This window comes from Bufo gargarizans, chromosome 2 (genome assembly GCF_014858855.1).
Source record: "Bufo gargarizans isolate SCDJY-AF-19 chromosome 2, ASM1485885v1, whole genome shotgun sequence".
NCBI classification, from domain to species: domain Eukaryota; kingdom Metazoa; phylum Chordata; class Amphibia; order Anura; family Bufonidae; genus Bufo; species Bufo gargarizans.
Window position 1 is genome coordinate 51,838,880 of NC_058081.1, and position 142,427 is coordinate 51,981,306.

Below are 142,427 nucleotides of genomic sequence, written 5' to 3' on the forward strand. Positions count from 1 at the left end.
TCTTGTCATTTATGCTAAAAATCACTTTTATTCATATGCAAATAACCTCTCTAAGGAGCCGAAGGCGCTGTCCCTCTGGCTGTTGGGAGCCCAGCCGCAACCATTATCTCGGAGTCCAGCACCGCCCGCAGATAATTATTCATTCCTCTCCTCGCTGACTTTTTTTTTCTACTGCGCTGTAATCTCGCGCATGCGCCCTGGAGCCACTCGTCCGGGCTCGCGTGCTTTCCTGGCAGCAGCCTCACTGAACCAAGCGCGCATGCGCCAGCTGTCTGCGCACTTCACTTGACACTGAAAGGAAAAGCGGAGCGGCGCGAGTTCCCTGACAGGTGGAGGACGGAGGTGCAGGAGCGGAGGCACACCACGGAGCCAGCCACGGAGGAGGCATTTTGGCAAACCTCAATAAAAAAAAGTACATGTAACACAGTTCATCAAGTACCGAGCACCAATCATTATACTGGTCTTTATATAGAAAGGCCATAATGGGGGCCATTATTACAAAATAAATAATCCAGGCCTTTGAAAAACATTCAGGTCGGTGTTCATGAGCACCATAAAAGATTGGGGGCACAACAATACAAATGTTAGCTGCATATAGGCTCAGTGAAATCAATGTCACAGATCAAGGGGACATAAGGGGTGGTGCCATCTCTCACAGAGACATGCATCAAGGTGTTCGGGGGGCACTGTCACATGGGCTATGGCGGTGGCACAGAGACATGTATCAAGGTGTTTGGGCACTGTCACATGGGCTATGGCGGTGGCACAGAGACATGCATCAAGGTGTTTGGGCAATATTACATGGGCTCTGGGGAGGTGGCACAGAGATAGGGATCAAGGTGTGGGGGTATTGTCACAAGTACTCGGGGGGGAGGGGCACAAGGACATGGATCACATTACTTCTACAGTACATAGACAGTGTCTTCAAAGTTTGAGATAGTATTGTGGGTCAAACAACTATTCTAAGACAATATAATTTCAAAATAGTTCATAATAGTTTGAGAAAGCTTGACAAAAAGAAATGTTATTTTCATGTTATTGCATTTTAATTTTTTTTATTTCATTAAGATAGAAGTGCTAGTAGATTTTGAAAACGGTAACTTTATTATTAAAGAATAAAAATGGACAAATTAAAGTTTCCTATGTTATGTTTGGTGTAGCTATGTATCGCACAGGTTGACCTAAAACGGATTATACATCTGCTATTTTTTTCTCTGTCCCATATAACCACTGGATTGGGTAAAATGTTCCTCCGTAACAACCCATTTTTAAGCCAAAATTAATGATGGATTCCATTTGGTGAAGAGAGGTAATAACGGAAAGGACTATTTCGGCCATATATTTGCCATAATTGGAAGCTAAAGTCTACAATATAGTGTATTTCACGTTTACAGAATTTCTTCTAATTTAATTATATTTTTCTTTTCTCTATTTCAAAACTGCCGTCGTGCATAATACATAAGTGTCTTAGCAAATCTGGAAAAAAAAAGGTCAAAATGAAGATATCCAATTACACTGTTTCCCAAAAGATCTCGCAAGGATAACGTACAAAAAATTCGACCCTTGACTCGTAAGCGTCCATTTAAAAAAAACACAACAATATTGGACTTAGAGGAAAATGTTCCTAGTGTGGCTGAAGACATTTGTGAACAGAATACCATTGCACAGTTTGTGGATACAGGGACCCAAACAGAGTTGTCACTACTGAATGTAGTTGTTGCCATGACCGATGGAGCAGTAATCCTTCATGATCTTAGTGAACAATTTGAAACCCCTGGTAAGTACTAAAAAGAACCTATGCAATCAACCCCACTGGAAAAGATGATACCAACTAGAGCAACTACCAAGAACTTTTTGGATTCTCCACTCAAGAAAAGACCAAATCTGAATATTGTATTAGCTACTCGTGAAGAAGAAATTACTATAGAAGGAATTGAGCCACTTTCTCCAATCCCTTACAACCAAGTCGTAGAAGAAAATAATTCTGAAGATTCATCCAAAAACGTTTCTGAAATTCTAACTGCTAAAGATGATGAAAGCTACGCTCCAGAAATGCCTAGTTTGGTTACTTCGGACCTCCATGAATGTGCTTCACTTTTTCCTGACCTTAGGAAGCTTCCATCGTTATCTTTCGAAACAAACGACGAACTCACCATTGTCAATGATAGAAAATTCCTTGTTTTCGAGTCGTGTTTGGACAATCTCATCCTAAAAGTTAAGCGTCAACATAAAGAAGATGCAAATTACATGGTTCACAGCTTCACGATAAGAATAGAAGGTACATACTGTAAAATTACCGGAAAATGCTATCAAGGCCACATGTCTACTATATTCGAAACTCAGCCAAGAGTTGGTAGGTATTGTGCCGGTAATGTTTTAACCGCAGCAGAAATTTTTTTCAGTGGCCAAAATTTTATGAAAACTAAATTATTTTTCAATATATTGGGCATGGTAAGTATCAGTGAAAAAACGTACTACAGATATCAAAGTCTATTCCCTTTTCCAGCTATTGATAAGGCTTGGAAAGCTGAAAAAGAAGAAATGCAAGCATCCATGCAAAGCAGACCATTGTGTGTTGCAGGAGACAGACAGTGTGACAGCCCCGGTCACAGCGCAAAGTATTGCGTTTACACCATGGCGAACACGCTTAACGTCAGGGTCTCAAGGAACACAGTGTGCCTCTTCTGTTGCAATGGAAAAATTGGGATTTGAGACTGTAATGGACAGAATCATCGCCTCGGGTTCCAAAAAAAAGATCTTTGCTTCGGACCGCCATGTGAGTATAAGAAAGAAGATGCGTACAGACTACTCAACGATAAACCATCAATTTGATGTCTGCCACTTTGCTAAATCCATCAAGAAGAAGCTTCATAATGCCAGCAAACTGAAGTTCTGTGAAGAGATCCCACCATGGGTGGATAAAATCGCACTACACTTTTGGTGGTGTGTGAAGACCTGCAACAACAATCCTGATTTACTGCAAGAAAAATGGCTTTCCTTGCTACATCACATCGTTGACGTGCACCAGTGGGATGGAAGACTTTATAGTGAGCGCAAGCACGGTCCCCTCGAAGAAAAGGATGAAGACAAAATCATTTGGCTGTCAAAAGAAAAAACATCATATAAATATATAATGAAGATAGTCTCCAGTGATGTTCTACTAAAGGACTTGCCTCATTTAATTCACAACTGCCACACCGGCTTATTAGAAGATTTCCATAGTCCGGCACTGAAATTCCGTTCAAAGTGCATCCATTTTGGAATTGATGCAATAGAGGACTGAACTAAACTTGCCGCAATATCTCATAACCACAATGGTGGAAGACAGCAAGCAATTGTGCATGTGCCCCGTAGAAATACAGAAACAGTGGGAGCAAAGCGTACTAGAGTCATTCTTCCCAAAGGAAACTCCCGGTGGATCATTCAAAACATATATGAAAAGGTGTCTGTGAAATTTATGGAAGGCTGACTTTGACACACATACACCTACCTCCTGGAGAGTGTTCTTGATCTGGCCAACTGTTGTAAAGGGTATTTGCAACACGCCAGACCTGCAGGGTATAGCGAAGTGAGGTCACGGTTATGGGCAATCGAGGGTTGCTCACTGTATTGGAGAACCCTGGGCAGGCGCGTGGCAGTGAAGGAGAGGTAGACACGGTTCCTCTGGGGCACACTCTGTATGTAGGGACCAGGCCTGATGGTGGATGAGGTGCCCTGGATGTTACGGGTATTTTGAGTGCCTGGGGCAAGGTCCCTTTAAGGTTCGTGACGCCAGTGCCTTTGACGGTGGCACACCGGTTGATAGTTGGAATAAGTGAGGTACACAGGTGGTATAGTGAACCAAACGTTGCTTTACTAAACAGTCCAACTTTGTACATGCAGAGGGTGACACAGTCTTTTAGTTCACAGCTTTACAAGCAGACTTATTTCACAAGATGGCAGGTATTGATTATGCAAGATACTCAGAGGGTAAATCCACAATGCACTCAGAATCAGGTTGTACCTTTCCTCAGAAATAGCGTACACTGTTCTTTCTAGAACTCCTGTCTGGCTTTCTATCCCAAGGCCCGGATGCCTAAATGGTGGCTTAAATCCTTGGTAAATATATCTTCCTCTGGTATTAGATCCTTGCTTTATCTTCTAAAGCATCTGCCCATCAGGGTACTTATCTTTCCCTGTGATATCCTTACTTGTCTGGTGGATGACTGTGGGTTTCTCCCAGGAGGTTCTGTCCTGCTACTGGGGTGGCTTCAGAGCTAACTAAGGCTCTCTTGGCTTCAGGCAGATGAGGTAACTCCTCTAATCCCCTGGAATGAACTACCTTTCCCCTGTCTGGGCCTTCCTATATATATCTAGGGCTCTCTAGCTCCCTCTAACGTCTGGGAGGCTAAATTACACCCTGACAGGCCTGACACCCAGATAACACAGGGAAAAACATGCACATGACATTCAATGCAATGAAACACATTAACCTGTGTAGTGCCCACCTTTACCTAGTGGGACACTACATACCCCCACGCTATGACGTTGCCCGTCCTCGGCGCAACATGGAGGGTCCGCCCATCTGGAAGCGGCAACCTGAAAGACAGATAATAATATGCATATACAGCATTCACCACATTAACAACACAACAGTGGACAAATACACTGAAAGGAGCGGTGACAAGGGGCGTCGTTCTCTTCTCTCAGGATAACATAAGGGAACGGGGGCGCTGACCTGGCACAGCGTATCAATAAATACCAGGATAGTCCATAATAATACTTTAAGTGTAAAGTGTCCATAATAGAACAGTAGAAGAAATGTAAATAAACATAAGTCCTTGGAGGCTCAAAGGATCACATGAGTCCATACCCAGGCTTGCAAGGGTTAAACAGGGGTTTCCCGTGAGGGGCTACCTGGGCCCATAATGTAGTCCCCGAACCTCACAGGTGGGTGCCCCCTGGTAGAACGAGTGGACCTCCTTACTGGCAGGGATTCTTCCTGCCTGGCTTCAGGAATGTCAGAGGAGCAAAACCGCTTACAATATCCCACACTCAGGCGGGACATCTACTGAAAGCGGTAACAATGTGTCCACAATGATGCAAGAAATGTCAGACACAAAGGTAACAGGTGTAATTGTACACTAGTACCCAATTAGTAGTGTGGGGCGGCAATGCTCGATATACGCCGACACCATATGGGCATAAGGCATTTAGGTAACTAACGCAATTGTGTAATAGTACCCGAGCCACATAATAGTTGGGATGATAGCATATGAATATGCCAACATCTCATACATCAATAGCAGACATACAATGCAACAACAGGTAATTCACAACACAAACAATATGCACAGCGACAAACAAAACACAAAAATGACATGGGTGCAAATTAAATTTGTGTTACACGGTATACACAGATGCGCCCACAGCATAAGGTGCACGGCGGCACCGCTTGAGAAAACCAGGTGTCCTACCGTACAGATATAAGGTACTCGGGACACCTCTTTGCTTCGGTTTTGCCAATCAGGGTAGTCCGTTACGGCAGTTGAAGGATCAGTACACTGTACAGAGGGATCACATGGAGATGTTCCTAGATGTCCCTAGTTGGCCCTCGCTGCCCTACAATGATCCTCAAGATCTAACCACGGGGTGTCCCACTAATTGGGCCCCCGTCCGGAACCTAACCCTGGAATTGTGGTCCCTATATGGCCCTGAAAGGATCCCTACATGCACGTTTCTGAGGTAGAGGAAAGAACCCCTCCTCTCATCAGGGGAATATAATTTCTATGGGCCAAAAGATATAGCTTATTTGCCAGAGATGATCAAGGGCAAATACAGAAAAGAAAAAAAGGGGGTAAAGAGCCACCAAAGGTGATAACTCTCAGGTAGAGTGAAGCGCACAGATGGGTGCACAACAAACAGCAGGGAAAGAGGAAAGGGGGACAGATGAAAAGGCTCCCTCCCTTCTTGCGGTGCACAGATTGGTGCCGCAGGCGTAAATGTTACCTGGTCTTGGTGCAAACGCATCCTCTCTTTTAAAGCATTGCGCCGGAGTGTCCGCACGTCGCGCGTCATAATGACGTCAGCAGTCGCCCGGTATGGCGGCTGCCAATGATGACGTTTGCCCTTACGTTGCGCGTCATGCCCGCACGCCATGTGGACGCCGGGCATGCGCAATGGCGCACGCGCATCACGCAATGTAATCCCATAATATAGTCGCATGAATAGATACATCCGGGACGCGCGTGCATGGAATAGTTGCCAGGGTCCAGTATGCAGCTTACATGGGGCAGTATTCGTGCCTGTGCTATGTCAAAAAGGCCATTGCACTGGCAACTTGCCTCCAATGACTACGCTACAACCTAGGATGCGCTGTTATTTTACTATATATCATTGCTCAAATGCTGCCATAAACGATATACATGAAAAAGGTAAAATGTACAGAGTGCGCCGGACAACAATATACATATTGTACAGGCGCACACTGTGAACCTACAGGTACAAAAAGAACCGGATAAAGCATAGATATACATTAGGTCCGTATATACAGGCTTATTGATATATAAGCACCGTATAAGGGTGCATCTGTGGGCAACGGGACATATGACCAACAGACGCACTCAATAACCCTGGTATGGGTATATATCACAATTATTTAGTGGTATTTTTTGCGGTCTTGGTGCTCTCATTTTCCGCCAGTGGCCAGCAAGAAATGACACAAGGCAGTTAATAGGCACTACATGGTGTGTAGCCCGTTCTGCCAAATTCAAACAGGCGGGGTGAGGTGGTATTGGACATTTATTTAGTTAAATCTGTAATGGAAACAGATATCCTAAAGATGAAATATTCTAAAGGAAGCAGCCAAAGTGGAGAGATTCATTCAGGCCTTTGGGGGATACCGTGTCCAGTTGGAAAGTCCAACGTGCTTCTCGTTGTAGTAGGAGACGGTCCCAATCACCACCACGTATTGGTGGTGGGACTTTATCGATACCTATAGCTCGAATGCAATTTGAGTCTCCACCATGATGTTCATTAATGTGTCGGGCCACTGGGGTATCACGTTCATTCGCGATATCACCTAGATGTTCTCCGAGACGCCTACGCAGCTCTCTCTTAGTTTTTCCGACATATTCAAGTCCGCACACGCATGTGATCTTGTAGATCACACCGCGTGTGCGGCAGTTGATAAAATCCTTAATGGTGAACGACTTCTGTAAATTTGAGCTATAGAAGGTCTTACTACCTTGTAAGATTCTGCAGGCTACACAACCACTACACCTGTAGCAGCCGTTGATCTTACGATCCAACCACGTCGCTGCTTGGGTTGCCGGGGTGTAGTGGCTGTGCACCAGCATGTCTTTTAGGCTACTCCCTCTTCTGAAGGTAATTTGTGGATAACTGAAAATAATTTTATTGATCTCCGGATCCATCAGTAAAACAGGCCAGTGTTTACGGAGGACATCCCTGATCTGTCCTGACGCATCATCATAGGTCGCGATGAGGCGGATCTTCTTCTCCGTCTCCTGCTTCCTAATTTTAGGTACTAGGAGATCGGACCGCCTTGCTGTCAATGCGGTTCGGTACGCTGGTTTAAGAACCTCGTTGGAGTATCCCCTGTCGAGAAACCGATTTTGTAGGACCTTAGCTTGGTCGACGAACTCTGACTTACTGGAACAGTTGCGTCTGAGGCGCAAATATTGACTTTTTGGAATCCCTCTTTTTTGGGAGAAGGGATGGCCACTGTCCCAGTGCAGTACAGAGTTCGTTGACGTCGGCTTCCTATAAATCGTGGTACCAAGTTCATTTGAAACACCCCTGGATATCTTAATATCCAAGAATTCCAGACTGTCAGGATTAGCTTCAAATGTGAAGCGTAGTCCCACAGTATTGGTATTGAGTCCAAGGACAAATTCAGAAAAGGACTCCTTCGTATCATTCCAAATGACAAAGATGTCGTCTATGTACCGTGCCCACATAAGTATGGGCCCGGTACGTGACGACATCGTGTCCCCAAAGACTGTGGTTGCCTCCCCTCAGCCCAGGAGCAGATTGGCGTAGGACGGCGCGCAGGAACATCCCATCGCCATGCCCCTGAGCTGGTGGTTGATCTTGCCGTTAAAGAGAAAAAAATTGTGTCAGTAGGAATTCCAGCAGTCTGAGCACAAATCGACTATGAGCCCTGTACTGAATACCTCTTGTATTAAGATAGTACTCGACCGCCTTAAGGCCTTCCTCATGCGGGATCGAGGAGTACAGGGCCTCAACGTCTATACTGCCCAGAATGCTATCATCCTCAATGATCACATCATCAATCTTCCGCAGAAGGTCCATGCTGTCGCGAATATAAGACGGGAGACATAAAACAAAAGGCATTAAAATACGGTCTATATAAATGCCAACATTCTGACACAAGCTGTTGATCCCTGACACAATTGGACGTCCTTTGGCAGGACTAGTCCCCTTGTGGATCTTCGGGAGGCTATAGAATGTAGCCATAGTCGGGTTCTGTGGGCAGAGGAATTCAAATTCCTCCTCTGAAATAATTTTTCCTTCCTTTGCCTCTAACAGGATTCTCTTTAACTCTCCCAAGAAAGCCACTGTGGGGTTATGTGTAAGCACAGTATAGTTGTTTTTATCATTAAGTAATTGTTGGCACATGTTGACATAGTCAAGGGTGTTAAGGATCACAGTGTTACCACCCTTGTCAGAGGGTTTAATGGTAACACTGGGGTCTCGCTTAAGGGACTGTATAGCATTCCATTCCTCCATAGAGTAGTTGCGACTTGGGGAGGATGGTCGAATATTTGCAAAGTCCCTGCAGACTAGCTGCAAAAAGACGTCCAAGCAGGAAACTTTGGCTGCCGGTGGCATCTTCTTGCTGCTGTTCCTCAGGGAGGTAAAGGGACCCTCCCCTTTATTCTCACGGGGAGTGTCAGATAGACCAAAAAGCAATCTCACATCCTGAAGCATATCGGGTGGAATACCCAAATCCCGACAGCTTCGCTTATCCGCATTAAGATGGAATTTGTGCCAACGCAACTTGGGGATAAAAAGATGGAGATCTTTGACCCATCCGAACCTATCGAAGCGATGTGTCGGGACAAAGGTAAGTCCCTTACTGAGGACTGTCATCTCTGTTGTTGTGAGGGGGCGCTGGGATAAATTGATTACCTCTGGGCCGCCCCTCCCTGGGTATTCGGTCGATTTCTCAATGGGTATGGGTTGGTCTGGTCTAAAAAATCAGACGAATGGCTTGTGGGGTAACCCTTACCTCTGCCTCCTCGTCCTCTCCCTCTCCTCTGAGTACTTTTATATTTGCCACGATTCGGCCTAGTAGTCTGTTCCCGGTCGCTATCCGAAATGTCCGTCTCTGAGGTGGACAACGCAATATCCTTACTGGTTGTCCTCTCAGTAAGAACACAGTAAGCTTTATTCTCTTTGAACTCAGAGAGGTCTCGATTAAACTGTTTTTCCACCGTGGTCTGAAGTAGTTTCTCCTTATTTATGAAGTCCGGATCCGAAGAGAAGGACTTTGTTATTTCAATTTGGTTTTTCAGCTTGTCACCTAAGCCCGCTAATGAGGTTTTCTCCTCCTCCAAAAGTAATTTCATAAATTGCAGTGAGCTAGAGGTGGCAAGCTGCTCCCATCGGGAGTTAAAACCAGTACTTCTTTGTTTAAGGACCGGAGTTAACGAAATTCTCAGACCACGTGGGACTATACAGTGTTTAATATAATTTTCCAAGCTCTGGACCTCCCACCAGCTGGAAATGTGATCTTTATAAGTTTTATTTAGCTCCTTAAAAGCTGTTTTAAATGAAGGAGTGAACTGTTTTTGCACATATACCTTCTCTGAAAATACCTCTTTTGCCTCATCCAGCCAGGAGTCAGTATTGAGGCCACATGTCAGAAAACCCGCCATACCACAAATTATTACAATGGATTGAAGATGAATGTAAATTTTCATATATAATCACTCACATAAATCGTAGAAGTCATATTTTAGTGATCTGGATTACTTAATACTTAGCTTTTATTTTAGCATTATAAAATAAATGAGATTTATCCCTCAAATTGGAAATAGTAGGTAAACAAAACCGCTTACAATATCCCACACTCAGGCGGGACATCTACCGAAAGCGGTAACAATGTGTCCACAATGATGTAAGAAATGTCAGAGTGCCGAGTACCTTATATCTGTACGGTAGGACACCTGGTTTTCTCAAGCGGTGCCGCCGTGCACCTTATGCTGTGGGTGCATCTGTGTATACCGTGTAACACGGATTTTCTTTGCACCCATGTCATTTTTGTGTTTTGTTTGTCGCTGTGCATATTGTTTGTGTTGTGAATTACCTGTTGTTGCATTGTATGTCTGCTATTGATGTATGAGATGTTGGCATATTCATATGCTATCATCCCAACTATTATGTGGCTCGGGTACTATTACACAATTGCGTTAGTTACCTAAATGCCTTATGCCCATATGGTGTCGGCGTATATCGAGCATTGCCGCCCCACACTACTAATTGGGTACTAGTGTACAATTACACCTGTTACCTTTGTGTCTGACATTTCTTGCATCATTGTGGACACATTGTTACCGCTTTCGGTAGATGTCCCGCCTGAGTGTGGGATATTGTAAGCGGTTTTGTTTACCTACTATTTCCAATTTGAGGGATAAATCTCATTTATTTTATAATGCTAAAATAAAAGCTAAGTATTAAGTAATCCAGATCACTAAAATATGACTTCTACGATTTATGTGAGTGATTATATATGAAAATTTACATTCATCTTCAATCCAATGTCAGAGGAGCCCATCGCCTCTGGAGCTTCTTCAGGAGCTCTCTGGGGTAAGATGTCCTGAGGCTGAGGGCTAGCAGGAACAGGAGCAGGAACCAATAAATTCAACCAAGGCGTGAGGGCCCAGTGGAGCGGCTCTTTATCATGGATTAAGTTCTCCACAGCCTGCATAGGGTCCATAGGTGGAGCCGGCAACTCCTCTTCAGAAGGCTCAGGTTCCATCTCCTCTGCCGCTGGTTCTCCTTCCATACAAGGCTTGAGGCGGTTCCTGTGGACGACTTGGGAACCTTTTCCGTCTCTGGAGACTTGATAGATGTGGGCTGCAGCATTGGGGATGGCAGTGATGATATAGGGAATCCTTTCCCACTTGCTGTCCAACTTGCTGGTCCGGTGGTTGTTTTTTAACCACACCTTGTCTCCCAGAGCCAGAGGTTCCGCATGGGCAGCCTGATCATAGTCCTTTTGCTGCCTCTCCCGAACAATCTCCATTCGTCCCTGGACGATCTCCTTAGCATCGAGGAGACGCCTTTGGTGCTCCACCACCCAATCAGTCCTGGGCAGTGGGTTGATCACATCCGGCACTTGTACCCCTAGGGAGTGATCCGCAGGCAATCTCCCTTGTCGGCCGAACATCAAATAGAACGGGGTGTAACCGGTGGAACAATGGATGGTGTTGTTGTAAGTGTACATAAGCTGCGGCAACAGAGTAGGCCAATCACCCCTCGTCTCAGGGGGTACTGCTCTCAGCATTTCAATGAGAGTCTTATTCATTTTCTCACAGAGTCCGTTACCTTGCGGATGATAAGCGGTGGTCCGGACCTTCTGGCAGTTGTGTAGCAGGCACATCTCATGAAACAGCTGTGACTCAAACGCAGACCCTTGGTCGGTGAGGATCCTTTCTGGGCAGCCGTAGGGCAGCAGGAAATGCTTCCAGAACGCCTCCGCTGTAGTCTTGGCTGTCAGGTCTTTCACAGGCACTGCTACGACAAACTTGGTGAAGTGATCAATTATAGTCATGGCATACGTGTACCCTGAGCGACTCGGCTCCAACTTTACATGATCAATGGCAACAAGTTCTAAAGGAGTCTTACTTACAATAGGATGGAGAGGCGCCCTCTGGTCATGGCGTTCAGTCCGCCCCACAGCACAGGCAGTGCATTCTCGGCACCATTTCTCAATATCTTCTCTCATCCCGATCCAATAGAATCTTCTGCGAATGGTGGCCTCAGTCTTCTGCACACTGAAGTGTCCGGACTAGTTGTGATACATATCCAGCACCAGGCTGGCATCCCGACGTGGCAGGAGAATTTGGTACACTCTATCATAGGACACTGGATCCAGACTCCTTTTGAGCAACAGGCCTCTTTGAAGGAATAGTTGGTGGCGATGTCTCCACAGTCTCGCTAGCTCTGGGTCTGCACTCTTCCTGCGGATCCTCTCAGGGATTCTCCCGCTGGTAAGGAAGCAGTTCACCGAGGACTCTACTTTCGGACTGGAGCTTAATCCATCTTTCTTGATCGCCTCTGGACTCAGGACCATCTGATGAGGAAGGATCAGCAGCAGGGGAATCTTCAGTACGTATATTATCCTGCTGGGTAAATTTATTATAGAACGCTGGCATCTCCACCTCTTCCCAGGCATCTTTTGGTTCATCTGGGGCTTCTGTAGTGGGGAGTCGTGACAGAGCATCAGCGTTATCATTGGAGCGGCCTGCCCGGTATTTCACAGTAAAGTCATAGTTGGCGAGGCGGGAGGCCCATCTTTGCTCCAGTGCCCCTAATTTGGCCGTATTCAGATGCGCCAGGGGATTATTATCTGTGAAGGCAACAAACGGTGTGGCAGCGAGATAGTCCTTAAACTTTTCGGTCACAGCCCACACTAAGGCAAGAAACTCCAGCTTGAAAGAACTGTAATTCTGGTCGGTCTTCTCAGCTCCCTTCAGGGATCTGCTGGCGTAGGCAATCACCCTTTCTTTGTTATCTTGCACTTGAGCCAACACGGCCCCCAGGCCTCTTTTACTGGCATCTGTGTAGAGGTGGAATGGCTTCTGATAATCTGGGTAACCCAGAACAGGGGGTTCAGTCAACTTCTTCTTTAGGAGTTGGAAGGCAATTTCCCGCTCTTCATTCCATTCAACAGGAATAGGAGTCTTTTGGCTCTTCTTCGGATGCCCCCTCAAGAGTTCCTGGATGGGATCCGCAATTTGTGCGAAATGCGGGATGAAACGCCTATAATACCCTGCAAAACTGAGAAAACTTCTCACCTCTTTCACGGTCGTAGGAGTAGGCCAGTTACGGACAGCAGCAAGTTTATCAGGATCAGGCTGTACTCCTTCGGCGCTGACAACGTGCCCGAGATATTTGACGGCTGGTTTCAGCAGGTGGCACTTGGATGGCTTGATTTTGAGGCCATATTTAGTAAGAACTTGAAACACCTCACCCAGGTGCTCTAGATGGTCCTCATACGTCTTGGAGTATATAATGACGTCATCCAGGTATAATAGTACCGTCTCAAAATTCCTATGGCCTAAACAACGTTCCATCAGCCTCTGGAACGTTCCTGGAGCATTACACAGTCCAAATGGCATATAATTGAATTCGAACAGGCCCATAGGTGTAGTGAAAGCAGTCTTTTCTCAATCTTCGGGGGCCATGGGTACCTGCCAGTACCCACTGGTTAAGTCCAAGGTGGAGAAATAGGCTGATGACCCTAGGGCAGTCAAGGATTCTTCAATGCGTGGCAAGGGGTACGCATCTTTGTGGGTGATTTGATTAATTTTCCTGTAATCCACGCAGAATCTTATGCTGCCATCTTTTTTTCGGACAAGTACTAGGGGCGCAGCCCAGGGACTATGACTGTCCCGGATTATATTAGAGTCTTTCATCTCTTGTATCATCTCCTTCACAGACTGATAGGTAGTAGGTGGTATGGGTCTGTGCCTCTCCTTAATAGGAGGGTGAGAGCCAGTGGGTATGGTGTGTTTGATTACACTGACCTCTCCATAGTCCGTGGAGTGTTTGCTGAAAGCCTGGTGGTGCTCCTTCACCAGCTTCAGGACTCCCTCTATTTGCTCCTTTGGGGTGGATTCGTCCCCCACATGTAGTTCTTCCCACCAAGATGCCGTTGGGGTGCTGCTGCTCTGTGTGGTCTGGAACGCCTCCGCGGCAGGCAGACGGATCACATCCTGGAAGGACACCTGGAAAAGCTGAGCAACTGGGCAGTGTTTAAAGAGAGTAACGGGATGATCACCAAAGTTGATTAAACGAACAGGCACTTTACCTTGAGACACTGTCACCAGGCCCTTGGCTGTCCGTATGAAGAGATGATCTTTAATGGGAATAGGTTCCACTAGTGCTTGATAGTCATGGCCCTGGATCCCTAATACAGCACGGCACCACCGGATCCGGACAGTACGAATTTCTCCTTTCTTGTTGGCGAACCTTTGTTGAGCACACAGCACGCTAATAGTCTTTTGAATAACTCTTCTGGAAGCAGGCGAGGCTGACAATATGGTTTGATTCAATGCTTCAAGCACTTCGGAGTAACAATTTTTAAGAACATTAGTCCCTAAGATCACAGGGTGTCCTCCTTTATCTCCGGCTTGTACCACAATCACGCCTTGCTGTGGCAGGGTGGCTTCTCCCACCTGAAGAGTAAGTTCCCAATACCCATGCACTTTCACTGGCTTACCGTTGCTAGCGATGATATCTAGCCAGGACTCTGGTGGCTGGGTGAGGAGACTTGGATCCCAGAACTTGTCAAAGGCAGGCCGTTGAATGGTGGTGACCTGTGACCCAGTGTCCAACAGGGCTTCAAAGGGTATCCCGTTGATACATATATTAATTTTTGGACGGGATCCTACATACTTAGGCATCCAGCTTGGATCCTTTGTACCTACTGTTCTACCTCCCGAGGGGCGGTCCTCTGCCTCAGGGGTTGCCCGTTGTAACTGCCAGCACATTAATTCAGTATGTCCATATTTCTTGCAGTGGTGGCAGACAGGCTGCTTTCTACTTCTGGGCCGATACCTCGGTCGCCCATCAGGTTCTTTTGGATATACTTCTCCATATGCAGGTGGGAGCCTTGGAGGAAAAGGACCTTCATCTTCTAGTAACAATGGTCTCTCCCACTCCTCTATTTTCTTACACACCTTCTCTAAGCTTAGAGTAAGATGGTTCACTTGCTCCATTAGTGCTGCCACTACATCTGTGACTGGAGCCTGGGTGGCCTGACCGACTCCTGCAGACCCCACATTAACAGTCTTTGGCTGACAAGCCTGGGGTTCAGGGAAGGTTGCTGGCCCTGGAGCAGGGTTCTGGCCTAATATACTGATGGCCAATTCCTTAAAGTCCAGAAATGTACAGTGGGGGTGTTGAGCTGACAACATGCGTAGCTGGCCCTTTAAGTGTTCAGTACCGATGCCCGCAATGAATTGCTCTCTAAGAGTCCGGTCCTGGTCCTCAGCTTCTTTAGGATCCACTTGGACTACAGTTCTCAGCGTCTCTTGTAAGGACAGGGCAAAATCGCGGCGCGACTCTCCAGGCTGCTGCTTTCTGCTGAAGAAACGCATTTTAACTTCTGACACCGTTCTGGCTTCAAATGTGGTGCCCAAGCGATCAAAGATCTGTTCCAGGCTACTCTTCTCAGAACGGGGCCATGACATTACTTCCCTGCGGGCGGCCCCTTCTAACTGAGCTAAGAGGATCTCCATTTGTTGCTCAGCAGTTATGGGATAGAGCCGGAACAAGGCCAGTATCTGTTCCCTAAAGTCTTTTAACTTGTGGGCTTCCCCTGAATAACGTGGGAACCAGGGGGCCCCGAAATAGTACGGCATGGTTAGCGACATCAGGCTGGGCGGTGCCGCGGCGGCAGGGGCCCTAGAGTCGGCTGTGGGTACTTCAGCAGGCACGACTGGGGCCGCTTGCCCGATTTCCTCAGGTGCGGACATGGCGTTGCTAGGTGAGTATGGCCCTTTAAATGTAGCGGAGTGGACCGGAGCGGCAATGGCAGTAACTTTAACATTTTTTTTTTTTCAGACAAGTCTTTGATTACTAGTGGGGGTCCCTCCGGTGCCCTGGCAGGGGTCGGGAAGCTTCCGGTAAGGTAAGCGGAGAAACCGGCAAAAGTTTTTAAAGTCTGTACTTACTCCGGCGGTGCTCGCTCCAGGTCTCGCGAGATGCGCAGCTACGGGTGTCGGACGTCCCTCGTACCGCGTCAGCAGATGGGCGCGGCCTCTCGTAACTCCGGGACTCAGGTAGGCGGCACCTTTTCTTCCAGACAGGGCGGCGTTCTTCTTCCTTGTTGGCTGGGCGATGGCTCCGTCTGGTTCTTTTCGCGACAAAGTCCTCTTTTTCGCGCCAAACAGCTCCACGAGGCGCACTTGTAATCCAATCACGGTTAAGTGGGCAATATGGCTGTCTATTCACTGACAGCAAGCGGTGACTTAAATCGGCAGCAAACAGTCCATACAATACAATCTTCACACCGCAATTATCACAGTTCACTTTGGCCCAGCAATTTTCAATAAAACAATTGGGGCATGTCACTTTAAGGCAATTTTCAGCACACAGTTTTTGTATCCGCAATGGCGCAGAAATGTTCGTATCCTGTTCGTGACGCCAATTTATGCAACACGCCAGACCTGCAGGGTATAGTGAAGTGAGGTCACGGTTATGGGCAATCGAGGGTTGCTCACTGTATTGGAGAACCCTGGGCAGGCATGTGGTGAGAGGTAGACACGGTTCCTCTGGGGCACACTCTGTATGTAGGGACCAGGCCTGATGGTGGATGAGGTGCCCTGGATGTTACGGGTATTTTGAGTGCCTGGGGCAAGGTCCCTTTAAGGTTCGTGACGCCAGTGCCATTGACGGTGGCACACCGGTTGATAGTTGGAATAAGTGAGGTACACAGGTGGTATAGTGAACCAAACGTTGCTTTACTACACAGTCCAACTTTGTACATGCAGAGGGTGACACAGTCTTTTAGTTCACAGCTTTACAAGCAGACTTATTTCACAAGATGGCAGGTATTGATTATGCAAGATACGCAGAGGGTAAATCCACAATGCACTCAGAATCAGGTTGTACCTTTCCTCAGAAATAGCGTACACTGTTCTTTCTAGAACTCCTGTCTGGCTTTCTATCCCAAGGCCCGGATGCCTAAATGGTGGCTTAAATCCTTGGTAAATATATCTTCCTCTGGTATTAGATCCTTGCTTTATCTTCTAAAGCATCTGCCCATCAGGGTACTTATCTTTCCCTGTGATATCCTTACTTGTCTGGTGAAGGACTGTGGGTTTCTCCCAGGAGGTTCTGTCCTGCTACTGGGGTGGCTTCAGAGCTAACTAAGGCTCTCTTGGCTTCAGGCAGATGAGGTAACTCCTCTAATCCCCTGGAATGAACTACCTTTCCCCTGTCTGGGCCTTCCTATATATATCTAGGGCTCTCTAGCTCCCTCTAACGTCTGGGAGGCTAAATTACACCCTGACAGGCCTGACACCCAGATAACACAGGGAAAAACATGCACATGACATTCAATGCAATGAAACACATTAACCTGTGTAGTGCCCACCTTTACCTAGTGGGACACTACATATTTTCTTCACCAGGGAAATAATTCTTCGGTCATCCACCACAGTTGTTTTCCGTGGCCTTCCGGGTCTTATGGTGTTGCTGAGCTCACCGGTGCGTTCCTTCTTTTTAAGAATGTTCCAAACAGTTGTTTTGGCCGCGCCTGATGTTTTTGCTATCTCTCTGATGGGTTTGTTGTGTTTTTTCAGCCTAATGATGGCTTCACTGATAGTGACAGCTCTTTGGATCTCATCTTGAGAGTTGACAGCAACAGATTCCAAATGCAAATATCAGACTCATTGTAATTGGGATAATGAGGGAATAACACACACCTGGCCATGGAACAGCCGAGAAGCCAATCGTCCCATTACTTTTGGTCACTTAACAAGTGGGAGGCACATATGCAAACTGTTGTAATTCCTGCACCGTTCACCTGATTTGGATGTAAATGCCCTCAAATTAAAGCTGACCGTCTGCAGGTAAAGCACATTTTGTTTGTTTTATTTCACATCCATTGTGGTGGTGTATAGAGCCAAAAATTTTACAATTGTGTCGGTGTCCCAATATTTATGGACCTGACTGTATACAATCAATCAATGCTACAGGGTATATAAGCGCTAAAGCCCGGCCATCAGAGCCAAAGATGTCACTGAATACACTGCTGGGTGGACTTTTCCGTCCAGCAGCCCCACTGAGAGCCCGGTTCCTCTCCGTAATTCCAAAAATTGGCTTTGTCCTAAGCAATTCAGTGCAAGACAATGGAGAAAAAAATTCTATAAAGCCAACTTTGTATCTGCTATTTCTATGTCATATCTAAGTATGTGTCACGGATGGTGTTGCAGAAAACAAGAAGTAACAAATAAAGATCCGACTGACTTGATCCCAAACTAAAGAACAAATGGGTGAGCCCTATAAAAGCCCTAGAGCTCTCCCTGACTGCTCAGCCCATGCAAAGATCTTTGTGATAGAAAGTTGCATGTCCACATACCTAGACTGAGTGACACCTGCAAACCCTATAATAGTGAGGGGACACGGCCACCGGCTCCTTGCACTTAATACAGAGGGAGTCAGGGTCACCTAGAATCAAGCCAACAGGAAAACACTAATACAGAAATAGACTTATCTGAGGAACCAGCAGTAGTAGCATCTAGCAGTGAACACAATCCAGGAAGTAGTATAAACCACAAAGTGAGGCAGTATGGGAGGGGATATACAGGGAGTGCAGAATTATTAGGCAAGTTGTATTTTTGAGGATTAATTTTATTATTGAACAACAACCATGTTCTCAATGAACCAAAAAAACTCATTAATATCAAAGCTGAATATTTTTGGAAGTAGTTTTTAGTTTTTTTTTAGTTTTAGCTATTTTAGGGGGATATCTGTGTGTGCAGGTGACTATTACTGTACATAATTATTAGGCAACTTAACAAAAAACAAATATATACCCATTTCAATTATTTATTTTTACCAGTGAAACCAATATAACATCTCAACATTCACAAATATACATTTCTGACATTCAAAAACAAAACAAAAACAAATCAGTGACCAATATAGCCACCTTTCTTTGCAAGGACACTCAAAAGCCTGCCATCCATGGATTCTGTCAGTTTTTTGATCTGTTCACCATCAACATTGTGTGCAGCAGCAACCACAGCCTCCCAGACACTGTTCAGAGAGGTGTACTGTTTTCCCTCCTTGTAAATCTCACATTTGATGATGGACCACAGGTTCTCAATGGGGTTCAGATCAGGTGAACAAGGAGGCCATGTCATTAGATTTTCTTCTTTTATACCCTTTCTTGCCAGCCACGCTGTGGAGTACTTGGACGCGTGTGATGGAGCATTGTCCTGCATGAAAATCATGTTTTTCTTACCTTGCAGACTTCTTCCTGTACCACTGCTTGAAGAAGGTGTCTTCCAGAAACTGGCAGTAGGACTGGGAGTTGAGCTTGACTCCATCCTCAACCCAAAAAGGCCCCACAAGCTCATCTTTGATGATACCAGCCCAAACCAGTACTCCACCTCCACCTTGCTGGCGTCTGAGTCGGACTGGAGCTCTATGCCCTTTACCAATCCAGCCATCTGGCCCATCAAGACTCACTCTCATTTCATCAGTCCATAAAACCTTAGAAAAATCAGTCTTGAGATATTTCTTGGCCCAGTCTTGACGTTTCAGCTTGTGTGTCTTGTTCAGTGGTGGTCGTCTTTCAGCCTTTCTTACCTTGGCCATGTCTCTGAGTATTGCACACCTTGTGCTTTTGGGCACTCCAGTGATGTTGCAGCTCTGAAATATGGCCAAACTGGTGGCAAGTGGCATCTTGGCAGCTGCACGCTTGACTTTTCTCAGTTCATGGGCAGTTATTTTGCGCCTTGGTTTTTCCACACGCTTCTTGCGACCCTGTTGACTATTTTGAATGAAACGCTTGATTGTTCGATGATCACGCTTCAGAAGCTTTGCAATTTTAAGAGTGCTGCATCCCTCTGCAAGATATCTCACTATTTTTGACTTTTCTGAGCCTGTCAAGTCCTTCTTTTGACCCATTTTGCCAAAGGAAAGGAAGTTGCCTAATAATTATGCACACCTGATATGGGGTGTTGATGTCATTAGACCACACCCCTTCTCATTACAGAGATGCACATCACCTTATATGCTTAATTGGTAGTAGGCTTTCGAGCCTATACAGCTTGGAGTAAGACAACAAGCATAAAGAGGATGATGTGGTCAAAATACTCATTTGCCTAATAATTCTGCACGTAGTGTAAAGGAAGGCAATCACTGTGTCACGGAAGGTGTACAGGAAACAAGACCAAGCAACATGCATATATGACTCACTGGATCCAAAGCTAAGGAACCAAAAGGGAGACCCCTGCACAAGACCTGAGACTTTCCCTGGCTGCTCAGCCTATGCAAAGATCCCAAAGGTGGATGGTTGCATATCCACGTACCTCGACTATATAACCCCTGAACACCCTACAATAGTGAGGGGACACGACCACCGGCTCCCTACACCAGACACGGAGGGAGTCAGGGTCACCTGGGATCCAGCAAACAGAAAATAACAGATAAATGTACAGCACTTAACTTTGTAGCAGACTGAGAAACAGGATCAGCATGCACACACTCCAGTAAGAAGTATAAGCCGCCCAGTAATGCATTATGGGGAGGAATTTAAAGGGAAGCAATCAGTCCAACTACATGACAGCTGAGAGAGGCTAACGAGATGAGGAACTGAAAACCAAAACAAAGAAAACTCAAGGAGGAGGTTCTGAAAGGCTTCTGTCAGAGCTTCTCAGCTGTCTGGTTGTGACACACTGCTAATAGATGACAGCTGGAAGAGGGAGAAGAGATGTCAAAGCGAAACCAAAACAAAAGAAGATCATGCAGGAGGTACTGAAGAACGTCTGTCAGAACTTCTCAGAGATCTGGTGGTGACAGTATGTTGATGTGGCATAGGTGCTGCTTAAACTAAATTTTGTTGGTTAGTGACCGATTCAGTTTATCATTATGTTTGCAAAAACACGAGTAAAAGACAATCATAATAACGACAAATGAAGAAGGGCTTTTAATGTATTTCAAAGAAAAGTGCTATCCAGGATGGCTCATTCACATGAACAAGTCCCTATTGGGAATCAGGAGACGGGCATGAGCATGATCCTCGTCTCTGGACACTGCTCGTAAAGAAAGAGCAAACGCCATTTTCATGATTTCGGGTTTGGTGTGCCTCTGCATGCGCTTACCTCTATAGCATCAAATTAGCAACTTTTTTTCCAATATTATTCTGTGTATTTTTAGATGAAATACAAGGAGGCACTCGGCATCGTAGTGAGCAATCCTCGTTTATTCCAAAGCAAATGAATAACAAGGCAGGGGCGGACCAACGTCCATATAACACACGCTCCACGTAGGTTTGTCAACCACAGCCTTGTCCTCCAGTAAGTATATTTCTGAAGGATACATCGAAGATTTTTCACTACGATGTAGAGTCCCACCTTGTTTTCTATTTACCATTATCATTACTTTTTCCATGTGCATTAGCAACGTGAGTAGTGTGATAGGAGGCCCACAACCGCGATATAGTACAAGGTATAGGTAAGCAAGCACTGCCACCACAACTCTTATTTTCCTTCTCGACTTTCATGACTTGGTATAGTTAAGGTCACAAAACATTATAAATCACGAAAACTGCCTTTGGCTCCACCATTCCATACCCTGGCATCATACACATGGTGCAGGATCCATGCAAGTGATCTACTCCATTGAGAAAGCAAAAAATGCAATAAAGCAATAGAAAAGGTTTCATCTCGGTCAAAGGCCGTGAACTCGGCAGGGCTATCAGGATGTGGTTTGTGGCCCAAGTATTCATGGTCAGGGTCTGGAAAAGAATTCCGTACTGTTTTCACAACGCATGATGGAATTGGACGCCGGGTGCCAGTCCCCAAGTATCCATGTACCCGGGCAGTGAATGACCTGTACGCTGCCTTTCTGTGAAGTCTGTAAAAAATAAAAATAAAATAATATTGTTTGTGGAAAGGAGGGATGTAGACACCACTATGACCATTTGGTATCATAATGATTTATTTTTAACCCCCATTACCCTTTATCACAGCTACTAGCAGGGTCCCATCAGCACCAAGCAAAAACACTTCACAGGGTCCCTCCACCTACACCGTGTGTCCGCTTTAACCCTTTCCCAAGGCTTTTCTGTAGCTCACGAGCTGATGAACTGCCTTTACCCAGTAACTGCACCCCCAGTCCTTTTCCAATTTCCTTGCAAACAATGCCAGACATGATCTGACCATCTTACCAGACGCACAGACTAGCAGACTCCTGCACAGCCATGCCATCAGGAAATATCGGATGGATACTTTTCTTGCCAGCAGGGCTGTGCCGCGCTCCCTCCCCTCTGCTCTCTGCCTCCGCCACATCCTGTGACAACTCTCCATATATGGCCAGTGACGTCATAGGAGCTCTCAGAGGCAAGCGACGGTTGCCTTACCACAGCCTCCGTTCAACAGATTTTTTATATTTTACGAGACACAGCAGGATGGAATACTGCCGTCTACTACACTATTCCATACTGGTTTATACCAGCCCGATAGAGGGAAAAAGGATACTATTTTCTACTCCATCACACAAATCAAACTCTATTCATATGTTTAGCGTGTGCATCTGGAGGTTCACAGGTGTTCATGAAAAACGTAGATGATAAACCGTTCAGGAACCCACCCGAGGACAACGTAAATCATCTATCAAAATAAATCCAGGTGTAGTTTGTGCTTGCAGTCATCGGTTATCGGTTCTGTTTATAACTAAATTCAAAAAACATAATTGTAAAGGAACCCATATAATACAGATGAGCCCTTATGCAGCTTACTCCCGAACAAACAGCCGAAAAATCCTTAATAAAGCGAATAGAAGATCCCAGTCCCCCAAACATGCTCCGAGACTCCATGAAGGGGTAAAATCTGTGTGTTTTATTAGCAGTTGAATCATTTCTTTTATGCCCTGCTCCCATGCAAGGGAGACACCCACAACAAATATACATTAACCACTAACACAAAGGTTACAACCCACATAGAATCCTCCCCTCTGCCTGTGATATGATCATAGTAATGTAAAAACTCCAGCAAATAGCGTTGCAAAAAAGAATCTTTTAATAGACATATGCGGCTGTGTAAAATTCATGACGTTTCGGCCATACATTAGCCTTCATCAGACTACAGCAAAACAAAAGAAAGAAAAGAAAATAATATGAACACATCTTATATATACATATTTATAAAGTGTGCCATGGCAAGTGATATGATCATGGTACACCATGGTTAACATAATCATCACAGGCAGGAGAATACACAATGTCCTCTGTCCTGGAGACAACTGAGTTGTGATTCAATTATCTCTCAGGACAGAGGGCAATCGCCAATACACACAGAGAGACAATGGAACAGACCTCACTACTCAACGTATACAATGTACCACCCTTTACAATACACATAGACATTTCACATCCCAACATGACACGAATTAGTTAGTAAAAGTCTCTTGGGCCTGGCTGTCCTCATGGCTTTTCTGTCCAAAACCGGTTCTACACAGTCTTTTGTCCTGGAGACAATTGAGAAGTGATCCACTTATCTCCCAAGGACAGAGGCAAGACTCCATTAGCCACATGGTAGCAAAAGACAGCAGAATACATGGACCCACATAACTATGCAGCCATTGCACAAAACCGGTGCATTCAACATGGGACCGTAATCACATGGTTTAGTGGCAACTGGGTGGTCAATAGGAACATTCGCCACTTCATTCGTGTGTTTTTGGTCTCCATTCGTCTGGATGAGTGGTCGGCAATAGCAGGGCAGGAACTCACGAACGGAGTTAAATTCGCATAAAACAAGTAAAAGTAAGCAGAACCTCCCTTTCTCCACAACAATGTCCAAGGGTTCCTTCAAGAGGAATTCCATTTTGTTCCGTATATGGGCAGCATAATGGATCATTCTGGTTTATGCCGACGGGACTCTCGCTAGTATAAGGTGAAACAGAGGGATCCATTTTGCTGGCCAATAGACTACTGTTATGTTTGATCAAAACGGTCTGAAAAAGGCTTACGTTTTGCATTCCATCAGGAAAGTCATTATATTTCGTTATAAACATAATCTATATCGGAATACTGTAACCCTAGTGTAAACCTGCCCTAATACGTTACCTGTGCAATTCAGCAGGTTATGATATGATAGCAGTCAGTCCATAGAACAGCAGCTTTTATTGGATTACACAGCGCTAAAGCCATAAAATGCATGGTAATGCATAGGCAGCGGCAATGGCAGGGAGGCCTCCGCACCAGTTGTCAGACTGCTGCACACCCTAAACAGCCGTATCCCCATGATATGTTGACAATGCCCTGCAAAGTGCACAGAAGGGAAAAGCACCTCACCTGTTGACATCCTTTTCAGCCTGGGTTGTTTGAAATTGTCCAATTGTCTTTAAAACAATATTTACTGTGTCCTCTCGCTGACAAAGAATGTCAAAATACTCATGTTGAATAATGCAATTAAAGTCACATAGTTAGGGTTCCACATTGGCTCGATGTTGGTCGGCACCTGTGTGCAGTGAGAAGAAGTAACCCATTCAGTGCTCCTGTTCGCTGTTCTGTCTCCTCCGATGCAAAGATAATAGAGTTGGAATTTTGGCTCAATAGGGGATTTGATCGAAAACATTCTATGTCAGATGCATCACCAGCATATTGTAGCCTTAGTTCGTTTAACAAGGCCAGCACCTTAAAAAAAAAAAAAAAAATTTTTTTTTTACTTATTTCTAACTAGCAGAAGGACCGGCTTCGCTCGGCTATATTTCATCTATGTCATTTACTGTTTGTGTGTGTCGTTAAAAGATATCGACAGTATCCCCCATAACAGTGACCTCTACAGCACCCCGCCCCTTTAACAGTGAACTCCACAGTCCCCCACCCCTTAACACTGCCCCCCCCCCCACAGGCCACGCCACTTTAAAATGGGACCTCCACAGCAGCTCATCCCCTTAACTTTGACCTTTACTGCAGCCTGCCCCTTTAACAGTGACCTTCACAGCACCCCACCCCTTTAACAGTGACCTTCACAGCACCCCACCCCCTTAACAGTGACCTCCACAGTACTCTGCTGCCTTAACAGTTACCTCCACAGCAGTTGCCCCTTTAATAGTGGCCCCTACCCCCTTAACAGTGACCTCCACAGTGTCTGCCCCTTTAACAGTAACATCCACAGTGCCTGCCCCTTTAACAGTGACCTCCACAGTGCCTGCCCCTTTAACAGTGACCTCCACAGCGCCCTGCCTTTAATGCTAGGGCTACACGATGACATGTGTCGCACGACATTTGGTCTCAACAATTTTTATAATGATGGTCTATGGCAGGTATGGCCAACCTGCGGCACTCCAAATGTTGTAAAACCGCAATTCCCACCATGCCCTGCTGTAGGCTGACTTGTAAACAGTCTGGGCATGCTGGGAGTTGTAGTTCTGCAACAGCTGGAGAGCCATAGGCTGGCCATCCCTGGTCTGTGGTGTTGCACTGCGACATGTGACATGCTGCGACTGTGTAACACCCCAGAGTTATGTTACAAAACCCTGCTACAACCTGTTAAGTGTATTTATATTGTCATCTTGTGTAATTTCATGTAATTCTCTCAAATGTGCATTGGAATCCTTGTTAAATATACTTTGCTGTAATTTTCATGTTCACCAGCAGATGGCAGCAATGTGTTACCAGGGACTTAGTGTCAGTTTAGTGTTTCTAAACTGGAATAGTACATTCCAGTTTAGCGCCCCTTCTATGAGCAGAAGTGGACTGGCCCATGTCCTGCCTCATGGGGAGAGAAGGAAGTTAGAGTTAGTGTGCCAGCCACCCTGGCTAGGGGAAGGCTGTGTGTGTAGGAGCTCCCAGTCCTAGGGATCCAAGCCTTCTGTCTCGGCTGAGACAAAAGATCATCATTCCCAGCCTGAGCCTTGCAGCCTCAGCTGGTGAAAACAAGCAGCCACCTCCAGAACTCCAGGAAGAAGCATACCCTGTGAGCACAACTGTGAGTACCGTCCAGAGACCAGGAGAAGCCAAATTCCTCCTCAGCTAGTCAGTCCTATACACAGCAGAAGATAGTAATTCCTGCCACATTACAGAGCCACAAGCAGACGACTTATCCTGCAAAGAGCTCAAGGCACATGATAGAAGCAGAAGATAGATTGTGACAGTGCCCAAACACCTTGATACATGTCTCTGTGCCACCTCCATAGCCCATGTGACAGTGCCCAAACACCTTGATACATGTCTCTGTGCCACTGCCATATTTCGATTTCGGATAAAACATCCAAAGTCGATAGGCATAAACCAATACAGTCTAATACTGTAGGGAGCTCCTGCTCCGTACAGTGTTAGAACAACGTTTTATGCAAATCGACTTTGGATGTTTCATCTGAAGTCAATTCGCTCATCCCTAGTTGTTACTTAAATAAATAAATAAATCTTTTAGTGCAATTACTCAATGTGGATATAAAGCTCTCCCATTTATCCTCAGTATTATTATGTGACAGTAGCTGCTCCCAGTCTATGCCCTGAAATGCTGCCCTCAACCTGGGGAAATTAGCCTTTTTAAAATTCAGTGTCTTTGCTCTGCCTGACAGAGTTTGCTTCTTATAGTGTAGGGGGAATATAATTTATTAATATTGTGGTCACTATTACCTAGTGTTTCTCGAACAGTAACATTTGCAACATTTATTAGTATGATCCCCCCCCACCCCCCACACACTCCTCCCAGATCCTAGTTTAAAAGCTCCTCCCACCATCTTACCATTCTTTCCCCGAGGGCAGTTGCACCCTCCCCATTAAGCTGCAGCCCGTCTCTACTGTAGAGCCTGTAACCGACAGAGAAGTTGGCCCAGTTTTCCATGAACCCAAACCTTTCCTTCCTGCACCATCTTCTGAGCCACTTATTTAACTCCCTAAGCTCCCGCTGTCTCTCTGGTGACGCTCGTGGCACTGGTAGTATTTCTGAAAACACTACCTTGGAGGTCCTGGACTTGAGCTTCTCTCCTAGTTCCCTAAAATATTTTTTAAGGACCTTCTATCTCCAGTTTTAAGGACCTTCTATCTATTTTTAAGGACCTTCTATCCTGACTTGGTGCCAATGTGTGCCATGACCATTGGGTCTTTCTCAGCCCCACCCAGCAATCTGTCAATCCGATCCACAATATGCCGAATCCGAGCACCCGGAAGACAACACACTGTTTGGCATTTACGGTCTCGGCGACAGATGACTCTGTCTGTCCTCCTAATAATAGAATCCCCTACCACCAGCATCTGTCTGACCTTTTCTGCACTCCTTTTCCCATCCTTCCTGCAGCGGTCATCCTCCTGGTTGCTAGGAGAAATGCCCGTCTGCAGTGTTGCTGGCCCTGGGCTTTCATCCCTAATATCAGCCAAATGGGCATATTTACTAGGGTGTTCCAGCTCAGGACTAGCCTCCCTGGCACTTTTCCCTCTACCCCTTCTTCCTACATTAACCCAACTGCTGACCTGAAGGTCCTGATCTTGCCTTCCTCCTCCCACCTCCATTTCACGGACCCCAGTCAGCGCCTGCACAGTGAGGTCTAAGCCTCTCCTCAGGTCTGTAATGCTCCTGCGTGTTGTAAGCTGTACATTTAGATCCACGATCTGGGCTTCCAAATATTCAACATGATTGCATCTAGTGCAAACGTATCCACCCTCGAATGGCTCTTCAAGGCATGCATACATTGCACAGGACACACACTTAGTAGCATTGTCCATGGAGCACATGTTTAAATAGGGATGAAGAGTAAAGAAGGAAAACAGTAAATTAGACCCTGTCTGCTGTAGTTGGAGAACTAGCTAGAATCAAGCCAACAACACACAAGGACAATCTATCAAACCTTAGTTCCTTGCTCCTTGTCTTACACTCCAGTTCTTTAACCTCCACTTATTCAGAAGCCAGTACAGCAAGCCCAGGTAGAGCGAGCTCAGGATGAGTCCATCAGTGCAATTAATAGCACCTGGGAGCACAAACCTTTCCCCTTCACCAGGTGCACAGCAGAGGAAAAAAATGTTTTGTTTTTTCTTTCCTCTTACAGGACTGCTGATTGGGTGTTGGTGAAGTGTCTCTGGATCCTTCCACCATTTGTGCAAATAACTGAAAAGAGACGAATAGTGGGACTTCGAGAAGCTGTGTGGTCCATCTGTCAAGTCTTGGAAGGAGTTGGAAGAGAAGTTTCTGTAGTGCGGACAGTGGTCAGAGGGGGGCGCTCACACATGTGGAGGGGGTTCTGGACGGTCAAGACAGACAGATGATCGCCAAGATGGCTGCTGTATTTGAAAGGACAGACACGGGGTCACAAGTCGCTTCTGCAGTAGTCCCTGCAGTGACCACATGGACCATGAGAAACCATCTACTTCAGGGACGCTTAACCTGCGTCCCTCCAGCTCTTGCAAAACTACAAATCCCAGAATGCCTGGACAGCCTACAGCTATTAGGAAATGCTGAGAGTTGTAGTTTTGCAACAGCAGGAAGGCCACAGATTGACCATCCCTGGTACTAGAAGCAGGACTTTATTCACACACTGCACAGCTTCACTGCCACTGACCTCTCATCATCGAGGACGCCCGCACTGGTGTCCCAGCAGAGCCCACTGGAGGCAGGAATGGTGGACAATAGAGTTCAGTGATGAAAGCACATTCCTCCTGGTGATAATAATGGCCGCATCAGAGTTCACAGGAGGGATGGAGAGCGCCTGCTGCCATCATACATAATGTGGAGACCCAGAGGACCAACACCAGGAGCGCCATTACCTACTAGCCCGTTCCCATCTGGTATTCGTGGAGGGAACACTGACCGGCCTTCACTATGTTCAGGACATCACTGAACCAGTTCTACTGCCTTTTCTGACTCAGGAGATGTGGTCTTCCAACCACAAAACGGCCACCCACACACAGCCCTCATTATGTGCTCTTCAGGGTATCCAGCAGCTCTCCTGGTCAGCTTGATCACTAGATCTCTCCCCCATCGATAATGTCTGGGGGGAGGGGGGAATGACAGCTCTTCCATGCAGAGAAGACAACAACCACCTTGGCTGAACTGCGGGTCCAAGGTGAAAGAGCCCGGAATGACTACAGGAGGACATCCACCATCTGTATGGCCGTCACCATGCCAGAGTGGCCGCCTGCATCTCAGCAAGGGGAGATGCCACCCAGTATTAATGTGACCTCACCATGTACCCTGCTGTAGAACCCAAAATAAAGGGGGCACCACAAAACATCACCCGCAGTTTATACTTATGTCAATCTTAGTTCAGGCATGTTGAGTTTTCCAGGTGTTCATTTTCCATAGTGTAGATAAATTTAGGATGAGATCAGTGGCGACTCTAGGAACAATATATAGGGGGGGCACAAAGATACCACAGTCAAAAATGGGGGGGCAAAAACAAAATAAGATTACAAAATACGAGAGAGTTGCGGTCTGCAGGGATACAGTTATAATAAAACAATTTACTTACAAAAGAAGCTATTCAGTCGTCTGCTGTGCTGTCCTCTGCTTGCTTCCACGGATTCTTTCCCCTTCTTTCTGTCTCTCGTCAGTGCACAGGCGCACTGTTATGGTGGATCTGTGGAAGACACACTGTTATGGGGGATCTGTGGATGACACATTATGCCTCTCATCACTCCCATATCAGCCCCCATATAAGCCCTTATGCCTCATTAGCCCCCATTATTCTTCTTATTAGCCCCATTGGCCCCCATTATGCCTCATTAGCCCACATTATGCCTCTAATTAGCCCCCATTATGCCTCTTATTAGCCCCCATTATGCCTCCAATTAGCTCCATATGCCTCCAATTAGGCCCCATATGCCTTCAATTAGCCCCCATATGCCTCCTATTAGCCCCCATATGCCTCCTATTAGCCCCCATATGCCTCCTATTAGCCCCCATATGCCTCCTATTAGCCCCCAATTAGCCCCCATATGCCTCCAATTAACCCCATATGCCTCCAATTAGCCCCATAGACCCCATATGCCTCCAATTAGCCCCCATATGCCTCCAATTAGCCCCCATATGCCTCCAATTAGCCCCCATATGCCTCCAATTAGCCCCCATATGCCTCCTATTAGCCCCCAATTAGCCCCTATATGCCTCCAATTAGCCCCCATATGCCTCCAATTAGCCCCATATGCCTCCTATTAGCCCCCATATGCCTCCTATTAGCCCCCATATGCCTCCTATTAGCCCCCATATGCCTCCTATTAGCCCCATAGACCCCATATGCCTCCAATTAGCCCCCATATGCCTCCAATTAGCCCCCATATGCCTCCTATTAGCCCCCAAATGCCTCAAATTAACCCCATATGCCTCCAATTAGCCCCATAGACCCCATATGCCTCCAATTAGCCCCCATATGCCTCCAATTAGCCCCCATATGCCTCCAATTAGCCCCCATATGCCTCCAATTAGCCCCATAGACCCCATATGCCTCCAATTAGCCCCCATATGCCTCCAATTAGCCCCCATATGCCTCCAATTAGCCCCCATATGCCTCCAATTAGCCCCCATATGCCTCCTATTAGCCCCATATGCCTATTAGCCCCCATATGCCTATTAGCCCCCATATGCCTCCAATTAGCCCCATATGCCTCCTATTAGCCCCATATGCCTCCTATTAGCCCCATATGCCTCCTATTAGCCCCCAAATATGCCTCCAATTAGCCCCCAAATATGCCTCCAAATGCCCCCATACATCTCCAATTAGCCCCCAAATATGCCTCCAATTAGCCCCCAAATATGCTTCCAATTAGCCCCATATGCCTCCTATTAGCCCCCATAATGCCCCCAGCAGCCACATTTTTTATAAAATTAAAAAAAAAAACACTTACCTCTCCTGCTCCTGGACGGACGCCGCCTGCCATTTTCTCCCTCCTCAGTCGACTGTGCGTGCTCTAAACTGGCGCGCACAGCGTGAGGTCACAGAGCGACCTCACGCTGTGCGCAGCCCTGCACAGCCGACAGCCGAGGACCAGGAAGTGGTGAGTACAGAGCGTTCACCACTTCCTGGTCCTTCTGTACTAATGAGCGCTTCCTTAATGGAAGCGCTCATTAGTATTCACTCGGGGGAATCAGCGGGGGGGCACCTGGGGGGGCAAGGAACAACATAGGGGGGGCAATTGCCCCCCCTCGCCCCCCTCTAGCGACGCCACTAGATGAGATAGATAGATACAAACATCCCAGAAGCTGACAGTATACCAGAGCCTGCAGAGGGAGTACAAACTGGCCCCATATCTGGAGAAACTCCCCAATCCAAAAGACAGACAGATCCTGAGCCGGTACAGACTGAGGGCCCACAGCCTGCTCATCGAATCCGGGCATCACCGACAGAGGTACATGCCCAGGGAGAGCAGACTGTGCCAGCAGTGCGACCAGGAGACCGTGGAGGATGAGGCTCATTTCCTGCTGCGGTGCCCCAAATACTCAGCAGTGATGGAGACTGACTTCAGGAGACTGTCTGATCTCTGCCCAGACTTCACCTCCATGGAGGAGGAAGAGAGACTCTCCATACTGCTGGGGGAAGAGGAGAACACAACGGCCATAGCAGCACAATATATTACTGCCTGCCATAGACTGAGAGGAGCCTGATATACCATGGACTCCTATACCCCCACCCTGTATATGTCCCCATTCCCCAACCCTACCCAATTATTCCCCACTTGCTTTGGCAATGCTAAAATGTATTTAGTCCTGCCAATAAAGCTGATTTGATATGAGATAGATAGATAGATAGATAGATAGATTAGATAATTAATCTCAGGTTTAACCCTACCTCCTCCTACTCAATAAAGCAATTTGGAAACAAAAATTGCCTTGCTCCTTTATTACATTTGCATAACATTCGGATAAAGGAAGGAAACATATTTTTGGGGACGTGACATTGTTGGTCCTCTGTATCCTATGTGCTCAGGTTGGGGCTGGACATCATCAGATCAGGTTCTTGATCAGGTTCTGCTCCTTTAGATCCTGCAGGGTGTGCGCGTGGAGACGGGTGAGGTCGGCTAGCTCCTCCCAGACTAGAAGAACGGGGACAGAAGTGGTATGATGTAAGAATATGGCAGCTTAGAGGACGTTCAGGATCCTGGAACAGATCTCCATTGGTCAGGACTGATAATTTAGTCATTGGTAGGAGACATTGTTACATGTCATTATCATTAATATGGCCACCCCAAGCAGCACTGATATAATACACTGTATCCTGCCTGATACAGGGCCTGAGGGGGAGGAGCATGACACAGAACACCAGTGAGCAAATCCTTTTGTCAGGCTCCGCCCCCGCAGACCCTGCACTTGTCCGTATACAGCTAGTGAGTTCTTTAATTATATCTCATAACGTTGAATCTTTCATTTCGGTCCGCTCTATCCCTTTTTTTTTTTTTACCCTGAAACATTTTAAAATTGACGTTCTTGTGTTTTTGACACAGACTCAATGGGATCGCTGGCTTCCATAATTTCTTACACTGAGAAGAATCAAATGATTGGTCCCCAATGTGAACTTACCATAAGAAAACAGCGGGGTTCCTCGAGGTTCTCTCAACAATAAACTATGGAAAAAACTGACCAAAGCCCCGGATGACAGCGACCTCTCTGGAAGGGGGAGGGATTTCAGGTAGACAAAGTCCACAGCCAGAGGGTTCCTCGGGGGCGGGGAAACACAGGCGCTGACTACATCCCACACAATGTGCCACACGCCCACATCTAGAGGGCAGAGACATAAGGATGTTACTTATAGGATAGTGATAATTACAGTATAAAAGACATAGGGGTCACAGCTAAATACCCATGAAAGATGGCATCTGATTGGCTGCTAAAGCCTTCAAGGCCACTATGTTAATAAGATCGATACTTAGATATGAGATTACAAGGACATTGGGTGAACTTACCCTTAGAGTCCCATTGGGAGTACGATGGCAGCATCAGGGGCGAGTCTTTGTCGCAGAGTTCTGTGCCAGTGAATCGCTCATGATTGGACCTCACCCACACATAGGGGCGGCCATACTTGGCATACGCGGCCAGCAGAAAAAGAGTGCAGTGCGTTTCCTGAAAATAGTTGTAAGACAGATTTATGGGAAGAGATCATAGCGGTGGGTCAGAAGACAAGGAGATGGCACTATGGACCCTGCTGTGACTCTACCACCAGTCTGTAAATGCTGAAGCCTACCGAGGCATGGACTGGAAAAGACATGAGGTTTGCGTCCTACTGCTCCCTCAAAGCCTTTGTAGCTGGTGGGTCAGTTAGGGATGGCGGCACTGTTCTATCTAAACCAGGTGATCCCTAATCTAGAGGAGCGACGCCCAACCTACGGCCCTCCAACTGTTACAAAACTACAACTCTCAACATGCCCTGATAGCTGTAGGTTGTCCAGGCATGCTGGGAGTTGTAGTTTTGCAACAGCTGGAGGGCCACAGGTTGATCTAGAACAAATAAAGAATGAATGCCTGAATCCCTAGTGGTCCATGGCATTGAGTGGATTACTGTCAGTACCTCTGGTGGTCTAGGGCCTTTACAGGGGTTATCCCATGAAAAGCATGAAGAGCATTTTAAATGAAGTATTATAGCAATGTGCAGGCAATGACAATATTGTTCTGTCTTTTATGCATAATACATTTTCATTTCGGGAAGCGCCCCCTGCTGTTTCTCTTTTTTGTCCACCTTGTCCTGCATTCTGAGGTGGGCTGTCTTAGTACTGGCTTAGTGATCCTTTACTTTGGTGGCCCAGGCACCTTTCATTCACTCATCCCTACTTCTAAATTCATGAAAACAATTAGCAATATATGTCTCTAGACAGTGGAGAAGGAACTTGTGGGGCATTACATTCCCTGTGTATCTCTAGAGCTGCTGTATATGTTAGGGACAATTTTCTATGCAAAGGAGGAGCGGTTAATGTGACCTAATTGGGAAGCATCATAGGTGATGCAGGTGCTTGATGAGCTCCTGCCCACCACAGATAAGTAACAGGTGGTCTCGTACAGTGAAGACCTAAGTGGTTAATGTCTGCAACCCCGCTGGTCTATCGATTTAAAGGGGTTAATGTCTGTATACCTGGTGGTCTAGGTCAGTGAAGGGATTAATGTGATTATCCCTAGTGGTTTAGGCCAGTGAAAGTTTAATGTCAGTATCCCTTGTGTTGAGAGCAGTAAAGAGGTAAATGTCAGTATACCTGGTGGCCAAGACCAATAAAGGTGTTAATGTCAGTATCCCTGGTGATCTAGATCAGTAAAGGGGTTAATATCAGTATCCCTGGTGGTCTTGATCAGTAAAGGGGTTAATGTCAGTATCCCTGGCGGTCTAGATCAGTAAAGGGGTTAATGTCAGTATCCCTGGTGGTCTAGATCAGTAAAGGGGTTAATGTCAGTATCCCTGGTGGTCTAGATCAGTAAAGGGGTTAATGTCAGTATCCCTGGTGGTCTAGATCAGTAAAGGGGTTAATGTCAGTATCCCTGGTGGTCTAGATCAGTAAAGGGGTTAATATCAGTATCCCTGGTGGTCTAGATCAGTAAAGGGGTTAATGTCAGTATCCCAGGTGGTCTAGATCAGTAAAGGGGTTAATGTCAGTATCCCTGGTGGTCTAGATCAGTAAAGGGGTTAATGTCAGTATCCCAGGTGGTCTAGATCAGTAAAGGGGTTAATGTCGGTATCCCAGGTGGTCTAGATCAGTAAAGGGGTTAATGTCAGTATCCCAGGTGGTCTAGATCAGTAAAGGGGTTAATGTCAGTATCCCTGGTGGTCTAGATCAGTAAAGGGGTTAATGTCAGTATCCCAGGTGGTCTAGATCAGTAAAGGGGTTAATGTCAGTATCCCAGGTGGTCTAGATCAGTAAAGGGGTTAATGTCAGTATCCCTGGTGGTCTAGATCAGTAAAGGGGTTAATGTCAGTATCCCAGGTGGTCTAGATCAGTAAAGGGGTTAATGTCGGTATCCCAGGTGGTCTAGATCAGTAAAGGGGTTAATGTCAGTATCCCTGGTGGTCTAGATTAGTAAAGGGGTTAATGTCAGTATCCCTGGTGGTCTAGATTAGTAAAGGGGTTAATGTCAGTATCCCTGGTGGTCTAGATCAGTAAAGGGGTTAATGTCGGTATCCCAGGTGGTCTAGATCAGTAAAGGGGTTAATGTCAGTATCCCTGGTGGTCTAGATTAGTAAAGGGGTTAATGTCAGTATCCCTGGTGGTCTAGATTAGTAAAGGGGTTAATGTCAGTATCCCTGGTGATCTAGATCTGTAAAGGGGTTAATGTCAGTATCCATCCAGAAACAGTGCATTGGACAAAAACTGTTAATCACGTCCTAGTCCTAGGCCATACCATGTCCATGTAATGTGTATTCACCATTCTCGGGCATCGGGTAACAGCAGTCTTAGTTGGCACAGAGGTGGATGGAGCGCGCACCGCGTTACCTGTAACGTACCGCGGAGACTCTGCCCCTTTTCTGAATCATGCGTGAAAGACCCATCACCGATCTTATATAGCGGCACAACAAAACATTTTTCTAAAAGGTCAAAATTGACATTTCCTTACGCAAGGTCACATAGATGTACTGACGGTAAATATATACATTACATTGAATTAACAAAACCGCCATTTTAATAATATCGTTTTTAAACCGTCACGTATCTACTCCTTCGGGAAACCAGGATCGGGTCCTGATCTACTAAGCTACAAATTCAGACCCTTTAGTATCTAACTGTCCAGGAAGTGATCTCAGCCGGATTTCCTGAACGCCTGACCCCTCGATTTCCTCCAAAACACACCATCTCCAATCACAGACCTTATGTCCGGATTTACGGAACTGCCGGGCCACCGCGGTCTCGCGGTATTTCTTCTTTAATAAATTCTGCACCTTTGCTGTCTCACCAGACCCTTGTACAATCGTGCAAATTGCGTAACGATGTTCATTAATACGAATTCGTGCTAATCGTCTGCTGGACCGTTTTAACCCCTTCCCCCTGCATGCATTTAAGGGGTTAGTGACCAAGCAATTTATTTATTTTTTACTTTTTGATCCTCGCTTTCCAAGACCCATAAAAAAAATTTTTTTTAAATTATGCCAGAAGTGTTATTTGTCTACAGCGTTCACCGTACTGGATAAATTACATGATAATTGTGGACTGTGGGTAGTAACAGTATGTGGAGGGGATTTTATTTTTGTAATTTTTTTTCCAATGAAAATAATTTTTTTTAATAAAAAAATCGTTAATTTCTAACGATAATTTGTTTTCCCTTAGTCCTAACAGCAGCACAGATGGGGTTAACTGCCCCTGTGGACTGGTAGGACCGGCGGAATTTTAATGAGCCCAAGAACCAATAAACGATCTTCAGCTCCCTGAAAGGGAGGAGATCACCCCCCAGCCCACCGTGTTTTTAACAAGCATAATGTATTTAGGGTGGGATATTTGTGTGCTGCTGTTAGGACTAAGGGAAAACAAATTATCGTTAGAAATTAACGATTCCCTTACGTCCTCAACAGCAGCACAGATGGGGAGATAGCAAGAAGAATCCCCTAGGGAGGGTCCTCATGCCTGGCAGAACTAAGAACAGTCTGCCCAAAAGCCGAAAACTCTGCCATCCTAGCATCTATCCTATAATGGGAGATGAAGGTTGACTCAGAGCTCCAGGAGGCCGCCTTACAGATCAACTCTAAGGGGAGGAGTCTTCTCTCCGCAACCGAGGTGGAGACCGCCCTAGTAGAATGGGCCCTCACAAACTCGGGAGGATCTAAGGATTGGGAGACGAAAGCTTCCAAAATGGCCTCCTTGATCCAGCGACTAATGGTGGCTTTAGACGCTTTACGGCCTTTAGACTTACCGGCAAACAGGATAAGAAGATTCTCATCTTTCCTGAACTCACTAGATCTATCCACATAGATCTGGAGGCATCTTGAAATATCCAGCGGGTCTCTAGCTGGAGTATCAGAGGAGGAGGCTGTAAACAAAACTGGTAAAGATATTACCTGATTGATGTTCTGGAAAGTAGGCACCTTAGGCCTGAAGTAAGGTAAAAACTTCAGGAGTACTCTATCCTGTAGAAAAATAATGTACGGGTGATTTGCGGAAAAAGCCTGCAATTCAGAAACTCTTTTGGCTGAAGCTATAGCCAGAAGAAAGACCATCTTTAAAGTCAGAAATTTAAAATTTACCTCCTCCAAGGGCTCGAAGGGGGGAGATGCTAGCCCCCTGAGCACTACTGAAAGATCCCACTGGGGGATAGGTTTCAGTATAGTAGGCTTTAGTCTTTCAGCTCCCTTCAGGAAGCGTTTGATGAGTGGGTCCCGAGAATGTGGCCTGTTGAGACAGGCCGAGATGGCATAAACCTGTACCTTCAAGGTAGCTGGAGATAGGCCTCTATCTAATCCATCCTGAAGAAATTGAAGTATCGCAGGAAGGGGCGGATCTGCAGACGCCACCTGTCTGGAATCACACCATGCCTCGAAGATTCTCATGATCCTGGAGTAGGCCTTCTTTGTAGACTCTGCTCGGGAATGCGACAAAGTTCTCAGGACCGACTTGGAAAGCCCTTCTATGTTGGGAAGGGACTGATCAACCTCCAGGCTGTCAGGTTGAACCTGTGCAGATCTGGGCAGAGGTGAGTGTCCCACGACACCAGGGTCTGCTCCGGGGGGAGTCTCCAGTATTGTCCCCGACTCATCTGAATGAGCTGGGTAAACCAGGATCTTCTGGGCCAAAACGGTATGATGGCTATTACCGAGGCCTGATCCTGACGGATTTTCATCAATACCCTCGGTATCATGGAAAAGGGAGGGAAGATGTAAGCCAGCCTGAACCTCCACGGTATTGACAGAGCATCTATCGCCAGGGGGTTGTCTTCCCTGTAGAGGGAACAGAACCTCATCACCTTGGCGTTGAACCTGGTTGCCATGAGATCCACTTCTGGCATACCCCATCTGTGAACTAGCTGCCTGAAGATCTCCGGATGCAGAGACCACTCCATGGTCGGTAATCCTCGACTTAAGCGGTCCGCTATCATATTGAGGGAGCCTCGAATATGAACGGCAGATAGATGGGAAAGGTTCAGCTCTGCCCACCGAAGAATTACCCCGATCTCTGACAGAAGGGGCAATGATCTTGTGCCTCCCTGTTTGTTTATATAGAGGACAGCAGTCATATTGTCTGACTGGACTTTCACTGCTTTGCCCCGGATATGAGGCGCAAAGTGAAGGAGGGCTAGCCGGATAGCTCGCATCTCGCGAAGATTGGAGGAAAGATGCCGCTCCAGAGGAGACCAAGATCCCTGAATTGGGGATCCGTCCAGGTGAGCGCCCCAGCCTACAAGGGACGCGTCTGTAGTCAATATGACCCAAGCTGGTTGGGTCATAGACTTCCCTGCTGGTAGCTGAAACCACCATCTGAGGGAATTTCGGGTTTGACCGGACAGGGAGCACAGGGAATCTAGCCCCGCAGGGCTGCCGTTCCATAGGTGTAGGACCTCCGACTGAAGAGGACGGAGGTGCCATAACGCCCAAGGGACCGCATCCGCAGCCGCTGACATGAGCCCCAGCATCTTCATGAGAGTCCGGATAGAGACTCGACGAGGGACATAAAGGACCTTTGCCAGGTCCTGAATCCGCGCTCTCCTTTCTGGAGTCAACCGGAGGGACATCTCCACAGAGTCGACCACGAATCCTAAGTAATGGATTGAAGTCGATGGGCTCACATTCGACTTCTGCCAGTTGATAATCCAGCCTAGGCGGAAGAGAAAGGAGACTGCGACCTGAAGATGGTGGGTAAGGATCGGAACTGAAGAGGCTATGAAAAGCCAATCGTCCAGATAAGGAATAATAGTCAGTCCTTGGAGTCTCAAAGCTGCCACCACCGAAACCACCACCTTGGTGAAGATGAGGGGGGCAGAAGAGATTCCGAAGGGAAGCACGGCGAACTGAAAGTGCCTGCAAACCCCTGAGATCTGGACCGCGATCCTGAGGAGTTTCCGGGAAGCGGAATGGATCGGAATGTGAAGGTACGCATCCTTGAGGTCCAGAGTAGCCATGACGTCCCCAGAATTGAGGATATGGCTGACTGACCTTATGGTTTCCATGCGAAACCTTGTTTTCCTTATAAATCGATTGAGGAATCTCAAATCGATGATCATCCGGAGATCTCCTGTCTTCTTGGGAACCAGGAACACTGGTGAATAAATCCCTATGCCCCTCTCCCCTGCCGGTACCTCCTCCAGGGCTCCCTTGGAAATATAGTCCTGAATGTAAGATTCTAGGACCACCTGTTTGGCAGACCCGAAGCTTCGTGTGGCGATGAATCTCTCTGGGGGGAGAGAGATAAGATCTACCCGGTACCCGGCGGAAACTATGTCCTGGACCCAGGGGTCTGCAATCAACCGGCTCCAAGAGTCTTTGAAATGGGTAAGACGGCCCCCCACGGGAATCTGGGGGAGGGGTACGGGAAAATCTAGAGGAGACACTGCAGGGGCAGCAGGGCTTATCCAAGAGCCTCGAGGAGGCCCATAGTCAGGAGGGTTTTGCCTCCCTGGTGGGTTTGCGGGGGCGTCTCGGATATTTACGAGATGGCCCCCCCCAATCTCTGCGCCTAGACTGCTGCCCAGAACGACCTCCGCCCTTCTTTTCCTGTCTGGGGCGTCCCCGAAAGGGCTGCTGGGGGAGGCTCTTCCCTTTTTTATCGGAGAGCCCCTCCATTATTTTGTCCAATTCGGACCCGAATAACCTATCTGGTTCGAAGGGGAGCCCACAAAGGTTAAACTTGGATGCGTTATCCGCAATCCACGGTTTCAGCCAGAGTGGTCTGCGGGCAGCTGAAACTAGGGCCATAGTTTTGGCGGCCAGCTTTAGCTGCATCTGGGAGGAATCAACTAAAAAGTCCATAGCCAGGTTGGCTGACTTGAAGGCTGCCAGGATGTCGTCTCTTGATACGCTCTGGTCCACATCCGTCTGGATTTGATTAAGCCTAGAGCGTAGATAGGTGGCTACCTCAGTGGCCGCAATGGAAGTAGATGCGGAGGCGGCGGCCGCCGCGTAACCCCTCCTAAGGGTGCACTCTGCCCTCCGGTCTAGGGGGTCCTGCAGGCTAGACCCATCGTCTGCAGGGACTAGAGTGCGCCGGGACAACTTGGCTATAGCCATGTCCACCTTGGGAACGGAACCCCACGATTCCACCAAGGGTTTAGCCATCGGGTACATGAGTCTGAATTTTCTGGTAAGCACTGGACCCTTCTCAGGCTTCTTCCACTCTGTGCGCATCACAGAGAGGAGGGTCTCATCCGCTCTAAAGACACGCTGTGTCCGACCGGCGGGATCGGAGGACTCCCCCATGTCAACATCCTGGTCCCCCGACCTGATGGACTTGAGTAACTTCTGCGTCTTTTCTGGAGGAAAAAAGCAAGAAGTAGATTCTTCTTCCTCAGAAGAAGAAGACCCCACTGAACAGGGGGTAGGTCTTTCGACCGGTGCGACCACCTCCATGGGAGTCTGAGAGGGACCTGGTAGCCTCTCATTAAGTAGCTGAACTACTCCCTTGATGGAATCATCCACGTATGTCTTGGTCCATTGGAACATCTCCTGCATCGTGGGTTCCGTGGATGCCGTGCGACAACTCTCACATCTGGAGTAAGGACAGCTGTCAACTAGGGGTGTGTTACATTCGTAACATGCCAAATGCTTCCTCTTGGCCCCAGCCTTCCGCTGATCCTCCTTAGGGGAAGCCATAGTCTGTAATGGAAGAAACAAAACAGGTCATAACACCTACAACATCAGGAGGTGGAGAAAACCAGACCTTAAGGGGGCCCACCAGCACTAGAAGAAATAGAGCTGAAAGAAGAGGAAGTACAAAACCCAAGCAAAGCAATACTGCAGGAATATCACAAAGCACAGGAGAGCTTGTGTAGAGAAGGGTCGGCACTGCTGGATGGACGCGGTGCACGAGTCAGTGGGTAGACGTCCCAATACTTGCAGTAAAAGGAAAAAAGACCGGCACTCGCGATGATGATGAATGTTGCGTTTATTCAGTCACATATTATAAGCATATAGTGACGCGTTTCAGCACAACACGTGCTTTCATCAGACTATACAATGCACCCCTATCACATCCCTTTTATACACAGAGGAAAGGAGGAGTTACTCCTCCTTTCCTCTGTGTATAAAAGGGATGTGATAGGGGTGCATTGTATAGTCTGATGAAAGCACGTGTTGTGCTGAAACGCGTCACTATATGCTTATAATATGTGACTGAATAAACGCAACATTCATCATCATCGCGAGTGCCGGTCTTTTTTCCTTTTAAAGCACAGGAGAGCTCTGGAGCTAACTTGTGAAAGCAACGCAACCAGAGCACTGACTGATGGGCTCTGGGCGCTAAAAAGGAGGAAACCCCGCCCAGTTCCTGAAACGAGATCAGCACCACTCCCTTTTTTTTGTATATGTGCTGCCAAAGCAAGCACTCAGAAAAACCAGAGCCTATACTGGCTCTACCTAAACGAAAAATTGTCTCCCCAGACTAATCCTAAGTCCAGGATGTCATTCTAGGGAGCCAGTTTAAGAAAAGGTGAGTTTTATACATCACCGCATCGCTTCGGAAAACCGGAAGTGACGTAGCGCACCTAAGGCGCGTCACTTCCGGGAAATGGCGGCGCCCATAGCGCCGCACACATGCGGTAACGGAGGAACGGAGCACCGTCTACAGATGATGAAAGAAGAGGGGAGGGGACGCCCCCCTCCCCAACGGTACCCCAGACCGAAATCGCCATGATCAGGCCTAAAATAAAGGCACTGAGATGCATAGAAAGCGAGCTAAGCTTTAAGGAGGGAAAAAAGAACCCCTAAGCAATCTTCAGCTCCCAAAGAGGGAGCGACACGCCAGTCCACCTGTCCAGAGGACAGAAAAAAACACGGTGGGCTGGGGGGTGATCTCCTCCCTTTCAGGGAGCTGAAGATCGTTTATTGGTTCTTGGGCTCATTAAAATTCCGCCGGTCCTACCAGTCCACAGGGGCAGTTAACCCCATCTGTGCTGCTGTTGAGGACGTAAGGGAAGTGTATTTTTTACTTGAAATTTCAATTGTTTACTAAAAATTTTTTTTTACTTTTTTAACCATTTAATAGTCCCAAAAGAAGACTTTAATAGGCGATCTTTTGATTGCTTCTGTAGTTCTCTGGACTGCTTATGTACTAATCTCAAAGGTGACAGCCGTCTGAATCATTATATAGTTAAAACATACCTTTTTAAATATAGATAATTAAAATAAACACCAAAATAATTCCCCGAAGTATAATAAATATACACAATGAGGTGCACGGCGGCACCAACCAGAGCTGGAAATACAGAACCCGATTGTCCTGCCACAACCTGATATATTGGGGTTTTTGTTCCGTTACTTGTATACGGTTCCTCAAGAGATAATTGATCCCTTGTTCCAAAGAATGTGCTCCTCCTCCCCGCCCCCTGCTATATATACCTCGGCCTCTACCTCTCCTGCTTAGGTTTTTATTTTATTTTTTATGTAAATGAATATTTTGTTCCTTTTCAGAATCAGTTGTGGAGAGATCTGTGTCTAGTTCATTTGGTGGTGGTCTTTCCTTGATATCTAAGTAGGCTTTATTGTCCTTGATCTCTATGTAGGCTTTATTCTCCTTGAATTCTGCCAAATCTTTATTGAACTGTCAATGTTTGCGTTCCCTAAGGTAATGTTGAAACTTCTCCACGGTAATCTGCAGTTGTTTCTTCTTGGTGATGAAATTAGTTTCTTGGGAAAATGTTTGTGTGACCGCAATCTAAGCTCTTCTCCTCTGGTGTAGAGGTTCCTCAAATGTCATCTACAGCCCACCTGCCTTTGGTGCCCTCAGCTAGGACTACGTTCTCTCTGCCTCCACCTCTGCTGTTTCTATTTGTGGACACTACCTCGTCAGTTTAGGGTCCCACGATTTGTGTCCTATGCCCGTTTTCTGAAAGGATACACGTGAGGGACTGACTGAAGAATCCTGTGTGCATAGTGAGGTCAAGCAGTTGTTTGATGATTTTATAATAGAGGTTATTGTCAGTATCCCTGGAAGTCTAGATCATTTAAAGGGTTAAGGTCAACATCCCTTGTGGCGTAGGGCATTAAAGGGGTTATTGACACCATACCCATGGTCTCAGTCAGAAAAAGGGTTAATACCAGACCTATAATCAAATCAACCTGCTGGTATCATATGTAAGGACTACTTTCAGCTCAGGTTCATAGTCTTGTGGTCTTCATAGAAATTGTGGGTACATCTCTGTAAGTAAAGCAGCTCTTTCTCTCCCTTTCCCAACTAGAATTCCCAGCACAATTTCAAACACCTGTCAGAGATTTCTCTATTTTTCTGAAGTTGAGAAGTCTCCTTCAGGTTTGTAATCACTCTCCAACAGGGGCGGACAGGGAACTTAAAGTGGCCATGGAAAAAAAACTAAAAGTGGCCCAATTTTGCAAGAAGGTCCAAATGAACAGAAGACGGGGCAACACAAGTAGCCGGGGTCAACAATACTATAGTGCAAAACACCGTCCCAGCAGAACCAAATAACACAGGGTAGAACAATATACTGCCCCAAAAGCTGGCCCTCTGTGGTGGCCATCAATAGCTACCATCTTCTGTTCTCCTCCTCCAGTTGAGGTGCAGTTGCTGGCCGGGTACAAGAGTACCTGATTCTCACAGCGTTAATTACTGTTGAGAGCTCATTATGTACCCAGTCAGCGGCAGAGTGGAGGACTTAGGTGGCGCCCAGAGCATCGGCCTACCGGGAAATTTCCCTGTAGGGTCTAAGGCCAATCCGCCCCTGTCCTCCACAGTGAAGAAGCTACAACTATAATACTTCTCCGACAAGAAGAAATTTGATGGACACTGGGCAGATTTTCTAATTTGCTTCTATGGAAAGTTGCACCCAAATGGGATGTATTTAACGTTTACAGCCCTCTGCAAACCACTGTGAAGAAATACTTCTCCATCCATAACTGCATCTTTTTGGGCTCCTAAATATCATCATCTAAGAATAATTCAACATCAGCTGATGCAAAATCTTACCGGGATAGCAATTTCTCTATCACATGGAGACGCAGGAGGCAGCAGGCCAGAACCTCTGAGGGGAGAAGAGAAAGATGAACTTTGGTAAAGAAATTGCAACTTTCTAATATATTTTGTGTTTCAATTCATCACTGTCTTCCAGATCTCTGCTTGTTGTCAATAAATGAGAACATCTTGATTCAGAGGCTGAAACCTGCATAATCTGCTCCATGCCGCTGATCGGTTTGTTACAGTGTAGCAGTGCAGGCAAAACTATTAGTCTGAAGTCAAGTTGCCAAGACTAATACATCGTAGATTGCCAAGATCCCATCAAACTGCTGAAACACAAATGTTCAGACTGATAGAGACAATGAAACAATAATGAGACCAAAACAAACAGGAGGCTCTGGAGATACCTCGGTGTGGACTGGTCACTGCTGCAGGTAGGAAGGTGATAACTGATCTCACTGCTGACAGACCCCGGAGACGGAGGAGGTGGACAGCTCTAGAAAACACAGTGTAAGGTAAGGAAAGTGATGGAGGTGAACACCAGACGGCTCAATACTAGAAACTCACCAGATCCTCATTCACCACTGTCAGTAAAATCTCTTCTCTTCCCCTCAGCCATGGCTGAAAATATCGGAAACCCTACAACATATAATATTATACTATAATACTACCCCCTATGTACAAGAATATAACTACTATAATACTGCCTCCTATGTACAAGAATATAACTACTATAATACTGCCTCCTATGTACAAGAATATAACTACTATAATACTGCCTCCTATGTACAAGAATATAACTACTATAATACTGCTTCCTATGTACAAGAATATAACTACTATAATACTGCCTCCTATGTACAAGAATATAACTACTATAATACTGCCTCCTATGTACAAGAATATAACTACTATAATACTGCCTCCTATGTACAAGAATATAACTACTATAATACTGCTCCTATGTACAAGAATATAACTACTATAATACTGCTCCTATGTACAAGAATATAACTGCTATAATACTGCTCCTATGTACAAGAATATAACTACTATAATACTGCCTCCTATGTACAAGAATATAACTACTATAATACTGCTCCTATGTACAGGAATATAACTACTATAATACTGCTCCTATGTACAAGAATATAACTACTATAATACTGCTCCTATGTACAAGAATATAACTACTATAATACTGCTCCTATGTACAAGAATATAACTACTATAATACTGCTCCTATGTACAAGAATATAACTACTATAATACTACCCCCTATGTACAAGAATATAACTACTATAATACTGCCTCCTATGTACAAGAATATAACTACTATAATACTGCCTCCTATGTACAAGAATATGACTACTATAATACTGCTCCTATGTACAAGAATATAACTACTATAATACTGCTCCTATGTACAAGAATATAACTACTATAATACTGCTCCTATGTACAAGAATATACCTACTATAATACTGCCTCCTATGTACAAGAATATAACTACTATAATACTGCTCCTATGTACAAGAATATAACTACTATAATACTGCTCCTATGTACAAGAATATACCTACTATAATACTGCCTCCTATGTACAAGAATATAACTACTATAATACTGCTCCTATGTACAAGAATATAACTACTATAATACTGCTCCTATGTACAAGAATATAACTACTATAATACTACCCCCTATGTACAAGAATATAACTACTATAATACTGCCTCCTATGTACAAGAATATAACTACTATAATACTGCCTCCTATGTACAAGAATATGACTACTATAATACTGCTCCTATGTACAAGAATATAACTACTATAATACTGCTCCTATGTACAAGAATATAACTACTATAATACTGCTCCTATGTACAAGAATATACCTACTATAATACTGCCTCCTATGTACAAGAATATAACTACTATAATACTGCCTCCTATGTACAAGAATATAACTACTATAATACTGCCTCCTATGTACAAGAATATATCTACTATAATACTACCCCCTATGTACAAGAATATAACTACTATAATACTGCCTCCTATGTACAAGAATATAACTACTATAATACTGCCTCCTATGTACAAGAATATAACTACTATAATACTGCCTCCTATGTACAAGAATATGACTACTATAATACTGCCTCCTATGTACAAGAATATAACTACTATAATACTGCCTCCTATGTACAAGAATATAACTACTATAATACTGTCTCCTATGTACAAGAATATAACTACTATAATACTGCTTCCTATGTACAAGAATATGACTACTATAATACTGCTTCCTATGTACAAGAATATGACTACTATAATACTGCTCTTATGTACAAGAATATAACTACTATAATACTGCCTCCTATGTACAAGAATATAACTACTATAATACTGCTCCTATGTACAAGAATATAACTACTATAATACTGCTCCTATGTACAAGAATATAACTACTATAATACTGCTCCTGTGTACAAGAATATAACTACTATAATACTGCCTCTTATGTACAAGAATATAACTACTATAATACTGCCTCCTATGTACAAGAATATAACTACTATAATACTGCTCCTATGTACAAGAATATAACTACTATAATACTGCTCCTACGTACAAGAATAGAACTACTATAATACTGCTCCTATGTACAAGAATAGAACTACTATAATACTGCCTCCTATGTACAAGAACATAACTACTATAATACTGCTCCTGTGTACAAGAATATAACTACTTTAATACTGCCTCTTATGTACAAGAATATAGCTACTATAATACTGCTCCTATGTACAAGAATATAACTACTATAATACTGCATCCTATGTACAAGAATATAACCACTATAATACTGCTCCTATGTACAAGAATATAACTACTATAATACTGCTCCTATGTACAAGAATATAACTACTATAATACTGCTCCTATGTACAAGAATATAACTACTATAATACTGCTCCTATGTACAAGAATATAACTACTATAATACTGCCTCCTATGTACAAGAATATAACTACTATAATACTGCTCCTGTGTACAAGAATATAACTACTATAATACTGCTCCTATGTACAAGAATATAACTACTATAATACTGCTCCTATGTACAAGACTATAACTACTATAATACTGCCTTCTATGTACAAGAATATAACTACTTTCCCCTATCGTCCTCCGGCAGCACAGCATGGGTTAATAGTTGGTCATCTTCTCTCTAGGACCGCCCACCTAGTAAAACAAATAATCAATTAATCAAGCTAATAGCCTCCCCTATAAGGGTCACCTCCCCGAATGCCTCGGCGTGTTTTTTATTTGTCCCCTTCTCAGAGGATGTAGCCCACCGTCAGGAAGATTTCTCTGGCCGCAATACCTTGACACGGTTATGGCCATGGGAGTGGGAATAGCCACGGTGTTCCCTGGCTCCACTCCCGACCGCTTTAAGCGCCATCCCTGAAGCCCTGGTCTTCGGCAGCAGGTCCCAGGTCTCCGGAGCGCAGCGCGACCGGAAGTCTGAAGCTGAACTTCCGGTTTTTGCGGTGGAACGCACCGTGACACGCAGGCGCTTCCGGATGACGTCACAGACGCACCCGGACCTGTTTGAGCGCCAAATTCAAACCTGGTAAGGTATTTAAAGCGGATTTTAGCTGGAGCTCGGTGCCCTGGTACCAGGCAGCAGAGCTCCAGCATTGCAGAGGTATATGTGATCCCTCACACTGTCAGGAGATGGATGCCTTCTCCTTTTTGCCTCTATAATTTACTTATCTTCCCTTGAATTGCAGATGTCCACCGCATCAAGCAGGGGGGAAAAGAGAGCCAGAAAGAGCAGACACAGGATGTGTCTGGCCTGTGAACAGCCGCTCCCTGATGAGTTCCCGCACGATCTGTGTGTCAGGTGTCACCGCGATATGCAAGATTCCTCGCCATCCAAAAAGAAACAGAGGTCGCAATCGTCTCTCTGTATTTCGTGTCTCCACCAGTTACCCGCGGAACACTCCTCCAATATTTGTGAGAATTGTACTCAGCCTGATAATCCGTCAGATGCCGAAACAGCGAAGATTATGTCTCTATTTAAAGAGTTCCTTAAACAATCTAAAAAGAAAAAGTCTAAGAAGCCGTGTTTATCCCCATCAACTTCTGAGGAATCTCTTCGGTCGGAAGGCGAGATTTCTACCGATTCAGATACACACTTCATTGAAGATAATTTTTTATTTAATAAAAAGGATGCAAACCGTTTAATAAAGGAAGTTAAAAATATCATGGAAGCCAGTAAGGAGAAATCCGGTACTCGTGAGGAAGATGACCTCTTCTATTTCCCTAAGAAGAAGGCTCCCGTGTTTCCCAGCCACCCGGTCCTAGATGCAATAATGCATAAAGAATGGGAGCAACCGGTAGGCAGAATTAATCTAGGATCTAGATTCAAGAACATCTACAAAACTGATCCTGCGGAATCTACAAGTTGGGAGTCTCCCGCCAGAGTGGATGCAGCCGTAACCAGATTAACAAGAAAATCTTTCTTCCCTTCAGATGATTCAGCATTGTTAAAAGACCCTATGGAGAAAAAGGCGGATGCTCTGCTTAAGAGATTACATACATATCTCGCGTCTATGAATAAAGCAGCTATGGCGACGGTACCTGTAGCCCGTGCTCTGAGGGTTTGGCTCAGCCAATTAGGCAGAGATATCGAAGATGGCGTCGCCAGGGAGGATCTCTTCCGACAACTACCGTCTTTGAAACTGGCGGCAGAATTTCTTTGCGACTTTCCTGTTGACTCCTTAAGGCTCATTGCTAAAAACATGGCACTTGCTAATTCTGTTAGAAGAGCCATATGGCTAAAGCTCTGGTCTGGAGACCCCTCTTCAAAGAGCAACCTATGTTCCCTTCCGTTCGAACCGGGCAAATTATTCGGCTCTCATCTCGACAAGCTTCTTGAGGCCAATATGGAAGATAAAGCTTTAAGTTTTCCTCAGCCTAAACGTAGAGAGAGAAGATTTTTTCGTCCCTACAGGGGTCAAGATTCCAGAAGATCTACCTTTAGAGGCCGATCCAGTCGTGGAAGATCTGACCGTAGAACCTGGGTTCCTACGGAGAAGTCTAGAAAGAAAACCGACGATAACAAGCCTTCCAAACATGACTTCTGACGCCAGAGGTCAGGAAGTGGGAGGACGCCTGGCATTCTTCTACCCCAAATGGCAGCAGATTACCTCGGATTGTTGGGCGCTGAATGTGGTTCGCAACGGCTATACCCTCGAGTTCAACCGTCTACCAAGAGACAGGTTTCTTCTCAACGATGGGAGAGACCTAAAGATCATCCAGCTTTTAAAAGAGTTCGTAGAAAAAGGAGCCTTAGAACCAGTTCCAGTTCAGCAAGAATATGCAGGCGTCTACTCCAGAGTCTTTTGTGTTCCCAAACCCGATGGAAAAAGCCGCTTAATTATAGATCTCCGCTATGTGAACCGTTACATGAAAAAGATCCATTTCAAAATGGAAACGATAAGGTCCATTACTGCGGTTCTCAGGAAGAATCAGTTTATGTCCTCTCTGGACTTAAAGGACGCATACCTCCACATTCCGATCCAGTTGCAGTCAAGAAAATACTTGAGAGTCGCCATCAGGATGGGGAAGAGAACGCTGCATTTCCAATTCAAGGCTCTCCCGTTCGGCTTGTGTTCTGCCCCAAGGATCTTCACCAAGATTGCTGTCGTTGTTGTTGTGGAGCTTCGTCTTCAGGGGATTCAGATCTTCCCTTATTTGGACGACTGGCTTGTCGTGGCAGAGTCAGAGAGTCGTCTGCAGCATCATCTAGAAGAAACCATAAGACTTCTCCAGTCTGTAGGTTTCCTGGTAAACTGGGGAAAATCCGATCTGATTCCTTCCACTTCCAAGATTTTTCTCGGCTTCTTGATAGACACAGTCTCCATGAAATTATACCTTCCTCTACCAAAGGTGGAGTTATTAAAAAAGGAAGTAAAGACACTAATGTCCCTGCCGTCACCGTCCGTCCACAGAGTCATGAAGACACTGGGACATCTGACAGCTGTTGCGGATGCAGTACCTTGGGCGAATATCCACACACGGGATCTCCAGCAGAATTTACTCCAGACTTGGCGGCGCAGTCGTTACCAGTTGGGGGCAAAGGTGAAGTTATCCTCCTACACAGTACAGAGCCTCAAATGGTGGCTTCACTCAAGCAATCTGATCAAAGGGAAGAAATTCCAGTTTCTCTCTTCGGTAACCATCACGACGGATGCATCTGGCCAGGGCTGGGGAGCGCACCTCCAGAACAAATGGATGCAAGGCCGCTGGTCCTCCAAGGAAATGAAACAATCTTCAAATTACAAAGAATTGAAAGCTGTAATGTTAGCACTGTACAAATTCAAGACCGAGGTATCTGGGAAGTCAGTGCTGATCCGTTCAGACAATCTTGTCACAGTATTCTACTTAAACAAGCAAGGGGGCACGAGAAGCAGGTCCCTGCTGCAGTTATGCAAGAAGATTTTCAGCTGGGCGGAATCACATCTTGCAGAGTTGAAAGCGCTGCATATCAGAGGCTCCTCGAATACTCAAGCGGATCTTCTGAGCAGGAAGATAGTCAACCAAGCGGACTGGGAACTAAATCCTATTGTCTTCCAGAGCATTGTAGCCAAGTGGGGTTGTCCGTCCTGGGATCTGATGGCGTCCGCAACGAACAAGAAGTTAAGCAAGTTCTGTTCTCTGAAGATCTCCGACAATCCTGCAGTGGTAGATGCTTTCTCAATGAATTGGAAGAACCTTTCTGCCTACGTTTTTCCCCCAGTTCCTCTCATTCCGAAGACATTACGGAAAATAGTAGAAGAAAAACCTTTATTTGTGATAATGATAACCCCGTTCTGGCCAAGGAGGTCGTGGTTCCCGCTCCTGCTCCATCTGTCCAGGGGAGAATTCTGGAAGCTCCCTCCACGTCCGGATCTGCTTCTCCAGAACGGCCTATATCATCAAAATCTAGACCGTTTACATCTTACCGCCTGGAAGTTGAAAGATCTAAGCTAGAAGCAGAAGGTCTCTCACAATCTGTCATAAATACTCTGCTTGCCTCTCGCAAAGACTCGACTAACAGGAAATATTCTAAAATATGGAGGAAATTTGTTTCCTGGAGTTCTGATTCGGGCCACAATGACCTCGATGTCTCTTCAGTGCTGCAATTTCTACAGGATGGTTTTCAGAAAGGTCTCAAACCAAACACGTTGAGAGCCCATATGACGGCCATTAACTCTATGACAGAGAATAGATTCCTTCATCACCCTCTAATCCTCAGGTTCTTCAAGGCAGTTAGAAGACTGCAACCTGTACATAGGGACCCTACACCTATCTGGGACCTTTCCTTAGTCCTAAAGAGGCTTACCTCAGCACCTTTTGAGCCTTTACAAGATGTAGATCTCAAATGGCTTTCTTATAAAGCTCTATTTTTGACGGCCGTCACTTCCGCTAAGAGGCTCGGAGAACTACAAGCCTTGTCATCCAGATCTCCCTATGTACGCTTTTTACCAGACGGAGTCCTACTGCGTACAATTCCGACTTTCCTGCCGAAAGTGCCTTCTTCAGCTAACAAGAACAGGGAATCATTTCTCCCGGTATTTTTTCCTGATCCGATTAATGAACAACAGGTACTTCTTAATACTCTAGATGTTAAAAGAACATTACAGATCTACCTCCAAAGAACTAAAGACTTCAGGAAGACCGAAAATCTTTTTGTTCTCTTCGCTGGTCCAAGAAAGGGACAACTGCCTTCTAAGGACTCTCTTGCGAGGTGGATAAAATCCACAATTATGGAAGCCTATTCTCTTGAAGCCGTGCCTCCACCCTTTCCAATCAAGGCCCATTCCACCAGAGCTGCAGCAACCTCCTGGGCAGAAATGGCGCAAGTTCCCATTGAAGAGATTTGCAATGCCGCATCATGGTCCTCGTCTCTGACGTTTGCTAAACACTATCGTCTGGACATCAATGCTAGGAGCTCAGCCTTTGGTACTGGGGTTTTGTCAGCAGCCGTGGATGAAAGTCCCTCCCTATGAGATCTATAAAAATCCCATGCTGTGCTGCCGGAGGACGATAGGGGAAAGGAAAAATTCTTACCGGGATTTTACTTTCCTTGAGTCCGGAGGCAGCACAAGTATACCCTCCCTAATAAATTGTTGTTTTCTTTTGCACTTATGTTTGAGTCTCTATTTTTTAAACACGCCGAGGCATTCGGGGAGGTGACCCTTATAGGGGAGGCTATTAGCTTGATTAATTGATTATTTGTTTTACTAGGTGGGCGGTCCTAGAGAGAAGATGACCAACTATTAACCCATGCTGTGCTGCCTCCGGACTCAAGGAAAGTAAAATCCCGGTAAGAATTTTTCCTATAATACTGCTCCTATGTACAAGAATATAATTACTATAATACTGCCTCCTATGTACAAGAATATAACTACTATAATACTGCCTCCTATGTACAAGAACATAACTGCTATAATACTACCTCCTATGTACAAGAATATAACTACTATAATACTGCTCCTATGTACAAGACTATAACTACTATAATACTGCCTTCTATGTACAAGAATATAACTACTATAATACTGCTCCTATGTACAAGAATATAATTACTATAATACTGCCTCCTATGTACAAGAATATAACTACTATAATACTGCCTCCTATGTACAAGAACATAACTACTATAATACTGCTCCTGTGTACAAGAATATAACTACTATAATACTGCCCCTATGTACAAGAATATAACCACTATAATACTGCTCCTATGTACAAGAATATAACTACTATAATACTGCCTCCTATGTACAAGAATATAACTATTATAATACTGCTCCTATGTACAAGAATATAACTACTATAATACTACCTCCTATGTACAAGAATATAACTACTATAATACTGCTCCTATGTACAAGAATATAACTACTATAATACTGCCTTCTATGTACAAGAATATAACTACTATAATACTGCTCCTATGTACAAGAATATAATTACTATAATACTGCCTCCTATGTACAAGAATATAACTACTATAATACTGCCTCCTATGTACAAGAATATAACTACTATAATACTGCCTCCTATGTACAAGAATATAACTATTATAATACTGCCCCCTATGTACAAGAATATAACTACTATAATACTGCCTCCTATGTACAAGAATATAACCACTATAATACTGCTCCTATGTACAAGAATATAACTACTATAATACTACCTCCTATGTACAAGAATATAACTACTATAATACTGCCCCCTATGTACAAGAATATAACCACTATAATACTGTTCCTATGTACAAGAATATAACTACTATAATACTGCTCCTATGTACAAGAATATAACTACTATAATACTGCCTCCTATGTACAAGACTATAACTACTATAATACTGCCTTCTATGTACAAGAATATAACTACTATAATACTGCTCCTATGTACAGAATATAACTACTATAATACTGCCTGCTATGTACAAGAATATAACTACTATAATACTGCTCCTATGTACAAGAATATAACTACTATAATACTGCTCCTATGTACAAGAATATAACTACTATAATACTGCTCCTATGTACAAGAATATAACTACTATAATACTGCTTCTATGTACAAGAATATAACTACTATAATACTGCTCCTATGTACAAGAATATAACTACTATAATACTGCTTCCTATGTACTAGAATATAACTACTATAATACTGCCTCCTATGTACAAGAATATAACTACTATAATACTGCTCCTATGTACAAGAATATAACTACTATAATACTGCTCCTATGTACAAGAATATAACTGCTATAATACTGCCTCCTATGTACAAGAATATAACTACTATAATACTGCCTCCTGTGTACAAGAATATAACTACTATAATACTGCCTCCTATGTACAAGAATATAACTACTATAATACTGCTCCTATGTACAAGAATATAACTACTATAATACTGCTCCTATGTACAAGAATATAACTGCTATAATACTGCCTCCTATGTACAAGAATATAACTACTATAATACTGCCTCCTGTGTACAAGAATATAACTACTATAATACTGCCTCCTATGTACAAGAATAATACTACTATAATACTGCTCCTATGTACAAGAATATAACTACTATAATACTGCTCCCATGTACAAGTATATAACTACTATAATACTGCCTCCTATGTACAAGAATATAACTACTATAATACTGCCTCCTATGTACAAGAATATAACTACTATAGTACTGCTCCTATGTACAAGAATATACCTACTATAATACTGCTCCTATGTACAAGAATATAACTACTATAATACTGCTCCTATGTACAAGACTATAACTACTATAATACTGCTCCTATGTACAAGAATATAACTACTATAATACTGCCTCCTATGTACAAGAATATAACTACTATAATACTGCTCCTATGTACAAGAATATAGCTACTATAATACTGCTCCTATGTACAAGAATATAACTACTATAATACTGCCTCCTATGTACAAGAATATAACTACTATAATACTGCTCCTATGTACAAGAATATAACTGCTATAATACTGCTCCTATGTACAAGAATATAACTACTATAATACTGATCCTATGTACAAGAATATAACTACTATAATACTGCTCCTATGTACAAGAATATAACTACTATAGTACTGCTCCTATGTACAAGAATATAACTACTATAATACTGCTCCTATGTACAAGAATATAACTACTATAATACTGATCCTATGTACAAGAATATAACTACTATAGTACTGCTCCTATGTACAAGAATATAACTACTATAATACTGCTCCTATGTACAAGAATATAACTACTATAATACTGCCTCCTATGTACAAGAATATAACTACTATAATACTGCCTCCTATGTACAAGAATATAACTACTATAATACTGCCTCCTATGTACAAGAATATAACTACTATAATACTGCTCCTATGTACAAGACTATAACTACTATAATACTGCTCCTATGTACAAGGATATAATTTCTATCATAGTATACAGCTGTGCGTGATTTAGGCATATTACTTGTAGGGATCCTAGTAAAGACAGGTCAGTCAGGAAATTATCCAGTTTCTGCTTTTCTTCATCCTAAAAAGTGAGAAGCAGTGTCTGTAATGTCAATGAGCAAAAAATGGAATATGTTCAGATATAACAATATTTATCATAGTACTATAATAGTTATATATAATTATACAGGATGTGATATCATCAGTGTCCAGGTCTGTTATACAGGGATGACATCATCACTTTCCAGGCGTAGTGTCTATTATAGAGGAAGGGACATCCCTCCAGGTATAGTGTGTGTTATACAGAAGGTGATGTTGTCAGATGGGGAAACATCTCTCCTTGCCTGAACACTGTGTAGATTAAATTAAATGATCTGGACTGACATTCTGCTGTTTGGCCACAAGATGCCGCTATTTCCTAAACACAGCTACAGACTGCACATATATTTCCATATTCATGAGTGGTGGAGTTACACAGAGCCTGGAGAGGAAGAGAAAGGAAGCAGCCATTTTAGAGGGAGCTGAGACTGAGGAACTGGATCAGCAGAGGACCTGACGGCATCCAGGTGTGAGAGCATCCCTCAGTGACCAGAGCGGCAGCTAAGTGAAGCTGATCATGTCCTAGACCCTGATCCTGTCCAGAGGAACAAGTATTGCTTTCAGGAACGCTGATGAGAGCTGAGGAGCTAAGCTACATACACTGCGGCACCGCATGCTTGTTGGAGAGGCTTTTGTTTGGTTCAGAGTAACCAGGCAGAGCAGACCTGGGTCGGTAAAATCGCGCTCGCACCTCATGACAGTGTTGGCGCCTAGAGACTGAGACCAGGCCTGTAGTTAGTTACCGTAGCTAGGGTCTCTGTTTGTGTCAGGCCACAAGTGTTACTACTGTTCATTGCAAGGACTCCATAACTTAAAGTGACATTGCACATTGGAGAGCTGATAAACTTCCCACAAACTCAAGCCAGGCTGGCGTTTTGCTCAGGAGGAATACTACAGGACCAGTTATGGGAGGGGGAATACTGTAGCTCTGTGTAAGATTGTAAGCTGTTGTGCTGCACCGCAGGCTAGCCATTACCACACACCCATAGTGATTCTTGTTCTTTTAGGGTAATAACAGGGTAGGTGTGGCAGTTTAGTTGTGCCCGCCAGTAGGTAAATTACTGCACTCTCCTCCTTCCTCCTTCATCCATCGGAGGGCGCCGCATTGTGCAGCACAAGGGTCTCAGCTTTTGGGCTAGGTGTATGTAAATCTATTGTATGTTTCCAGCATTTGTGGTTGTGTTCATTACCACGTTTATGTAAAATTCTGTTTTGGCAAAATCCAGTGTTTGGGTTGCTTTCCTCGTTGGTGACTTCGCTGTATCCTGGGGCGCCCACCCTGGTACACGGCTTACAATGTCATCAGTCTCCAGGTGTAGTGTCTGTTACACAGGAGGTGACAATTAGTCTCATTGTGTAGTAGCTATTATTCAGGAGGAGGCATAGTGTGTATTATACAGCAGGTAACATCACTTTCCAGGTATAGTGTCTCTTATACAGGAGATGACATCATCAGTCTTCACGTGTAGTGTCTGTTATACAGAAGGTGACATCATCACTCTCCAGGTGTACTGTGTATCTTACACTATATCATGAGTCTCCTTGCGCCGATTAAGGCACTCTCTTCCCAAGGAGAGATAGTATCCCCCCCCAAATCATAAGGGAGGCAACATAACTCTTTAGGCACAGTGTCAGTAGTGTCTATTATACAGGAGGTGACATCATCAGTATCCAGGTGCAGTGTCTATTATACAGGAGGTGACATCAATCTCCAAGTGTAGTGTATTATACAGGAGGTGACATCATCACTCTCCAGGTGTAGTGACTGTTATAAAGGAGGTGACATCATCAGTGTCCAGCTATATTGTCTATTATACAGGATATGACATCACTCCTCAGGTGTAGTGTCTATCATATGGGAGGTTACCTCAGTCTCCAGGCATAGTGTCTGGAGACTAATAGTAATACATAATACAGGAGGTGACATCACTCTCCAGGTGTAGTGTCTTTTATACAGGAGGCGACATCACTCTCCAGGTACAGTGTCTATCATACAGGAGGCGACATCACTCTCCAGGTACAGTGTCTATTATACGGGAGGCGACATCACTCTCCAGGTACAGTGTCTATTATACAGGAGGTGATATCACTCTCCAGGTGTAGTGTATTATACAGGAGGTGACATCATCACTCTCCAGGTGTAGTGTCTATTATACAGGAGGCGACATCACTCTCCAGGTGTAGTGTATTATACAGGAGGCGATATCACTCTCCAGGTGTAGTGTATTATACAGGAGGTGACATCACTCTCCAGGTGCAGTGTATTATACAGGAGGTGATATGATCACTCTCCAGCTGTATCTATTATGCAGGAGGTGACATCACTCTCCAGGTACAGTGTCTATTATGCAGGAGGTGACATCACTCTCCAGGTGTAGTGTATTATACAGGAGGTGATATCATCACTCTCCAGCTGTATCTATTATACAGGAGGTGACATCATCACTCTCCAGCTGTATCTATTATACAGGAGGTGACATCACTCTCCAGGTACAGTGCCTATTATACAGGAGGTGACATCACTCTCCAGGTGCAGTGTATTATACAGGAGGTGATATCACTCTCCAGCTGTATCTATTATACAGGAGGTGACATCATCACTCTCCAGGTGCAGTGTCTATTATACAGGAGGCAACATCACTCTCCAGGTGCAGTGTCTATTATGCAGGAGGTGACATCACTCTCCAGGTGCAGTGTCTATCATACAGGAGGCGACACCACTCTCCAGGTATTACATACATCTGGATAGTGGTGATATGGTTTCCTCCAGGATCCTGTAGTGAGGGAGGGCTGTATAGTGACAGCTCTTCTATTGTACACTGGGTTGTTATAGGATTAGGTGTGCCTCCTCTGAGCCCTCCCAGCACTGCTATGTCAGTTCTGTACACTGGTGACAGTGTATGCATTATACCGCCACCGGTCCATCACTATGCTGGCTGCACACCCTCCCTGCAGATCATCACCCCCTCCTGTACACAGCACTTACTCTGAGGTTCATGTTGCGGTCTCTGGGCGCAGCAGCTTAGATTTAACCCCCTGTGGTCACTGCTCAGTGTTCATCCCATCCTCCGACTGGAGGCCATGCCTTTCTCCTCCTGTGTGCAGCAGCATCCTCCGCCTCCTGCATCATCATTACCACACCCAGCTTAGGAGGCCTGGCCCCAACACACTGGTGGAGCATCCCATTATCTGCTTCATGCTGGACATGGCCTGAGGGCGTCAGTAACACTGAGCAGGCTTTATTTAGAGGCAGATTTGTGTCAGGTCCGATCCACACGCCTGAACAGCTTACTCCTGCAGAAGGCGCATGGATTTACGTAAATGCAGATAAATGGGACAGCAACAAAAGTCTGCAACACATTTCTCAGATGAAGTCAACCTTAGACACGTTTCAATACAATTACGTTTTTCTTCATTTTTAAGGACCGAAACACATTAGTAAAATGTGACAATTTCTCACGTTCACCGATCCCACACTACTGCTCTGTGCTACTTGTCCATCCCAAAAAGGCCCTGCTCGACAACTCTCCTAAGCCAGCAATTAGCCGAGCAGTGTCAGAACAGCAGGTGGTCAGTGGAGGTGCGTTACGTTTATCATACGGCTTCTTAAGTTTCACCTTACAAAAAGGATAATTACACTTCCTGTAAAATTGATTTTCCAGAACCCATGACAGCACCAGTGAGAGGAATCCACCCCACAGCTGGACAGGGAGCCCTAGAGCAATTTACAAACGTTATCACCCACTTCTGCCATTAGTGGATTCTGGAGTAGACCCAGAATAGTCCTACAGATGTAAGACTGAGGATGTCGTTTTTTTAAATTACCTTGTGAATGTAAAGAAACAAAAACCCCATAACAAAATACAAGCCAGAGAGAGGGGTGCCGTCATAGATTCTGGAAAATGAAATTACCGATAAGTGTAATTTCTCCTTTCACCCACGACAGCCCCAGTGAGAAGACAGAAAGAAGCTGTAGGGAAGGACCACAGCTTGTAAAAACTTCCTCCCGAGGAAAGTTTCAGAAAGACCCAAGTCACAGGCTCAAATTAGTTCGAAAACGCAGTCTAATCTTCCTGGAGGAAAAAAATATGGTGGAGTATTCAGAGTAACCTTCCTGCTGGACATGATAAACCAGCAGAGGATCCACTGACTGATATCCGCTACGGATCAGTACATTCTCCATCTACGAAGTATCCAGAACCCTGAGGAAATGCACTTTAACCCCACCCGGGACTGACCTGCTGAAGGGACAGCCAAGCAAAGGCCATCTAAAATGACCGAGCAAGAAAATACAGGGCTCATGCACACAGATGTATTTTGTTAGTGTCAGTCCTGTTTTTTTGCGGCCCCATTCACTTCAATAGTGCTACAAAAAAACTACTGAAATTACTTAGTGCATTCTGTAGTCCCACAAAAAAAAAAAAAATCCTATTCATGTCAGTTTTGTGGACAGGGATAGGCATGGTTACAATGGATCCAAAAAACCAGATGCACTGCGGATGTCATCTGTATTTTTCTGCAGATTGCTAAATACATATGGTCATGAGCCCTTAGTGAGTATCATCTTCCAGCAGGAAGGTTACTCTATAAGCTTCACCAAGGGGACCTTTCTTCCTCCTCGAGGATCATCAGACCGTGTATTTGAACTAACGCCTCTAAAATTTCAGACTGGTGGGGTCTGAAGCAGCTGTTTGAGAAGGTACTGCGCTCTTGTGACCAGTGCCCCCTTCTCCCCAAGCACAGCTCCATACATTGTATAGTGGCAGTGTTTCATATCGGAGCTCAGCCCCGTTCACTCCTATGGCGCTGAGCTGCTCCTAGGCCACGTGATTGATGAACATGACATCACTGGCCTAGAAAAAGCTGCAAGAAGACCGTGGCACTACTGCAAGGGAAGGTGCCTTCTCGAACAGCTGATTGGTGGAGGTCCCAGGTGTCAGACCCCACCGATCAGATACTGAGGTGCAAAAAAAAAAATTAAAAAAGTCTATACCCGACCTAATTAACCAGATGTGGATGACCAGAATAAAGATGGTCCTACACATGAGTTAGTCAAAACGGACAATTTCAAATCAAACATTTGCTGGTTGAAAATTTTACTAAATATTGTTTTAGCCAAGTGGTGATAGAAGTTGGCAACCACTGAAATTTTCACTCGATAGTTGGAGGAAAGGCCAGAGAGTTTGAAAAAAAGCTTAGAGATATGTCCATCGCTGGGTTACACTGAGCGAGTACTACAGTGTCAAACACCTGTAATGGTCAACATGGACTAAAATGTCTATGGCCGGATCTACGAACTGAACCTTCAGATGAAGGCTTCAACCATTAACCAACTTCTATCTAAATGTGTATGGCTACCTTAGGACCATCTCTCAGCCCTGGGGGCTTTGGTTTACAGCTTCTTACATCTCTAAAAGATATGGTGTGACCGTTGCTCTATGCCCATGACTATAGGCCCTGCCCAGACTAATAGCCTTGTTTACATAGGATCAAGAAGAACACTTCAGGCTCCAATACATTTTGAAAACCTCATATTTGTCAATTGGGCACAAGTTTAATATTTAAGGGCTTGTCCCACAAAAAAAGTTTTTCAAACCAGCACCTGGATCTAAATACTTCTGCAATTGCATGTAATAAAACATTTTTGTATAGCCACCGAGTTAGTCACTGAAATCTGTATAGTGCCACCTACGGTTGCCTCTTAATTTCTGCCCTTGCTCACTGACATAGGAGCACATGCTCAGATCCATATGTCAGATGCCACCAGCTACAGTAGGGAGCGTATCCTGCCAGCTTGAACTAAATCCAATGAGCAATGAATGTGGAGCTCTGGATTCATGTGAGGTAGAGGACTGGTTCTAAGTTTGTCAGAAAGATGGTCATGTACTACATGACTGGTCACTAAGGAGTTATTCAAGCAGATTTCAAAAGTTAACGCATTTTAGTCTTAGGGTAAGGTCACAGTTATGGTACAGACCCAGCAGCCTGTTATGGCAGAAATGCCGGCCAAAGACTTCTGCATGCAGTGGTATGCATCTGTCTGAAGCCTGGTATTCATGCTGGAAACTCCAAATCACCACTAGATCCCAATATCCTTAATAGGGATCAGTAGTGAATGCCAGAATCCAGGCTCTTCCATGAGAGCAGCCTCATGTGAGCATAACCTTAGGGCTTGTTTACATGTCCATGACAGGGGCAAGATTAAAGTGGTTCATCCATGAAGGATCTGTGTCTGGTCCATTGACACTGCTAGGCTGAAAAAAAGAAAAAATTCCAACAGCATCTCCTAGCAACAATCCATGAAGAATGTAGAGTCTGTCTTTCCATGGAGCCATCAACAGATGTGAAGGATCCATAAACATGGACAATAGGGCACACTTCTGAAGTATAACCCTCCAGAGCTACATATAGGCCCCTTGTGAACTCACATCTCCTCAGGCAGAGAGCTCCATAGTCTCACTGCTCTTACCGTAAAGAATCCTTTTCTATGTTTGTGTACAAACCTTTCCTCCAGATGCAGAGGATGTCCCCTTGTCACAGGGATAAATAGATGATGGGATAGATCTCTGTACTGACCCCTGATATATTTATACATAGTTATTAGATATCCCTTTAGTCTTTTCTAAACTGAACCCTAACTTTAATAATCTCTCTAGGACCCATTCCAGTTATTACTTTAGTTGCCCTCCTCTGAACCCACTCCAGCTCTGCTGTCTGCCTTGTTCACAGGAGCCCAGAATTGTACACAGTACGCCAACTAGTGGTAGGACCTCACAGGCAATGAATGGCGTTCATGGTCTCATTTCCTGCTGCAGCAAGAATCCCGAGTTCACTGCCCCCTCAATTTCCTCAGACAGATCATTTTAGTAGCTTCACAAGCCCCTCACCACTAGAGGGGGCCAAATGTGCTTTTCATGTAATGGCAGCTCTTTGCCTTTACTCCATGGAAGAATGAACCAAACCATTTACAAAATTATTATTTTTTATTTACTGTGTAAATAGGCGAATTGTAAGGAAGATTGCGCCAACAGTAAAAGCAAATATAACAGCAAGGCCAAGTGGCAGCACCCAGGACAATGTAGACTGGGAAGTCTCTCCACCTGCAGAGAAGTAAAAGGAAAGAAGGGTTAGGCAGAAAGAACTCTGCTGCCTCCGGTGATGAAGTGTGGTAAGACACTTACCAACATGCTGATAGACCACACCACTGGAATGTGTCAGGATCTGGAGAGGACCAACAGATACCAGCTCAGTTGGCAGAGGGACAGCTCTTTTATCTTAAAAAAAATAAAACATTTTTAGATAAGATTAAGTGCAGATTCTAAATGACTAGATTTAGCAAAAAACTAAGTTTATTACCCATGAGGCGCTCAGTCTGGTTGCAGGTTGTGGGGCAGCTCTCAGGCTGTGTGGAGCCATCACAGATTATAACCTTACAGTGGACAAAAAACTGAAGGGAAAGTGGAAACCCGTGATTTATAATTCAGATTAAATTAGCCTCCACCCCCCCAGGCATCCTTTCCTCACCTGACTAGATGGGGCTTCATGAATCTTCACCTTGAATCTGGGCAACAAGTCTGGGGAGGTCTGGACCTCTGTGGAGAAGGCTTCTGCTACTGCACCACATCTGAGGAAGAACACAAGAGCCATGTAATACTGACCCTTCACATTGGAAGGCAATCTTTGGCCCATTCTACCCATGAATTCAAGTTGGCATCAACTGAGTCAAGTATGCATTAGGGGGAAGAAAAAAGTGGCAACTGAGCCCACCTGATGCACATATGACCATTAAGTGGTGGAGCACAGCTGTAGGGCTCAGATCTTCTAAGAAAATATGGCTGCCTTCTGTCAAAGACAGAAGCACCCCTACTCATGGATTTGTCTAGTATTACAGCTCAGATCCATCCACTTCTATGGACAGACCGTGTACATCTGCAGCAACACTTAGGAAGAAATCAGCCATGTTTTTCCAGTAACCAGCCCTTTATGCCCCTGGTGCTGTGAATGTATAGTTAGAGAGAAGGGATATTCTAGATTAAACCGTGAACTTGTGCTTTTTGACTAAGGCATGCATTTTCTACAGGTCTGAGAGTTTACACTGAAGTAACATGTTCATGGCACAGGTCCATTTTATCCATGTTTCTTGCCTGAAGATACAGTCCATCTTAGATAACAAACTTGTAGCAGAAACAAGGTTTTAACATGTTTGAGGTCTACTCACCCATCCACAATAAGATCCCACCATTTGATTCCATCTTGGACAGGAAATGTTGTAGCCCAACAGTCTTTGATTGCAGCCATAGGCTCTGGACTTTGCACATCTGCCTGGAAGTGAAGGACATCGTTGGACTGCACTGAGACAGGGAAGTCTCCATTCTGATAAAAGGCTGTAAGATTTCCATCTGTGGGAAAAGGAGAGCTGTCATGAGGGACTCTTAGTATGTCAACCCATCCTGAGGAATACTAGATTTCAATACAAGATAAACCTCCTTACACATGTCCCTGGGTTATCACTAGACCTTACCCTTGGCCAGTTTCAGCTCTGCTACATGAGTTCTGGCTCTCCTCCGTAACACTGGAAGACAAAAACAGCAAGAGTCACTCCTCTTCCAAGATACATTTCTATCACTTTTTTACAGTCTAATACAAGTCTTGATATAACAGCTTTCTTCAACGATTTACATTCACAAGGTAGTACTTGAGCTTTGGCCAAGCAAAGCACCACTGGAAGATGTTACGTTTCAGATTTGACCAAGTAGACATCAGGTGATAGAAAGGAGGTTTGGGTACAGTATTGGGGGGTCTCACTTCAGCAAGTGGCATCCATCATGTAGAGTTAATACAAGTCACTTACTAGTGTATTGTGCTTCTCCATATTGCATTTTTCCACCACATTATACACTGCTGGTTTCCATGTCGTGACCACCCTGCAAACCATCAGTGGTGGTTGTGTTTGCACACCGTAGCAAGAAGAGAACCTCTGGTGGCCAGGACCATGGGAGCACACATTGGCTGGTGCTTTCCTACAGCGTGCAAGCGAGACCATTGCCGATGGATTGCAGGGTGGTTGTAACCATGGAAGTGAGCAGTCCATAATCTGGATAACAAAGGAAGCAATATGGAATACATTAGTAAATGGCTTGCATTAACCTTCTCTACATAATGAGTGCCATTTGCAGAGGTGAGAACCCCCTTTAAGATTTCTGTACAGTTTTAGAAGGCAAAAAGGTTACAGGTCCATTGGCAGAAAATTAAGCAAATGTTGGCAATATGCACGATTTAGACAAACCCAGTGCCAATTTGTAGGAGTAGAATCTCTTCATAACCAAGAGCCTCCATGCCTCCTATCAGTTTACTTAATCTTTGTACTTTTTCCTGCTCCAGAGCATCCCTTCGGTGGACTGGTGCCCAGAACTGGACCAGAGAAGACTAGTTACCTCTTGCCTGAGTCTGCTCAAGTCCTGACTTGATGCCCTCTGTTCTGTATTGACCACTCAACCACAAGGTGTCTCTTACTGGGTATCTACAGCGCACCGTCAATCTAGAACATGAGAGGACAAGGTTAGTGTTGGGTCTACAAGTTTAAGACTGAAATACAAATAAAATACATCACCTGTATGAAGAATCTCTGGAAATGATTGGTTGCTGTGGTAACAGGACTTGTCGATCAAACGTCACTTCGTTCTCATACACCAGGTAGTCATTGTCAAACTGAAAACAGGGAGTTAGATTAAGACTGCCTCAAGTGTAGTTTTACTGAACTGGTCCTTCACTTGCCATTTGATATTAAGGGCTTCAGCACCAACAGTCTGAAGGCCTAGAGACACTAGTGGACCTACCACCTTTTACCATAGACTGGGCTCTACTAGTCCAATGCAGAGGATTCTGTCAAATGGTTATGTCCCACTGCCCTATTCAGTGCATCCCAAAAGATTTTACTAATTGGTTTGGCAGAAAATCAATATGGCCAGCATCAGGCTAAGCTCACACTGTCTCAAGATAATGGTTTTCCCCGGAGTCCAACATGACTGCACTGACAGGAACAAGTTAACACTCCCCCCACCCCATGTTTCTTCAAATTACTGCACAAGGATGGATAAACAGGACAATGAATAGAATAAAGACTAACAAAGCAAGAACTTGAGTGAGGAATAAGGGTTCCATCATGTCAGACTTCTGAAAAACAGATTACCGATGAGAATACTTTCCAGGACCTCCTCCATGACAGCATCACATGGAGCTATACCAGATAGGTAGCTGGATTAGGGTAGGATGGCTTAGAACATTACACCCAAACCTTTGTTAGTCATTTGCAATATCTAGTCTATATCTGACCATGCCACCACTTCTAGTAGAGTGTGCTTCAATACCCTATGGATACAATTTCTTGTAGCTTGCAAGTCTGACAGTCTGACAGCCATCTGGCCAGGGTAGCCTGAAGCTTTCTGACATTTGTTTTGGCCAGCAAGCTGTACAAGATGGTTATGCTTCTTCAGGTCAAGGTTTCTAGGTAGGCCAATAGTGACCCAGTGTCCAACGTGTTAAAGACTCTTATCTGTGCACAAGGATGAAGGGTTTCTTGGTTTAGCTGAAAACCAAGGAATGCTGGATCCAATCTATCAAACTAACAAAGTAGAACTGGCTTAGTCGCCTATTGCAGCCAAAGGAGCTGTGAAGAAAAAAAAAAGCCAATTGGTTGCTATGGGCAACTAAGCCAGTTCTACTTTAAACCAGTTTAATCTCCCACTTAGTTTTCTACCCAGTAGAATCTGTTGTGAGGTGTAGAGGGTGCCATCCAAGACAGTTATGTTCTCTGATAAAACCAAGTGTTTCTTTAGATCTGCCCCCCCCCCCCCCCCCCCCACTTTAGGGTCTTATAGCCGAGTTCCCAATAAGGTGAGGATTTCTCTTGATCCCAGAAACCCTGGAAGAACTGAGCCCTTTGCTCCCCAGCCCGATTGGCTGGTATCTGTTACCATTACATATGGACTTCCAAGGAATTCCTGTTAGGATATTCTTGGATTCCATCTTGAATGGATGGTATGTTATCCGTTTGCTTTAGGTTTGTTCTGAAAGATCCATCTGGCTTCTTTATTGGGAAAAAGTCTTAAGTAATCACCGTTGCATTCTTGGTCCTGGAGGTACATGTATTACTGCTCCTAGTCACTAAATTTTACACCCTGCAAGATTCTCTTGAATTTTTACCATGTCATAATTAGCAAGTGTACATTTTTAAGGGATGGACCAAAACTCCATCTTTAGGCCTTCTTGTAGGACCCATGGATTGAGTCATCTGGCACCAAGCTGGAAAGAATTTCCACCTTTGACTGGCATGTTTATTTTGGGTGTCAGGGGTCAAGTAAAAATCCCCTTTCCCTTGTTTAGGGTATGACCATTTTTTCTAACTTTTCCCTTGTCTTTAAACACCATTCTCCTGTTGCTAAATTGGTTTACAAGAAACCTGGGGTTTCCTGGGTCTTCCAGGAAGCCTTTTTTTATCAGATGCCTTCAATATCTTATCTTGGACCATACCAAATATTTAGGCTCCTGAAGAGGGAATTGCACCTAGTTCTTGGATGGCATATCCCCTGATCAATTTAGCTAGAGAGTGTTCTTACTGTATTAGTGATGGCTCCATTCCTTACAACAAATCTGCTAAAGTGTCAGCCATAAAATGCTGTGCCCATTTTTTTTATTAACCAGGGATTTAAAAAAACTCCCAGGGGGGCATTTGTAGGTGGTTTACCAACTGAGCCAACCATAACATTGATCTCATCAACCTAGTTGTGATGTTTGTGCTGATCAAGGCTGAAGTACCTCAGGATTTCCCTAGAAGTCAGTCCAACTTTGTCCATTAGTTGGGAAGAAACCTTCAAAGGGTACACTTTCTATCCTCTCTCCCCACAACTTGGTTTCTTCACTGTCAAAAGGCAAGGCAGTTTCTAAATTCTCTGGGAAGACAGTTGTCCACCTCTTCCAATTCCTTTAATGAATCTTTGATTCAAATTCGTTTGAAAGTTTCCTTAATCCAGTAAACATCATCATGAGCCAATCTTTTAGGCTGGACCTCCATGTCCATTGGTTTCCTAATGAGTTAGCGAATTTGGTTTGCTCCATCCAAACCAGATTAGTTTTATAAAACTAAAGTTTACAATCATTCAGAGGACATAGATGGTAGCACCTCTCCAGGTCTTAGTGCTGGGGTGGCTGCCACCTCTGAAGGCATTAGGAAGGACATTGACTTCTTGTATTATTGATCTAAGATCAAGTGGATTGTTCTCTTAATGCATTCTGTACAATTGTGTATGAATCAAGCATGCCTTTTAATACATTTGCACATCTTATGAGTTTGTCTTCTGGTTCTGGGGAGTGGCCTCAGTTAACATCCATGATAGAGGAACACCTGCCCTGTGCACCCCCACCGCAGTTCAAATCTTCCATTAACTGAGCTCTTCTGTGCACCTGTCTGCTACTGGTATGGGGGGGGGATGGTGTGGTTGGGAGGGGCTTTTTAACCTCAGTTTGTCCCTGCATTAGACAGGAAGACAGCCTACAAGTGGTACCATCATGGAGGACATCCTGTAAAGTGTTGGTCCACATTACAGCTGGACATCCATACTTATTAACTAAAGAAAACCCTCTAACCGGTTCATTATACTTCAATATCAGGAGGCACAATAAGTTCTTACCCGACTTGTGGTCCCACATGAATAGGCCACAAAGTTAAAGAGGGCCTTCTTAGAAGTAGCGCTCTGAGGAGTGCAGGTAGGATCCCTTAAGTGGGCTTTCTGGGCATCAAATGCAGGTTTGGTGACTGTGCTGTCAATGAGCGCAATCATTGTACCATTGGAGAGGCAGACTATGGGATGAAGAAAGTCAAGTTAATCTAGACTCTGGATTGGCAATGGTGGTCATAAGAGAAGACTACTCACGTAGAGGCCTTGTAGGGAACTGGCAATATAGTTTATAAGAGGCCTGTATTTGTAGTGTTCGGGGGTTTCGTAGCGTGAAGTCTAGATGAACAGCTGAGTTTTCCAAATTGACTTCCTAAAAACAAAATACAAAAACGAGTGACATCAATACTACTGGGTATTGTACTTTAGACATCTGCTACTTTATAGCAACACATCTTTCAATGGCTGTAAAATGTGATGTGCTCAGGGTCTAAACATTTGACTTGAAGCCAGAATTCTAGAGTACAGGGCTTAATTCCCTTATTTTAGTATATTTACCTTGCAGCCGAGTTTGGTTGTCAATGCCATGCAGTAAAGACAAAACTCAAAGTCCAGTGCCGAGGACTCAAACCAAGCCCTTGTACAGTCTCAGCTTTAGAGGATGCCTTGTGGAAGCCATCATTAAGTGACCATTGCTACCTCTTCAGTTATGACTTGTTAGCAAGAGTCAACCATGTACCAACAGCCATATGAGGCAGTTACATTTTACCATGAAATCTCCAGACCTACTGCTAACTATAAAAACCTTCAAAATACATATTACCCTTAAAGTATTAGTTACATTATACAGGAGTTAACACATTAGTCTGTAAACCCTCCCAGAGCTCCATCTAGCACCAAAAGCTTCCAATCAGCTCTTAAGCAAGAGTTTGGCATCTGAACATCTCATGACCTTACTGGAAGCCTGGTTTGAGGTCACCACTAGCCAGAACAACATTGCTGCTTACAGATTTCCTAAGAGGTTACCTCATAGATCAAGCCAACAGCAGTAGATGGCACCTCAATGTGTAGGAGAGTCACTGAATTCTGGACAGTGATATTCTGGGAAGCGATAAGGGCATCATTCAGAGGGAGGTCCCGAATGTATGGAACCCAGTCATAGTCCATATTTCCTCTAATTGCATTAATGACCAGCCGATCCTTCTCACAGAAACCATTGATTGTTGGTGGCACTAAATTGGAAGATATCACAGGTTTGTAGGTTGTCCACTTGGGCAGTATCTAGTCTGCTGCATAGGACAATACTCACCAGCATCCTGGATCACACAGTCCACCACATAAGTGCGTGTTAAGTTCTTATTTTTGGGCACAAGGATTAGTATATATGTCACGTACAGTCTATACCGTCTTTTATAGCCGCCAACATACTGAGGGGGAATAAAAATTATATTGGAACATACCATAATCATGCCACATACTGGAAGCTTTTAAGCACCATTTAAAGAAGGTCATTTCAAAGCAGATCTTAGAGTTTTACAAGATTAGAAGAGTGTTTGCCTCCCCCCCTCCTTGAACTAGCACCCCTCATGTTTGGTAGCCTAGTCTTCTTCAACCAAATAGCAACCAGCCCAGAGATGAGGCTATTCCCCTCAGATCCTACCGTCTGTTCCACAAGAGGGTCCGAGAAGGGCACCGTGAGGTAGAAGGCATGAGTGTTGTTGGACACTGTGGCAGTCATAACAGTCATCCGTCTCGGCCCCAATTCAGCAAGATTAAGAGGTGCACCATGGATGACGAAGGACTGTATGTCCATATCAGCGTAGAAGTTGCCCAGGGACACATTGAAGTAGAGATTTTCTTTAATGGTGTCTGGAAGACAGTTAGAGAAATAAACCTTGCATCATAGCTTCAATATGACAACTTTATCACAACTTTCCAGCCCAGTCTCCAAGAGACTGTCCATGCTCCTGCCACCACCTTCCACCCAATCTGCTATAAATATACAGGGATCATACTTACGGTCTAGAAAAACTGTATTGTGTACAACCGCTGGTGCAACAATTGGTTTGTAAGATGTATGTGTGGTAGAGTCATCATTCTCAATACCCACCCAGTGGCGCTTAAGGAGGAGGTGAATACTGTATCTGGTCACATAGGTGTTGTTAACAATATCACTCTGTAAACAAGAGAAATGGGGTAAAGCCCAAGTAATGGTTTCAGACTTCAGTCAGGGCATGCTGGGAGTTAAACAGCTGAAGAGCCACAGATTGGCTACTGTTGTCCTGTACAGAGGCAGGTCACATTGACTAACCCAGCTAAAGTGAATCTCAATGGGGTGTCCAGACATTGTCTGAACTAAGTGGGCAGCATATTGCCACATTGGCCAATTTGGAGAAATGGACAGAAGATTATACTTTTATCCTCAGGTGACAGAAGTGTGCAGAGTTAGCTAAACCTAGTCTAAAGTTGGTTTCCAAGATCAGTTCCTTTCCCAATTGAGACTAGTCATCCTCCATAGCAAAAGGAAGGGTGTGGGGAGTAGCTCACTAGTACATTCACTGCTGGGGGGAAAGTTCAGAAAAAGGGGAAATAACCCTCTTCTGACCCAGGAGCCCTAGAATTTTGTATATTAAACCTAGCAACATAGTAGAACATTTGAATAATGCATTGCATGTCCACTAACCTCAATATAGCCCCCAGAAGCACCATATGGAATGGTAACGTTCACTTTTTGCTCATCATAACTTAATATGTATTTGTAGGTCTTAACTTCGGTTTCGTTTAAGAGGTATCCATTGATTCCTACAGTAAACATGTTATTGATGACTTCTCCACTGATTAGAGGGCTAAGTACTGCTGGAGATAGCCAGGAGAATGCAGTGTCCATAAATACCGGAGGATCTGTCCAGGATGGAGAAGAGGTTCATTACCATACTCCAAGGGAAGCACCAACCCCACCCCCAGTTGGCTTATTCTACAACATTTACCTTTTGGACATGCAATTGTTGTGTCCACGATGATCCGGAGGAGTGTTTGAGTATACAACATAGTACTCGCAATGACATCAAGGTGAAGGTTACCGATCTGGGAAGAATTTACAAGTTAAGCTCATTAGCCCATAGGAGCCAACTCTTCAACAAAGGAGGAGACCTCATACACCCCCCCCCCCCCAAACCTTACAGTAGGCCACCAACTACTATCTACATAAACCTTCCATTATCTTTGGGAGCCACTTACCGCCAAAACCCGAGTTTCTGAGGTGTTGTATGGGGCTCTGAACACCACCCTGGACATTGTGGCATTGACCCCAAAGCCTCTGTCGATGGCATTTACAGCTGAAATAGGTACATTAGAGCTGTTGAACCAAACTTTCCACCTTTGAGGGATTCCCATCTGCGATTGAAAGAACATACATTTAGAAGATTATACCTGAGAGGGAAGAGATTTTAGTACAAGATGGAGTTTCCAGTTTGAACTACTGAAGCCCACATACCAACTTGCTTTATATAATGGCTAGAAACTCAGGTTGGCACATGGTGAAGTAAAGTGTTGCCCACTTTGGATCACCATGTTAACCAGACAGACGCTAATGGTGGGGTGGCACTGTACAGATGTTCTATTGGGACAGCAGCACTAAGGCCACTTTCACATCTGTGGTATGAACTCAGGCAGAACAGTCTGGTGGAATTTTCCAGATCCTGCACTGCCAGATGCAACTGGAATGTCGACTGGACCCATTAAATATAATGGCATCTGGCGAACATTCAGCTGCATTACGGCAAAGGCTGCGAGTCAGCCAGACAAACCACAGCAGTTTGAGTCCGGCCAATTCCTGGCATAGTCTGCCAGATAGTAGTGCCGCTGGTGTGAAAGTATCCCAAGTTACCTACTGGTCTCAACACAAGGTAACAGGTGTTACTGGAGGCTATGTATTTTGGTCTCCATCCAGGTCCCAAAACTCACCACAGGTTCAGTTAGAGAAATGAGGTTTAATATCACTGCTGGTATAATCCTAGTAACTGACACCTAAAAAAGAAGAAAAAAAAAGTCAATTATGGGCAATTTGATTCTCTAGAACCCATGACAGCACCCCCTCTCAGGCAGTCATGGGTGAAACATTAGAGGCAAGATATGAGTGGGACAAAGAAAATACTGGACAGTTTTTGCCACTTTGAGCTTAGCTTTCCAAAGATCTAACCAGACAGAACAAGATATCTGGAGACCACAAGGGTACATCATGTATAGATACAGCCTGGCAGGCAAAAACCACATTCATACATGAAGTTCACATTTGTTAGGTAATGGCCACAGCTTTCCATGTAAATATTCTACTGTCAATACAATTGGTGGTAAGACCAAATGTCAGCGATCTCGGTTGCTACATCTGGCCCTACCCCAAAAGTCAAGTAGAAGCAGTGAACTTGGGTTAGAACCTTATTAAATTGTAATAAGTCTAAAGAATCACCTCCATGTAGTTTTCCTCACAAACAATCTCCCTCACATCCCAGGATTGAGAAGGCGTACAGGACATGGACACTGGATAAATTTTGGTTTGGTTTACCCTGAACTGCACCTTTACATCAAACTGCCTGTCATTCTGAAGACAAAACACAGAAGCAGTTAACGAGAAGACTACCCTACTCACATCATGCAGATCCCACCATAGTTATGAGGAACACCTACTTTATTCTCCACCCAGCAGCCAAGAAAGGATATCCTGACTTCCATGTTGCCATACACGTCTTTGGTAATTGTGTAGCCGCATTGTGGTGCCCGGTTTCCATGAATCACGTCCAAATATCCGGTATTATCTGTAACAAAGAAGCTTAAGCAAACACAGCAAGATGTCTCCCATACACAATAGCATGAGTTGTTCACTTACTCAGTGCCTCCAGCTGCCAGATACTAGACCCGATGAAGGTTTGGTCCAACCAAATCCAGAACAATCGCTCCCGACATTCTGTCCTGGCAACACCTGTTCAAGACAAGGTCCCGCAACATCAAATGTGGATCAGCAGAACCAAGCGTTAGAATGTCTCACACAATGGAGATAGCTCTGGTATCTCCAGACTAAAACCCATTGCTGAAACCTCTAGCCAACTCAGTCACAGGAGGTCACCTATCAAGCTCTAATACATCAACAGCGGGCACTGATCTGAATTCCATGAGCACAAGGTTAACTATGTTATAGGTGGTGATGTCCACAGCAGCAAACTTTTTTTGGGGGAGCAGCACATTTCAAGTCAACCTGAAGGCAATTTCCACCATTTTGATGGCAGGCTTGGATATGCTTTACATTGAGACTCAAGTCACTTCCATCTGTATTCAGTCCAACACAACTACACCCATCATCCATACAAGATGAGTATTGGAGAAAAATCTTCTAAATAAAGGGGGGGGGGGGGGATATTTCAGACAAGTTTGGTACCTACAGGTCAAAGACTAACTTACCTGGGGGGAAAGTCTGAAGTTGTGCCAAGCAGGGGGTGCCCAGACAGAGCAGGGTCACTCTGAAAAAAAAAAAAAAAAAAAAGTGATGACCACTTTGTAAATTAAGCACAGGAACGATCCCTTGTAGACACATCCGTTATAGAAGGGATACAATAAGTTGTACTGGGCGCCAAAATAAATTAGCACATTAGGGTGAATTCACAGCAAATTTGTTGTCAAAATAGCAGCAGATGTCCTATTCATCTGAACGGAGCTTGTAGAAGTCATTGCTGCAGAAACAACCCCCATTCTGATCCATGGAACTGACCATCAAGTGTATAAATATCTGCTGCATGTAAATTCACCCCTAGGACCGCGCAGAGAAGCGACACTGCGCCCCATCTCCGCGAGCCCGGACCACGCAGAGAAGCGACACTGCGCCCCATCTCCACGAGCCCGGACCGCACAGAGAAGCGACACTGCGCCCCATCTCCACGAGCCCGGACCGCACAGAGAAGCGACACTGCGCCCCATCTCCGCGAGCCCGGACCGCACAGAGAAGCGACACTGCGCCCCATCTCCGCGAGCCCGGACCGCACAGAGAAGCGACACTGCGCCCCATCTCCGCGAGCCCGGACCACGCAGAGAAGCGACACTGCGCCCCATCTCCGCGAGCCCAGACCACAGAGAAGTGACACTGCACCCCATCTCCACGAGCCCAGACCACAGAGAAGTGACACGGCACCCCATCTCCACAAGCCCAGACCCCGCAGAGAAGCAACACGGTGCCCCATCTCCACAAGCCCAGACCACAGAGAGAAATACTGTGCAGAGTCTATTGCAGTCAAAAAGATAGGAATGAAGCAAGGGATACTGTGCATCTTCCAAACAAAAAACCTGGTGAGACTTGTAGTACTAACACAACATACCCAGTGAGGAGCGCAAGATACATGACCAGACCAGCAGTGAGCACCTCATGCAGTCACTGACCACCAGGATGCATGAAGGTGTGGTCTCAGGAGCCCTCTTATAACGGGAGGGTCAGCTGCTCGCTATAATCATCACTAATTACTAATCACACCCAGTTGGCCGTGGCTCTGCGGCTGCACTACAGGCGACCATGGTGCTTCAATGGCAGCCATGGCCCAATGGATGCAGTCATGTGATCGGCGAGCTGATCCGCATATGTACGTCTGGATGTCACGTGTCCTCGACGGCCGGTGAATCAGACGCACCCTAACGCTGGGTTCACACCTGAGCGTTTTACAGCGCGTTCAAACGCGCTGTAAAACGCTCAACACATGAAAACCAATGCTTCCCTATGGCCCTGGTTCACACTTGAGCGTTTTACAGCGCGTTTAAACGCGCTGTAAAACGCCCTACGCTCAAAAAAGTTCTTGAGCTTCTTTGGGGCGTTTTGTCGTGCGTTCCCGTACATAGACTTTCGGGAACGCGCAACAGTGGGCGTTCGCTTGTCTCTGTATGCGCGATTGCAAACGCCGGTACAATCGCGCATACAGAGCGCTCCTTTCAGAACGCTCAGGTGTGAACCCAGGGTTAGGGCTCTTTCACATGAGCGGATCCCGTGCGTGGAATCCACTGCGTGAAAGAGAGCCAAGCCCCGCTTCGGACAGCAGAGACACGGAGCAGTAACATGACTGATCACGCTCTTTGCCTCTCTGTGACCTTTTTACTACAAAATCGCGGTGACAACTTTGATAACGCTCCGTGCCTCTCTGATCTTTTTTACTACAAAATCACAGTGAGATAAAGTTGTCACCGCGATTTTGTAGTAAAAAGATCAGAGAGGCACAGAGCGTTATCAATCATGTTAGGCTACTTTCACACTAGCGTTTTTTGCGGATCCGTCATGGATCTGCCAAAACGCTTCCGTTACAATAATATAACCGCATGCATCCGTCATGAACGGATCCGGTTGTAATATGTCTTCTATAGCCATGACGGTCCGTCATGAACTCCATTAAAAGTCAATGGGGGACGGATCCGTTTTCTATTGTGTCAGAGAAAACGGATCCGTCCCCGATGACTTGCATTGTGTGCCAGGACGGATCAGAATGGAGACTGAACGGAGGCAAACTGATGCGTTCTGAGCAGATCCTTATCCATTCAGAACGCATTAGGGCCAAACTGATCCGTTTTGGACCGCTTGTGAGAGCCCTGAACGGATCTCACAAACGGAAAGCCAAAACGCCAGTGTGAAAGTAGGCTTAATGCCCCGTGTCTCTGCTCTCCGGAACGCGGCTTGGCTCTGTTTCACGCAGCAGATTACCCGCACGGCTGGTGTGAAAGAGCCCTTATACCAGTAGTGCTGGTGACAACAAGCGGATTGCACGTTAGACAGGAGACCAGACAGGTCACCTCATCCACCATGGTGTCTGTTGCTAAGCAACAGCCCAATCTGGCATGGATTCCCGGCAGGGAGAGGCTCCCTGGTACGACTAGAGCTACATGGCGACATAAAAGAGCGCTATGTCATCACGCCTCATGACCGGGAATGTTGTTGCCTTGTAACCTGCAAGGTCCAAACCGCTTTATTAGCGTGCGACCGCGTTCAACGGGGGAGATTTGTCAAAACTGGTGTAAAGGCATACTGGCTGTGTTGCCCAAAGCATCCAATCATATTCCACCTTTCAAAGCTCCTTTGGAAATTAAACGGCGGAATCTAATTGGTTGCTATGGGTGACTACATCAGCTTGATAAATAGCAACCAATCAGATTCTTCCTTTCATTCACCAGAGGAGCTCTGAAAGATAAAAGGCGGAATCTGATTGGTTGCTATGGGTGACTACACCAGCTTGATAAATAGCAACCAATCAGATTCTTCCTTTCATTCACCAGAGGAGCGCTGAAAGATAAAAGGTGGAATCTGATTGGTTGCTATGGGCGACTACACCAGCTTGATAAATAGCAACCAATCAGATTCTTCCTTTCATTCACCAGAGGAGCGCTGAAAGATAAAAGGCGGAATCTGATTGGTTGCTATGGGTGACTACATCAGCTTGATAAATAGCAACCAATCAGATTCTTCCTTTCATTCACCAGAGGAGCGCTGAAAGATAAAAGGTGGAATCTGCTTGGTTGCTATGGGCGACTACACCAGATTGATAAATAACAACCAATCAGATTCTTCCTTTTATTCACCAGAGGAGGTGGAATCTGATTGGCTGCTATGGGCAACCCCCGCTGTAAATCCTCACAATTACTTCACATCAAGCGCTGTGCACAATTATCAATATCACTGGAGCAACAAACAATTGGGCAAAGCAAAAAAATATATATATAAAAAATAGTCTTTACTTTTTATTTTTTTCTGCACTATGTTCATTAGAAGTGGTCTGACAAACATGGCGGCCAATAAACCGCGCAGAAGAGAGACTATTCCGGAGACCGAGAATAATAAGCCGTAAAGAAAGGGTTAGGGTCCATTCACACGTCCGTTGTTTGTTTCCTGATCTGTTCCGTTTTTTGCTGAACAGATCTGGACCAGATCTGGACCCATTCATTTTCAATGGGTCCTGAAAAAAAACGGACAGCACAATATCAGATTTTTTTTCAGGACCCATTGAAAATGAATGGGTCCAGATCTGGTCCAGATCTGTTCAGCAAAAAACGGAACAGATCAGGAAAGAAACAACGGACGTGTGAATGGACCCTTACTCTGAACAGGCTAATTTACGTGCTAGGGGCGCATGCGCAGCTCCCTCCACAGCCGGGCGCTCACGGAACTAATCTGGCGTGCGCAAGGACCGCGCGACTTGGCCAACACGTGACTTCTTTCTCACGTGACCATCCCTTAGAAAAAAATAAAATGCGACAAAAATAAAAAAAGTTAAAGCGAAGGAAAAACGTAATGAAGCGACAAGAACCGATAAGAACATAATGAGGGGAAAAAAATCCAGTTAACTTTAGAATTCTTGACGACCTGGAACCGGAAATGGACGGCTCAATTCCCGGTGCATGACGGGAGATGTAGTTTTAACGTCAATTAAACAGTTCAGGAAGCGGAACCATAGAAACGGCGATGGAAGGAAACTCAGAGCAGCGTCCACTGTTCGGAGGAGCATTTTCTGCCGTTTTGCCCCTTAATGTCCAGGACGTCAGGTACAGGATTAGATTGTCAGCTCCTGGGCTGTAGATGTGATGTACAGGTCTCCTCTATACCCCGGGGTCAGGTACAGGATTAGATTGTCAGCTCCTGGGCTGTAGATGTGATGTACAGGTCTCCTCTATACCCCGGGGTCAGGTACAGGATTAGATTGTCAGCTCCTGGGCTGTAGATGTGATGTACAGGTCTCCTCTATACCCCGGGGTCAGGTACAGGATTAGATTGTCAGCTCCTGGGCTGTAGATGTGATGTACAGGTCTCCTCTATACTGCGAGGTCAGGTACAGGATTAGATTGTCAGCTCCTGGGCTGTAGATGTGATGTACAGGTCTCCTCTATACTGCGGGGTCAGGTACAGGATTAGATTGTCAGCTCCTGGGCTGTAGATGGGATGTACAGGTCTCCTCTATACTGCGGGGTCAGGTACAGGATTAGATTGTCAGCTCCTGGGCTGTAGATGGGATGTACAGGTCTCCTCTATACTGCGGGGTCAGGTACAGGATTAGATTGTCAGCTCCTGGGCTGTAGATGTGATGTACAGGTCTCCTCTATACTGCGAGGTCAGGTACAGGATTAGATTGTCAGCTCCTGGGCTGTAGATGTGATGTACAGGTCTCCTCTATACTGCGGGGTCAGGTACAGGATTAGATTGTCAGCTCCTGGGCTGTAGATGTGATGTACAGGTCTCCTCTATACCCCGGGGTCAGGTACAGGATTAGATTGTCAGCTCCTGGGCTGTAGATGTGATGTACAGGTCTCCTCTATACCCCGGGGTCAGGTACAGGATTAGATTGTCAGCTCCTGGGCTGTAGATGTGATGTACAGGTCTCCTCTATACTGCGGGGTCAGGTACAGGATTAGATTGTCAGCTCCTGGGCTGTAGATGTGATGTACAGATCTCCTCTATACCCCGGGGTCAGGTACAGGATTAGATTGTCAGCTCCTGGGCTGTAGATGGGATGTACAGATCTCCTCTATACTGCGGGGTCAGGTACAGGATTAGATTGTCAGCTCCTGGGCTGTAGATGTGATGTACAGATCTCCTCTATACCCCGGGGTCAGGTACAGGATTAGATTGTCAGCTCCTGGGCTGTAGATGTGATGTACAGGTCTCCTCTATACCGCGGGGTCAGGTACAGGATTAGATTGTCAGCTCCTGGGCTGTAGATGGGATGTACAGATCTCCTCTATACTGCGGGGTCAGGTACAGGATTAGATTGTCAGCTCCTGGGCTGTAGATGTGATGTACAGGTCTCCTCTATACCGCGGGGTCAGGTACAGGATTAGATTGTCAGCTCCTGGGCTGTAGATGGGATGTACAGGTCTCCTCTATACTGCGAGGTCAGGTACAGGATTAGATTGTCAGCTCCTGGGCTGTAGATGGGATGTACAGGTCTCCTCTATACTGCGAGGTCAGGTACAGGATTAGATTGTCAGCTCCTGGGCTGTAGATGCGATGTACAGGTCTCCTCTATACCCCGGGGTCAGGTACAGGATTAGATTGTCAGCTCCTGGGCTGTAGATGTGATGTACAGGTCTCCTCTATACTGCGGGGTCAGGTACAGGATTAGATTGTCAGCTCCTGGGCTGTAGATGTGATGTACAGGTCTCCTCTATACCCCGGGGTCAGGTACAGGATTAGATTGTCAGCTCCTGGGCTGTAGATGTGATGTACAGGTCTCCTCTATACTGCGGGGTCAGGTACAGGATTAGATTGTCAGCTCCTGGGCTGTAGATGTGATGTACAGGTCTCCTCTATACTGCGGGGTCAGGTACAGGATTAGATTGTCAGCTCCTGGGCTGTAGATGTGATGTACAGGTCTCCTCTATACCCCGGGGTCAGGTACAGGATTAGATTGTCAGCTCCTGGGCTGTAGATGTGATGTACAGGTCTCCTCTATACCCCGGGGTCAGGTACAGGATTAGATTGTCAGCTCCTGGGCTGTAGATGTGATGTACAGATCTCCTCTATACTGCGAGGTCAGGTACAGGATTAGATTGTCAGCTCCTGGGCTGTAGATGTGATGTACAGGTCTCCTCTATACCCCGGGGTCAGGTACAGGATTAGATTGTCAGCTCCTGGGCTGTAGATGTGATGTACAGGTCTCCTCTATACTGCGGGGTCAGGTACAGGATTAGATTGTCAGCTCCTGGGCTGTAGATGTGATGTACAGGTCTCCTCTATACCGCGGGGTCAGGTACAGGATTAGATTGTCAGCTCCTGGGCTGTAGATGTGATGTACAGGTCTCCTCTATACTGCGGGGTCAGGTAAAGGATTAGATTGTCAGCTCCTGGGCTGTAGATGTGATGTACAGGTCTCCTCTATACCGCGGGGTCAGGTACAGGATTAGATTGTCAGCTCCTGGGCTGTAGATGTGATGTACAGGTCTCCTCTATACCCCGGGGTCAGGTACAGGATTAGATTGTCAGCTCCTGGGCTGTAGATGTGATGTACAGGTCTCCTCTATACTGCGGGGTCAGGTACAGGATTAGATTGTCAGCTCCTGGGCTGTAGATGTGATGTACAGGTCTCCTCTATACCCCGGGGTCAGGTACAGGATTAGATTGTCAGCTCCTGGGCTGTAGATGTGATGTACAGGTCTCCTCTATACTGCGGGGTCAGGTACAGGATTAGATTGTCAGCTCCTGGGCTGTAGATGTGATGTACAGGTCTCCTCTATACTGCGGGGTCAGGTACAGGATTAGATTGTCAGCTCCTGGGCTGTAGATGTGATGTACAGGTCTCCTCTATACTGCGGGGTCAGGTACAGGATTAGATTGTCAGCTCCTGGGCTGTAGATGTGATGTACAGGTCTCCTCTATACTGCGGGGTCAGGTACAGGATTAGATTGTCAGCTCCTGGGCTGTAGATGTGATGTACAGGTCTCCTCTATACTGCGGGGTCAGGTACAGGATTAGATAGTCAGCTCCTGGGCTGTAGATGTGATGTACAGGTCTCCTCTATACCCCGGGGTCAGGTACAGGATTAGATTGTCAGCTCCTGGGCTGTAGATGTGATGTACAGGTCTCCTCTATACCCCGGGGTCAGGTACAGGATTAGATTGTCAGCTCCTGGGCTGTAGATGTGATGTACAGGTCTCCTCTATACTGCGAGGTCAGGTACAGGATTAGATTGTCAGCTCCTGGGCTGTAGATGTGATGTACAGGTCTCCTCTATACCCCGGGGTCAGGTACAGGATTAGATTGTAAGCTCCTGGGCTGTAGATGTGATGTACAGGTCTCCTCTATACTGCGGGGTCAGGTACAGGATTAGATTGTCAGCTCCTGGGCTGTAGATGTGATGTACAGGTCTCCTCTATACTGCGAGGTCAGGTACAGGATTAGATTGTCAGCTCCTGGGCTGTAGATGTGATGTACAGGTCTCCTCTATACTGCGGGGTCAGGTACAGGATTAGATTGTCAGCTCCTGGGCTGTAGATGTGATGTACAGATCTCCTCTATACCCCGGGGTCAGGTACAGGATTAGATTGTCAGCTCCTGGGCTGTAGATGTGATGTACAGGTCTCCTCTATACTGCGGGGTCAGGTACAGGATTAGATTGTCAGCTCCTGGGCTGTAGATGTGATGTACAGGTCTCCTCTATACTGCGGGGTCAGGTACAGGATTAGATTGTCAGCTCCTGGGCTGTAGATGTGATGTACAGGTCTCCTCTATACTGCGAGGTCAGGTACAGGATTAGATTGTCAGCTCCTGGGCTGTAGATGTGATGTACAGGTCTCCTCTATACTGCGGGGTCAGGTACAGGATTAGATTGTCAGCTCCTGGGCTGTAGATATGATGTACAGGTCTCCTCTATACCGCGGGGTCAGGTACAGGATTAGATTGTCAGCTCCTGGGCTGTAGATGTGATGTACAGATCTCCTCTATACCCCAGGGTCAGGTACAGGATTAGATTGTCAGCTCCTGGGCTGTAGATGTGATGTACAGGTCTCCTCTATACTGCGGGGTCAGGTACAGGATTAGATTGTCAGCTCCTGGGCTGTAGATGTGATGTACAGGTCTCCTTCTTCTCTACCCCGAGGTCAGGTACAGGATTAGATTGTCAGCTCCTGGGCTGTAGATGTGATGTACAGGTCTCCTCTATACTGCGGGGTCAGGTACAGGATTAGATTGTCAGCTCCTGGGCTGTAGATGGGATGTACAGGTCTCCTCTATACTGCGGGGTCAGGTACAGGATTAGATTGTCAGCTCCTGGGCTGTAGATGTGATGTACAGGTCTCCTCTATACCCCGGGGTCAGGTACAGGATTAGATTGTCAGCTCCTGGGCTGTAGATGTGATGTACAGGTCTCCTCTATACCCCGGGGTCAGGTACAGGATTAGATTGTAAGCTCCTGGGCTGTAGATGTGATGTACAGGTCTCCTCTATACTGCGGGGTCAGGTACAGGATTAGATTGTCAGCTCCTGGGCTGTAGATGTGATGTACAGGTCTCCTCTATACCCCGGGGTCAGGTACAGGATTAGATTGTCAGCTCCTGGGCTGTAGATGTGATGTACAGGTCTCCTCTATACTGCGGGGTCAGGTACAGGATTAGATTGTCAGCTCCTGGGCTGTAGATGTGATGTACAGGTCTCCTCTATACTGCGGGGTCAGGTACAGGATTAGATTGTCAGCTCCTGGGCTGTAGATGTGATGTACAGGTCTCCTCTATACCCCGGGGTCAGGTACAGGATTAGATTGTCAGCTCCTGGGCTGTAGATGTGATGTACAGGTCTCCTCTATACCCCAGGGTCAGGTACAGGATTAGATTGTCAGCTCCTGGGCTGTAGATGTGATGTACAGGTCTCCTCTATACCCCAGGGTCAGGTACAGGATTAGATTGTCAGCTCCTGGGCTGTAGATGTGATGTACAGGTCTCCTCTATACCCCAGGGTCAGGTACAGGATTAGATTGTCAGCTCCTGGGCTGTAGATGTGATGTACAGGTCTCCTCTATACCCCAGGGTCAGGTACAGGATTAGATTGTCAGCTCCTGGGCTGTAGATGTGATGTACAGGTCTCCTCTATACCCCAGGGTCAGGTACAGGATTAGATTGTCAGCTCCTGGGCTGTAGATGTGATGTACAGGTCTCCTCTATACTGCGGGGTCAGGTACAGGATTAGATTGTCAGCTCCTGGGCTGTAGATGTGATGTACAGGTCTCCTCTATACTGCGGGGTCAGGTACAGGATTAGATTGTCAGCTCCTGGGCTGTGGATGTGATGTACAGGTCTCCTCTATACTGCGGGTCAGGTACAGGATTAGATTGTCAGCTCCTGGGCTGTAGATGTGATGTACAGGTCTCCTCTATACCCCGGGGTCAGGTACAGGATTAGATTGTCAGCTCCTGGGCTGTAGATGTGATGTACAGGTCTCCTCTATACCCCGGGGTCAGGTACAGGATTAGATTGTCAGCTCCTGGGCTGTAGATGTGATGTACAGGTCTCCTCTATACCCCGGGGTCAGGTACAGGATTAGATTGTCAGCTCCTGGGCTGTAGATGTGATGTACAGGTCTCCTCTATACTGCGAGGTCAGGTACAGGATTAGATTGTCAGCTCCTGGGCTGTAGATGTGATGTACAGGTCTCCTCTATACCCCGGGGTCAGGTACAGGATTAGATTGTCAGCTCCTGGGCTGTAGATGTGATGTACAGGTCTCCTCTATACTGCGAGGTCAGGTACAGGATTAGATTGTCAGCTCCTGGGCTGTAGATGGGATGTACAGGTCTCCTCTATACTGCGGGGTCAGGTACAGGATTAGATTGTCAGCTCCTGGGCTGTAGATGTGATGTACAGGTCTCCTCTATACTGCGGGGTCAGGTACAGGATTAGATTGTCAGCTCCTGGGCTGTAGATGTGATGTACAGGTCTCCTCTATACCCCGGGGTCAGGTACAGGATTAGATTGTCAGCTCCTGGGCTGTAGATGTGATGTACAGGTCTCCTCTATACTGCGGGGTCAGGTACAGGATTAGATTGTCAGCTCCTGGGCTGTAGATGTGATGTACAGGTCTCCTCTATACTGCGGGGTCAGGTGCAGGATTAGATTGTCAGCTCCTGGGCTGTAGATGTGATGTACAGGTCTCCTCTATACCGCGGGGTCAGGTACAGGATTAGATTGTCAGCTCCTGGGCTGTAGATGTGATGTACAGGTCTCCTCTATACCCCGAGGTCAGGTACAGGATTAGATTGTCAGCTCCTGGGCTGTAGATGTGATGTACAGGTCTCCTCTATACCGCGGGGTCAGGTACAGGATTAGATTGTCAGCTCCTGGGCTGTAGATGTGATGTACAGGTCTCCTCTATACTGCGGGGTCAGGTACAGGATTAGATTGTCAGCTCCTGGGCTGTAGATGTGATGTACAGGTCTCCTCTATACCCCGGGGTCAGGTACAGGATTAGATTGTCAGCTCCTGGGCTGTAGATGTGATGTACAGGTCTCCTCTATACCCCGGGGTCAGGTACAGGATTAGATTGTAAGCTCCTGGGCTGTAGATGTGATGTACAGGTCTCCTCTATACTGCGGGGTCAGGTACAGGATTAGATTGTCAGCTCCTGGGCTGTAGATGTGATGTACAGGTCTCCTCTATACCCCGGGGTCAGGTACAGGATTAGATTGTCAGCTCCTGGGCTGTAGATGTGATGTACAGGTCTCCTCTATACTGCGGGGTCAGGTACAGGATTAGATTGTCAGCTCCTGGGCTGTAGATGTGATGTACAGGTCTCCTCTATACTGCGGGGTCAGGTACAGGATTAGATTGTCAGCTCCTGGGCTGTAGATGTGATGTACAGGTCTCCTCTATACTGCGGGGTCAGGTACAGGATTAGATTGTCAGCTCCTGGGCTGTAGATGTGATGTACAGGTCTCCTCTATACCCCAGGGTCAGGTACAGGATTAGATTGTCAGCTCCTGGGCTGTAGATGTGATGTATAGATCTCCTCTATACTGCGGGGTCAGGTACAGGATTAGATTGTCAGCTCCTGGGCTGTAGATGTGATGTACAGGTCTCCTCTATACTGCGGGGTCAGGTACAGGATTAGATTGTCAGCTCCTGGGCTGTAGATGTGATGTACAGGTCTCCTCTATACTGCGGGGTCAGGTACAGGATTAGATTGTCAGCTCCTGGGCTGTAGATGTGATGTACAGGTCTCCTCTATACTGCGGGGTCAGGTACAGGATTAGATTGTCAGCTCCTGGGCTGTAGATGTGATGTACAGGTCTCCTCTATACTGCGGGGTCAGGTACAGGATTAGATTGTCAGCTCCTGGGCTGTAGATGTGATGTACAGATCTCCTCTATACCCCGAGGTCAGGTACAGGATTAGATTGTCAGCTCCTGGGCTGTAGATGTGATGTACAGGTCTCCTCTATACTGCGGGTCAGGTACAGGATTAGATTGTCAGCTCCTGGGCTGTAGATGTGATGTACAGGTCTCCTCTATACCCCAGGGTCAGGTACAGGATTAGATTGTCAGCTCCTGGGCTGTAGATGTGATGTACAGGTCTCCTCTATACTGCGAGGTCAGGTACAGGATTAGATTGTCAGCTCCTGGGCTGTAGATGTGATGTACAGGTCTCCTCTATACTGCGGGGTCAGGTACAGGATTAGATTGTCAGCTCCTGGGCTGTAGATGTGATGTACAGGTCTCCTCTATACTGCGGGGTCAGGTACAGGATTAGATTGTCAGCTCCTGGGCTGTAGATGTGATGTACAGGTCTCCTCTATACTGCGGGGTCAGGTACAGGATTAGATTGTCAGCTCCTGGGCTGTAGATGTGATGTACAGGTCTCCTCTATACCCCGGGGTCAGGTACAGGATTAGATTGTCAGCTCCTGGGCTGTAGATGTGATGTACAGGTCTCCTCTATACCCCGGGGTCAGGTACAGGATTAGATTGTCAGCTCCTGGGCTGTAGATGTGATGTACAGGTCTCCTCTATACTGCGAGGTCAGGTACAGGATTAGATTGTCAGCTCCTGGGCTGTAGATGTGATGTACAGGTCTCCTCTATACTGCGGGGTCAGGTACAGGATTAGATTGTAAGCTCCTGGGCTGTAGATGTGATGTACAGGTCTCCTCTATACCGCGGGGTCAGGTACAGGATTAGATTGTCAGCTCCTGGGCTGTAGATGTGATGTACAGGTCTCCTCTATACTGCGGGGTCAGGTACAGGATTAGATTGTCAGCTCCTGGGCTGTAGATGTGATGTACAGGTCTCCTCTATACTGCGGGGTCAGGTACAGGATTAGATTGTCAGCTCCTGGGCTGTAGATGTGATGTACAGGTCTCCTCTATACTGCGGGGTCAGGTACAGGATTAGATTGTCAGCTCCTGGGCTGTAGATGTGATGTACAGGTCTCCTCTATACTGCGGGGTCAGGTACAGGATTAGATTGTCAGCTCCTGGGCTTCTGTATGTGATGTATATATTGTCTCTTCTCAGCGAGATGCGGGAGGTCCCGGACAACCAGGAGGTCTTCGTCCACTCTCAGACGGATCAGAGCATCATCGTGGAGCTCCTGGAGTATCAGAAGGGGATGTCGGACCCGGACGCTGCTAGGTGAGGTGCGAGGAGATTGGGAGTTTTCTTCTTGCAGTTCTGACATTGGCCACTAGATGTCAGCGGAGCCTCTACAGACTTTACTGGTCTCCTGTATGTTATTTTCTGGGCCCTTTCCAGTCGCCCCCTCACTACCCGAACCTCCTCTTTCCCCTAGGCCCATGACTGCACCCCTGAGAGACCGTCTCCATCCAGGACAGGACACCCAAAGGAGGACCCTCGCCCCTATAGCATTGGCTGTTTCCTGTCCTATGGAGAGGACGGTCTGTGGAGAGCAAAGGTTTAGGCTGCAGGAGCCCCTGACTTGGTCCGCATATATGCTACTGTTTTTTTTTTTTTTTTTGCGTACCGTATGCGGAACCATTCACTTCAATGGGTCCGCAAAAACAACGGAAGGTACTTCGTGTGCATTCCGTTTCCGTATTTCCGTTCCCCAAAAAAGTAGTGAATGTCCTATTGTTGTCCACAAATCGCGGTCCGAGGCCCTATTCAAGTCAATGAGTCCACAAAAAATACGGAACCCATCCGTATGTCATCCGTATTTTGCAGATCCATACTGTAGAAATGCTAGGCCCAGCCCATATTGCTCATGTGTTTGGTGATGAATAAGTTACTCTTTCCGTTTCCAATCCGCCAAAAACGGATCGCTAATGGAAACTATATGGATATGTTTTATGGAATAACGGAACAGAAGAGGAATTAAATCAGAGAAAAAAATTAAAAAAAACTTAGATACAGAATAACAGATCAGTGAAAAACGGATCGCAAAACAACAGCGGTCGTGTGCATGAGCCCTTAGACTAAGCGCTCATGCACATGACCGTATGTATTTTGTGGAACGGAACAGTCGGCCCCTAAGAGAGCAGTACTATCCTCGTCTGTAATGCGGACAATAATGGGACATGTTCTATTTTTTTGCGGAACAGAAATACGGACAGACGGAGTAACTTCAGTAGTTTTTTTATTTTTGCGAATCCGTTGACGCGAATGGTTCCGTATACGGTCCTCAAAAAGAACGGAACGGACACGGAAATAATACACATTCGTGTGCAGTGTGTGAGAAAAAAACGTGCTCCCTCCTGGTCCAAGTCGCTGTCCGCTTTGTGTGAGCGAAGTAGCTGAGGATGAGTCCCCGTCCCTGCTTCTCAGTATAGAGGACGTTGTTAAATCTGAAGTCTCCGATTCTATAAAAGCGTTTAAAAAAACGCCTCCCTGCCTTTGCAGTGGGCAAACAGTCACGCTAATGTGATCTCAGAACCCTCTGATGAAAACGGACAGGGAGAGGTCCCGGGCGATTCACGTTCTTCCTCGGCTGACGAATCCTCCGGTTGACCCCTATTGTCCCCAGAGGATTCGGATTCCTTACGTAAAGCGATCAGAGCCACTATGAAAATAGATGAGGCGAGGGAGCAGAAGTCGGTCCAAGAGATTACGTTTGGGGTCTTGGGACATAAGCGTCCGAGGGTCTTCTCATTCAATGATAATATTATCTAATCCAAAAAGAGTGGAAGAAGCCGGATAAAAAAATGTTATCCCTAGAAGTGTGAAGAGGAAATATCCCTTTCATGAGGGTGAAGCCTCCAAAATTAGACGCCAAAGGTAGCCAATATCTTAAAAAGAGCCTCCCTTCCTTTTGAAAACCTTGGTAAAAGGGCAGAGGTCTATCTTAAGTGTGGGAGGCCTCTACCCAGGGCATTAAGACTAACCTGGCCACTACCTCTCCAGCCAGATCCCTAAAATTATGGTTGCAGGAGTTGGAGTCTCATATTCGAAACAAAATCTCTAGAGATCAACTTCTCGCAGTTTTTCCAACAATTTTCAAGGCGGTAGAGTTCATCTCTGACGCCTCAGCGGCTTCTAGATCGGCAGCTCTGTCAGACTCTGCTAGGAGACCTATCTGGCCTAGAGGTTGGTCTGGCGATACGGGTTCAAAGAGCAATCCTCTGACACCAAGAAGGGTTTTCCTGTTTTTAAGTCCCCCTCGAAAGCAGTTTTTTTTTCGTAAGAACTGGGGAGGTTTCAATAGATCCGAGAGAAAACAAAATAACCGAAAGGGGAATCTAGAGGTAAAAAAGACAAAGTGGTTCCTCTTCCACTCCCAGTCTGGTTCAGGGCCTAAGTCAGGTCAGCAATGACCATTATGGGCCAGTGGGGGGGGGGGGGGACTCGCTCTTTTTTCTCAGGCTTGGGAGAACATCTCAGCAAGCCGGTGGAGAAACAAAATAATAAAAGAGGGTTTTCGCCTAGAGTTTTTCTCCCCTCCTCCGGAAAGACTAAAAATCACAGATCTATCTGCAAATTTGGGAAAAAAAAAGTGGCATTAAGGGAAGAAATTTTTCTTTATTAAAAAAGGAAGTTTTAGTCCCAGTTCCAGATTTAGAAAAAGGCAGAGTGTTTTGCTGGTCCCTGTTTCTGTACTGGTCCCTGTTTCTGGTCCCCAAACCAGACGGCTCTTTTCGGATGATGATCATAAACTTGAGAGCATTAAATCAGTAGCTCAAATACAAAAAGTTAAAAATGGAATCCATTAAGTCTACAGTAAAACACCTCGTCAGACTGTGATGGCTACCGTAGATATAAAGGACGCTTAATATGTTCCAGTTCATGCGGATTTTCAAAAATTCCTCAGGTCGTCAAATAAGGCTACTTTCACACTAGCGTTCGTCGGTCCGCTCGTGAGCTCCGTTTGAAGGGGCTCACGAGCGGACCCGAACGCAGCCGTCCAGCCCTGATGCAGTCTGAATGGAGCGGATCCGCTCAGACTGCATCAGTCTGGCGGCGTTCAGCCTCCGCTCCGCTCGCCTCCGCACGGACAGGCGGACAGCTGAACGCTGCTTGCAGCGTTCGGGTGTCCGCCTGGCCGTGCGGAGGCGTGCGGATCCGTCCAGACTTACAATGTAAGTCAATGGGGACGGATCCGTTTGAAGATGCCACAATATGGCTCAATCTTCAGGCGGATCCGTCCCCCATTGACTTTACATTGAAAGTCTGGACGGATCCGTACGAGGCTATTTTCACACTTAGCTGTTTTTATGCTAAAATAATGCAGACGGATCCGTTCTGAACGGAGCCTCCGTCTGCATTATTATGATCGGATCCGTTCAGAACGGATCCGATCGAACGCTAGTGTGAAAGTAGCCTAACTCGTCCACAATACAGAGCTCTTCCTCTTGGCATATCCCAGGCCCCCAGACTTTTCCCAAAGTTAATGGTGGAGTGGAGGTGATGGCCTACATAAGGGAAAAAGACAAAGGGGTTCCTCTTTAATTACTCCCTATTTAGATGATCTCTTGGTGGTAGCAGAATCAGTAAATCTTCTTGAAGTGCTAAAAATTATTTAAAGGCTCGGTTGGCAGTTAATTTGGGCAAAGTCATATCTGGTCAGAACGGTGTCTTCCTGGGATTAATCCTGGACTCGGTACAACGGTGATGTATCCTCCCTCATCACAAGATATCTCGCCTAGGGCAGGACATTCAGGCTCTGGTAGCCCCAAAGAGACGAACCGTCAAACAGGGCATGTCTGTCTTAGGCAGGATGACCTCAACAATCCCACCGGTTGGTTGGTCCCATTTTCATTCCAGGATGCTTCAGAGGCAAATCCTGAAGGAATGGAAGGGTTCGTGGTCCCCTCTTGATGCCCCTCTTCACTCCTCGGGTAGTACAGTCCCTGACCTGGTGGCAGGATCCTGCAGATTTATCTCAGGGGTTTCCGTGGGATCTACAAGAACAGATAACGATTACCACCGACGCCAGTCCTACCGGGTGGTGGGGCGTTTTGTCAATGGGGAGTTCTGCAGGGAGTGTCTGAGAGAATTAAGAGCTGTTTCTCTAGCCCTGAGGGGGTTTCTACCCAAACTTCCAGGAAAAGGGGTAAAAATCTTTTCGGACAATACTACCGTAGTATCCTACCTGAGCAGGCAGTGGGGAACCAAATCACAAGATCTAGTGGCCTTAACAGTGGACATCTTCTCTAATTATGCCTCTTGTTCCCTTTATCAAGGCGGTGCACCTAAAAGGGTCAGAAAACAAGGTGGCAGATTTTTTTTAAGCAGAAACCACCTAGACCAAGGAGAGTGGTGTCCGAATCAAGAGGTCTTCGATCAAATTGTCCATCTTTGGGGTCATCACCAGATAGAGACAGAACAGCAAATGCAAACGTTTCTTTTCCCTAAACCCTTCGATCCTCCTTTAGGGGTAGGCGCCTTCTCTCTTCCGTGGCCGGATCAACTCCTGTACGCTTTTACTCCGCTAAGACTACTCCCGAGAGTATTACAGAAGTTGAGGCAGGAACAGACGAGGCTTATTTATATTAAAATTTAATATTTAAAAAAAGAGAGAATTCTTAGAATTTTACAGCAGTAAGATGAGGATGAGTTCTCACAATTAACTGGTCCCTCCCTTTAAAGCTCTCCACAGGGGTGCCCTGTCCTGGACGGAGGCGCTCTCTCAGGGGCGCTGTCATGGAAAAATGCTAAGTAAGTGTAATCCTGAATTTCTGTGCTGCAGATGCCACTTTGAAGACGTTGCTGCGAGCAATGAAGCTGAGGGCAGAGCAGAGGTTGTGAGCGTGGAGCCCCTGCCCCTGGCACAGCTATCTCTCACCAGCTGCTCCGGTGCATGGGCACTTACAGGGCACCAGCTAGTCTCTAAGTTCAATGAGCAGGTAAGTACCGCACCCTATATGTGCTGCTGGTGAAACTGCAACTCCCAGCATGCACTGACATCTGTTGGAAAATGCAGTTTCTTCATTTCTGACCAATGAAGGGTCACTTATATTATCTTCTCCTATTCAGGCGCAGAATACGGTGACTATACATATGGCGTTATTCCGTCTACAGCAGCACGCCACCGACCTCCTGGTCACCTTCAACAACCCTGTAGCCATCCAGTAAGTGGTACCAGTAGATGTGAGCTATGAGTCTGCTCCTCCTCCTGCAGGGTGATACATATAGAAGGAGCTATGAGTCTGCTCCTCCTCCTGCAGGGTGATACATATAGATGGAGCTATGAGTCTGCCCCTCCTCCTGCAGGGTGATACATATAGAAGGAGCTATGAGTCTGCTCCTCCCCCTGCAGGGTGATACATATAGAAGGAGCTATGAGTCTGCTCCTCCTCCAGCAGGGTGATACATATAGAGGGAGCTATGAGTCTGCCCCGCCTCCTGCAGGGTGATGCATATAGAGGGAGCTATGAGTCTGCCCCTCCTCCTGCAGGGTGATACATATAGAAGGAGCTATGAGTCTGCCCCTCCTCCTGCAGGGTGATACATATAGAAGGAGCTATGAGTCTGCTCCTCCTCCTGCAGGGTGATACATATAGAAGGAGCTATGAGTCTGCCCCTCCTCCTGCAGGGTGATACATATAGAAGGAGCTATGAGTCTGCCCCTCCTCCTGCAGGGTGATACATATAGAAGGAGCTATGAGTCTGCTCCTCCTCCTGCAGGGTGATACATACAGAAGGAGCTATGAGTCTGCTCCTCCTCCTGCAGGGTGATACATATAGAAGGAGCTATGAGTCTGCCCCTCCTCCTGCAGGGTGATACATATAGAAGGAGCTATGAGTCTGCCCCTCCTCCTGCAGGGTGATACATATAGAAGGAGCTATGAGTCTGCCCCTCCTCCTGCAGGGTGATACATATAGAAGGAGCTATGAGTCTGCCCCTCCTCCTGCAGGGTGATACATAAAGAAGGGAGCTATGAGTCTGCCCCTCCTCCTGCAGGGTGATACATATAGAAGGAGCTATGAGTCTGCCCCTCCTCCTGCAGGGTGATACATATAGAAGGAGCTATGAGTCTGCTCCTCCTCCTGCAGGGTGATACATATAGAAGGAGCTATGAGTCTGCCCCTCCTCCTGCAGGGTGATACATATAGAAGGAGCTATGAGTCTGCCCCTCCTCCTCCTGCAGAGTGATACATATAGAAGGAGCTATGAGCCTGCCCCTCCTCCTGCAGGGTGATACATATAGAAGGAGCTATGAGTCTGCTCCTCCTCCTGCAGGGTGATACATATAGAAGGAGCTATGAGGCTGCTCCTCCTCCTGCAGGGTGATACATATAGAAGGAGCTATGAGTCTGCTCCTCCTCCTGCAGGGTGATACATATAGAAGGAGCTATGAGTCTGCTCCTCCTCCTGCAGGGTGATACATATAGAAGGAGCTATGAGGCTGCTCCTCCTCCTGCAGGGTGATACATATAGAAGGAGCTATGAGTCTGCTCCTCCTCCTGCAGGGTGATACATATAGAAGGAGCTATGAGTCTGCCCCTCCTCCTGCAGGGTGATACATATAGAAGGAGCTATGAGTCTGCCCCTCCTCCTGCGGGGTGATACATATAGAAGGAGCTATGAGTCTGCTACTCCTCCTGCAGGGTGATACATATAGAAGGAGCTATGAGTCTGCCCCTCCTCCTGCAGGGTGATACATATAGAAGGAGCTATGAGTCTGCCCCTCCTCCTCCTGCAGAGTGATACATATAGAAGGAGCTATGAGTCTGCCCCTCCTCCTGCAGGGTGATACATATAGAAGGAGCTATGAGTCTGCCCCTCCTCCTGCAGGGTGATACATATAGAAGGAGCTATGAGTCTGCTCCTCCTCCTGCAGGGTGATACATATAGAAGGAGCTATGAGTCTGCCCCTCCTCCTGCAGGGTGATACATATAGAAGGAGCTATGAGTCTGCCCCTCCTCCTGCAGGGTGATACATATAGAAGGAGCTATGAGTCTGCCCCTCCTCCTGCAGGGTGATACATATAGAAGGAGCTATGAGTCTGCCCCTCCTCCTGCAGGGTGATACATATAGAAGGAGCTATGAGTCTGCCCTCCTCCTGCAGGGTGATACATATAGAAGGAGCTATGAGTCTGCTACTCCTCCTGTAGAGTGATACATATAGAAGGAGCTATGAGTCTGCTCCTCCTCCTGCAGGGTGATACATATAGAAGAAGCTATGAGTCTGCTCCTCCTCCTGCAGGGTGATACATATAGAAGGAGCTATGAGTCTGCCCCTCCTCCTGCAGGGTGATACATATAGAAGGAGCTATGAGTCTGCCCCTCCTCCTGCAGGGTTATACATATAGAAGGAGCTATGAGTATGCCCCTCCTCCTGCAGGGTGATACATATAGAAGGAGATATGAGTCTGCCCCTCCTCCTGCAGGGTGATACATATAGAAGGAGCTATGAGTTTGCCCCTCCTCCTGCAGGGCGATACATATAGAAGGAGCTATGAGTCTGCTCCTCCCCCTGCAGGGTGATACATATAGAAGGAGCTATGAGTCTGCTCCTCCTCCTGCAGGGTGATACATATAGAAGGGGCTATGAGTCTGCCCCTCCTCCTGCAGGGTGATACATATAGAAGGAGCTATGAGTCTGCCCCTCCTCCTGCAGGGTGATACATATAGAAGGAGCTATGAGTCTTCTCCTCCCCCTGCAGGGTGATACATATAGAAGGAGCTATGAGTCTGCCCCCTCCTCCTGCAGGGTGATACATATAGAAGGAGCTATGAGTCTGCCCCTCCTCCTGCAGGGTGATACATATAGAAGGAGCTATGAATCTGCTCCTCCTCCTGCAGGGTGATACATATAGAAGAAGCTATGAGTCTGCCCCTCCTCCTGCAGGGTGATACATATAGAAGGAGCTATGAGTCTGCCCCTCCTCCTGCAGGGTGATACATATAGAAGCAGCTATGAGTCTGCCCCTCCTCCTGCAGGGTGATACATATAGAAGGAGCTATGAGTCTGCTACTCCTCCTGCAGGGTGATACATATAGGAGGAGCTATGAGTCTGCCCCTCCTCCTGCAGGGTGATACATATAGAAGGAGCTATGAGTCTGCACCTCCTCCTGCAGGGTGATACATATAGAAGGAGCTATGAGTCTGCCCCTCCTCCTGCAGGGCGATACATATAGAAGGGAGCTATGAGTCTGCTCCTCCTCCTGCAGGGTGATACATATAGAAGGAGCTATGAGTCTGCCCCTCCTCCTGCAGGGTGATACATATAGAAGGAGCTATGAGTCTGCCCCTCCTCCTGCAGGGTTATACATATAGAAGGAGCTATGAGTATGCCCCTCCTCCTGCAGGGTGATACATATAGAAGGAGCTTATGAGTCTGCCCCTCCTCCTGCAGGGTGATACATATAGAAGGAGCTATGAGTCTGCCCCTCCTCCTGCAGGGGATACATATAGAAGGAGCTATGATATGCGTCTGCTCCTCCCCCTGCAGGGTGATACATATAGAAGGAGCTATGAGTCTGCTCCCTCCTCCTGCAGGGTGATACATATAGAAGGGCTATGAGTCTGCCCCTCCTCCTGCAGGGTGATACATATAGAAGGAGCTATGAGTCTGCCCCTCCTCCTGCAGGGTGATACATATAGAAGGAGCTATGAGTCTTCTCCTCCCCCTGCAGGGTGATACATATAGAAGGAGCTATGAGTCTGCCCCCTCCTCCTGCAGGGTGATACATATAGAAGGAGCTATGAGTCTGCCCCTCCTCCTGCAGGGTGATACATATAGAAGGAGCTATGAATCTGCCTCCTCCTCCTGCAGGGTGATACATATAGAAGAAGCTATGAGTCTGCCCCTCCTCCTGCAGGGTGATACATATAGAAGGAGCTATGAGTCTGCCCCTCCTCCTGCAGGGTGATACATATAGAAGCAGCTATGAGTCTGCCCCTCCTCCTGCAGGGTGATACATATAGAAGGAGCTATGAGTCTGCCCCTCCTCCTGCAGGGTGATACATATAGAAGGAGCTATGAGTCTGCTCCTCCTCCTGCAGGGTGATACATATAGAAGGAGCTATGAGTCTGCCCCTCCTCCTGCAGGGTGATACATATAGAAGGAGCTATGAGTCTGCTCCTCCTCCTGCAGGGTGATACATATAGAAGGAGCTATGAGTCTGCCCCTCCTCCTGCAGGGTGATGTGGTCTCTATGTACATTGCTATAATTTTATGTTTCCTCCTTTTCCAGTCCGGCCAGCAGTAGTAATGTGGACACTGGGACATCTGGAAATGCTTCTGCTTGGACTCTGGATGATTTCCACCGTCTCCTGTGCAGTTTTCAGCTTCATGATCCCGGCATCTTTGGCTGATGTGACGTGTCTGGATGATGATGATGATGATGATGATGACGACGCGGTGGGCTCTGCTGGTCATCCCCTCTAGTTTTCTTCCTCCTTGGCTCTGAGCTTGGACTGCCTGTGGTCGGATAGGAGGACGATGCGTTTTAAGAATGGACTCCCTGGAGTGCAGGATGGAAGGACTATAGCACTGATCTTGTGGATCCAAGGACCTGGGTTTCATTTAACCCTTTCACTAATTCTACATATATTTTGAAATATTAATTTTGAGAATAAAACATTTTCCAGATCTCGTTTGTGATAGTATGATGTATAAACGCAACAGAAGGAAGGACGACTTGTTAGAAAGAATCACCATTTATATATCATATATTAGATTTACTGTATTGTTGTGAACATCTGTCCGATCTGTAATTTTTGCAGCTGAATGGAGATTTGTACAACTGAAAGGTCTGAACATCTGGAAATAATGCATCAAAGCCACACATAGTGAGCAACCAGTTGCCTTCCACCTACAAAGAACCAAACTACTATAATACTGCTCCTGTGTACAAGAATATAACTACTACAATACTGCCTCCTATGTACAAGAATATAACTACTATAATACTGCTCCTATGTACAAGAATATAACTACTATAATACTGCCCCTATGTACAAGAATATAACTACTATAATACTGCTCCTATGTACAAGAATATAACTACTATAATACTGCTTCCTATGTACAAGAACATAACTACTATAATACTGCTCCTATGTACAAGAATATACCTACTATAATACTGCTCCTATGTACAATAATATAACTACTATAATACTGCTCCTATGTACAAGACTATAACTACTATAATACTGCTCCTATGTACAAGAATATAACTACTATAATACTGCTCCTATGTACAAGACTATAACTACTATAATACTGCTCCTATGTACAACAATATAACTACTATAATACTGCCTCCTATGTACAAGAATATAACTACTATAATACTGCCTCCTATGTACAAGAATATAACTACTATAATACTGCTATGTACAAGAATATAACTACTATAATACTGCTCCTATGTACAAGAATATAACTACTATAATACTGCTCCTATGTACAAGAATATAACTAATAATACTGCTCCTATGTACAAGAATATAACTACTATAATACTGCTCCTATGTACAAGAATATAACTACTATAATACTGCTCCTATGTACAAGAATATAACTACTATAATACTGCTCCTATGTACAAGAATATAACTACTATAATACTGCTCCTATGTACAAGAATATAACTACTATAATACTGCTCCTATGTACAAGAATATAACTACTATAATACTGCTCCTATGTACAAGAATATAACTACTATAATACTGCTCCTATGTACAAGAATATAACTATATAATACTGCTCCTATGTACAAGAATATAACTACTATAATACTGCTCCTGTACAAGAATATAACTACTATAATACTGCTCCTATGTACAAGAATATAACTACTATAATACTGCTCCTATGTACAAGAATATAACTACTATAATACTGCTATATGTACAAGAATATAACTACTATAATACTGCTCTAGTACAAGAATATAACTACTATAATACTGCTCCTATGTACAAGAAATAACTACTATATACTGCCTCCTCTGTACAGAATATAACGACTATAATACTGCTCTCTGTACAAGAATATAACTACTATAATACTGCTCCTATGTACAAGAATATAACTACTATAATACTGCCTCCTAGTACAAGAATATAACTACTATAATACTGCTCCTATGCTACAAGAATATAACTACTATAATACTGCTCCTATGTACAAGAACTATAACTACTATAATACTGCTCTCCTATGTACAAGACTATAACTACTATAATACTGCCCTATGTACAAGAATATAACTACTATAATACTGCCTCCTATGTACAAGAATATAACTACTATAATACTGCCTCCTATGTACAAGAATATAACTACTATAATACTGCTCCTATGCTACAAGGAATATAACTACTATAATACTGCTCCTATGTACAAGAATATAACTACTATAATACTGCTCCTATGTACAAGAATATAACTACTATAATACTGCTCCTATGTACAAGAATATAACTACTATAATACTGCTCCTATGTACAAGAATATAACTACTATAATACTGCTCCTATGTACAAGAATATAACTACTATAATACTGCTCCTATGTACAAGAATATAACTACTATAATACTGCTCCTATGTACAAGAATATAACTACTATAATACTGCTCCTATGTACAAGAATATAACTACTATAATACTGCTCCTATGTACAAGAATATAACTACTATAATACTGCTCCTATGTACAAGAATATAACTACTATAATACTGCTCCTATGTACAAGAATATAACTACTATAATACTGCTCCTATGTACAAGAATATAACTACTATAATACTGCTCCTATGTACAAGAATATAACTACTATAATACTGCTCCTATGTACAAGAATATAACTACTATAATACTGCTCCTATGTACAAGAATATAACTACTATAATACTGCTCCTATGTACAAGAATATAACTACTATAATACTGCCTCCTATGTACAAGAATATAACTACTATAATACTGCCTCCTATGTACAAGGAATATAACTACTATAATACTGCCTCCTATGTACAAGAATATAACTACTATAATACTGCCTCCTATGTACAAGAATATAACTACTATAATACTGCCTCCTATGTACAAGGAATATAACTACTATAATACTGCCTCCTATGTACAAGAATATAACTACTATAATACTGCCTCCTATGTACAGGAATATAACTACTATAATACTGCTCCTATGTACAAGAATATAACTACTATAATACTGCTCATATGTACAAGAATATAACTACTATAATACTGCTCCTATGTACAAGAATATAACTACTATAATACTGCTCCTATGTACAAGAATATAACTACTATAATACTGTCTCCTATGTACAAGAATATAACTACTATAATACTGCTCCTATGTACAAGACTATAACTACTATAATACTGCTCCCCTATGTACAAGAATATAACTACTATAATACTGCTCCTATGTACAAGAATATAACTACTATAATACTGCTCCTATGTACAAGAATATAACTACTATAATACTGCTCCTATGTACAAGAATATAACTACTATAATACTGTCTCCTATGTACAAGAATATAACTACTATAATACTGCTCCTATGTACAAGACTATAACTACTATAATACTGCTCCTATGTACAAGCATATAACTACTATAATACTGCCTCCTATGTACAAGAATATAACTACTATAATACTGCTCCTATGTACAAGACTATAACTACTATAATACTACCTCCTATGTACAAGACTATAACTACTATAATACTGCTCCTATGTACAAGACTATAACTACTATAATACTGCCTCCTATGTACAAGAATATAACTACTATAATACATGTGACTGTTCTGTGGGTGAAGGAGACCACTTCCTGTATAGTGTGACTGCTCTTAGGGTGGAGGAGGCCACGTCCTGTACAGAGTGACTGCTATGACGGTGGAGACCACGTCCTGTACAGAGTGACTGCTATGACGGTGGAGACCACGTCCTGTACATGTGACTGCTCTGAAGATGGTCACGTCCTTTACAGGGTCACTGCTCTGACGGTGGAGGAAACCACGTACTGTATAGTGTGACTGCTCTGATCGTGGAGACCACGTCCTGTACATTAGATTGATCTGAGAGAGGAAGAGACCACATCCTGTATAGAGTGACTGCTGTGAGGGTAGAGGAGACCACGTCCTGTACATGTAACTGCTCTATGTGTGAAGGAGGCCACGTCCTGTATAGTGTGACTGCTCTGACGGTGGAGGAAACCACGTCCTGTACATGTGACTGCTCTGAGGGTGAAGGAGACCACGTCCTGTAAAGAGTGACTGCTGTGAGGGTGAAGGAGACCACATACTGTACATATGACTGCTCTGAGGGTGGAGGAGACCAGGTCCTGTTCATGTGACTGCTCTGAGGGTGGAGGAGACCACGTCCTGTACATGTGTCTGCTCTGAGGGTGGAGGAGACCACGTCCTGTACATGTGACTGCTCTGAGGGTGGAGGAGACCACGTCCTGTACATGTGACTGCTCTGAAGGTGAAGGAGACCACCTCATAAACATGTGTCTGCTCTGAGGGTGAAGGAGACCAGGTCCTGTACATGAGACTGATCTGAGGATAGAGGGGACCAGGTCCTGTACATGAGACTGATCTGAGGATAGAGGAGACCAGGTCCTGTACATGAGACTGATCTGAGGATAGAGGAGACCAGGTCCTGTACATGAGACTGATCTGAGGATAGAGGAGACCAGGTCCTGTACATGTGACTGCTCTGAGGGTGGAGGAGACCACGTCCTGTACATGTGTCTGCTCTGAGGGTGGAGGAGACCACGTCCTGTACATGTGACTGCTCTGAAGGTGAAGGAGACCACCTCATAAACATGTGTCTGCTCTGAGGGTGAAGGAGACCAGGTCCTGTACATGAGACTGATCTGAGGATAGAGGGGACCAGGTCCTGTACATGAGACTGATCTGAGGATAGAGGAGACCAGGTCCTGTACATGAGACTGATCTGAGGATAGAGGAGACCAGGTCCTGTACATGAGACTGATCTGAGGATGGAGGAGACCAGGTCCTGTACATGAGACTGATCTGAGGATAGAGGAGACCAGGTCCTGTACATGAGACTGATCTGAGGATAGAGGAGACCAGGTCCTGTACATGAGACTGATCTGAGGATAGAGGAGACCAGGTCCTGTACATGAGACTGATCTGAGGATAGAGGAGACCAGGTCCTGTACATGAGACTGATCTGAGGATAGAGGAGACCAGGTCCTGTACATGAGACTGATCTGAGGGTGGAGGAGACCACGTCCTGTACATGTGTCTGCTCTGAGGGTGGAGGAGACCACGTCCTGTACATGAGACTGATCTGAGGGTGAAGGAGACCACGTCCTGTAAAGAGTGACTGCTGTGAGGGTGAAGGAGACCACATACTGTACATATGACTGCTCTGAGGGTAGAGGAGACCAGGTCCTGTTCATGTGACTGCTCTGAGGGTGGAGGAGACCACGTCCTGTACATGTGTCTGCTCTGAGGGTGGAGGAGACCACGTCCTGTACATGTGACTGCTCTGAAGGTGAAGGAGACCACCTCATAAACATGTGTCTGCTCTGAGGGTGAAGGAGACCAAGTCCTGTACATGAGACTGATCTGAGGATAGAGGAGACCAGGTCCTGTACATGAGACTGATCTGAGGATAGAGGAGACCAGGTCCTGTACATGAGACTGATCTGAGGATAGAGGAGACCAGGTCCTGTACATGAGACTGATCTGAGGATAGAGGAGACCAGGTCCTGTACATGAGACTGATCTGAGGATAGAGGAGACCAGGTCCTGTACATGAGACTGATCTGAGGATAGAGGAGACCAGGTCCTGTACATGAGACTGATCTGAGGATAGAGGAGACCAGGTCCTGTACATGAGACTGATCTGAGGATAGAGGAGACCAGGTCCTGTACATTTGACTGCTCTGAGGGTGGAGGAGACCACGTCCTGTACATGTGTCTGCTCTGAGGGTGGAGGAGACCACGTCCTGTACATGTGACTGCTCTGAAGGTGAAGGAGACCACCTCATAAACATGTGTCTGCTCTGAGGGTGAAGGAGACCAAGTCCTGTACATGAGACTGATCTGAGGATAGAGGAGACCAGGTCCTGTACATGAGACTGATCTGAGGATAGAGGAGACCAGGTCCTGTACATGAGACTGATCTGAGGATAGAGGAGACCAGGTCCTGTACATGAGACTGATCTGAGGATAGAGGAGACCAGGTCCTGTACATGAGACTGATCTGAGGATAGAGGAGACCAGGTCCTGTACATGAGACTGATCTGAGGATAGAGGAGACCAGGTCCTGTACATGAGACTGATCTGAGGATAGAGGAGACCAGGTCCTGTACATGAGACTGATCTGAGGATAGAGGAGACCAGGTCCTGTACATGAGACTGATCTGAGGATAGAGGAGACCAGGTCCTGTACATGAGACTGATCTGAGGATAGAGGAGACCAGGTCCTGTACATGAGACTGATCTGAGGATAGAGGGGACCAGGTCCTGTACATGAGACTGATCTGAGGATAGAGGAGACCAGGTCCTGTACATGAGACTGATCTGAGGATAGAGGAGACCAGGTCCTGTACATGAGACTGATCTGAGGATAGAGGAGACCAGGTCCTGTACATGAGACTGATCTGAGGATAGAGGAGACCAGGTCCTGTACATGAGACTGATCTGAGGATAGAGGAGACCAGGTCCTGTACATGAGACTGATCTGAGGATAGAGGAGACCAGGTCCTGTACATGAGACTGATCTGAGGATAGAGGAGACCAGGTCCTGTACATGAGACTGATCTGAGGATAGAGGAGACCAGGTCCTGTACATGAGACTGATCTGAGGATAGAGGAGACCAGGTCCTGTACATGAGACTGATCTGAGGATAGAGGGGACCAGGTCCTGTACATGAGACTGATCTGAGGATAGAGGAGACCAGGTCCTGTACATGAGACTGATCTGAGGATAGAGGAGACCAGGTCCTGTACATGAGACTGATCTGAGGATAGAGGAGACCAGGTCCTGTACATGAGACTGATCTGAGGATAGAGGAGACCAGGTCCTGTACATGAGACTGATCTGAGGATAGAGGAGACCAGGTCCTGTACATGAGACTGATCTGAGGATAGAGGAGACCAGGTCCTGTACATGAGACTGATCTGAGGATAGAGGAGACCAGGTCCTGTACATGAGACTGATCTGAGGATAGAGGGGACCAGGTCCTGTACATGAGACTGATCTGAGGATAGAGGAGACCAGGTCCTGTACATGAGACTGATCTGAGGATAGAGGAGACCAGGTCCTGTACATGAGACTGATCTGAGGATAGAGGAGACCAGGTCCTGTACATGAGACTGATCTGAGGATAGAGGAGACCAGGTCCTGTACATGAGACTGATCTGAGGATGGAGGAGACCAGGTCCTGTACATGTGAATGCTCTGAGGGTGGAGGAGACCAGGTCCTGTACATTTGATTGCTCTGAGGGTGGAGGATACCACGTCCTGTACATGTGATTGATCTGAGAGAGGAGGTGACCACGTCCTGAACAGAGTGACTGCTGTGAGGGTGGAGGAGACCATATCCTGTACATGTGACTGCTCTGAAGAAAGCCACGTTCTTTACGGGGTGTCTGCACCGACGGTGAAGGAAAGTACTTCCTGTATAGTGTGACAACTCTGAGGGTGGAGGAGACCACGTCCTGTACATAGTGACTTCTCTAAGGGTGGGGAGACCATGTCCTGTTTAGAGTGACTGCTGTGAGGATGGAGGAGACCACGTCCTGTATAGAGTGACTGCTGTGAGGGTTAAGGAGACCACATCCTGTATAGAGTGACTGCTGTGAGGATGGAGGAGACCACGTCCTGTATAGAGTGACTGTTGTGAGGGTTAAGGAGACCACATCTTGTACATGTGACTGCTCCGAGGGTGAAGGAGACCACATTCTGTAAAGAGTGACTGCTGTGAGGGTGGAGGCGACCAAGTCCTGTACATGAGACTGCTGTGAGGGTGGAGGAGACCACGTCCTGTACATAGTGACTTCTCTAAGGGTGGAGGCGACCAAGTCCTGTACAAGAGACTGCTGTGAGGGTGGAGGAGGCCACGTCTTGTACAAGAGACTGCTGTGAGGGTGGAGGAGGCCACGTCTTGTACAGAGTGACTGCGCTAGCGGCGATTCCCCACTCTGCGAGGTTGTGCCACCTGCTCAATGGTTTGAAAGCGCAATGTTATGTTTACAGCGGTCAAAGTGGTAAGGAACCGGCAGAAGCAAGTTGTTTTTCCTTATGGTGACTTGTGTTTGGAGAAGCGATCTTTCATGCGCGTAGATGTTTCCCCTGTGTATGAGTCCACACGGGCACTTTAGTAAGTATACGACATAACTGCTGTTACATGTGAACAGACCCCTAACCGGGAATCGCTTGCCTGTGAGGGTGTGTGGGAAGTATTCCCCTTTAATTACACTTGAGCAATGTATACACCCCAGGCAGGGAAACGTGCCCTTCCTGGGAGTGGATCGAGTCTGCTGATGCTTCTCAGTCTGAACACTGCCCACATCGGCCCTGACCACCATGTCGCGGATATTTTTATTTTGTTTATAGCTTATTAAAGGAGGGCTCTTAACACCTTCAGGACCTAGGACGAGTATACTCGGCCTGGCATTAAACTGTCACCATGTCTGCAGACATGGTGACAGCGCTGAGTGCCGGCTGTTACACACAGCCAGGCACCCAGACTCAATGCCGAGGGGGGTCCTGTGACCCCCATATCGGCCATCGCTGCAAACCGCAGGTCATTTCAGACCTGCGGTTTGCAGCGCTTTATGTAGTTTCTGGTCCCTGCGGTCCCTGACCGCAGGGATCAGAAACCTAAAAATGGTCACAATCTAATTTTTTTAACCCCCCCCCTGCACCCCTGAATGGTATTATGTGGGCGGGGTGCAGGGGGGCGGTGCGGCAGGCGGGATCGCAGGATCTCCCGCCCGCCTCCCGCTGAATTTTCATTGGTGGTCAGTGGTGTATACCAGAGTGTCAGCACATTGCTGACACTCTGGTATAAACGACTGACATTGCTACGATGTCAGCCGTTTAGCATGATTCACCCTTTCCATACCGCGGTCCGTACGGACCGCGGTATGGAAAGGGTTAAGTCAGGGAGCTCCCCCCCTCTGCCATCAGGGGGCTGCTGTGCCTTTGCAGCCCCCAGATGGATGGGGGGACAGCGGGAGGGAGCTCCCCTCCTTCCCCGTCTGCTCAGTTGTGGCAGACGGGGAAGGTTCCCATGGCAACAGGACGCCTTCTCAGGCGTCCTGCTGTCCATGGTGCTGAACAGATCTATGCTAAAAGCATAGATCTGTTCAGTGTAAGTAAAATACAGTACAGTACAATATATATTGTACTGTACTGTATTATACAGACATCAGACCCACTGGATTTTCAAAAACCAAGTGGGTCTGGGTAAAAAAAAAAGGAAAAAAAAGGAAAAATCAAAAAACACATTTATCACTGAATAAAAATCTAAACAATAAAATACACTACACATATTAGGTATCGCCGCATCCGTAACGACCTGATCTATAAAACGGTCATGTTACTTTCCCTGCACGGTGAACGCCATAAAAATAAAATAATAAAAACTATCCGAAAAAAGAAATTTTGCCCACCTTACTTCCCAAAAAAGGCAATAAAAGTGATCAAAAGAGTCGCATGTACGCCGAAATAGTACCACTCAAACCGTCACCTCATCCCGCAAAAAATGAGCCCCTACATTAGACAATGGCCCAAAAAATAAAAAAAATATGGGGACACTATAACATGATTTTTTTTTTGTTTCTAAAATGATATCATTGTGTAAAACTTACATAAATAAAAAAAAGTATACATATTAGGTATCGCCGCGTCCGTATCGACCAGCTCTATAATAATATCACATGACCTAACCGCTCAGATGAACACCATAAAAAATAAAAACTGTGCTAAATAAACAATTTTTCACCTTACATCACCTTACATCAATGTCATGTAAAAAGTGTAATAGCAAGCGATCAAAAAGTCATATGCACCCCAAAATAGCGCCAATCAAACCATCATCTCATCCCGCAAAAACCATACCCTACCCAAGATAATCGCCCAAAAACTGAAAAAACTATGGCTCTCAGACTATGGAGACACTAAAACATTTTTTTTTTTGTTTCAAAAATGAATTCATTGTGTAAAACTTACATAAATAAAACAATTGTATACATATTAGGTATCGCCGCGTCCGTGACAACCTGCTCTATAAAAATACCACATGATCTAACTTGTCAAATGAATGTTGTAAATAACAAAAAAAACGGTGCAAAAAAAGCTATTTCTTGTTACCTTGCCTCACAAAAAGTGTAATAAAGAGCAAAAATCATATGTACCCTAAACTAGTACCAACAATACTGCCACCCTATCCCGTAGTTTTGGAGTTTCTACTCTAGGGGTGCATCAGGGGGGGCTTCAAATGGGACATGGTGTCCAAAAAAACTGTCTAGCAAAACCTGCCTTCCAAAAACCGTACGGCACTCCTTTCCTTCTGCACCCTGCCGTGTGCCCGTACAGCGGTTTACGACCACATATGGGATGTTTCTGTAAACTACAGAATCGGCGCCATAAATATTGAGTTTGGTTTGGCTGTTAACCCTTGCTTTGTAACTTGAAAAAAATTATTAAAATGGAAATAATATACAGATCGGTCACAACCGACCCATTCTCACCCTTAATAACCAGGGTGTCCAGGAAATTGATTTCATGATCGTTATAGTGCAGAGTAAACTGAAGCTCGGACCAAACCAAGTTCAGGTAATCTGCAAAATCACGAAGGGATCGAATGGCGCCCCGCCACACGCAAATCGCGTCAGCGACGAATCTTCGCCAAAAAATACTGTGAATTTTGAACAGATCATTACTGTAAATATATTTATCTTCAAACCATGACATGTATGAATTTGCGTACGGCGGTGCGGCATTCGAGCCCATCGCGGTCCCACAGCACTGCTGGTAATAGGTGTCCTGAAACAAAAAGTAGTTTTCATTTAAAATAATTTCAAGCAATTTCAGAAAAAATTGTTTAGAACCTTCAGTGTGAGAGGAGAAGGATAAAAACCACTCAACAGCCCGTATACCCTTCCAACGGACAATCGAGGTATACAATGAGCACACATCAACGGTTACTAATAAACCATCATCCTGTGACGCCAGGGTCGTTACAGGACGCGACATGGTGGTCAGGGCCGATGTGGGCAGTGTTCAGACTGAGAAGCATCAGCAGACTCGATCCACTCCCAGGAAGGGCACGTTTCCCTGCCTGGGGTGTATACATTGCTCAAGTGTAAGTAAAGGGGAATACTTCCCACACCCCCCTCACAGGCAAGCGATTCCCGGTTAGGGGTCTGTTCACATGTAACAGCAGTTATGTCGTATACTTACTAAAGTGCCCGTGTGGACTCCTATACAGAGGCGAAACATCTACGCGCATGAAAGATCGCTTCTCCAAACACAAGTCACCATAAGGATAAACAACTTGCTTCTGCCGGTTCCTTACCACTTTGACCGCTGTAAACATAACATTGCGCTTTCAAACCATTGAGCAGGTGGCACAACCTCGCAGAGGGGGGAATCGGATTAAGATGTTAAAAAAACGTGCATCCTACTGGATCCACACACTACAGACATTGGGACCCATGGGGTTAAACCGGGAGTATGATTTGAACAGCTTCCTGTAATTTTCCAAGCTCCATTTTATATGTATATTAAAACCTTTTATTCATTTGTCTTTTTATGTATTTTTTCAGAAAACGTGAGGAACCCCCAACCGCATCATGTGAATTAGAAGTCGCCGTGATCATTTAAAGAATTCCGCATGATCTTCAATTACTACCATTCTGATTGATGCTGCTGCGGTTGGGTCGCTTCTCACGTGTTTCTGGTTTTGTTTCCCTTTGTTTGATTGATCACCACGGTTACCTGATGTCATTTCCGCCTAGGCGGTCTATTTAAACCGTGTACACTGTTTCATTTCTGTATACTATACTTGTATCTGTTTGAGAAAGGCTCGTATTGGAGCCGAAACGCGCGTCACAGGATATCTTATATGTGACGAATAAAGAGATTGAATTAGCAGAAGACAAAGTGAGTGCCGGTCTTTCTTGTCTATACTAGAGCGGGATCTTCGCCTCGGACTCGTGCACCACGCCTCTTGTACGGAGTGCCGGCTGACCGTCACCTGACCACGTCCTGTACATGTCTCTATTACACCGCACTCTGGTGGATGTGACCGCTATCGCCGGTGTCCCATTCCTGCACTGTCATTGACTTCATTATCTCCTAATTGTCGTTAATCATTGATGGTCACAGGTCGGCGTGGCCCGGGGGTGGATCGCCCGCCGCTAATGAGTTTATTGCCCTCTGCAACAGCTACAAAGGTTGTAATGCCTGGTATGATAGGGGTTGTAGTCCACCTCACGGGTTCTCTGATCATCACGTGTCAATGAATCCAGTAAAGATGGCTGCTGGTCCCAGCGATGGAGGGACAACTTTCAGGTGGACGCAAGTGACCAAACGGAAAATATATACTGTGGTAACGTTCCACGCTCATGTGACAACGGCATCTCAGATTGGCGCCTGTTGCCATAGAGACATAGCTGCCACGTTTACATGGGACTTGTGGCTGCCGCACGCGCCATGTTCAGTTTGGACGCCGGTGTACGTCCGCTGCCGCTGTTCACATTACTGCGGTTCTGCGGCCGCCGCCATCTCGTGATCACTTAACACAAGAAAAATAGCTGCAAAATCAATAAACAAGTGGAATAATTATAAAAACAATGAAAATGTTATTAACATAGAGGAGAATAAGAGAAGCATCTCTGTATACAGGGTCAAACATGGCCGCCGGGGTATACAGCCCAGCAGGTTGCCGGGTTTGTCCCTCATGTTCGGGGGCCGCCACCAGCCTCCTTGTCCTCCTAGAGGCCCTCGTGTAATAGGTACCTCCAAATACTGCTTCCCGCGAGGCTGGCGGCTTCACCCACATCAAACATGGCCGCCCGCGCGCTTCTACCCTCTTCCAATATGGCCGCTGCGTCCTGCCGTTAGTGACGTGACCTGGCCACACCCCCTCGCTGTGCGCGCACACCTCCTGTGTCACCTTGGGGGTCTCTCCGGTCAGACAGTCGGTGACAAGATGGCAGCGGCGAGCGGCAAGGAAAGGACCTCCCCCAAAGCCATCAAGTTCCTGTTCGGGGGGCTGGCCGGGTAATGACCGACAGGCGGAGGGTGCACCCCTGCAGCATGGGAACCGGGCCCCTGTGATTCATCAGTAGTGGGGGCCCCTGTGATTTGTCTGTAGTGGGGCCCCCTGTAATTCATCAGTAGTGGGGGCCCCCCATGTAATTTATTAGTAATGGGGGCCCCTGTGATTTGTCAGTAATTGGGCCCCTGTAATTTATCAGTAATGGGGGCCCCTGTGATATATTAGTAGTGGGGGCCCTGTAATTCATCAGTAGTGGGGGCCCCTGTAATTCATCAGTAGTGGGGGCCCCTGTGATTTGTCAGTAATGGGGCCCCCTGTGATATATTAGTAGTGGGGGCCCTGTAATTCATCAGTAATGGGGGCCCCTGTAATTCACTAGTAGTGGGGGCCCCTATAATTCATCAGTAGTGGGGGCCCCCCTGTGATTTGTCAGTAGTGGGGCCCCCTGTAATTAATCAGTAGCGAGGGGCCCCCCTGTAATTCATCTGTAGTGGGGGTCCCTCTAACTGTAATCAGTTACTGTACTGCGGTGTAGTGGAGAGGTGTGTGTGCGGTCACTGTACTGCGGTGTAGTGGAGAGGTGTGTGCGGTCACTGTACTGCGGTGTAGTGGAGATGTGTGTGTGCGGTCACTGTACTGCGGTGTAGTGGAGAGGTGTGTGTGCGGTCACTGTACTGCGGTGTAGTGGAGAGGTGTGTGTGCGGTCACTGTACTGCAGTGTAGTGGAGAGGTGTGTGCGGTCACTGTACTGCGGTGTAGTGGGGAGGTGTGTGTGCGGTCACTGTACTGCGGTGTAGTGGAGATGTGTGTGTGCGGTCACTGTACTGCGGTGTAGTGGAGAGGTGTGTGTGCGGTCACTGTACTGCGGTGTAGTGGAGATGTGTGTGTGCGGTCACTGTACTGCGGTGTAGTGGAGATGTGCGTGTGCGGTCACTGTACTGCGGTGTAGTGGAGAGGTGTGTGCGGTCACTATACTGCGGTGTAGTGGAGAGGTGTGTGTGCGGTCACTGTACTGCGGTGTAGTGGAGATGTGTGTGTGCGGGCACTGTACTGCGGTGTAGTGGAGATGTGTGTGTGCGGTCACTGTACTGCGGTGTAGTGTAGATGTGTGTGTGCGGTCACTGTACTGCGGTGTAGTGGAGATGTGTGTGTGTGCGGTCACTGTACTGCGGTGTAGTGGAGATGTGTGTGTGTGCGGTCACTGTACTGCGGTGTAGTGGAGATGTGTGTGTGTGTGCGGTCACTGTACTGCGGTGTAGTGGAGAGGTGTGTGTGTGCGGTCACTGTACTGCGGTGTAGTGGAGAGGTGTGTGTGCGGTCACTGTACTGCGGTGTAGTGGAGATGTGTGTGTGCGGTCACTGTACTGCGGTGTAGTGGAGATGTGTGTGTGTGTGCGGTCACTGTACTGCGGTGTAGTGGAGATGTGTGTGTGTGTGCGGTCACTGTACTGCGGTGTAGTGGAGAGGTGTGTGTGCGGTCACTGTACTGCGGTGTAGTGGAGAGGTGTGTGTGCGGTCACTGTACTGCGGTGTAGTGGAGAGGTGTGTGTGCGGTCACTGTACTGCGGTGTAGTGGAGATGTGTGTGTGTGCGGTCACTGTACTGCGGTGTAGTGGAGAGGTGTGTGTGTGCGGTCACTGTACTGCGGTGTAGTGGAGAGGTGTGTGTGCGCGGTCACTGTACTGCGGTGTAGTGGTGAGGTGTGTGTGCGGTCACTGTACTGCGGTGTAGTGGAGAGGTGTGTGTGCGGTCACTGTACTGCGGTGTAGTGGAGATGTGTGTGTGTGCGGTCACTGTACTGCGGTGTAGTGGAGATGTGTGTGTGTGCGGTCACTGTACTGCGGTGTAGTGGAGATGTGTGTGTGTGCGGTCACTGTACTGCGGTGTAGTGGAGAGGTGTGTGTGTGCGGACACTGTACTGCGGTGTAGTGGAGAGGTGTGTGTGCGGTCACTGTACTGCGGTGTAGTGGAGAGGTGTGTGTGCGGTCACTGTACTGCGGTGTAGTGGAGATGTGTGTGTGTGCGGTCACTGTACTGCGGTGTAGTGGAGAGGTGTGTGCGCGGTCACTGTACTGCGGTGTAGTGGAGATGTGTGTGTGTGCGGTCACTGTACTGCGGTGTAGTGGAGAGGTGTGTGTGCGGTCACTGTACTGCGGTGTAGTGGAGAGGTGTGTGTGCGGTCACTGTACTGCGGTGTAGTGGAGAGGTGTGTGTGCGGTCACTGTACTGTAGGTGAAAGTCTCCTGGATGAGATGAGGGCACATTCCTGTTACATCCCCTCCCCCACCATTAGACAGAAATGCTCCTGACCTAGTGCTGCTCCACAGCTGAGGGCTTGTGACACTGTGTCAGTTTACTCAGTCCACTGATACATTGTAACAAACCCTCATCACAGACAGCGGAACTGTACGGGCCATGTTGCCGTCTGCAGACCCCAGGATTGGGGAGGGGGAGCTGCCAGGACGCTGCACCGAATGACACGGCCCCGGGGCCACAGCAGCAGCAGATAATTTCCATAATCACCGGCGCTAACGAGCGGCGTCTTCTGCCTGCAGGATGGGCGCCACCGTGTTCGTCCAGCCGCTGGACCTGGTGAAGAACCGCATGCAGCTGAGCGGAGAGGGCGCCAAGACCCGGGAGTACAAGACCAGCTTCCACGCCGTGGGCAGCATCCTGAGGAACGAGGGGCTGAGGGGCATCTACACCGGGTGAGAGCCAGCCCACTGTGTCACCCTGCAGGGGGAGGGGCCAACTCCGTCTGTGTCACCCTGCAGGGGGAGGGGCCAACTCCGTCTGTGTCACCCTGCAGGGGGAGGGGCCGACTCAGTCTGTGTCACCCTGCAGGGGGAGGGGCCGACTCAGTCTGTGTCACCCTGCAGGGGGAGGGGCCGACTCATAGTCTGTGTCACCCTGCAGGGGGAGGGGCCGACTCATAGTCTGTCACCCTGCAGGGGGAGGGGCCGACTCAGTCTGTGTCACCCTGCAGGGGGAGGGGCCGACTCATAGTCTGTGTCACCCTGCAGGGGGAGGGGCCGACTCAGTCTGTGTCACCCTGCAGGGGGAGGGGCCGACTCAGTCTGTGTCACCCTGCAGGGGGAGGGGCCGACTCATAGTCTGTGTCACCCTGCAGGGGCGGACTCATAGTCTGTGTCACCCTGCAGGGGGAGGAGCCGACTCATAGTCTGTGTCACCCTGCAGGGGCGGACTCATAGTCTGTGTCACCCTGCAGTCGGAGAATCCCTTTCTCACCCCTCTCTTTCTCAGGTTATCCGCCGGTTTGCTGCGCCAGGCGACCTACACGACCACACGTCTCGGTATTTATACCATTCTCTTTGAAAAACTGACAAAGGCGGACGGGACTCCGCCCAACTTCCTCATGAAGGCAGCTATCGGGATGTCTGCGGGGGCCACGGGGGCCTTTGTGGGGACCCCTGCTGAGGTCGCGCTCATCAGGATGACCGCAGATGGGAGGTAAGCCGCACAGAGAGCGCCCCTAGTGGTCGTCGCTTCTCACAGCCGCTCATCGTCTTGTGTCCAATTTGTCACCATTTCTAAGATCTCTGCTTGCTGGGAGCCCTAACACTTCTCACGGCTGAGGGTTTGTTACAGTTGCATCTAGTCTCTGAACCGCTTGGACTCCAGGCTGCACTGATTGCTGTACAGGGCAGAGGAATGTAACAAACCCTCAGCTGTGAGAAGTACTGGGTTAAGAGGCGTTTGTTCCCATTCACTGACAGAAAGCAGATATTTTGACTGGTGGGGAATTGAAACACAAGTTATATAAATAAATGGCAGAGGTTGTCCTTCTACAGGGGGCACATACTTTGGCGGTGTACTCTTATATATGGCCTCTTGTCCGCTCTCCCGCAGGTTACCTCCAGACCAGAGGAGAGGGTACAGCAACGTCTTCAATGCCCTGGTCAGAATGTCCCGGGAGGAGGGCATCATCACGCTGTGGAGGGTGGGTGTAGTTGTACATTCACCGTATGACCCGTCATGGTGCCCTGGTTCTAGCATTACCCATAACCCCCCTCTCTTTCCCTCTCTCAGGGATGCGTACCAACAATGGCGCGGGCCGTGGTCGTCAACGCCGCCCAGCTGGCATCTTATTCCCAGTCCAAGCAGTTTCTTCTGGACTCTGGTGAGATGATAGGGTTTGGCCACAGCCACCCCTGGGGTGTGTAGGTAGAGGAAGCTTGTGACCCTGTCCTTGACCTCCTGCAGGGTATTTCCGGGATGGCATTCTGTGCCACTTCTGTGCCAGTATGATCAGCGGACTGGTCACCACAGCCGCCTCAATGCCTGTGGACATCGCCAAAACCAGGTAAGTGACCGCACAAGTTTTTCCTTAAGGCTGGGTTCAGACCTGAGCGTCCTGACCTGAGCGCTGTGTATGCGCGATTCTCCGGCGTCTCACCTACGCGGCTCCAGTAGTATGCGAACGCCCATTGTCGCGCGTTCCCGGAAGTCTATGTACGGGAACGCGCGACAAGACGCCCCAAAGTCGCTCATGTACTTTTTTGAGCGTCGGGCGTTTTACAGCGCGATCGTACGCGCTGTAAAACGCCCAGGTGTGAACCATTCCCATAGGGAAGCATTGGTTTCTCCTTGTTGAGCGTTTTACAGCGCGTAGGAACGCGCTGTAAAACGCTCAGGTGTGAACCCAGCCTAAGTCCTTGCACTGGGTCGCTCCCTCTTACCAGGAGGTAACTGGCTCTGTTCATCCTGAGCTCCCTGATTTATTGAATGGACTGACGTTTAAAGTGACAATGCAGTGGACGAGCTAGTGTAGACATGAGGAGTAGTGAGTTTAGTAGAGTTGTAGATCTCACTGATACAGCGCCCCCTAGTGGTAAAGCCACTGTACCACCACCACAGAGGGCAGTGGAGTAATTGTGTCCCTATCTGAGTGAACCCATTACATAGTGCCGGGGTCTCCTGAGAATCGGGACGGGGCTATAAACCACAGCCTGATAACTATTCACCTGGAACCACCTTCCTTCCCTCCGCAGGATACAGAACATGCGAATGATTGATGGGAAAGCGGAGTATAAGAATGGACTGGTAAGTGGCCGAGTGCAGGTGTGAACACGACCATCAGCTGTGGAAAATGTGCTCCCAGGATACATTATGTCCACCATGTTTCATTATATCTACAGAAATAATCTACACTGAGTTACATCCTGTATTATACTCCAGAGCTGCACTCACTATTCTGCTGGTGGAATCACTGTGTACATACATTACTTATCCTGTACTGATCCTGAGTTACATCCTGTATTATACTCCAGAGCTGCACTCACTATTCTGCTGGTGGAATCACTGTGTACATACATTACTTATCCTGTACTGATCCTGAGTTACATCCTGTATTATACTCCAGAGCTGCACTCACTATTCTGCTGGTGCAGTCACTGTGTACATACATTACTTATCCTGAGTTACATCCTGCATTATACTCCAGAGCTGCACTCACTATTCTGCTGGTGCAGTCACTGTGTACATACAGTACTTATCCTGTACTGATCCTGAGTTACATCCTGTATTATACTCCAGAGCTGCACTCACTATTCTGCTGGTGCAGTCACTGTGTACATACATTACATTACTTATCCTGTACTGATCCTGAGTTACATCCTGTATTATACTCCAGAGCTGCACTCACTATTCTGCTGGTGCAGTCACTGTGTACATACATTACTTATCCTGTACTGATCCTGAGTTACATCCTGTATTATACTCCAGAGCTGCACTCACTATTCTGCTGGTGCAGTCATTGTGTACATACATTACTTATCCTGTACTGATCCTGAGTTACATCCTGTATTATACTCCAGAGCTGCACTCACTATTCTGCTGGTGCAGTCACTGTGCACATACATTACTTATCCTGTACTGATCCTGAGTTACATTCTGCATTATACTCCAGAGCTGCACTCACTGTTCTGCTGGTGGAGTCACAGTGTACAGTCAGCTATTCCAGTGATCTGAGTAGGAACCACACACAGATCGCCCCCTTGTGGCAGTAATAAGAACCTGTCATAGTTTGGATCACATTTAGGCTACTTTCACACTTGCGTTAGGTGCGGATCCGTCTGGTATCTGCACAGACGGATCCGCACCTATACATGCAAACGATGGTATCCGTTCAGTGCGGATCCGTCTGCATAACAGCTTTTTCAGATCTGAGTTTTCACTATTGTGAAAACTCAGATCCAACAGTATATTCTAACACAGGGGCGTTCCCATGGTGATGGGGACGCTTCTAGTTAGAATATACAAGGGGTCAGCAACCTCCAGATGTGGTCAAACTGCAACTCCCAGCATGCACACTTGCTTGGCTGTTCTCAGAACTCCCATAGAAGTGAGTGGAGCATGCTGGAAGTTGTAGTTTCACAACAGCTGGAGTGCCGGAGGTTGCTGATCCCTGGAATATACTAAGAACTGTGTACATAACTGACCCTTCTGCCTGGCACCACCTGATCTCTTACAGGGGGCTGTGATCCGCACAATTAACCCCTCAGGTGCCGCCCCTGAGGGGTTATTGTGCGGATCTCAGCCCCCTGATCGGGTGCTGCCAGGCAGCAGGGGCCAGACCCCCCTCCCTCCCCAGTCTCCCCAGTATTAAAAGCATTGGTGGCCAGTGCGGCCCCCCCCCCCCCCCCCCCTCCCCAGTATTAAAAGCATTGGTGGCAGTGGCCACAGGCTAACCAGATCGGTTACCATGGCAGCCAGGACGCTACTGCAGCTTATACAGTAGCGTCCTGGCTGCCATGGTAACCGATCGGAGCCCCAGCGATTAAACTGGGACTCCGATCGGAAATGCTGCTCCGCTGCCGCCAATGATGGGGGGGTTGTTAGCCTGTGGCCACTGCCACCAATGCTTTTAATACTGGGGAGGGAGGGAGGGGCCGCACTGGCCACCAATGCTTTTAATACTGGGGAGACTGAGGAGGGAGGGGGGTCTGGCCCCTACTGCCTGGCAGCACCCGATCAGGGGGCTGTGGTCTGCACAATAACCCCTCAGGTGCGGCACCTGAGGGGTTAATTGTGCGGATCACAGCCCCCTGTAAGAGATCGGGTGCTGCCAGGCAGCAGGGGGCAGTCATGTACACAGTTTGTAGTATATTCTAACTAGAAGCGTCCCCGTCACTATGGGAACACCTCTGTGTTAGAATATACTGTCGGATCTGAGTTTTCGCGATATAACTCAAATCCGATGGTATATTCTAACATAGAGGTGTTCCCATGGTGATGGGGACGCTTCAAGTTAAAATATACCATTGGATTGGAGAAAACTGATCCGATGGTATAAAAGGGACTCCAGACTTTAAATAGAAAGTCAATGGGGACGGATCCGTTTGCAATTGCACCATATTGTGCCAACGTCAAACGGATCCGTCCCCATTGACTTGCATTGTAATTCAGGACGGATCCGTTTGGGTCCGCACGGCCAGGCGGACACCAAAACGCTGCAAGTTGCGTTCGGGTGTCCGCCTGCTGAGCGGAACGGAGGCGAAACGGAGCCAAACTGATGTATTCTGAACAGATCCTTATCCATTCAGAATGCATTGGGGATGAGCGGATCCGTTCGGGGCCCCTTGTGAGAGCCCTCAAACGGATTTCACAAGCGGAACCCCGAACGCAAGTAGCCTAACCCCGTCGTCTTCTTCTTTATCTCTCGCTGCAGGACGTTCTCATTAAAGTTGTCAGATACGAGGGATTCTTCAGCCTCTGGAAGGGCTTCACCCCGTACTACGCCCGGCTGGGGCCCCACACCGTCTTGACTTTTATCTTCCTGGAGCAAATGAACAAATACTACAAGAAATTCTTCCTGAGCGGATGATGGGAGTGCATCGGGACCTGTTTTCTCCAACATTCAGGCACAAACCCTGCAGCCAAAGTTGTCGCCCAATCCCACCCACTGTCCATCTGGGAGCAACACTTACCGCCCCCGAATCATCAACTTTTATTTGGTGCAGGGTATGGTGGGGGGTCAACCAGTGCATATACATTTAAAGGGCACTTCCACCCAAATCTTATTGATACGTAGATGGGGTCTCCACACCAAAGTAGAAAAATAATCCCCTTCTTCGTCCTTTTTATGGACCGTGATGCTTCGCCGTCAGTACCAAATACAAACCTCTCCTGGCCTGGGCGGGGCTTCCTCTCAGGATTTTAAGCCCCTCCCCTTCAGGGGATTGTGCAATATGAGTCCTGTTTCTGGGTGGAATTGCCCTTTAAGCGCCTCACTTTAATTTATTGGTTTGTAAAGGAAATGGCTTTTTTGGAGGAAAAAAAAAAAAAAATTGCAAATTTATTTTTTTGTTCTATTACTTCCCCCCCCCCCCCCCATGGATGCTTATTTATATTAGAGAATATTTGTAGTTAGTTATTGGTTCATTTTGGGGTTTTCCGTTGCTTTAAGAGCCCGGATGAGGACTATAACTCCCAGCAGATCAGGCCTGCTCAGACTCCTTTTACAGATTATGGGTATTACTTATCATGAAAACACTAAGTGCAATCGATCAACTCATCAGGGATTGGGTAGAGCGCTTTATTTGGGGGTCAGGGGAGCAGCCATAGTTCTTGGGGGGACAGCGGACCCCCATTTCCGTTTTTTTTGTAGACACTAATAGTTGGAGGGTTTTCTGCTTTGTTGGTGCCGCCACGCCCCATAGTAATCGCATGGTGAGCGGTGAAATAGCGCCACCCATGAGGAAAGTGTCACTCCCCATCTTTGAGACTTAAAGCAGCTGTTTTTGTGGGCGGGGCCTGCAAACCTGAGGTATGAGGCGCTAGGAGCCTCAGGCTTGCAGGAGCTTTAAAAAAAAATGGCTGCTTCTAGGATAACATGAACAAAACGGCTGTAGCCTGCGATCCCCTCGCAGACTAAGCGGGATCGCTCGCTGAGCTTGTATTTATTCCGAGGTGTAAATATACGCGCCCCACCCATAGAGATATATCCGTACGTCGCGACGTGTCATTTTCAAAAAATCACTTTGGAAGGCGGGGCTTAAGGGCGACCCTTATAGTCTCCAGTAAAATGGCTTCTCCTGTATGTCACTAGTTGCCCTGTGTGTGCTGCGTGCGTGCGTGAGAGACCGCCACCGTCACCATTTTGGGGTAGCCACATCTCGTCGAGGATGAGGGCGTATAGAAATTCTGAATAAAATGTGGTTTTCTTGCAAGACTGAGCCATGACGTCCTTTCTCAGATACAAACTATGCACAATACAACTTAAAAAAAATGTCTGATTAGTCGGTGACTACTTGTGATAGAACCTGAAGCCCCGCCTACTTCTTCAAGGGGATGTCCAGAGACAAAATGTTTATATTTCTTTGTCCCTCCAGTTCTCTCTGAAGGCAAAATAAAATGTAACAGCCCTTTCATATCCAATCTACAAGCACCTGTAATTTTTTTAAGGGGGGGCAATTAAAGGGTAAGACCATTCCCTCAGAAAATGAAGGACGGTGCTGTGTTGTTTTCACTGTTACCGTAAGTGCATCACACATTGTAACGTAATACAGCAGCGCTGTGTCTTCCCCTGCACCTCATGGGTGACCCTCTGTTCCCCGGGTGCTATAGGAATCACCGTTGTCACCCATGAAGTTTCCAGTCAGAAAAAGAACAAAGTTTACAAAACCAGCAGCAAAGTTAGATACCCAGTAACTAAACCTATGACCCCTCCCCTTTAATTAAAGGGCATAGCCGCGCATCCCTATCAGGCGAATGTAATCCCGCGATGTATATAGGCCGGAGCGTCTGGCGCTAACCCTTTGTCCTATCGGGTTGATCATAATTTCATGTACTGAAGAAGTCAAGGGATTTCTCCAGGATGGGACGGCCGTTTAATGTGTATCGGGGGTGTCCAGATCAACATGGCTGATCCTTCTGTTCTCAGGGAGAGAATAGTCCGCCAGAGGCTTCTAGCTTTGGGTTGTCCCCTCTGCCCCTTCATGCTGAGGGACTGATGGAACAGCTGTAGTTCATCCAGCAGTTATTTCATGTATCCAAAATACTGGGGAATTGGCATTTGACAAAAATTCCAAGTCTATATCAAAATACAAAATCCTACGCGTTTCACGTGCACTCGAAGCTCGTAGGCAGTTGTATTTTCATTTTGTTGTATGTGTCCTAAGACATAGTAGACTTGGAATTTTAGCCACGCGCCGATACCCCCGGAATTTAGGATGTATCGCTGGGAGCCAGCCCTGCAGTTTTGAGCTCCTCAACATAAAGTTCACGGTATCAGGTGAGTTCATCGTTCTGCTTTTTATGTAGTTATCTAATGTGCATGGCCAGCCTCGTGGAAGCTGGAAAGAGTAGTGAGGCACCACAGGGCGAGGGGAAGCCAACTGCTTCTGGTGACATTCACTCCAAAAACCAATCTGGTGAAGATTTTCAAACATACATAATAAACAAATGTCTTCTAAAACCTCAAAAAATTCTTTAGCCGAAGAGAACTCTAAGGCTACTTTAACACTTGTGGTAGTCTGTTCAGGCGGGGGAGCAGCCTGCCCGATTTGTGCTACCGCAAGTCTGCTCCGGCCCCATTCACTATAATGGGGACGGCCCATCATAGATCCAGTTCTTCTGTCTTCCAGAGGTCTCCCAAAACATCTGTATTTCTTAGGCTACTTTCACACTTGTGGTAGCCTTTTCGGCAGGGGAACAGTCTGCCAGGTCCATGCTACCCCAAGTCCATCGTGCTGGCAAAAGTCCGCTCCGGCCCCATTCACTATAATCCGGAGGTCCGACCACAGCACGGCAAACATGCCGAGAGGCGGACGAAATAAAACTACAACACGCTGTGGTATTTGTCTGGCGTTTCTCGGCATGTTTGTTGTGCTGCGGCCAGACCTCTGGCCCATCCCCATTATAGTAAATGGGACCGGAGCGGACTTCCGCCAGCACGGTGGACTTTCGGTAGCATGGACCTGGCAGGCTGTGCCCCTGCCGGAAAAGGCTACCACAAGTGTGGAAGTAGCCTAGGAAATACAGATGTTTTGGGAGACCTCTGGAAGACAGAAGAACTGGATCTATGATATGTACTTACGAGAAAGCACCACCAAATATTTATTCTGTGTAGGATCTTTTTTTTTTTTTATTATTGGGCTGGATCCCAACAGGATGAACTGAATTGGTCAAGGTTTTCTTTGCTCATTGCAATCCGCTACTGTTTTATTCCAAAAATATGTGACTGTAACCTGAGGGTAAAACAAAGCAGATAGACCATGAAGACCACGTGTGTTGAGCCAGAGAATGACAAAAACAGCATAAGGGTGGGTCTATGTCGAATAGAACTCTAGAAATAAAGAGTCAACCAAGGTAAGGCCAAAGTCTCTTAAAATTTATTTATTTTTTTAACAGAGAATAGGGTCAACTAGGTCTATCTTAAAAAGTCACGATGTTTCAACCGAACAAAAGCTGGATTTCTCAGTTGACCGTAGGGTGTCGGAATAATTTTCTGTGTTTCAATGAGTAACTAGGTTGTAGGAAACCTAATGACCCACTGTGCTCCTCCACATTTTCATCTTTTGATCCACTTGCAGACCTACCATGGTGCCCTTTAACAACAAAGGGACGGATGGGGTACTGTAAAGGCAGGGCCTCCCTTCGAGGCGGCGTTTTGCTCTAGCTAATAGATGGTGGCCCTAGAGAGGAACCCTTCAGTTACACCATTTCCAATAAGATGGTCCCTGACTTCAAAAGTGTTTACCTTTATTTAAAAAAAATGGGCACAGATTGCCCCTGATAGTATTTAGGGGTGCTCTGATCTTTGACCCAGTGGATCAACCCACCTTCTTCAAATTGACCAGACTCATGGACTTGATAACCTCTTGGAAGTAACTACAACCCGATGGACTTGTGTTCTTAAGATACAGGAGGGTTTACTGACCATTAGATTGGTTGTGTAGGATTAGAAAAAATAGGCTGTTGTCATCCAAAAACACTGCCACATGTGTCCATGTCTGGTATCGCAGCTCTGCTTGAAGTGAATGGGGTTGGGCTGCAATACCAAACACAACCTGTGGGCAGGTGTGGCGCTGTTTAGGGCAGTGTTTCCCAACCAGTGTGCCTCCAGCTGTTGCAAAACTACAACTCCCAGCATGCCCGCACAGCATTTGGCTGTGCGGGCATGCTGGGAGTTGTAGTTTTGTAACAGCTGGAGGCACACGGGTTGGAAAACACTGGTTTAGGGAAGAAATGTTATAATGCTGGACAATGCTTGAATAGATGTAACCAAAGAGGGTGTCAAAAATGAAACCTCTTTGTTAATGTTTGCACCTCCTTGACCAGCTGTATGGGCTTCCTGAATTGTGTTGCTTATATTTGTAGCGCCCCCTGCAGAATAATTAAATCAGAATATGGCTGCAATTAATGCACATTATGTTAACCTCTTGCTTACCACCACACTGCCATATACATCCTGGCGGTAGGCTCAACTGTAACGTTTCCATACGTCGGGTTACGTTGCAATCTGACGGTGCCCTGTGGCTGCAGTCACAGTCAGGATATCACGTTTCCATGTGGGAGGGAAACACCACACCGAGCATAGGAGGGAAGGGGGGAACAGGGAATCAGGCCTGAGAACTAGGGAAGGAAAATAGACACCTCTTAGTGAAAACCCTAACTAAAATCCTGACTGACTACTAGTATGAACAGACCCCAAAGGTAGGCGAGTTCATACGCAGGGATATCTAGAATCCTATCAAGCCGTATAGGACCCTGGTTCTAATGGCAGGGACGAGACTACCTGTTCCTCCAAAAGGAAGGGAGAACAGGAGTCTCCTTCAGGCCTAATATAAACAATAGGGAAATTTAACACACAGAACCCATACAAAAGGGAAAGGAAAGACTTAACTTTAAAGGAGCAATGGAAGCACCAGGAACTTAGCCTAGATCCAACCACAATCTATCCAAAAGGTCCAAACAGAAGCTATAAACTGCACAGCATTGTGGGAGAAGCAACTATAAATAGAGATGGTTAACCACTTCAGCCCCGCTAGGTGAAACCCCCTTAATGACCAGGCCACTTTTTACACTTCGGCACTACACTCCTTTCACCGTTTATCGCTCGGTCATGCAACTTACCACCCAAATGAATTTTACCTCCTTTTCTTCTCACTAATAGAGCTTTCATTTGGTGGTATTTTATTGCTGCTGACATTTTTACTTTTTTTGTTATTAATCAAAATATAACGATTTTTTTGCAAAAAAATGACATTTTTTACTTTCAGCTGTGAAATTTTGCAAAAAAAACGACATCCATATATAAATTTTTCGCTAAATTTATAGTTCTACATGTCTTTGATAAAAAAAAAATGTTTGGGCAAAAAAAAAATGGTTTGGGTAAAAGTTATAGCATTTACAAACTATGGTACAAAAATGTGAATTTCCGCTTTTTGAAACGGCTCTGATTTTCTGAGCACCTGTCATGATTCCTGAGGTTCTACAATGCCCAAACAGTACAAACACTCCACAAATGACCCCATTTCGGAAAGTAGACACCCTAAGGTATTCGCTGATGGGCATAGTGAGTTCATAGAACTTTTTATTTTTTGTCACAAGTTAGCGGAAAATGATGATGATTTTTTATTTTTATTTTTTCTTACAAAGTCTCATATTCCACTAACTTGCGACAAAAAATAAAAAATTCTAGGAACTCGCCATGCCCCTCACAGAATACCTTGGGGTGTCTTCTTTCCAAAATGGGGTCACTTGTGGCGTAGTTATACTGCCCTGGCAATTTAGGGGCCCAAATGTGTGAGAAGAACTTTGCAATCAAAATGTGTAAGAAATGACCGGTGAAATCCGAAAGGTGCACTTTGGAATATGTGCCCCTTTGCCCACCTTGGCAGCAAAAAAGTGTCACACATGTGGTATCGCCGTACTCAGGAGAAGTTGGGGAATGTGTTTTGGGGTGTCATTTTACATATACCCATGCTGGGTGAGAGAAATATCTTGGCAAAAGACAACTTTTCCCATTTTTTTATACAAAGTTGGCATTTGACCAAGATATTTTTCTCACCCAGCATGGGTATATGTAAAATGACACCCCAAAACACATTCCCCAACTTCTCCTGAGTACGGCGATACCAGATGTGTCACACTTTTTTGCTGCCAAGGTGGGCAAAGGGGCACATATTCCAAAGTGCACCTTTCGGATTTTGCAGGGCATTTTTTACACATTTTGATTGCAAGGTACTTCTCACACATTTGGGCCCCTAAATTGCCAGGGCAGTATAACTACGCCACAAGTGACCCCATTTTGGAAAGAAGACACCCCAAGGTATTCCGTGAAGGGCATGGCGAGTTCCTAGAATTTTTTATTTTTTGTCACAAGTTAGCGGAAAATGATGATTTTTTTTTTTTTCTCTTTTTTTCCTTACAAAGTCTCATATTCCACTAACTTGCGACAAAAAATAAAAAATTCTAGGAACTCGCCATGCCCCTCACGGAATACCTTGGGGTGTCTTCTTTCCAAAATGGGGTCACTTGTGGGGTAGTTATACTTCCCTGGCATTTTAGGGGCCCAAATGTGTGAGAAGTACTTTGCAATCAAAATCTGTAAAAAATGACCGGTGAAATCCGAAAGGTGCACTTTGGAATATGTGCCCCTTTGCCCACCTTGGCAACAAAAAAGTGTCACACATCTGGTATCGCCGTACTCAGGAGAAGTTGGGGAATGTGTTTTGGGGGGTCATTTTACATATACCCATGCTGGGTGAGAGAAATATCTTGGCAAACGACAACTTTTCCCATTTTTTTATACAAAGTTGGCATTTGACCAAGATATTTTTCTCACCCAGCATGGGTATATGTAAAATGACACCCCAAAACACATTCCCCAACTTCTTCTGAGTACGGCGATACCAGATGTGTGACACTTTTTTGCAGCCTAGATGCGCAAAGGGGCCCAAATTCCTTTTAGGAGGGCATTTTTAGACATTTGGATCCCAGACTTCTTCTCACGCTTTAGGGCCCCTAAAAAGCCAGGGCAGTATAAATACCCCACATGTGACCCCACTTTGGAAAGAAGACACCCCAAGGTATTCAATGAGGGGCCTGGCGAGTTCATAGAATTTATTTTTTTTCGCATAAGTTAGCGGAAATTGATTTTTTTTTGTTTTTTCTCACAAAGTCTCACTTTCCGCTAACTTAGGACAAAAATTTCAATATTTCATGGACTCAATATGCCCCTCAGCAAATACCTTGGGGTGTCTTCTTTCCAAAATGGGGTCAGTTGTGGGGTGTTTGTACTGCCCTGGCATTTGAGGGTCTCCGCAATCATTACATGTATGGCCAGCATTAGGAGTTTCTGCTATTCTCCTTATATTGAGCATACAGGTAATGAGATTTTTTTTTCCGTTCAGCCTCTGGGCTGAAAGAAAAAAATGAACGGCACAGATTTCTTCATTCGCATCGATCAATGTGGATGAAAAAATCTCTGCCCAAAAAAAAAAATGGAGGGGAAAGGCGTCTGCCAGGACATAGGAGCTCCGCCCAACATCCATACCCACTTAGCTCGTATGCCCTGGCAAACCAGATTTCTCCATTCACATCAATCGATGTGGATGAATAAATCATTGCCGGGATTTTTTATTTTTTTATATATATATACAAAGTGTTTGCCAAAGCATAGGAACGCCGCCTCCTCCTCAGCTCGTATGCCTTGGCAAACGTATCTGTCACTGCAGAGGAGAAAATCCCGTCTTGCAGCGCCGCATACACCGACTTGCGTGTAATCTGACAGCAGCGCAATGCTTCTGTCAGAATGCACATCGGTGCTGCAGCTGGTCGATCGGTTGGTCCACCTGGAAGGTAAAAAGACAAAAAAAAAAAAAAAAAGAAAAAACCAGGCCACAACGCAATAATTTTATTAACTTTGGAACAGAACATATAAACTTTAACTTTTGGAACTAAACATTAACCTGTTTGCTTACCTGTTTTTTTTGTTTTTTTACCTTTATAGAACAAACCTCTCCTTCCCCATGGGTCAATGTGCAAAGCGCAAATCGCCCAAAGATGTGGCGAAGTGCGTTATGCACTTTGTCCCATGTGAAAGGAGACGTTTGCAGCAGCTGTGAGTGAATGGGCCCTAATAGCCCTGTGTGCCTGTCCTGGTGAGATGATCCCTATGCTAATAGTGTACCTGTGAGTGGTACTTCCGGAAACACTCTCCAAAGCATAGGGCAGGGTGGTCCGGACAGTCAGGACAGAAATAGCGGGTGTCACGCCTTATTCCACTCCTGCTACAGACACGACATCTTTTTCGGGGTGACTGTTGGGTTGAGGTACCAGGAACGACATTGGGGAAATGTCGCTCGTGTAGACGGCTAACTACACTGGTGGATGGGGCCACGGAACCTCCTGGATACAGGAGGTTCTCGATGATCTCTTCCTGAAATTTGAGGAAGGATCCAGTTCTCCCAGCCTTACTGTAGAGAACAAAACTATTGTACAGAGCCAATTGAATTAAATATACAGACACCTTCTTATACCAGCGTCTGGTGCGTCGGGAAACTAAATACGGAGACAACATCTCGTCATTGAAGTCGACCCCTCCCATGTGGAGGTTATAGTCGTGGACTGAGAGGGGCTTTTCAATGACACGGGTTGCTCGCTCAATTTGGATTGTCGTGTCTGCGTGAATGGAGGAGAGCATGTAAACGTCACGCTTGTCTCTCCATTTCACCGCGAGCAGTTCTTCGTTACACAGTGCGGCCCTCTGCCCCCTTGCAAGACGGGTGGTAACGAGCCGTTGGGGGAAGCCCGCGCGGTACCACAGGCGCCAATCCGTTCTAGAAACAAATGCCTAAAGAGGGCCACACTTGTGTAAAAATTGTCCACATAAAGATGGTACCCCTTGCCGAATAAGGGTGACACCAAGTCCCAAACTGTCTTCCCACTGCTCCCCAGGTAGTCAGGGCAACCGACCGGCTCCAGGGTCTGATCTTTTCCCTCATAGACCCGAAATTTGTGGGTATAGCCTGTGGCCCTTTCACAGAGCTTATACAATTTGACCCCATACCGGGCGCGCTTGCTTGGGATGTATTGTTTGAAGCCAAGGCGCCCGGTAAAATGTATTAGGGACTCGTCTACGCAGATGTTTTGCTCTGGGGTATAAATATCTGCAAATTTCTGGTTGAAATGGTCTATGAGGGGCCGAATTTTGTGGAGCCTGTCAAAAGCAGGGTGGCCCCTGGGACGGGAGGCGGTGTTGTCGCTAAAGTGCAGGAAACGCAGGATGACCTCAAATCGTGTCCTGGACATGGCAGCAGAGAACATGGGCATGTGATGAATCGGGTTCGTGGACCAATATGACCGCAATTCATGTTTTTTTGTCAGGCCCATGTTGAGGAGGAGGCCCAGAAAAGTTTTAAATTCGGAAACTTGGACTGGTTTCCACCGGAAAGGCTGGGCATAAAAGCTTTCCGGGTTAGCGGTGATAAATTGTGTGGCATACCGGTTTGTCTCTGCCACGACTAAGTCTAAAAGCTCCGCAGTCAAGAACAGCTCAAAAAATCCCAGGGCCGAACCGATCTGAGCCGTCTCGACCCGAACTCCAGACTGGGCGGTGAAAGGGAAAACAACGGGTGCGGCTGAAGTTGGGGACTGCCAATCGGGGTTTGCCAGCACCTCTGGGATTCTAGGGGCTCTACGGGCACGTCTTTGCGGTGGCTGCGACGGGGTCACTACTGCATGTGCCACCGTACCAGCTTCAACTGCCCTTCTGGTGCTCGCTACTTCACCAGGTTAAACAGCAGTGCTGGTACTAGGTCCAGGAAGGGCTGGGCTGCTGGTGTATGCCTCACCACGTAATCCGACAGCACCAGCCCCACTCTGCTGCTCTTGAAGCGGATCCTGCGCAACCTGCGGTCTAGCGACACGGGGCCGGGTACGCCTGGTGGTATCAGGGACCTCAGCCTCCTCGTCCGAACTTTGGGTCAGACTGCCACTGCTTTCTACAGGTTCGTATTCTGACCCGCTGGATTCATCAGATGAGGGTTCCCACTCCTCATCCGACTGGGTCAGAAGCCTGTAGGCCTCTTCAGAGGAATACCCCCTGTTTGACATGTGGGCAACTAAATTTAGGGGTATTCCCTGAGACTACCCAAGAAAAAAAAAGCAAGCCTGTCTTACAAAGGGGAGGCTAGCGAAGTACCGGAGGCTGCTGCGGTTGATAAAAAATATCAAAACTGATTTTTTTATCGCCGCAGTGCGTGTAAAGTGAATGTGCAGTGATCAAAAAAAAAATAATTTTTTGTCACTGCGGTGGGGCGGGCGTGGGCGAACGCACGTGTGGGCGACCGATCAGGCCTGATCGGGCAAACACTGCGTTTTGGGTGGAGGGCGAACTAAAGTGACACTAGTACTATTATAGATCTGACCGTGATCAGTTTTGATCACTTTCAGATACTATAAAAGTACAAATGCTGATTAGCGATACGCTAATCAGCGAATCAGTGACTGCGGTGCGGTGGGCTGGGCGCTAACTGATCGCTAACTACCTAACCAAGGGACCTAAACTATACCTAAAACCTAACGGTCAATAACAGTGAAAAAAAAAAGTGACAGTTTACACTGATCACTTTTTTCCTTTCACTAGTGATTGACAGGGGGGGATAAAAGGGGTGATCAAAGGGTTAATTGGGGTGATCTGGGGGCTAAATGTGGTGTGGTGGGTACTCACAGTAAAGATGTGCTCCTCTGCTCCTCTGCTGGAACCAACCGACCAAAAGAAGGAGCAGAGGAGCACAGCAGCCATATAACCCCATCATATTTACTAATATGTGGGGTTATATGGCTGCTGATTGGATTTTTTAAAAATCAGCAGCCTGCCAGCCAATGATCGTGGCCGGCAGGCTGCTGACGAAATAGTCTTCTGCGAAATGCCGGCCCGCGATGCGCATGCGCGGGTCGGCTGTGACGTAATCTCGCGTCTCGCGAGAGGACGCGCCGATGCGTCCAGGAGGAACTAAACAACCACCTCCCGGACGCATCGGTGCGTACAGCGGTCGGGAGGTGGTTAAATGACCATAATAGCCACACCTGTGGAAAGAAGGTGTGGCAAGCACCAGAAATAACACAGACATCATTTGATCCAAACGGAAAACATGTCAGATCAAACCATGTGTTGCCAGTCTCACCGATCTCCTGCCACCTGTTGCGGTAACGTCCGTGACAGTACCCCACTTCTATGAGTGACCTCCGGACACCCAGGACCCACCTTATCCAGAAGAGACCTGTGAAAAGCTTTCACCAATTGACTGGCATTCACGTCAGATGCCGGTACCCACATCCTCTCCTCTGGTCCATAACCCTACCAGTGAATAAGATACTGAAGAGATCTACAGAGAACTCAAGAGTCAATTATCTTGGCGATCTGAAATTCCAAACTACAGTGCACCATGACAGGAGTGGGTGGCAAGGAAGACGGCTCCAAAGGTTCAACTTATCTCTTCAACAAAGATTTATGAAACACATTATGAATTTTTAGGGCCTGAGGGAGTTCAAGATGAAAAGCTACAGGATTAATAATGGCAGTGATCTTATATGGACCAATAAATCTTGGAAACAACTTCCAAGAAGGTACCTTCAACTTAATGTTTCTTGTGGACAGCCACACAGAATCACCCACTCTTAGGTCCGAGACCTTTCATACGTTTCCTGTCAGCCACACGTTTATACTTGTTGCCCATATTCATCATGTTATCTTGAATTTTCCACCATGTAGATAACAATGATGACGAAAAACGTTTCTCCTCAGGGATACCGGAAGTATCCGAACCAGAGAATGTGCCAAACTGCGGGTGAAACCCATATGCCCTAAAAAATGGCGACTTCCCAGTGGACTCCTGTCTACGATTATTTATGGCAAACTGTTCCAAAAACCAAGACCACTCCTCCTGGTTCTCAGAGACAAAACATCTCAAATAAGTCTCCAGACTCTGATTAGCGCGCTCCGTCTGTCTGTTTGACTGAGGGCAAAAAGCGGAAGAAAAGGACAGTTGTACCCCCAGTCGAGTACAGAACGCTTTCCAGAATCTGGAAACAAACTGAGTCCCACGATCCATGACCACGTCAGAGGGAATGCCATGGAGTTTCACAATGTTGTCAACAAACACTTGTGCAAGTGTTTTAGCATTAGGTAGGCCAGGCATTATAAAGTGCACCATTTTTCTAAAGCGATCGACTACTACCAGAATAACTGTCTTTCCTGAAGAATTAGGCAGATCAGTGATAAGATTCATGGATAAGTGAGTCCATGGTCTGGACGGGATGGGCAACGGAAGTAGAGATCCGGAGGGCCGAGCATGTATCACCTTAGTGCGTGCACAGTATCGGGTATATAAAGCAAATGCTTTATATATAAATAAATAAAAATAACGAAAAAATAAATAAATATGCAAATGATATTGATCCGCGAGATGGACATAAACATCTCAAAAAGAGTTTCATCGAGAACCTGATTATTTTGTGCAATCAGTAAAACAGGGTACAAGCGTCTATGCAAAAATATAAATGGTTTATTATACAATAGTTTAAAATACAATCAAAAGCCAACTTAATGGCCAGCCACTCGCTGTTACCCACAGTGTTTTAATAAATACCTTTGATTTAATAACCGTGTGTGGTCTCTTATTGTAATAGGCGCCGCAGCAATAGACGTAGGCAGTTCAGTGTAGAGTAAGGTAATCAGTAGTGATTTGTACAATTTAGGCATAAATAGGCGGAGGCATCACTAGACGACACGCCTATTTATGAATATTAATTATTTAGATTGGCATAAATAGCAATAATTAATATCTCCTTTAATAGGACCCATCTGCGGAAGCCACCTTGACGCCTGGTAGATGGGCCCGACACGTATGTTTGCTAAGAGCTTTCATTACTCATAGTCGGTATTGTACCACTTTTATCTAGAATGACCCCCATTTCTTAGCTCTATTGTTTGTATATATAACGGTGTGCAGCCATTTTGTTTTTTGTAATTATGTTTGCTTCATGGATATGCACCTGTGATCCTGAAGGTTCTAGTCTAAATTTTCTTGCGATGGGACAATCATATTCCCAATGCGGGGGTAAATCCTGGCATCCACTTTCAGAAAATACATTGGCAAAATCGGATATAAAAGAGGGTAATGTCTTAGAAGTTAAAACAGAAAAAGATGTATTCAGACAATTGTCAACGCAATAATCACCCCAATCCAGAATCTGTCTAGCTTGTCAATCGATGGTAGGGTTATGCTTGCTTAACCTCAGTAAACCCAGAACCAACGGAGCAGGGAGAACCCTCCAACACAAAACACGAGATGAACTCCTGATGAAAGTCACCCACTCTTAATCGGATGTCATGCACCATCTGAGATAAACACTTCTGAGTTAGGCCTCTTTCACACGGGCGTCATGTTTTTTTCCCGGATAAGAGCCGGGTACGTTGCGGGAAAATGCGCAATTTTTCAGCGCGAGTGCAAAACATTGTCATGCGTTTTGCACTCGCGTGAGAAAAATCGCGCATGTTTGGTACCCAAACCCGAACTTTTTCACAGAAGTTCGGGCTTGGGATTGATGTTCTGAAGATTGTATTATTTTCCCTTATAACATGGTTATAAGGGAAAATAATAGCATTCTGACTACAGAATGCATAGTATAATAGTGCTGGAAGGGTTAAAAAAAAATAAAAAAGTTAACTCACCTTATCCTCTTGTTCGCGTAGTTCGTTCCCGGTGTGCTAGCTGTGGGCTTGGGCTAAAGGACCTTTGATGACGTCAGATCACATGCTCCAATCACATGGTCCATCACCATGGTGATGGAGCATGTGATCTGACGTCATCAAAGGTCCTTTAGCCCAAGCCCACAGCTAGCACACCGGGAACGAACTACGCGAACAAGAAGATAAGGTGAGTTAACTTTTTTATTTTTTTTAACCCTTTTTAGCACTATTATACTATGCATTCTGTAGTCAGAATGCTATTATTTTCCCTTATAACCATGTTATAAGGGAAAATAATACAGTGAATAGACTGTCACCTAGAACCCATGCGTGAAAATCGCACCGCATCCGCACTTGCTTGCGGATGCTTGCGATTTTCACGCAACCCCATTCACTTCTATGGGGCCTGCGTTGCGTGGATTATCGCACCGCAACGCACAAAGAGGAGCATGCTGCGATTTTCACGCAACGCATAAGTGATGCGTGAAAATCACCGCTTATGTGAACAGCCCCATAGAAATGAATGGGTCAGGATTCAGTGCGGGTGCAATGCGTTCAACTCACGCAGTGCACCCGCGCGGAATACTCGCTCGTGTGAAAGGGGCCTTAGAGGTGCAGAATCAATAGCAAAAATTGAGATGTTTTTCTCTAATGCACTTGGAGATAACCCGTGCATAAGGACGAACTGAGCAACAATCAAGTTCCCCCCTGCCCCACTGTCGATAAACACCTCAATCCCCACAGTCTTGGACTCTAGCGCCACCTCGGTAGTCAGAAGAAATCGGGTACTACCAGACAAAGACAAATGCACGTTCTCTGACTCTCCTCCCACCCCTCCAACAGTCAGATGGGAATTAAACGTCCCCTTTTTTTCTTCTTTTTGAGGTTGAATGCATGGACATACATCGATAAAATGTACTTTCTGTCCGCAGAAAAAAAAAAACACTCTCTTCCTACGACCAGAATGCTTAAAAGTAGAACCGGGAGTAGTTCCCCCTAACTGCATGGGTTTGTCCCCAGACATAAACCCAGGAGTATCTTCACCCACAGTGTCAAAGGAAGAAGATACGTTATGTGATATTACGTCCTGAGAGTGGGGGCCCCTAGATCTCTCTCTCAGGCATCTATCAATGCGTACTGCAAGAGACATAGCGGCTCCCAGAGACTCAGGATTCTCATGAAAGGCCAAAGCGTCCTTCAGCCTCTCTGATAATCCCTGACAGAACTGACTACGGAGAGCTGGATCGTTCCACTCAGTATCCGTAGCCCACCTCCTAAACTCAGAGCAATAGGTCTCAGCAAAACGCTCTCCCAGACGAAGGCCACGTAGCTTGGTCTCGGCCATGGAGGTCCGATCTGGGTTATCATAGATGAGACCCAGAGCTTTGAGAAATTCATCCACCGACTGGAGAGACTGCGATCCAGTCAGCAGAGAAAAGGCCCATGACTGAGCGTCCCCCTTAAGCAACGAAATAACCACACCAACTCTAGCCTAAAATACAATTTGCACACCTCCTTGCAACAAAATGAAATTATCACGTCCCCCAGAGAATCTGTCCGGGAGGGCAATTTTAGGATCGAGACAGGCCTGGTAACCACCACCACCACTAGGACCAGCAGCCTGTGGTTTCTGGATCTGTGAGACGGTTGTGCGGAGGTCAGCTACCTCCAAAGACAGCCCTCTGCAGCTGTCCGGCCAGTGCAGCAATAGGATCCTTGGCAGTACTGAAACAAGCAAAAATAACGGTTTTGGGGGTTTATAATGTCATGCTCTAGTGTGGGAGGAAAACACCACACCGAGCATAGGAGGGAAACGGGGATAAAGGAATAAGGCCTGGAAACTAGGGAAGGAAAATGGACACCTCCTAGAGATAACCCTAACTCCATGTATGAACAGGCCCCAAAGGTAGGCAAGTTCATACACCGGATACCTAGAATCCTATCTCACCCAAAAGGACCCTGGAACCAGTGGCAGATTATAATTGGGGCTTTTGGGTCTGTAGCTCCGGGCCCGGCATCGCTGGGGGGCCCAATGCCGACCCAAATGCCCACAAACTACGGCGGGGCGCGGGAGCACTGTGGGGGCAGTGTGGGGGCACAGGAGCACTGTGGGGGACAATTAATACTGTGGGGGGAGTGTGGGGGAAAATTACTATTGTGAGGGGAATTAATACTGTGGGGGCAGTGTGGAGAAATTAATACTGTGGGGGCAGTGTGGGGGAAAATTACTACCGTGGGGGGAATTAATACTGTGAGGGCAGTGTGGAGAAATTAATACTGTGGGGACAAACTACTATATGGGGGCAGTGTGGGGGATGTTGCTATTGGGTAGGAACTATAGGGGCATTTCTATTACAAGGACATATTTGGGGACACTATACAGGCATTATTACCTGGAGCACAATATAGGATGTTATTATTACTGGGGGCACTCTAGGGGACATTATAATTGCTGTAGACACTATATGGACATTTGGGGGTCATTTATCAAACCGGTGTAACGTAGAACTGGCTTAGTTGCCCATAGCAACCAGATTCTACTTTTAATTTTAGACAGCTCCTTTTGAAAATGAAAGGTGGAATCTGATTGGTTGCTATGGGTGACTAATCCAGTTGTACTTTACACCAGTTTGATAAAGGACCGACCGCTCGTCAGTACTGAACCTCCGGCCCCCCGAGTCAGCGCTGCTTTCCCCGGGGACCACTGGGCGCTCTCTACCTGAGACTTGGTGAGTGACAGCCTGGATATAAAGTAGGGGAGCTGAAGGGCCGACCTGGACAAATACGTATTACATGTGGCTATAACCTCTCCTCATCTATAGGAATACACCCACTGCAGTACATGGGTGCACTCTTTAGAATGAGGGGGGTTATAGTCATATTTAATATAAACACTGTCCAGGAGCTTTACTATTATTGGCCTAAGTGTTTGCATTAAATGTGACTATAACCCCCCTCATTCATAGGAATACACCCATGTGCAGCCGTGCATGGGTGAAACCTCTCTATGAACTCCTCTGAGGAGAAGAGCCCTCACTCAAAGGTTGGTCTGATGATCAGGAGGAGGCTTTTTCTACCTTGAAATAAGACCTCTCCTCGGCCCCTGTATTGGCCACTCCCCATCCATACAGGAGCATGCAAGGATGGAGTCGATCTCAGCGGTCCTTCTGCAACAGATAGGATACGAGACTAGACCACTGGGATTCTTCTCCAGGCTACTTTCGCCCGTCGAATGAGGGTTTAATAAGTGTGCCAAACAACTGGCAGCCATACACTATGCTGTCAAAACCCCAGAGCATATTGTAGGCTTCAGGCCCCTCACCTTGCAGACTCCACACTCTCCGTTGGCCCTCTTGTTCCGTGATACACTCCCTGGAGTCTCCCAGCAGAGATTCGGGAGGTGGATTATGGATCTCAGGTGAACCACAAAGCAAAGTATGTTCTGTCCCAGTTACTGAACCTGACTGGAATCGAACATGACTGTGGCCAACCAGCGCAAATCAACGCGCCACAAATTTTCAGGACCGGTAGACATCCAAAAGACAGAGTCATCTTTGTTGATGGCTCTCGATTCTACATGGATGGGACTTATATGACAGGTTTTGCTGTACTGGATGAGACCACAGGTACCCAGTGTCTCGTCAGGTTACCAGGTCACAGGTTGGTTGGCACAGCGGGCAGAACTGGAGGCGGTTAGGAAAGCTCTGCTTCTTCAACCCCCAGGGAAACGAACTATATATAGTGACAGTTCATATGTAGTTCGCTCCCTCACCCTGCACCTGGACGCATGGAAAAGACGAGGATTTGTGGACAGCCAAAACAAACCTCTCGCTCATGTGTCGGTCCTGAAGGAACTATGCGAATGGGGCATGGCACACACGGCTGAAGCAGCCATAATTAAAATCCCTGCGCATCAAAAAGGGGACAAGCCTTTGATGCTAGCCTTTGATGCTAGGCACTGGAAGAGGTCACTCAACAGTGCCTAGTATGCACTCAGGTTAACCCAAGGGCGTCAGCCCTGAAGCCGGTGTTGCAGCGAGTTCCTCCTGTCCAAATTGATTTTATCGGACCTTTACCAACAGGAAGTCATAACTGTTGTTAAGCACGGGTGGCAGTGAATGTCTTCTCTAAATGGGTAGAAGCTATCCCCACGGTCAACGATTCGGCTGCAACCACTGCCCGTGTTCTCTGGAAACAGGTTCTGTCACGATGGGGCGTCCCCAGAGTGAAAGAGTCAGACAGAGGAACCCATTTCACGGGGAAGGTAATGAAAGAGCTTTGTGGTCTTTTAGACATAAAGCAAAGGTTTTATGTGCCTTACCACCCTTAGTCTGCGGGCATCATTGAGCCGGACCTTTAAGACATGGCTTTCCAAAGCACTACTGGAATGAGGTTCCTCATGGGTAACCTCTCTTCCAGTCGTGCTAATGGGTATCCGAGTTACCGAAGCTACCAGCAGTGGTATCACTCCATTTGAAATCATGACCAGACGCAAAATCCCCCTATGCCTGCCCAATGAACCTCTAGTGTCGGAGCCCATGAAGAACGCCATTGCTAGAGACATGTTTCTCCAACAGGTTCAGCAGAACCTGAAGGAGTTACTGCCTCATGCTGCAATACGGCTGCACAAACTGTACCTACAGGGGGAGACACCGATGCCCTCTGTAGAAGAAATGGTGATGGTGAAAATCTTCCGTCGGGTCGGTCCCGTCGGGTCGGACCCTATCAGGTCCTTGAAGTAATGGGTGACACAATGCTGAAGGTACAAAGGCTGATCTCAACCAAGAAAAAATCCTGTAGACGAGAGGAAGTTTTTTGGATTCACATGGACCAGGCCAAGGCCACCCGAGCCTCCCTAACTCAATAACACTTACTCACTTAGAGTTGGGTGAGGGGGGGGTTTGGTGGGTTGATGGTGAATCCATGGTAATAACATCATATTCAACTACTTGACAGATCACAGCATGGAGACACGCCATGGGGCCAAATAGCCTGAAAAGAGATAGGGATCCTATGGACAGGGCACGTCTCCAGCTTGTGACACTGGTGGTAATCATGATTGTGGCGGGCTCAGCCTCTTCGGGGGAGGGTCTGGGAACTAATTATGGTATGGCCAACATATCACTTAGTAAACCCGCTCTTTTAATGGTGGAATGTTTGGATGGCAAAATCCTGGAACCAAACGAGAACTTCACCTTTTTATCAGGACAGTGATATCTGTATGGTTTCCAGAGAGAGGGTTTTGCCAAAGGTGTAATTCAACATTGCACCCCGGTAGAGAATGTGTCTGCCATACAACATGACTTATACAGGTATGCCCTCTGTCTCAAGGATCTCAGGCACTTTCAAGACTCAGACCCTACACCTATCAAATCTATAAGATGGTGTCTAGGGACCTTCACTTGCACCCTTACAAGCAAGTGGAAGCCAACACTACCACGGTGTTGTGTACTAAGGAAGGGGTTCTGAGTCCTGAAGATGTCACTGGGGCAGTGGCTGGTATATCCTTAAAGCTACCTTCATAAGGAAGGATAGCCATGATGGGTTGAGGGTAAGGACATATTTTGATAGACCCATTCCGGTAAAGGGCACCCTAAAAGCTTATTGCATGTTGAGAGATTCCCAGATGATTATCACTAGGTAATCCAGGTATGTTCAGGGACATGTGTCCACAGATTACTTACGAACCAGTATAATGATGTTAAAGTTAAACTGCAATTACTCTGGTCAGGCACTATGGAATGACCAGGGTGGTCCGGCAAAACTGGAAGGCTTGTACCGAGCAACTTTAAAGGTATGTGTGAGATATGTAAAGAGAATGATCCACCCCCATAACATTTTAATGTTAATAGGTGCCAGAATAGCAATATACAGGTCCTGTAATATGACACTGGAGTGGGACCATCTACCTCAGGGGAGTGTTTCTGGTAGGACACTTATTTTAGTGAACCTCAGATAACAAGAAGAAGGGAGGTACTAATCTCCATGTCTGATGCATGTCCCTTACTATTGCAGATGTTAAATAAAGAATATAACCCTCGCCCCCCAACCACACCAGTGCCAACTCATTAGGTGTGCAACATACGGACTGATGCCAAGGATCCTGGGTATACTCAGTTAAAGGGATCTCCATCCATACGGTCTTTCATGATCACTATCATGAGAGACAACTGTGTTCAGGAGGTGACGGGGTACTATTTCGTTACCTATGCCCACTGAGAGCCGGATACCCAGATGGTGATGTTGGACACTAATCCCTGGAGGTGGGATTTAGTGTGCAATGGAGTGGATACCCCTACGATGGATGTATGGATGGACAGTACCCCTATGACTGAGGAATACCGGGGTAGGTATGTGTCTTCCAATTGGAAAGATCCCAGTGGCAGGGATATTAACTTTGATATCAATATGGAGTTTGTGAGGAACCAAATTGACATGATTAGAGCTTGGATAGAGGCGGGGCAAGAGATAAGAAAAGATGACCCTCGACACAGGAAATTTCGGGGAGGATAGATCTGATAGCCATGGGACTAGGCGGAAGTGCTTTGGTAGTGGGCGCCACTATGGATATGGAAGTCCTGAGAAGTAAACTTGGGGACGTTGCGTGACACACCGGGGAAGGATTCAAGACCCAGCTTGATGTAAACCAGGTTTGCAGCATTCGCACATAGATGCCACTACCTCTCTATCTTCTATTCTACGAGAGAAGTTTAGAAGGTTAGTTGTGGGTCCCTTGGAGGAGCAGGATAGAGCTCAACTTGCTCTGGCGTGTACGCAAGTCCAAAGTGAACTCTCGGACAACCTTAAACATATTGTATCTTCCTTGTACGGCGGCCACTTCCCATTCAACCTCCATCAACGGGTAAGTCCCCTAATCTATCCTTTTGCAGCCAATCACATCAACTGGTGGGTAGTCCAGTGGCACGGATGTCGGAATCTCACTTGCACTGCTTCATCATTGGCACCTGTATCTGGCCATCTTAGACAGGGATACAGTGCCATTAACCTAAGAATTGTTATAAATAACCAGATGGTACTTCATCCACAGCTCCCCTCGGGCAGTCTAACCTATGAGGGAGACCATCCTAATTTGTTTGACACAGAGGGATGTTGGGACAAAGAGGATGCTATCCTCTGTCAAGGTAGTCGGGATCGGGGTCCTGTGAGATGAAGGCCAGCCCAATACCCTCCTCTCATCTGAAATACTTGGGACAGGGGTATCAAGGACAAAATATGTCATTTGCAATTTATGTAACTAATTGCACCGAGAGAGGAGAACTCCTCCCCGGAGCGTATTGCACCCGTCCTAGGTTTAGTCTCGTCCTAGGTTTAGACGTCGCAGTCTCGCAGAGCAGCAAGGAAGGACACCGATCTCCCCGGAGAAGAGACTTGACATCCGCCCTGACGTTCCCGTGAGACTCCAGAAGATTCCTCTTGGCTTTGGTAAAGAACTCAAGCATCTCCTGCTAGACTTCAGCCAAAAGGACAAAATACTTCGGAATCTTCGAGAGACAGAGAAACAGGGCACCAATCAGCTATCACATAACAAACTAACTGCAATTGCTACTGCCTTAGACAAGGACTCCACGGCTTCCTGGTGGGAAAGTCTGTTCGGCTACAGTCTAAAGGCAACATCATTCTTTAACCTGTTGATTCACCCGGTGATAGTTCTTCTGGTTCTGGTTATCCATAATGTACATGGGACTGTGCCTAATTTACAGGAGGGTCAAGAGACTTGCTGACCAACTAAACCAGAACCAGACAGAAATTCACAAAGTTAACCGTAGGAGGCTTAGGACATAGCTCCAACATAGTCCTGAAGCCAGGGATCTCATGGACATACTCTGTTTCTTATGAGGGTTCTGTTAAAGGGGCGGGTACTGTGGAGGTCACTGTTAAAGGGGCGGCCACCGGTCACTGTTAAAGGGGCGGGCACTGTGAAGGTCACTGTTAAAGGGGCAGGCACTGTGCAGGTCACTGTTAATGATGCGGTCACTGTTAACTCCTTAAGGACACAGCCTTAATTCACATTAAGGACCAGGCCATTTTTGCAAATCTGACCAGTGTCACTTTAAGTGGTGATAAATTTAAAACGCTTGGACTTATCCAGGCCGTTCTGAGATTGTTTTTTCATCACATATTGTACTTCATGACACTGGTAAAATGAAGTAAAAAAAATTCATTTTTATTTATAAAAAAATACCACATTTACCAAATTTTTTAAAAAAATAGCTAATTTCCAAGTTTCAATTTCTCTACTTCTATAATACATAGTAATACCTCCAAACATAGTTATACATTCCCCATATGTCTACATCATGTTTGCATCATTTGGGGAATGATATTTTATATTTTTGGGGACGTTACAAGGCTTAGAAGTTTGGAGGCAAATCTTAAAATTTTTCAGAAATTTTCAAAAACCCAATTTTTAGGGACCAGTTCAGGTCTGAAGTCACTTTGTGAGGCTTATATAATAGAAACCACCCATTTTGGAAACTACGGGATAAGGAAGCGGTTTTGTTGGGATTATTTTTAGGATACATATGATTTTTGGTTGCTCTATATAAAATTTTTGTGAGGCAAGGTTACCAAAAATTTAAATTCTGAAATTTCATCTCCATTAGCCATTAACTGTTGAGGAACACCTAAAGGGTTAATAAAGTTTGTAAACTCAGTTTTGAATACCTTGAGGGGTGTAGTTTCTTAGATGGGGTCACTTTTGTGGAGTTTTTACTCTAGGTGGGCATCAGGGGGGCTTCAAAAGGGACATGGTGTCAATAAAAAAGGCCATCAAAATTGGCCTTCCAGAAACCATGTCGGTCCTTTCCGTTTGCGGCCTCCCTTTTACTGATACAGCAGTTTATGACCACAAATGTGGCGTTTCTGTAAACTGCGGTTTTCTGTGATCGCATACATGGGGGGGGGTCACAGGACCCTGCGGTGCATTTGCCCCAGATGCCTGCTCAATGATTTGAGCAGGCACCTGGTTCCGATCACCACCCGCCGCGCGGCGGTGATCGAAAATACACAGGGCGTACAGGTACGCCCTGTGTCCTTAAGTACCGGGACATAAGGGTGTACCTGTACGCCCTATGTCCGGAAGAGGTTAAAGGGGCGGGAACTATGGAGGTCACTGTTAAAGGGGCGGGCACTGTGGAGGTCAATGTTAAAGGGACGGCCACTGTGGAGGTCAATGTTAAAGGGGCGGCCACTATGGAGGTCACTGTTAAAGGGGCAGGCACTGTGGAGATCACTTTTAAAGGGGCAGGCACTGTGGAGATCACTTTTAAAGGGGCGGGTACTGTAGAGGTCACTGTTATGGGGGAAACTGTTGATATCTTTTTACGACAGATGGAAACATATAATGAAATAGATAAAATATACCCGTGCGAAGCCGGGTCCTTCTGCTAGTGTATACAGTGCTGCCCATAATTATTCATACCCCTGGCAAATTTTGACTTAAAGTTACTTTTATTCAACCAGCAAGTAATTTTTTGACGGGAAATGACATAGGCGTCTCCCAAAAGATAATAAGACGATGTACAAGAGGCATTACTGTGGGGAAAAACATTTCTCAGCTTTTATTTACATTTGAGCAAAAAGTGTCCAGTCCAAAACTATTCATACCCTTCTCAATAATCAATAGAAAAGCCTTTATTGGCTATTACAGCGATCAGACGCTTCCTATAATTGCAGACCAGCTTTTTGCAGGTCTCCACAGGAATTTTTGCCCATTCATCTTTAGCAATGAGCTCCAAATCTTTCAGGTTGGAGGGTCTTCTTGCCATCACCCTGATCTTTAGCTCCCTCCACAGATTCTCAATTGGATTCCAGTCTGGACTCTGGCTGGGCCGCTCCAAAACGTTACTGTTGTTGTCTGCTAACCATTTCTTCACCACTTTTGCTGTGTGTTTTGGGTCATTATCATGCTGAAATGTCCACTGGTGCCCAAGGCCAAGTTTCTCTGCAGACGCCTGATGTTGTCGGTGAGAATCCTCATCTATTGCTCTTTTTTCATGGTTCCGTTTACTATGATTAGGTTCCCTGGTCCATTGGCTGAAAAACACCCCCAAAGCATTAGGTTCCCACCACCATGTTTAACAGTGGGGGATGGTGTTCTTTGGGTTGAAGGCTTCTCCTTTTTTATGCCAAATGAAGGAAACATCATTGTGACCAAACAATGACATTTTTGTTTCATCTGACCATAACACAGAAGACCAGAAGTCTTCTTCTTTGTCCAGATGAGCTTTTGAAAAGGCCAAGCGAGCTTTTGTGTACCTTATCTGGAGAAGTATGTGACAAATTTGTTCACACCGGGTATCTGCTGTGTATACGGTTCCCACCCCAGTCGTATTATAATAGAAATCACAGCAGTGGAGAAGAATCCTTAAATTGCGTTTTATTTTGTGATACAGTGAAATGCGGCAACAACGTGTTAACGCGTTTTCGCCTACATTAGCCTTCATCAGACACTATGAAAAGAAAAGCAATGGTATCATATACATGTGCAAAGTGCTTACATAGATATATATAACATATAGTACCATGGACGACAAGTAACGTAAAGAAGATGGTATGCAGATAGTTCATCCGGAGAACCAATACATTATAAAGAGCTGCAATTTTGCAACTAGAACGTATCACACTAATTAACAAAATCAGCTATTTTTATATGTGGAAGGACGTACTGAAAGCAGGATACCCAGGTAGATGGAATGGTCCTTAAAATATATAGTCAAGGAAAGACAGTCACAAGGTACCAGGTGTACGTGCTAGGGGCACACGCAGAGCCACTGGTCTTTCTACCTAAAGATCTCACCATCAAGCGGCACTGGCAGGTCCTTCTGATAGTCCAGCGGCATTGTGCTTTTGAGTTGAGCCGTGCAGCCCGGACAAGAGAGTCATCCCCCAGGAGAACGAGCAGAAGATCATCCCCTAGAAACGAGCAGGACTGGAATAAGTATCATTAACCCTTGCTATACCACCAACGCTATACCCCAGCATTAAGCTCTGCATTCCCTATTCCACCAACAATCCCTGCAATCCTTATACCCCTGCATTAACCCTTGCTATTCCCCTGACCCCCTGCCACAAATTCCTATCTACCCCTGCATTAACCCCTGATATTTCCCTTGCCCTGCATTATTGTGTTGTTAACCTGTTGTTTCCCATAGGGATGGTATATAGCCAGGTTGGGTGGGTTGCTGCTATTTGGGTGTGTGTAAGTGTATTTTAGGTAGATTTGGGGAGGAATTGTGTAGATATTGTACTGTGTAGTGTAGTGAGGTGTAGTATTATATTGCCGTGTTGTATTACTGTACTGTGGTGTGTGCGTCTATATGTATGTATATTTATAACCATTGATATATAAATATATATAGATATAGCGTATTAGTAGATTGTAGACGTGTTATTGTATGTAATAAATTCCTTTTATTACATAGTAACATAGTAACATAGTACATAAGGCCGAAAAAAGACATTTGTCCATCCAGTTCGGCCTGTCATCCTGCAAGTTGATCCAGAGGAAGGCAAAAAACCCTGTGAGGTAGAAGCCAATTTTCCTCACTTTAGGGGAATAAAAAATTCCTTCCCGACTCCAATCAGGCATCAGAATATGATAAAAGAGAAAGGAGTGAGCACTCACACTATCTGGACCATGGGGAATAAATATTATTTAATTCTTAATTAATAACACCACTCAAATACGATAAAATCACATAAAATAACATACAATAATATAATAGGTGGTACCAACACAAAATCACACTGGCGGGTGATAGTTGCACAAGCCTTATATATTGAATTCACAATTGCCACCAACTGGGATTAAATGGTGGCAATGAAACCGCAGACCGTAAATGCAATGTCCCAATTTAGATTCGTGTGGCTCCGGATTAAAGTGTCCACGTGTATGAAAATGTCTCTCACATAAACAGACTCTCCACAACTGGTACAGTATGTCCGCAAGGGGCTATAGGTATTGTATGCCCAATTCAGGTTCCTACCTTAGTCCAAAGTTTTACCAGCTGTTCTCCGCTTGGCCGTCCTGCCACAAGCAGCAAGTGTGCCGGCCGCTTCGGCGTCTCACGTCACAGATCTCAAGCCGCTGACGTCACAGTATCGCGGGAACACAGAATTTGGCTGGTATGGATGGTAGGCGATTATGCAGACCTGTATTCAGCTCCTATGTCTTAGTGGAGTATTAGTAGGATTCCTTATCGCATGGCCATGCAATATATTTTATCAGAATCCAGTAGATTGGGTGGGCGCTTCTTCCAGTCACCAGACGCGTTTCGGGGCGTTCTACACCCCTTCCTCAGTGGTAAGAGCGCAAGACCTCCCACTCCACCCTTTATAGTCCACTCGGTACTCACAAAAATCCGGATTTGGAACAAATGTATTCCATTGCGGTTTCAATCCGGTAATGTTGCGGTTTTTCATAACCTCATTGCGTTTTATCACCAATCCAGTTACAAACATGTTAAAATTGATATATACCCCATTCAAAAATCAGAATAACATAATATTATCAATAAAAATTATGAAATAAGAAAATATGAAATAAAATAAAACCATTGGTAACATTAATATACCTAAAACACTAAAAATATAAATAAGTCCCTAATCATACAGATTCATCCATATATACTAAGCTGGGAACTCCATAGTACAAGATCATATGTATGCGTTTTCATGGAGAAACTGATAGCAGCATGGGAAGATCAAACCGGACGTGTTTAATGCGGGAGCCCCAA

General features: G+C 46.1%; 4 protein-coding genes across 5 annotated transcripts; 2 read left to right on the forward strand and 2 right to left on the reverse strand.

Annotated features, from left to right (window-relative positions):
• Nucleotides 1-31,759: 31,759 nt before the first annotated feature.
• Nucleotides 31,760-58,232, reverse strand: LOC122929355. Of its 2 annotated transcripts, XM_044282896.1 has the most exons (8): nt 58,106-58,232; nt 55,040-55,102; nt 44,510-44,581; nt 44,350-44,438; nt 43,955-44,009; nt 32,828-32,984; nt 32,445-32,642; nt 31,760-31,960 (listed from the first exon to the last, which is right to left on the reverse strand). In XM_044282896.1, the coding sequence occupies exons 1-8, from the start codon at nt 58,115-58,117 to the stop codon at nt 31,872-31,874; spliced, it is 735 nt and encodes a 244-aa protein (XP_044138831.1). In that variant the 5' UTR covers nt 58,118-58,232; the 3' UTR covers nt 31,760-31,871. The 2 variants fall into 2 exon arrangements, with proteins under 2 accessions (XP_044138831.1, XP_044138832.1); XM_044282897.1 differs by lacking the exon at nt 44,510-44,581.
• A 3,874-nt stretch (nt 58,233-62,106) lies between these two features.
• Nucleotides 62,107-74,342, reverse strand: LOC122925601. Its single transcript, XM_044276957.1, has 23 exons — nt 74,302-74,342; nt 73,242-73,300; nt 72,673-72,765; nt 72,474-72,601; nt 72,256-72,387; nt 71,754-71,816; nt 71,028-71,183; nt 70,778-70,874; nt 70,474-70,691; nt 69,810-69,966; nt 69,451-69,659; nt 69,100-69,217; nt 68,817-69,022; nt 68,049-68,163; nt 67,806-67,975; nt 64,730-64,827; nt 64,554-64,657; nt 63,641-63,691; nt 63,338-63,518; nt 62,644-62,743; nt 62,476-62,566; nt 62,301-62,393; nt 62,107-62,219 (listed from the first exon to the last, which is right to left on the reverse strand). Exons 1-23 carry the CDS (start codon nt 74,340-74,342, stop codon nt 62,107-62,109), a joined length of 2,793 nt encoding a protein of 930 aa, XP_044132892.1.
• A 2,884-nt stretch (nt 74,343-77,226) lies between these two features.
• On the forward strand, nt 77,227-95,264 carry LOC122929356 (ran guanine nucleotide release factor-like). Its single transcript, XM_044282898.1, has 5 exons — nt 77,227-77,342; nt 85,786-85,902; nt 90,410-90,566; nt 90,697-90,791; nt 94,867-95,264. Exons 1-5 carry the CDS (start codon nt 77,263-77,265, stop codon nt 94,985-94,987), a joined length of 570 nt encoding a protein of 189 aa, XP_044138833.1. The 5' UTR covers nt 77,227-77,262; the 3' UTR covers nt 94,988-95,264.
• A 12,546-nt stretch (nt 95,265-107,810) lies between these two features.
• LOC122929357 (mitochondrial 2-oxoglutarate/malate carrier protein) lies at nt 107,811-117,344 on the forward strand. The gene is made up of 8 exons (XM_044282899.1): nt 107,811-107,947; nt 110,501-110,653; nt 111,210-111,416; nt 111,816-111,906; nt 111,996-112,086; nt 112,170-112,269; nt 112,958-113,009; nt 115,636-117,344. Exons 1-8 carry the CDS (start codon nt 107,877-107,879, stop codon nt 115,789-115,791), a joined length of 921 nt encoding a protein of 306 aa, XP_044138834.1. The 5' UTR covers nt 107,811-107,876; the 3' UTR covers nt 115,792-117,344.
• Nucleotides 117,345-142,427: the final 25,083 nt, after the last annotated feature.

What these genes read in the sequence shown, in the direction of transcription:
- LOC122929355 (XM_044282896.1), bottom strand. An exon ending in CAGTGGTGAATGAGGATCTG is followed by an intron (nt 44,439 to 44,509) that starts GTGAGTTTCTAG and finishes TGTGTTTTCTAG; the next exon opens with AGCTGTCCACCTCCTCCGTC. An exon ending in AGTGACCAGTCCACACCGAG is followed by an intron (nt 44,010 to 44,349) that starts GTATCTCCAGAG and finishes TTCTCCCCTCAG; the next exon opens with AGGTTCTGGCCTGCTGCCTC.
- LOC122925601 (XM_044276957.1), bottom strand. Translation starts at nt 74,342, where the DNA reads ATGGTCGCCTGTAGTGCAGCCGCAGAGCCACGGCCAACTGG. An exon ending in CCAGACTGAGCGCCTCATGG is followed by an intron (nt 62,394 to 62,475) that starts GTAATAAACTTA and finishes ATTTTTTTTAAG; the next exon opens with ATAAAAGAGCTGTCCCTCTG. An exon ending in TGTGGTCTATCAGCATGTTG is followed by an intron (nt 62,220 to 62,300) that starts GTAAGTGTCTTA and finishes ACTTCTCTGCAG; the next exon opens with GTGGAGAGACTTCCCAGTCT.
- LOC122929356 (XM_044282898.1), top strand. Translation starts at nt 77,263, where the DNA reads ATGGAAGGAAACTCAGAGCAGCGTCCACTGTTCGGAGGAGCATTTTCT. An exon ending in CTTAATGTCCAGGACGTCAG is followed by an intron (nt 77,343 to 85,785) that starts GTACAGGATTAG and finishes GTCTCTTCTCAG; the next exon opens with CGAGATGCGGGAGGTCCCGG. An exon ending in TCGGACCCGGACGCTGCTAG is followed by an intron (nt 85,903 to 90,409) that starts GTGAGGTGCGAG and finishes TCTGTGCTGCAG; the next exon opens with ATGCCACTTTGAAGACGTTG.
- LOC122929357 (XM_044282899.1), top strand. Translation starts at nt 107,877, where the DNA reads ATGGCAGCGGCGAGCGGCAAGGAAAGGACCTCCCCCAAAGCCATCAAG. An exon ending in CTGAGGGGCATCTACACCGG is followed by an intron (nt 110,654 to 111,209) that starts GTGAGAGCCAGC and finishes TCTCTTTCTCAG; the next exon opens with GTTATCCGCCGGTTTGCTGC. An exon ending in AGGATGACCGCAGATGGGAG is followed by an intron (nt 111,417 to 111,815) that starts GTAAGCCGCACA and finishes GCTCTCCCGCAG; the next exon opens with GTTACCTCCAGACCAGAGGA.